Below are 143,448 nucleotides of genomic sequence, written 5' to 3'. Positions count from 1 at the left end.
CTAGAGAAACACAGCTTTTAACAAAGTACCCTCTTTTTTTTTTTAAGATTTATTCATTTTATTACAGCCAGATATACACAGAGGAGGAGAGACAGAGAGGAAGATCTTCCGTCCGATGATTCACTCCCCAAGTGAGCCGCAACGGGCTGATGCGTGCCAATCCGAAGCCGGGAACCTGGAACCTCTTCCGGGTCTCCCACGTGGGTGCAGTGTCCCAATGCATTGGGCCGTCCTCAACTGCTTTCCCAGGCCACAAGCAGGGAGCTGGATGGGAAGTGAAGCTGCCGGGATTAGAACCGGCGCCCATATGGGATCCCGGGGCTTTCAAGGCGAGGACTTTAGCCGCTAGGTCACGCCGCCAGGCCCCAAAGTACCCTCTTGACGAAGGACTCTACCCAGTGTTATTATCAATAAGCACAGCAAGACCAGTCCTTGAGTTGATATTTCGCAGTCAGAAGAACTCAGAACACCGCACGACAGGAAAGTCACAATAAATATAGCCATAGTTCTTCTGAAAGCAGCTGTCTTTGGAAAGTAATGGCTAACCCAACAAGCAGAACAGATGACACTGGGCAGGGAGCAGGGGTGGGTCAGCTTCTGTTAAGACATTGGATGGAGATCCATCTAACTCTTCTGTTTTGATCTGCTTGCCAACAATTAATTCTACAAACCCCAGTTGTCATCCACCCATAATGGCATCTTTACTTTTCTAAATATTTATTTAATTTTTTGAGAGGTAGATTTACAGAGAGAAGGAAAAACAGAGAGAGAAGGTTTTCCATCCACTGGTGTACTTTCCAAATGTCAGCAATGGCAAGAACTGAGCTGATCCAAAGCTGGAAGCCAGGAGCTTCTTCTAGATCTCCACAAGGATGCAGGTTCCCAGGGAATGGGGCCATTCTCTGCCACTTTCCAGGCCATCAACAGGGAGATAGGTCAAAAGTGAAGCAGCCAGGACACACACCATTGCTTCATGGAATGCCAGCACCACAGGAAGGAGCATTAATCCACAGAGCAACTGCACTGGCCCCAGTCTATACTCCCTTCTTCTCTCATAATTTATTTATTTGTTTTTTAAAAATTTTTATTGGAAAGTCAGCTTTTACAGAGTGAAGGAAAGACAAAAAGATCTTCCATCTGCTGGTTCCTTAGGGCAGGTTGCTAAGCTGTATCACCCACAGGTCTACAGTTCTATTTTATTGATTGTGTTTGGTATCCTATTCTTTGTTTACAGTTACTTGTGCCTCTGCCTCCAGCATTTTCAGGTCTGGAATCTTGTGCTAGACTTCCATCACAATCTCCATAGCCCCAGCTCCTGCTATCCTGTGCTGTGGATGCACCATTGTCTGCACAACATTTCTCCCACTTCCGGTTCTAGCAGTTCCCAGGATTAGGGAGACAACAGGTGTCCTAAATAACTAGTTTGTTAGTGGTGCTGATCTTGCTGGAATCTGCTGTTAGGTTTTAGGGCCACTCAGATCTATCTTGACCCTCAGGATGCCAAAGTCAGTATTTGTTGTGGGCTAAGGAGTTGATTAACACTCGTTAAGCTGAGCACCTACAAGAAATGAGCTTGCGGCTAAAAGCACCTGGTCTAATCGGACTTATTGGCATCCTATTGTTTGGTTAAAGGGCTTGGGGGAAAGAGTATATAAGGAGTAATAAAGGGAGGCTTCAGAGAGACTTCCACCATCACTGGTCTGCTGTCGGTTAATGGCTGTGCTGGCCGGAGCAAGTATTATTTTCCCTGTGGGACCAGTGCAATGCACTGAGCTGGCAGTGAATTCCCTCCCAGCTCAGTGCTTGTGCATCTCACTGTTGTCCCTCCAGTCTCATAGCTTTGCCACCCTGTACAAAGTGGTGCTTGATATACCACTGGTGGAGTTCTGGATCTGCTGCTCATCAGGTCTGGGGGCTACCCTGACCTGTTTTGGGTAGAACTTGAAGAATGCCACATTGGTGCAATGCACTGAGCCAGAAATGAGCTTAATGCACGTGCCGTCCTGTCCCAAGGACTTTCTCTCCCATACTAAATGGTACCCAATGTAGCTCTGGTAGGAGTCTAGGTCCTGGTACTCGCCCTGTTTCTGCACAGCCTGTCTGGGATCTGTTGCTCTGTCTCTGCTTCTGGTCAAACCAAACAGTCAGCAGGATGGGCAGTTCTTTGCCTGGGTTCACCCCCTGAGCTCCCAGTGAACTCCCCTTCCCACTTGGCTGCTGCTGGAGCTCTGGATAGTGGTGAAGCTTAGATCACCACTCTCTGATTGCTGCTGGGGTATCTGGTCACTAAAGCACCACACCGTTGTCTCTGCTGCTTCCCTGTGTCTCACTCTCCAGGTGCCTTTTTGCCATTGGCCTGTGCTCTCCTATTTCCTGGAATGTGTCCTCTCTGCTTCACCCTGGCTAATGATTCTTCATTTGTCTAAATGTGTTCTTATCCTATTCCACCATCTTGATTCTCCTACTTATGACTTTGATAAGTGTCTGTCTCTTAAAGATACAAGAATAAATTATTCTATTCTGTGATCAATCACTAGGTTCTCCCACTTTACCAGAAAGTAAACCAAATATTTATGACTTAACAGTGACCACTAGAGACCTAGATATGTCACTCAACTCTGGAGGCCTTGATTCCAGTGCCACACTGTGGAATACTCCTTCTCAGATACACCCTTGCTTCCTTTGTGCCAAGATGCCACGGCCTGTTCTGAGACACACCTTTCCACAGGCTCTCACGCTATAATCACAAGGCTGGAAATCTGTACTCAGAAGTCAGTTTCAAAGTATTGATTCTTTTTGGTACACCGACTAGAGCAACCCCTGACTTTGCGATTATATCAGTGACAGCCTGCTCCATCAGAGGAAATTAAACAAACAAAATATAGTAGAAATTTTGGTACAAGCCACTAATGACACCAACTCTTCATCGATGGGACACAGATAAGTTTTGGCAAAGCAACTCCTTCACTCCTGATGGAGGTAGATTTTCTGAGGATCAATCATGGGGGTGTCTGGACTGTTTCACACACTTCTTCCTGGGTGTGGCTTAGGCAAGTTATACTGGGTTACACATTGCCATAGAAAACTCAGTCTTCTTCCTGGGCAGGGCAATAGTTCCTGGTTTTGAGACATCTTGCAGGATTTACTCATCCTGATTTTAGTCATAGTATTCATGATGGGCTGACCTCATTGGAATGTTACTGTGGACAAAAGGCCGTCTTCTTCAGGTTGATGTATTTAATGAGCAGACTTCCTGGACAGCGGATGAATGTAATGAATTTTGTACAGATACTTCACATAGCCATTCTCTCATCAGATGATGATATAATAGCAAAAGATCAAAATGTCTCAAAATACCAATGTTGATAAAGATGCCTGGACAATGGACAAGTGCTTCTGCTTGAATTGGTCAATCCCTCACAAGTCAAAGAATGATTCAATGCATGCATTGACACCAGGTCAACAAGAAGAGGCAGACCATACATAAAAGTAGAACTCTGTCTGCACTTAAAGCAGTATACTTAGCGAGCCAGCTCATCAGGAAGCCAGCTCACCAGAGAGTTGAGATCGCCATCTACAATGAACTACCCAGGGAGTCTGCCCCCAGTCTACTGTCAGCTATTCAGAACAAGTCCATTTTGTGGTGGTCTCCACAGAATTCAGCCCACAACCTAGGCTAACCTTCCCAGGAATCTGGCCCATCATCTACACCAGTGTTTGTGGGAAATCAACCTATTACCCACAGTGACCTGTTCAGGAAGACAAACCACTGTCTTCAGTAAAGTTCCAGGATGTCAAACAAGAGCCACTGAAATAACCCCAAATCACCAGGACTTGGCTTACAATGAACAGCTTCCTTAATTTTGTCTGTATTTCAACCATGAGCCATCAGTGAAAGTGAAATCTATGCTTCTAGTCATATACCTCACCTTATTTTATGTTTTTCCCATTTTTGTCATTTTTATGTCTTAATAACATTTTCATTGTGACTCTTCAATTTGCAGTGTGGGTTTTTTTATTATTATTTCATTAGTTATAATTTTTTTTTCTTTGCTCTCAGAGATACAGGCATGTGGTATTACTGTTTTTAATACAATGGGGCCACCTAGTTTTCCTCCATGAAACTTTATTTCATCAGCATGGAGAAACCACATTCTACCACAAAGAGGAGTCACCTAAAATATAACCATTTCCTCCCACTTAGGGCTGTGTCCTGCTCTGATCTTTAACAGCTGCTGCAACACCAACACTTTGCTAGCACAAGTTAGTTATTAGAAGTTCTTAAGTTTACCTCCCTGTTTTGTAGAGTCCTCATTTGTATGTGTGTCCCACATGTAAGCCATTTAGTCTTATCACTTTGTACATATTCACAGACCAAGTGCCAGGGTATTTTCCATGGCCATTTCCTCTTCCTCCATTTGTAAAGTTGCTGTTCTGTTGGTTCGTTTTCTGAGATATAACACACACTTGGCACGGAGCACACACTGAAAGGGTGCCACTGGATGAGTGACTTCGGGGTGAGACTCCACAGAAGGCCCTCAGACTGGATCATGCCCATCCCAACACCACAGACTAGGTTTGCCTTTGAACTCTGCAGCAAAGGCAGGGGAGTCAGGAGCCTCCTCCGAGGCTGGTTTCTCCCTCAGTTACATGGCCAAACTGACCCATGTTGCTTCCGTTCTTTCTAATGAACGGATGACATTTTCTGGCATGCATCACCACAACTTACTGATCCTTATTCATGATGATCACACTGGTTCTTCCTAATCTGGAGCTATTGCAAACAAAGCTACAATAAACACTCAGGTGCCACTTGGTGCACATGGCTGCGCATTTCTGTTAGACCAATAACTATAAATTAAGTATTGGTTCACAAAGAACATATTTTTAACTTTTATTTCTCAATTTCAATGCTTCTCTCTGTCTGCTACCAGTAGTTTATAAAATTCCCTGGTTCACCTGGATTTTTAAGTTTAATAAAGGCTTATTTGAATATTTGCACCTGAAAGAAAAAAATTTCAGAATTCTAAACTGCAAGATAATTTGCCATGTTTTTACCAGTATCATAAAATCTAAGGCCTAGTATCTGTCCAGGTGTGACTGCTGAAAACAGGGTCAATTAGCAAACCTGCAGAACCAGTCTCTGTTGCAGCCACATGATTCTTGCCACCTGAAAGTTCATTAATTCTTATTCCCCAGGAAACTTCCATAGTGATTACAGCAGTTAAAGTCCTAAGAAAGATGGCCATGTTCTTATACTCAATTACCAGGTCATAATGATCTTCTGACTCCAGCAGGTTTCGTAGTGGAGTAGATTATGAATGAATCATTTACCAAATTTGTACATGGATTTTTCAGAAAATGATCAAATATCAAATGGGTTCTTCGAATCCAGCTGCCAGAGCCAGCTGTGGTTCCCACTTTGAGCTGACAGCCCCCACACTCATTCCTTATAACTTCTACTCAGTGCAGAATGCAGTTGATTCGTTCTGTCATTCCAGAGCTCTCCACATGACCACACTGCAGGGAGTTGGAGGAGGCAGTGGTGGGGGTGGGGTGGGTAGGCAGGGGAGCGCTGCACCCTGTACTTTCTATGCAAAGGAGAGGTTGTTTTCAGCATTTGACTTTATTTTTCTTGATTGAATCCTTCCATAACAACCCAAATAAATTGACAGATACAGATAATACACCATTTTTATGAAGCAAAGAAAATGACAAATCCCACAGGCATGTGATGAAGCCCTGCCTAGCTAGGATGCATGCTAGGCCGCGGCCAAGCAGGCTGAGGGCTCCCAGCAGCCATAGCTGCTGCACCGAGTCACAAAAGCACTGAAACCCTGGGCCATGTACACAAGACTCCTCCAGACCAGTCCAGCACCAGGCAGTGTCGGGAAAAGGTCTCCTGCGAAAACGTATCCTGCTGCCTCTCAGGAGTTTTCTGTGAGAACAGACCAAAAAACCTAAACAGAAAAGACTAAAAGGTACAACAGAGGCTTTTCTGAAATATAGAACTGTATGACAATTCAGACAGGCACAGAACAAATACAATCAGGAAAATAAACAGCAAAAATCAGCCAAAGATTATTACTGTATTTCAAGGATGAAGAGTTATGTGTGTATCTAGGTAAGAAAAGTTACAAGGCAGGAAAGGGCAGTAGCAGTTTTTCTGTAATAACCCCAAGTGCCAAAAAACGAAGCAATGCACCAGGATTCCATTGCAGTATAGCTGTCAAAGAGAGGCCCGATTTGGACTTCCATGTACACCGGGAAAATTTTCCAAGCAAGATACTTAAACACAAAGCATGACAATAAAAGTACATAATAAAATCTCTGTCAATCAAAACACAGCATCTATGATACTGAGTATTCAATCCATTTAAGCAAACAACCACAGGAAAAATAATTATGAATAATGAATGTAGGAAAGGATATGCAAGCTATTACCATTTGCAAAAAAAATAATATGCAGTAATACCCGCCATTTAGGACACAATCAACTGGATCCTTCACACTTTACCATGTGAAGTGGCCCAGTCACCAACTGCAGCCTGGCCGTTTCTTAGGAAATCAAACATGTGCCTATCAGACACTAAGTGTCTGTCCAGAAAAACAATCTGTGTCCACTGAGAATCTTGTATGGCATATGTGTAGCTTTATTTGTGGTCATTTAAAGCTGTAAATGACCGAGATATTCAGCAAATGTCCATTTAGTCGTCCACTACCTGCACACCATGGAAGGGCAAGCACCCAGGCGAGGACAGGAACCAGCTGTTGGCAGTGACAGAAATAAGGTGGATCTCAGGGGGTATGCCAAGGGGAAAACGCCAACACCCAACAGTGCTGTCATGGGTGGATTCTGAAGTGGCACAAGTGACAGACAGAAGGAATGTTTCCTTGGTACCAGAAAGTTCCATGTGATGGGACAGCAAATATTCTGGGTCTTGTCCTGCAGTGGTCACCCAATGCACACTTGTGGTAAATCTGCCTGGGACTTAAGTCACACCCACAGAGGAGAGCACGGGGAAGGCTGATTTCCTGGTTGCAGTCTTGTCGCTGTGCTCGTTCACCCAAGTCACTTTGGAGGGAAACTACGGGAAGGCAGAAAGGATGTGAATCTGAAATTACCTCCCAGTAAAAGACTTTAAATAAGCAAGAAAAAGTTAACCAAGTAAGCATTTGGTCTTTAATTTTTTTTTTATAATTTCTGCTTAAATTAAGAGATAATTTAGAAATGTGATAAAAATGTCAGTTCTTTTAGCTTCACCTTAATACATGATTTATTTTAAAATAGGTTGTATAATCCTGTTTTCCTCACGTACTCCTTTGTACCTGCAACTCCAGGGTAGGGGATGTTCAGAGGAATGTGCCTTGAGGCCAGGTGCAGTTTCTGCTTTGTCAGTGGCATTTGGGATACATTTGTAAAGTTTATTTTTATTCTTTTTCTCAGTATCTGATTTTTTTTTATTGGAAAGTCAGATTTACAGACAGGGGAGACAGAGAGATTCCCCATCTATTGGTTCACTCCCCAAGTGGCCACAACAGACAGAGCTGAGCTGATCTGAAGCAGAAGCCAGGAGCTTCTTCCAGGTTTCCCGCGTGGGTGCAGGGTCCCAAAGCTTTGGACCACCCTCTATTGCTGTCCCAGGCCACAAGCAGGGAGCCGGATGGGAAGTGAAGCTGCTGGGACATGAACTGGCATTCATATGGGACCCCAGTGAGTGCAAGGTGAGGACTTTAGCAGGTAGGCTACTGCACCAGGCCCAAGTATGTGTTATGTTGAATCCTAAACAATGAAACATGCCACAAATAAAAGAGAAGCATGGAAACTTAATACCGTTGTGCAGCATTTGAGGATACACAGGAAAAGCAGAGACGCAGAAGGATCCCATGTTTCTCTGAAGCTGCAGGGGGCTGGTCCCTGAGACACAGGGGGCTGGTCCCTGAGGGACGGGGGCAGGTCCATGAGAGACAGAGTGGACTGTGTCACTCAGGGACAGACGGCTGGGTTGCTGAGGGAGAGGGGATGGGTCCCTGAGGTGTTACTTACATGTTTCTTAACACATTCATTTCTCAGTAATTTTACAAAGTCTGGCTAGAAAAATGAAAAACATCATGGTAAAAGATATCTACAGTAACAGTTTCCACTATAAAATCCACTTTGGTTAGTTTTGATAACTTATTGACATGATTTTGTAAAACACGTAGTTGGAAAAACAGAGCTGGAAGACACAGAGTTGGTTATTTTAGGAAGAATATATCAATAAGTAAAACCACACTTAAATGACGCTTTGCAAAAATTCATTTCTTCATTTTCACTGCCATGTTCTTTTATGTTTTTCTTCCTGTTGTTGATTTTTTTTTTACTTCATTTCATTTTATGACATCGTTTCACAGGCTCTGAGGTTCCCCCAACTCCTCCCCGTACCCTTCCCCTGTTGTGGATTGCTCCACCTTATTGAAGTATTACAAATAAAAGAGATGCCAGAAGCCAGTCATGCCAGGAGGAGGCCTGTATCTCAACCCTGAAGACTCCCAGTTCCTCACCAAGGACTTTCAGTACGAGCACCAAGGACTACATCCCAACTGCCAAGGAGACCACGGGGAAACGGAGTGCCTTCGGAGGCCAAGAACTCTGAGGTCACCAACCCCCATTTGGATCTACCACATGGGATGGAAGAAGTTCAAATCCTGCCTTGCAGGATCCAAGGTCATCGGAACGACAACCAGGAGCACTGAGCAGTCCGCAGAAACAGAAGAACAGTAAACTTCCTTCGGGACTAGGGAGAGGAGCTTTCTCTGGTCCTTGCCTGGTTCTGACTTTGGGTCCCCACTCTCTCTCGTAATGACCATTAGGATCACTCCAGAAACCCCTCAAAACAAACAAACAAGCAAGCAAGCAAACAAACAAACAAAAAAACTAGAATAGATAGAGAACAACAAGGAAAGCTTAGAAACAAACAGGAAACGGTCAGCGGGGATGCATTTATAACTCATTGGGTGGGACACAAAGATTAGTTACCCCTCACTGGGGTATTGAAGATTTCTCTGCACACCCCTCCTAAACTGTTCACCTAAACTGTTGACATATGTCTTGTTAGAGTTATAGAGTTAGAATACACGAAACACAACCAGGTTCAGCAAAATCATGCTTCAACGCTATGAACTGCTAAATACTAAAATAAAAATAGACATGAGACAGCTGAATAGTAATCTACAGCCATTTTAAGGTGTATAGCACCCGGTTGTATATAAACTAATAATTGAAATGTCAATGTAGAAGTCACAGGATGTGGTTCAGAACTTGCATTCTTTTTTTTTTTTTCTCTCTTTTAATATATTGGTTACTCAATACCATGTCAACTAATTCCATAATGTTATAAATGGTTACTGATGTAATGTCGGGGCTTTTAATTGATCGGGATGATACTCCGCCAGCTATACCTTCAGACCAGAGATGGTCTCCCCAAGAAACCGTTGAACTTATCTGGACAATAAAATGCTGGACTTTATGCTTGGTAGATGCTTGCAATGAAAGAATCTCAACTGAACTTGAACTGTGGTAATGCAACAAGGCGGAGGAATCCACCATGGAGGGGGAGTGAGGGAAGGGGGGGATCCCAGTGCCTATAAAACTGTGTCACATACTGCAATGTAATCAATTTAAAAAGAAGAAAAAAAAAACCAAATCCAGTCATGCTTTTTTCATTGAAAGCATATACCACGCATAGAGTCAGCATCTTATTGTCCAGATAAATTCAACAGTTTCTTGGGGAGACCATCTCTGGTCTAAAAGCAGAGCTGGCAGAATATCGTCCCAACCAATTAAAAGCTATAACATAACATCAACAACAGTTCACAACATTATGGAGTTAATTGGCATGGTATTGAGTGACTGATATGTTAGAAAATGCAAGTTCTTAACCACATCCTGTGACTACTTCATTGACATTTCAATTTTAGTTTATATACAACCAGCTTCTATCCACTCCACCTTAAAATGGCTATAGGATACTATTCAGCTGTCTCATGTCTATTTTCATTTTAGTATTTAGCAGTTTATAGTATCGAAGCATAATTTTTACTGGACTTGGCAGATTTTAGGATAGTCCAAACTGGGTTATAACTTTAACAAGGCATATGTCAACAGTTGAAGCACAGAACAGTTTTAGGAGGGGTGTGCAGAGAAATCTTCAATACCCTAGTGAGGAATAACTTATCTTTGTGTCCTACCTAGCAAGGTATATGTGAGTCCCCACTGACTGTTTTCTGTCTGGTTCTAAGCTTTCCTTGTTGTTCTATGTCTATCTATTCTAATTTTGTTGTTGTTTTGTTTTGTTTCTTTTGGGGGGGGCTCCGGGACGACCCTGCTGGTCATTGCAGGAGTGGGTGGGGATCCAAAGTTGGAACTAAGTAAGGACCAGAGAAAGCTCCTCTCCCTAGTCCGCCATGTTCTTTTATGATCTCCATTAAAGACAACCCCACAGTGAGCAGATAAAGACACTGCTTTGATGTATTTGATAGGAGTTTACAGATACTTAATTTTCATAATTACTGGGCCATTTTCCCAAACACAAAGGAGCAAGTATTAGCTGTCCCTTTCACTTAATCTCTAAATACATATTTCATCTATTTAATCTCTGTACTTGGTACAACACCAAAAACTCTTGTACTAGCAGGAATACAAAATCTAAATCTTTTATTCAATCTATATCCAATATTTGTACAGGTGACTATGCTTGACCCCATCTGTTTACAAGGCCTAATTGTGTAATGATATAATTGGTCACCATAAAACCCCAGAACTGAACATCCGTCAGCCAACCTTGCCCATAGCCCTAACCCTGCTGACATTTGGTCATTTCCAGGGTCGGAAACTCGTTTCTTGCCATCTAAACAGAGTATGTTTGTGGAGCTGGACTTGTGTCACTGCAAACAAACCTATTAATATAATATGTTTTATATTAATCATTATTTCAATTCAGACAAGCTCTTCAGGTTGTGAATGACCCAAACCACTGCAATCTGCAACTGTGTGTAAATAGCACCATCAGCCCAAAAAACAACAATCAAGGTTCTAGCCACTCCAAGCACCTCTACATTGAGTCCTTGTGGCACTTGCCTCGCAGCTCAGCCACCAACCCTGACCATGTACCTGCCCTGGGCATGGCCTGGCACCAGGCCTAGGATGGCCTGGTAGCCTAACCCTAACCCTGACACATGGCCTGGGGAATAGCACATCAGTATGTTAGTGGCCATATCAACTGTTGTAATTGGGTTCAGGTTAGCGTTAGGACTGCCCTTTTACACGGAGCTCCTACTCTTGCATTGCCACATTCCACTGTGGCTGTGAGGACTCACAGCTCTTCCCTGAGGCCCAGAGCAGCACATGCCCATGCTGGCATCTTTTATAACAATGAAAACACAGTCTGACCACTTGTACAAGTTAATAATCTACAAGCTACATGTAATTGCCAAACTGTACATATAATGGTTAAACGCAATGTGTTTGAAGGCCAGATGTGGTGGTGTTTGCTGAGTACTTGAGCTGGATTACATGTCACATGCTGGACAGTGTTTGTGAAACCCTCATGCTGTTTCCTGGTGTGTGTGTGTGTGTAGGATGGAGCTTATCTGCTTCTCTTTTATTTTACCTTTTTATGGCTTTGAGAAATAAACAGAATGGGGCAGGGAAGAAGACAGAGCTCTCATGCCCAGAATGACTGATTGTTGAAAACTACATTTTTATGCAAATATTATGACACAAAGTTGCTGCAATTGTTCATTAAAGAACAGGATTTGAATTTCATCCTCGCAGTAACTGTTGGTTCCTAGTGGAAATCAAGGAACAAACCTTCAGAGGCAGAGACCTAGAAACAGGGTTGGGTCTGAGTGGCTGTAGCTGGCTGGCAGTAGTGTTCTGCTTGCTGATTTTCACTTTCGCTGTCAATAGGAATTAAAGCCTTCTCTGAGGAAATTCAGACCTTATCCTACTACACATACTTTCTTCCACTGTGCCAATTGTGCCCAGATGACCACAGGCTCATGGTCTCACAGGGAACTTGAGCACTTGCTTGCTGGCCTGTCTTTCTGAATCCAGTGAAGTGCCCAGGGCAACTCAGACTGCTCCAAAATTAGCAATGTCACCATGTCACTATAGCACCATGTCACTGTATCATGCTGTCACCATGTTATCCTGTTACTATGCTACTCTATCACCACATCACCCTGTCACTATGTCACCCTGCCACCATGTCACCCTGTCACCACATCACCATATCACCCTGCCACCATGTCACTGTGTCATGCTGTCACCATGTTACCCTGTTACTATGCTACTCTATCACCACATCACCCTGTCACTATGTCACCCTGCCACCATGTCACCCTGTCACCACATCACCATATCACCCTGCCACCATGTCACTGTGTCATGCTGTCACCATGTTACCCTGTTACTATGCTACTCTATCACCACATCACCCTGTCACTATGTCATCCTGCCACCATGTCACCCTGTCACCACATCATCATGTCACCAAGTAATCTTGTCACCATGTCACCCTGCCACCATGTCACTCTGTCACTATGTTACCCTGCCACCATGTCACTGTATTTCCATGTACTATATCACAACGTCATCCTACCACCCTGTCATCATATCACCATGTCACCATGACACCCTGTCACTACGTCAGCCTTGAGGGTTACCGCAGTTACAGGAAGCAGGTGAATACCACAGTGACCTCAGCCGGAGATATGGCACACCCTGAAGGTAGTCAAGGTCACGTATGGGCCAATGGTCGACAAAGACCAACATTCCTTGCCCTATCAGGGCCCAAGCAAGGTTGGTGCCAACACCCATTTCAGAAGGCATATAAAACATTTGTCTATGCTGCCCAGCTTGTCTTTTCCACTTGCGGTCCTCCTCTCCTGCTCATACCTCCACTGCATGGAGAAAGGCTCAGGAGTGAACTTCTCTTTGCTTAATAAAGGCCTGTTTATATGCAGCCAGTGTTTTTCTTTCACGGGTGGTCAGCAAATCTAACAAACCTCTCACCCTGTCATATCACCAGGTCAAACTGTCACCCTGTCACCCTGTCATTATGTCATGGACTTCAGCCTTCCCCAGGCCTCCCAGGTCCTGCCAGCACTCAGAGTGACCTGATCCAGGGCTTCCAAAGCTGTAAACTGCTTTATTCCCAATGGCACTCCCCTCGGCCTGTCCTGCTGCCCCTATCTGGTCAGGCCAGACACTGGGCACTGTCCCCATGGCCCAGGGCATCAAGGTCCCTCTGGGAAGCTCCTGTGCCAAAGCCAGTGGGCAGGCCAGAACATGGGCAGCATTCATGTGGACTGTGAGGGACCAGCTTCATAGAGGGTCAGCTGTGATCCTCCCCAAGCCTGGCCTGTGTTAGCTGCCTTCAGCACATAGAGGAAGAGACAGGCCTACCCAGAGACTGCTCCTTCCAAGGAGGAGAGAACACAGCTCCCCCAGAAGTCACTTTGGGGGGAAGTACACGCATGAGAGAGCTTGGAGAGAGGCAGAGAGATCAGTGAGAGAGAAAAAGGGAGAAAGAGAATGAGATCAGGGAGAGATAGTGTGCACACGAGCGAGAGACAGAGACACAGAGAGCATTCTTGGTGAAAGAGAGATCAGAGAGAGATACGCATGAGAGGGAAAGACAGAGAGCTACTCAGTGAGAGAGAGAGAACGTGCAAGCTTGGCCCTCCTGGAACTGTTCCCATTTCTATATGGCAGCCGCTCCCCTGAGGAAGAGGAGGAAAGCTGTTCCTGCTACCACCAGCAGCTGGAAACCTGGCCTGGCATCCTGCAGCCACATTGCAGCAGAGAACACGAGGGGAGGAGTGCAAGCTAAATGGACAGTAACTGATTGTTAGCATAAGCAACAGAGTAAGAGCTGAGGTAAGTAACAAAAAATGGGGATTTCAGACCTACTGGAGTTGCTTCCCAAAGCCCCGCCCTGAGAAAGAAGCTCGTGGTGAGACCTGACGCCCCAACTGTTCCTGAACTGCTAAACTTGAGGACAGAGCACACCTGATCCAAGAAGCTTCCATCTAAAAACCCTGACAACTGAAACAAGGTTTCTGTTTTCTCTTGTTATTCCTGTGGTCCATGGGATTCAGGTTATCTGAATAAAAAAATGTACAGGAAGACTCAAAATCAAGTGCTAGTTGGCCTGATTTCCCCAACAAAAGCACAATTTGGCACAGAAACCAATTATCTATGAATTTTCAGAGGTGAATGTGTAGCTTTTTCATGAAGCCATTAAAATGGCCAGGATACAGTAATTTCTCTACTAGAATTGTTAGATTTAAAAAGAAGCCCACCTCATGCTTGAGAATGTTTTACAAAACTATTATAAAACGGTAAGTAATCATTAAAGACAAGCATTATAGAAGAAATGCTGGAAAAAAGGGAGACAATCACTCCTTAATCCTGCCATCCATGTTGTTTGTTCAGAAATTTATTTGAAGGATGGTGTTACAGAAACAGAGAAAGCTCTTGCATCCAGTGGTTCAATGGTTATGATGGCCAGGCTTGCTTCTCCCATGTTGGTGACAAGGACCGAGCACCTGGACCATTTTCTGTGCTTTCCCAGGCTCATGAGCAGGGAATGGGATTGGAAGTGGAGACTCCAGCTAGCACTCACATAGGGTGCCTGTGGTGCAGGCCACAGTTCCACCTGCTGAGCATAGCAACAGTCCGCTTGTGTGGATGTCACCAACTCCATGTACCGTTTGTGTGGTGATTTTGTCTAGTGACAACCACGCCTACTACTTGGGGAACATGTTCAATGAGCGCCCACTCTGTGTCACCTTTGGCAATGACTATGCCTGTGTCACTGAGTAAAGTACCCAAATGCATTTTCATGGCTGTCCCCTTTATCCTCAAAAACAAACTCTTGAAGCTCAAAGAGACCACAAAAAGTACAACCACAAAAGTACAACCTCATTTTTGAAAAGAGGAAGTTTAGGGCCACAGATAGATTATGCATATAATCTGTTCAAAATCATAGTGAATTAATCTCAGGGTCAACATTGGCCTCAGGACCTGCTGAATGCTCTCCCAACACTGCGGCCTGTGGATCGGGGTGGAAAATGGGGGCAGAGGAATCCCAGGATATACAGTCTCAAGGGAATAGGCTTTCTGGTACTCACCAGCTCTGTTCACCTTATTCCAGTTCTTGGGCTGGGGAAGGTTTAGGACTAGGAGAAATGTAATTTGCAATGTGTAAATTGAAATCCATCTCAGAAAGTGTGTGGGACAGTGAAATTCAAAGCTTTGCACTAAAATAAATTGACCTAGTAGTTGGTTGTTACATAACTCTTGGGCAGCACCCTTCCTTGCACTTTCCACCTCGTGGGGCACAGTGATGGCCAGTTCTGTTTAAAGACATAAAAAGCATTCCAAGGCTTTCTTTTTTTCCCTCATCCTCCCATGGCTACACTCTCCTTCTGGGAAAGGAGGAGTCACATAGGCCCGAGGAAATGGTTGTCAAAACTGTTTCTTCTGGAAGAAAAGCAGAGCTAGCTGGCAGCAGGGACACAGAAGCCAAAGCTCAGGTAGGGACTGGGATCTGTGGCTAGGGTCCTCTGAGGGTCACAAGTTCCAGCAGCCTCCCCAACCTGGTTCACACAGGAAGTGAGTGTCAGGGCTGTTTAGAAATACACAGTGACCCCTCGCTGCCCAGAGGACCCTTCCCTGGAACCTCACCTGTCAGTGCAAACCTGAGAAGCACAATAAGCTGGGGCAAAGGACAGATTCTGTAGCTGAGGCCTGTGGGAGAGGCCTGGTCCAGAGCAATTTCATTTTCTTCTTTACCTAATTACACCCGGTGTGACTGTGAAACTTCTCAGCCCACAAGCAGATCAGCAAAAGCCTGTGTTGAGACGGGCATTTGGCATGGCGGTTAAATGCCATCTATCAGAGTGCTGGGTCCACTCCCAGCTCCACCTCTGATCCCAGCTCCCTGTTAATGCCAACCCTGGGAGGCAGCAGGTGGTAGCTCAACTGCTTGAGTGGCTCTACGCACAGAGGGGATGCAAATTGAGCTCTGCTCCTTCCTCCTGGCCCAGCCCTACACATGTCTGAGGAGTGAACCAGCCATGGAAATGCCCCTACACATCACACCATGCATCTGGCTTTCAAATGTATGTACATATATATAATAAGTGGCAATTGATTTGGTCACTGACAGATAGATAGTACAAGAAGTAGAAAAACACTGAAAGTTTTGGGCCTGGTGCAGTAGCCTAGCAGCTAGAGTCCTCCCCTTGCATGTGCCAGGATCCCATACAGCCACTGGTTCTAATCCCAGCAGCCCGCATCCCATCCAGCTTCCTGCTTGTGGCCTGGGAAAGAAGTTAAAGATGGCCCAAAGCCTTGGGACCCCGCACCCGCTTGGGAGACCCAGAAGAGGTTCCAGGTTCCTGGCTCCTGGCTTTGGATCAGCACAGCTCCAGCCATTGTGGTTACTTGGGGAATGAACCAACGGATGAAAGATCTTCCTTTCTGTCTCCTCCTCCCTGTATATCTGACTTTGCAATAAAAACAAAATAAATCTTTCAAAAATAAAAGACAATGAAATTTTCTGTGAAGGATCTTCAAGAAGCTCATGGAAAGTAAGAATTATGAAAAACCTATGTGTAGAATTAAACACTTTTGCACCAAAATAACTGTTCAGAGATATGCATAGTGGCACAACTGGTTAAACCACAACCTGCAATGCTGGCATCCCATAAGAACACAAGTTTGAGTCCCCTCTGTATTGTTTCCTATTCCAGCTCTCTGCCAATGCACTGGGAAAGCAGCAGAAAGTGGCCCAAGTCCGTGGGTGCCTGCCATCCATGTTGGAGACCCAGATGGAGTCCCAGGCTGCTAGCTTTAATATGGCTCAGCCTCAGCCACTGTGGTCATTTGAAGTGAACCAGCAGATGGAAGAGCTCTTTTCTCTCAGTTTTGCCCTCTTTCTCTCTGTAACTCTGCCTTCAAACAAATATTTTTAAAAGATTTTTCAATTCCATTTTCCGTGACCTTTCAGAAACAACTTTGTAAATGTGTAGCACCAGGGTGTGGGGTCAGCTTGGGACTAATACAGTCACGCACCTCACGGTTTCTGGAAAAACTTCATCCCATGACCCGTTCTCCCCATGAGTGCCAGGAGTGAGGCACACCGTAGGCTCCTTCCAGTCCTTGACTTGGTCACTTACACAAACTCTCAGAACTTTGCTCACTAGCTCCTTCCAGTCAGTTCCGCCTCGACCTTGTTTCCCAGCACCCATTTTCATTGTTTGTGACTTTCTTCTTCATGTATCTGTGTGCCTGCAGCCTTGGGTTAGGGGCTCCATGTGGCAAAACAGCTATGTCTGCTTGTCCATCACTGACCACTCAGACCACAGCTCTGGATTTGTCACATGAAATGTGCTTGATGAGTGAATGATGGATAAATGAACTGCCACAAGTGAGCCAAGTGCTCCTTGATCGGAAACAATCCTTTTGGGCCCCCACATAAGATGGTGAAGAGGGTGCTTGTTTAAGGACAAGTAAGATGCAGAAAGTCCCCAGCATTTTTTGAACAGTCATAATGTTCTGGGAAATCCACACAGCAACACAGGAAAGCAAGTTAGACAACTCCTTGCCCCATGAGTGAAGAAACTAAAGCCAAGCAACTCCCCAGCTGCTCGCAATCCCATGGGTTCCAGCCATCACTTTGTTACTCAGACCAGCCAAGTTTCAATTATCTGCATTCACAGACTCGCTCAGGTGCTAACTGGGGTGCTGCCTGGGTCAGAACCAAGAACTGAGTTCCAAAGAGACTAATTAGCCTGGGAGAAAGGCCTAGGAGACAGGGCCTGAGTCAAGCCTTTGAGAGTCAAAATTGGGAGACCAAGTTCAAAGAGCTGACACAGAATCATAAAAAGACGGAGTCAGGGGAAGGAACCTTGTGCAGACAGCGTCTGAGTCACTCTCCAGCCCACTGGAGTCTGACTTCTAACTCTGAACTTCCCCAATGGCTCTAACCAACAGCCCCTGTGATGTCCCGACCACAGATTCAGCAGGTTGCTTGATTTGCGTCTTCTGCAGCTTCACACAGCTGAGTTTGTCCTCCTCCGAGTCCACTTTCACCGGCTGCCCTAGCCTGCTTGCACCTGGGCATCCTCCCACCTCTCTGCCCATTTCACCCCGGCCCAGTTGTCCCTTCAGCACCTACATCCAGGTGGTACAGCCAAAGGCCTCCACATACGGAATGGTTTCGTGAGACTCCCTTCTCAAGGATCCTCCACCCCTGTGCCCACCCATCCACTCCTCTTCTACGCACTGCCAGCCAGGGCTCAACTGGTGGGTGTATTGGGTGAGGCTCTGTGAACTGCTTTGTGCCGAGCCCTGCAGACACTGTGGGAATCAAGGAGAGTTGTTTGCCAAGGACACTAAATTTGCAGACACTGAAATCTGAATTTCAAGTGGCTTTTACATGCCTTTGAATGGTAACCACCTTTTGCTCCTTCTCCCAACCATGTAAAAAACGTAAGAAGCATCTGGGCCCCCCGTCTTCTGTCTAACACACGCTTGGCCCACAGGCCCGACCTGACTTGCTGACTCTGGCAGGGCCCTCAGCAGCTCAGCCTGCAAATCTTACTTTTGGCAGAAGCCAACTGGAAATCCGTGAGAACATTTCGACTGCTCTCTTCGCAATTATTCAGGTGAGAAAATGCGTTTGGTAACACCTGGCAAGCACTCACTAGACTAAATGCTTGTTTCAATGTCCACATGTAAAATCCATTAATAAAAACACCCAGCAGTTTGTCGTAAATGTACTTGAACATCTGAAACTTAATAAAGCTTATGTGAAAACATCACACTTGCCATTTGACTTTTCCAATGACCCTTTGGATGCTTCAAAGTGATTAGCTTTCTCATTGACATTCTTGTCATTGGCTCAGATGGAATTTATCAACAACAAAGAAGACACCATTAAAAGTGTTTTGAACAACACCCTTGTCTATTTGCTCAGAATTCACGCTGTGCGTAGCAATCCTCCATTTATCATCCTTACTGCCTGCTACCTCTTTATTAGTCATGTGTTTTGGCCTTTTACAAGTTGATGTTTTAATTTAAAGCCAGGGGAGTGAATAAATAACTCAGTCCCATGTTGATAATCAACCCTGAAACACACCTTTAAAAATTACTTCTGAGGAAAGAACAATGGTAGTTTTGCCATAACGCACGTCCTCGAGAATCTTCTACTCAGATACGCAAACTAATGATAACAGACAGAAAAACTGACAGGCTTTAACCGGTTAGAAATACCTAGTGGTAATGCTAATGTGAAGCTCACACCTCCTGGAAGAAGCTTGCATGCCTACCACATTGTTGCAGTCCTGCATTCGTCTGCATCCTTGACACTGTCACAGTTCTGCCATTCTTACTCTCATGTTGATGGGCACAGCCATGCACTGCCCATCACACAAGGAACTACTGTAGCTTCTTCCCTTTCCTGCCAGTTCTTTTGCTCTCCAAACTCTGTGCTAGTCCTGCTCTGGCTGCCTCTCTCCCTGCAGCTGCCCAAAGGGAGACACTGCCCTGGGCCCTCCTTCCACTCCTTCCAGATTCCTGGCCCAGCAACATTGGTACCTGGTGCCAGCAGATCAGACATAAGCAAAGGAAAAGATACAAGTATAAAGGCAATTTTCTGAATGAGATTTAACAGTATGAAGAGAAAAGAGGATGACATCAATGCTCCCTAAATGTTTCTATACATTTAACAAAATCCCAGCTAAAACATCACCCCAGTGAAGGCTGTTCTGGGACAGGACCCCAAGGACATTGCACACCCACCAGTGGCTTCCCATGCAGACACCAAGAGCTCCTAAACCCCCCTCTTCCATTTGCCCTGAACAGCGGGTCCCTTATCCCTTCTTCTTCTTCTTCTTCTTCTTCTTCTTTCTTCTTCTTTTTTGTTTAATTCCAGAGTCCCAGCCCCAGAGCTCAAGCCCTTGATTTTTTTTTTTTCTCTTCTGATCCCATTCTGCCCTTCCATAACCAGGATACTGGTGGTCCCAATCCTCAGCTCTGGTCTGGTGGCTCCTCCTGAAAACGAATGGCCTTACCCCAGCTGTGGACCCAGTGTCTCCACTCGAAGTCCCACCAGGAACACTCCTGCTCCCAGCTTGTCCAACTCACCCCCTCTTCTCAAACGCTTTCCTCTCAGGGTTCCCCTCCCTCCCCTTCCTCCTCACCTCGTTTCTCTCCATGGCACTTCCTTTTTTAAAAATGTTTATTTCATTTATTTGAAAGGATTATAGACGGAGCTCTTCCACCCACTGGTTCATTCACCAAATGTCCACAATGGCCAGGACTGTGTCAGGCCAAAGCCAGGAGCCAGGGGCTTTCTCCACGTCTCCCATGTGGATGCAAGGAGACAAAGACTTGGACCATTCTCAGCTGCCTTACTAGGCACATTATTAGGGAACTGGAGCATTGAGGACTTGAATGGGCAAGTGGGACTCCAGCATCACAGGCAGTAGCCCTGCCCACTCTGCCACAGTGCCAGCCCTGTTGCATGGCAACTTGCCACACAGTGTCTGTGTGCACTCACTGGTGTCTCCCCATTATAGCTTGTGCTGGGCAGCATCAGAATGATTGGGGACTGAACAAGAAGCCATTCTTGGCAACAGACATCTCCTTGACAAGGTGAGTGTGAGCAAGTGACGACCAAGGTACTCGCTGCACAAGCAAAATGCCACACAGAGCTGACAAGGCTGAGTCCATTGTTCCCCACTCATGATGTCACCTGACCACAGACAAGGCTGAGCAGCCAACCCAAGGGTTTGTCTCTGGGTTTCAGGTCCACATCTGGTGAGAGGCGATCAGACAATGATATCCACAGTGAGCATCCGAGTGGCCCAAAAGCTTCCACGTGCAAACTGCCTGGGGCAGTCCTGCCCCCAACCAACCCCAGCAAGCTGTAGGCAGAAGCATCCCTCTTGATCCTCGGGTCAGGTGGCATTCCCCAGCCAGGACTCCCAGGGGATTCAGGCAGCTGGAACTTACTGGAAAGCATTTTAAACCCTGGGACTAGAGGCTTTGACACCGTCTGACAGTGGAGAGACATCTTTGTTCCAACATTAACCTGCATTTACCCAAGAAATAGATAGAACTCCCCTATCCACTAGTCCCTCTCCAAATGGCAGCCACAGCAGGCCAGGCCAGGCTGAAGCAGAAGATGTGGACCCTCCTGTCTCCAATGGGTGGCAGGGACTTAATAGTGGCACCCTCCCTGTTGCCTTTCAGTATGCACACCAGCAGGAAGCTCAAGTCAGGAGCTGGAGCCCAGAAGCAATTCCAACATGGCTATGGGTGACCCCTGGCTCAGGCTCCTGCCCCACAAGATTCTTTCTGAATTATGGTCTGGAAACTGGAGTCACAGGCAGAGCTGCTAAGCCACCAGAGGCCCTCAGGTGCCTGGACCAGAGGCCACAGTCGTCACACTCCTCTTCGTTCAGTCACAGCTGTGGGCGGTGTGGATGCCCCTCAGGGTGACCCAGGCCCAGGTCACATAAGTTCGCTCAGACCGAGTATGGGCTGGGGCTCTGAGATGTGATATTTCTTGAAGTAGGAAGTGGGAGAACACTAATGTAGCAGAACTTACACAATGTCTCCAGCCTGACAAAAAGGGCAGGAACCAATGGTTTCCAGTTTCCCTGTACCTGCCTCTTGTCTCTGAGCAAGTCATAGGCACACAGCAGTCCTAACCAGGCTGGATTACCACACAGGTAAGAGACCACAGTCACCCTACACCTTCTCTCAAATCCCCACACAAGTCTGAGATCATGGGCACCTGCTCTGAGATCCCCACATGGTCAGAGCTCATGGTCACCTGTTTACCTGCTCTCAGATCCCCACACAAGTCAGATGGGGTCAGCATCACCTACTGCCCTATTCGTGCAGCTGCCTCATTGCCTTTCTGTGTCTGAGATGTTTGAGATGCAGACATAAGTCCATGGAACATTAATCATAAAAGCAACCTGCATACATTTCAAAAATATTGTTGCATAAAATAACTTAAAATTTAATTCTGTTTTTCCATTAACTTCTGAATTGCCCTCATATGTATATTACAGAAATATACAATGTATGAATATTTTGGCATTCAGCCATTATCTCTAAGTGTGTCAAGACAAGTGATCTGAACACTTCACTAGGGTAGAGCACCTTCCTCTGTAGTTAAAGTGCACTGGGATACCACAAATTCGAACTCCTGTTAGCCTAACCCAGGCTGTTCCCCCCTTCATTCACTCCTCCTGCCCAACCCACATGTCCACTCTCATAACGTCCTTGCCTGTTCCAGTCTGGGAGCAGAGAGTTACTGCCAACAGGTGGGAGAGAGAAGTGAAGAGCAGCCAGCAGTGGGGATGATGGCCCACAAGTGACCATGTCCTTCCAGGATGACTCCCAGGGCATCAGGACGGAAGATCTCTCTTCTCTCTGCAACTCTCCTTTTTAAATAAATGAATAAATCATCTTTTTAAAAACTTCTATCTCTATAACTTTGCACTCAGGTGTTCATAACATTTTTATTCATAATTCTAAAACCTAAGGTGTCCTTCTGTAGATCGGTGGGTCAACTGTGGTACAAACGGATGGCAGAATAGTGTTAACACAGGAACTGCCAAGCCACACCAAGGCAATCCCAGCCCTGCGACATTTTTAAGAGGCAAAATTACAGGGAGGGGACAATGAAAGGCCAGTATTTATTTATTTATTTATTTATTTATTTATTTATTTATTATTTTTTTTTTAAAAGCCACAATTGTAGAGAAAGAGAGAAGGATGGATAGATCTTCCGTCCACTGGTTCACTCCCCAAAGGGCCCCAACAGCCAAGGCTGTACCAGGCTAAGCCTATATTCTTCCAGGTCTCCCACGTGAGTACAGGGTCCCAAGGCTTTGGGCCATCCTTGACTACTTTCCCAAGCCACAAGTAGGGAGCTGGATGGGAAGCAGGGCTGCTGGGACATGAACTGGCAACCATATGCAATCCTAGTGAGTGCAAGGTGAGGACCTTCGCTACTAGGCTACCATGCTGGGCACAATGGTATCCTTTTGAAAGCCTGAGTTTCTCATGTTCATGTTGTATAGCCTGCCAGTCATTTCTTTCATGGCTTGCAAAGCCTTTATTGTAACTGTAGGAAATGAGGAATCCCACAGTCACCTGGCTTTTCTCATCGCAGCCCTGCACCTGCACATTAAGGGGATAATATGGGATGTCCTTTGGAGTTCACTTCACCTGCTGTTTGCTCAGCTTGGTCGGTGTCTGACATGAATTTTGGGGGATTTTCAGTCACTGTTGCTTCAAGTCTTGCTTCTGTTCCTCACTGCTTCATCTCCTTCTTGCATTCTCTAATAGTTGTGCTGTCCTTTGTAGTTGTTCCATAATTCCTGAATATTTTATTTCATATTTTCAGCCTTTTTTCCCTCTTTCCTTGTCAGATCTGATAGTTTCTACTGAGATACCCTCAAGATTCCTTCTTCAGCTGTGGACAGTGCACTCAGGAGCTTCCCACAGGCACTCTTCAGTCTCTCACAGTACGTTGCATTTCTAGCATTTCCTTTTAAACCCTTTCTTCAATCTCGGTCATCGCTCTCCCTGCCTACACTGTGTTTCTAATGTTTCACCTCCTTAGTCCAGTAGACACAGCTACTAAAGAAAGTCTTGGGCTGATCGTTTCAAAATCTGCAACACAACTGACCCCTGCTCCATCTTTCCAAGCTGTGCCTTCAGTACTCCCCCTGCCCTCCAAGGGACTGCTGGCAGGGTCTAGCGGCACAGTCCTCTCCTCCAGGTAGGTTCAGTTCTGACAGAACTGACAGGCCAAGCCTCTGACCAAGCCTCTGAGCACAGATCTCACAAGAACAGAACCTTCCACTATTCATTGCAGGACCACCATCTGCCCCCACATGCCCAGAGCAGGAATAACATTTCTGCTATTCCCTTGAGGACTGATAAAACTCACAAGAATGTGTCTGTCATGACAGCATCCTAAGACTAGGCCCCTTTGCAGTTTCCAATCCTCAGACTGGTCCTCCAAAGCCTTCATCAGCTCTCGGCTCAGACACCCTGTGGCCCAGCTATTCCACACCCGCAGGCAGCGCTGCTCTGTGTCAACCTGGTGGGGACTCCCTGACCTCATCCCCCATCCCTGCCCCCACTATCGTCCCCACCCTCCGCTGAAGCATGCACTAGTCACTGGGTCTGTTAGGACCCCAGAACCTTCTACTCTAGAGAAACTGCCTAATGAGCAAGGGCAGGTGCAAATTATCACTGAGAAAGAAGCCACTTCTGACTCAGTCTAATGCCAGCTATGTGACTCAGGGGGAGAAAAAAAGTGCAGGAAAGCATGGGGTCCTGCAGGCTACCTCCAGATCTCAGCAGGGGCCACTCGAGGTCAGTACCTTCCTTACAGGAATAGATGACCCCTAAGGGACAAACAGCTGAAGTCAGTTGTCCAACAACCAACCTTTCTCCCCTTCTCCCCAGAGCACCAGATTCTTGAGCCTCCTCCAGTGCCCGTTTGGAGGGCCACAGAGCATACACAGGTTTAAATGAAACCTGCTCTGCGTGTTCTTGAGGAATTGGGGCCTCCCACCGCCTCCCTGGCTGCTTCCTGCTCTGTGTGCAGATAGAAACCCTTTCCACTCTGAAGTGGCTCATCCGCTTTCAGATAGTTGTAGCTTTTTAAAAAAATTCTGTAGATCTTCAACTTCATCCTTCCCATCATCAATCTTGGCGTTGACCTCTAAGGCCACAGGAAACAGGTGGTCAAAGGACGGCTGCTCCCGATGGAGCGGGGAGCTTTGCGTTTCCCCTGTGCCCAGCCACTTCTCAGTGTGGCTCCAGGGGGTTAGCACGGTGTTCGCTCAGCACAAAACAATTCCACACACTCAGAAACCTCTCCTATCAGGACAGTCGCTGGTCAGAGCAAAAGGGTAGGCTTCCCCGAGGGACATGTGGAACCTGCGAGGGAGGCACACACCAGGCTTGGTTAACGCCAGCAGGACAGGCGTGGAGCTGTGAACCAAAGTTCTGTGGCCACACAGACCTGGGCTGCACCTGCCTCTATGGCGTTCCAGGGTGTAGCGAGTAGGACCTGTCAGTGTGAGAATTGCATATGACAGACAGGAAACCAGAGCTGCTCTGTACATAAGGCCAGGTTCTGCCACCAGCTTTGCGCACGTCAAGTATCCCAGTGGGTGCCAGGGCAGGTGTTGAGAGGTCCCGGAAAACTGGCCCACACTCAGCACGGAGCCGTAGAGGAGCGAGGGTGAGGGGTGGCTGGGGCCTCTGCGCAGGCCCCTCAGCTCTCCTCAGAGGCGTTCTGCCCAGCCCTACATTAAGTCGCACACGTCACTGCACCCCAGGTGGAAAAATAAGCCCGAATGTCAGCTTTTCCATCAAAGCAGTAGCTCTAAGCAAAGCAAGTATGAGGCGGACGCAAGCGTGCAATCTTTGTTGTGGAAAGCGGGGGGTCGCAGGGTACGGGTCTGTGAGGAGCCCAGCCTCCTTTTCCAAGTTTCCTTTCCTGTGTTCCGTTTTTTACGACCTGTTCCAGGTTCTACGGCTTGGAACGTGTGCTGGTAACCAAACGCGCAGCCTGCAGAACCATCATAACCTGGCTTGCTAGAGCCGGAGGGGCTTCTAAGCGGCGCTGGCTGCCCCAAGTCCCAACAACCAGGCGCACGCTATGATCCGGCTAAAGTTACTGCGCGGCAAACCCTGCTTTCCCGCGGCCGCGCCGGGTGCAGACCCGCTGGGGCGGGGTGCGGGAGGGGGAGAAGGTTACTGAGGAGCGGGCGCCTAAGCTCTGTCCGAAGCGGCGCAGGGTGCCCTGGGCCCCGAAGCTCAGCCAAGGTTCCCGCAGCTCTGGCAGCCTTGGCTTCCCGCGGCCAAGTCCTTGGCGGCCAGCCCTGGCGTCTCTTGTGCCGTCCAAGGCCCGCCGGCTGACCTCCGGCGCAGGACAGCTGTGGTGGCTCGGAGCTAGCTAAGGGAGCCTACCAGACCCGCCCCTAAAGCCCCGGCTCCGACGCCCTGGAGGCTGACAGGGGCTCTGGACTGCCGTCCAGCCGCTTCAGGGACCCGGCCGCCCCAGGAGCGGTCAACCTCGGCTCTCGGCTCAGCGGGTCGGTCCGGAGCCAGCCAGAGGTGGCTTCGTCACCACAAAGTGGGGACTCGGAGGGGAGCCCTCCCGACTCCGAGAGTGGAGCTGAACGCCCAGCTGGGAAATTAGCTCCCGGCGCCGGGTCCCGCAGGGCCGCGGCGTGCACGCCTCCGCGCGCCGCTCTTCTGCCGCTCGCATTCCCCTCCTCCTCCGCGCCTCCGACCCCTCCTCCTCCGCTGGTCCCTCCTCCCGCCGCCTCCCCACGCCCGCCGCCGAGCAGACGTCTGGGCAGCCCGGCGCACAGCGGCCGCAGCTCCCTGTTCGCCGCCCGCAGTCCCCGCGGCCAGGCGCGGACGTCCCAGCCCTTTCACAGGCGGGACTCAGTCGCCCGCGTCCGCCAGGCACTCGGAACTCGACGCCACCCGGACCCAGAGCGCAGCTGAGAGCACCGTGACAGCGATGCGACCCTCGGGGCCCGTAGGGCCCGCTTTCCTGGCGCTGCTGGCCGGGCTCCTGCGGGCAGGACGGACGCTGGAGGAGAAGAGAGGTAAGGGCGCGTCCGCCTCTGCGCTCCCGGCTTCCGTGAGGACCTACGGGCCAGGCTCGGGCTGGACGTCGCGCTCCTGGGCTGGGCGAGTCGCCCCAGGGCCGTGGAGCTGGGAACCCGAGCTCTGCCCTCACCTCCCCGCCGCCTCACGCCCAGCACCGTGCTGTCTGCGCACCCAGGGCCGGCACGTCCCGCCCGAGGCCCTGGGAGCTGCGCTCGGATCCGGGAAGCGCTCGCACCTTCCGGGACTGGCGCTTCCCCAGCGCACCCTTCTGGCGCGGGGCCTCGCCCCGCTCCGGAGCCCTACCTGGACAAGGGGCTGACCGGGGTGGAGACGGGGCTGCTGCCCCATCGCACGGGGCCACGGGTCTTGGGGGCCGGGGCGGCTCTGATGGCCAGCCCTTTGCGCGCAGTTCACCTCCTCGCGCCGAGTGGCCGGGTCCCGCCGGGCCAGGTGCTCCCGAACCACGCCAACTCCGGCCCCACCTGCGCGCTGGCTTCGCGAGGCCGCAGCGGGGACAGCGAGTCTGGGCGCCGCGCCCGCCCAGGGCGGCCCCGCGGTTTCCTCAGAACCCAGGATGGTTCGCTCTTCGGTGTTTCCGTTCGCTTTTTGGAGAGTTTGACAAGCGGCCAAGCACAACACCAAACTGAAGTAGGACCAGTATGGGGCTGAGGTCGGTGGCCCACGTGCGTCGAGTGCAGTAGGCAGAGTGCGGAGCGGAGGGGGGCCCACTCGCTGCCAGGACCCGCCCGGGAGGCCTCCTTGCTCAACTCCCGGCCCGGCCGGCTTCCGAGTCAGGTCCCTGCTTGCCGCTGATGTCATGGGCTGGGGAGCGGGGCTTGGCGCCGGGCGCGTCCGCGGGGGGCGGGGTGCAGAGGCGTGGAGTGGCGGGATCCAGTCACCTGGGCTTGAGAGAAGCTAGGCGGACAGGGCGGGGGCGGGGATGGGTAAGGGAGAGAGAAGGGGAGCACGCGAGGCAGCAGCGGCTGGCACCCGCCCAACTGCTTTGGCTAACTCCAGGGTGGGGGGTTCGGAGAGCAGGCAGTGGGGCCGCCGCCCTTGCAGTTTTGCCGGAGTCTGGTGTGGAAGAAAAGGTGGGTGTGCTGTCCACAAAGGTTACTGCTGAGGGCGCTAGGTGCAGGCCCGCCTTCCCTGCGGAGACCCCCTCCTCAGCGCCCTCCTGTGCTGACCTGGCTCCCACTGCTCCCTCCACCTGCTTAGTGACCAGGCGTTTGTTTCTGCTGCTCAGCTGTGTTCCCTGTGAAGGATCCCACGTGGAGAGAGCTGAGGGTGGGTTTCACGGAGGAAGGTGCCAGGGTCAAATTATCACAGCTTTGAGGGGTTGAGGACCTAAGTCAGTCACTTTGTCAGGTTCATTCCAGCTCAGGGTCTGATATGGGAAACCTGGGTACTTAGGGCAGGCAAGGTTAACCTGCCTTCACTTCCAGGAATAGGGGGCTGCAGGTCAAAAAGGTACAGCCAGGAGTTAGATTCCAGTGGCTCTTGCAGCTGGTGTGGGGCTGGCTCAGGAGTGTGTGGCTGACTCACCTACACACAGAGAAAAGGTGCTGGACCGTCCCCTGTGCTGGCCCCAGGAGTTCTATGAGGCTCTGGCTGCCCCCCAACTCCCAAGGGAGGGCGCAGCTTGGTCACCAGAGCCCAGCAGAGGTTACTACAGCAACCATGAGCCAAGCTGTCTCCTGTACCAGGTGCTGCCCTGGGAGGGACCCCTGTGTGTTACGAGGACGGGACCTCTGAGCCACAGAGGCCGGGCAGAGAATCAGTAGAGGATCAGTGTGGGGAACCCGGGTGTCTTCCTACCATGGTCACTCATGTGTGTTGTCTAAGCATTGGGCTTCTGGTTCCCATTTCTGAATACCATGAGTGTTTGTGGAGGACCCAGGGCACCCCTGGGATCTTGGGTGAAGAGGGAAGATCATCTGCATGGGGGCTGACCACTCAGGTCCCCAAGGCCTGGCAAATTCCCTCTGCATTTCGAAGAGGAGACAAGGCCTCTCATCCAGATAAGCAGGAACCTGGAGATGGCTCCAGCAGGCTTGGCCTAGTCCTTTCTGGCTCCAGACGTTTGGTTTCATAATCCTTCACTTTTCAAGATCCCTGCTCTGGCAGTGGAAGAAGCACTTCCAAGACCCAGTGTGCTGGAGGTTGTACTTGGTTCACGTGACAGCACGGACATTTTGAGATGTTTCTAGAGGCAGTGGCAGCCAGGACCAAGTATCCATCCTGTTTAAACAGCAAGCACTCTGTGCCTGAGCTCCAGACCTGCCCAGCAACACAGTCCCCTGGAGTTGCTGAATGGTGACAGCTCTGGGTGTGGGTATTCTGATGTAGGACTCTTGTAGCAACGTACTTCTGGAGGAAGGTGTTACTGTGAGTTCTGAGGAGAGCTCAGGGTTCTTGCAAAGTTCCCAGGAATCTCAAGTCCCAGGTCCACGCTGATCCAGTACAACCATCTTTACTTCTGCCACCTGCACAGGTGCTGGTTACAGTCAGGAGCAGTGTTCATCTTGGTGAGCTGTTCTGGCTTCTTCCTAAGCCAGCAGCACACAGGGTAGAGGTCTGAGCTCTTTTTATTCCCTGCCCTGTTTTGTGCCAGTGTTTTTCTGTGGCTGACTTCTCAGATCCTCCTGGCTGCATGAGACTGGTGTTTTGGAGCATGTCCCTGGCTGCAGCATGGAGAATGGGTTACCGGGGCAGCTGTGGAGACAAAGTGGTGCCACTTGCAGCGAGGGGAGGTACTGATGTGGACTGGGCAGGAGCAGTGCCACTTGCAGTGAGGGGAAGTACCGATGTGGACTGGGGCTGAGCGGTTGTGTCATGAGTCTGTCTAAGGAAGACATTGGGAGACTAGTGTGGTCAGGAGGTAGAGTGGATCCCAGGGAAGGGAGGGAGAGGGTACTGCCCTAGGATTTGTGTCTTGGACACAGTAAGCTGGAGTGTGCTCCTGGGAGAGTGCTGATTAGAGTCGCAATGCAGTAGGGACCCAGGTGGCCTTGGACACTGGCCCCCAGAGGTGTTTCCTTTGCCTCTGATCCTGGAGCACCTAGGTCCCATGAGTGCATGGAATGCCTGGCCTGAGCAGCTGTCCATCACTAGCTCCTGGTACATCACAGGTTGTGTGTGTGTACATGCTGCTGCAAATCCTCCACTAGGGTTCTGTGTGTCATACACACGCTTAAGATCTGGTTTTGAACACTCAAGGGGTCCTGTGGAGAGAGAACACCCCTGCGACCTGCAGAGTCAGAGCCCCAGGGTACATTGTAAACTTATCATGGAATTCCAGATAAGTTTATTTTGGTACAAAAACAGTTGAGATCAAGGCGTAATTATGCAGTTCTCAATTTCGGCGGACTTTTGGAAGACACTTTGCAGGGATACACCTGGGAGTCCTGAGGAGAGGGCCAGGGACAGCCTAGCTGTTCTGAGCTGCTGTGACGTTGGAGAACAGGCCTCTGCCTCCCAGGCATGCCAGCCTGTCAAGTCCCCATGTGTGGACAGCAGCCAGGGCGTCTGTGTCCTGATAAAAATATGCATTCTGGACCCCACTCTGTCCCCTGAATGACAGGTGAGGATTGGGCCACAGCCTGGGAGTCCATGCTTCCTGCTGCTGCACACAGGCTAAGATGTTAGAATTCCCAGATTTACTTTTCTGAATGACCACAGGAAAGCTTACTGTGCCAAAAGGTGACTGAGAGGTGAATCCTTTTATGTTAGAAAAATGCAGTTGACCATCATTTCTTAGAGTAACAACTAGTTGTGAACCATAGAACTGCAGTCTGCTGTGGAGTTCAGTTCCAACTTTGTCTCCAACAGATCAATCTTTTTTGCCTGGAAGTTGTCGTCAGCTGGATTACTGCTTCACATCTTTTGACTCCTGCTGTAAGCAACAAATACAGACAAGACTGAGTCTGCACAACTACAGACACAGATACTGGTCTGTTTACAGAAACTCAGAGGTGCAGCTGCTGGTACTCACGGGCTAGAAGACACACCTACCTCCAACATTGGTGTTAGGAATGACAGGGTTAGCCTATGTGTTTGGAGGACCCCGAGTGGCTGGGGCCATTGTGTGCCCAGGGGGAGGACCAGTGTTTACCTGGCTGTTGTTTCAGGAACACTCAGAGCCGTGGTCTTGGCTCTGCCATGTGGACCTGCGCCCGGGAAGGTGACAGCCCCATTGCCACGGCAGGTGCCATGCTTTTGCTCACGCCTAAAGTTTTGGGTAAAAATTGATGTGGTATATACAGTGTCTGGTATGACTTCTGGTATTTTCATAAGGAAAAAACATACAGCCTAGCCTTTTGTCCGTGAGCTCTGTGTCATTGTGGTAACTGGAATAAAGTCATGGATGGGAAAGTGTGTCCTGAGAATTTCTTGGCACTGTTATAGTATTTTAGAAAGTTTTTCAAATGTCAAAAGTCTGTGGGATTTATTACTTTATTTGCAAAATTGTCTGAAAGCTACAGGGACTTTAAATTATAGTGGTTTTTCTCCCCTTATAGTTATCTCCTAGTTAATTCTTAATACCATTATCCATTGTAAGTGCTTCAAATTGTGCTAAGCAAGATAAACCAGACTTTCTTAGTTCATTCTAATACTTACTTGAAAGATCTAACGGACTGTGACTAAAGCTCTTTTTTTAAAAAAACTGGGATGTATTTTCATATAATATCAGAAAATCAGACAGAAACACTGGTTACACCTACTTTTGATTAAGTTTGAATGCACAAGATTCAGAAAAACTGAGCCTTGGAAAATTATTCCCTCTGGTTTTAAGATGTTGTTTGAGGTACTTCAAAATATGACTCTCTCCTGGAACTTGGTATGGCCACAAAGTTAATGGAAAGTCCGGATCTTTGTCCTGATACTTAACAATTTCTTTTCTCTCTGACACTATCTGCCCCAGTAGACCTTAGGCATGGAACATGTCTGTGTGGGTGACTGGTCTTTCTCTAGTTCTCTTTTTCATAACCTGTTATGAATTCACCTCCACTGAGATTGGAACAGTTTTCACTAGTGACTGCAAATAACTGTACAAATATGCTGTGTGTGTTTAGCAAGCCAGAAAGTGTCAGAGGCATTCAGTGATCAGCACGGTTTCCATGCAGGTGTTCATGTCCTTGTATTGTTCCTTGTAAAGTGTTGTGGCTACAGTACTTTTCCTCAGCGTTTGGTGGTGTCAGGTAGTTTTTTTCCTATAACTTACTGGCAGGTACAGTGGGTAAGAAAACATGTTGGAATTTTCCTTTCCAGCTTCAACTTCCATAAAATGTTTGAAGTAGGTGATTCCACTGCTCCTTCAAAAACTGAACGCATCTGCAAAATTAAAAGCAAATCTGAATCTCAGCAAGATTGCCTTTGAACATGTTAATGGCAAGTGTGCCAACCCTGTAATTTAGATAGCATGGCACTGATGTCATCACTGTAATAACACTTTGCGTGTGCACAGCCCTCGACAATTTGCAGGATGCCCGAACAGGCACTTCTCTGAGCCTCCTGCCACCCGCCCCGGCCCACAGGGCCAAATGCCCATGTGCAAAGTGTGCTTTTACAGGTAGCCCAGGATCCCTGGGGGAGGGCAGACTGCTGTCCCCTGAGGAGCCCGCGCTGGGTCCTGGCTGGGAGCCTAGGGCCAAATGAGTGTCCTTGGACCATGCTGTCCCTACCCCAGCTGTGAGCCTCTCTAGGTAGTTTCTGCACTTCTGCAGCCTTGGTGCCTTCACCGCTTTTCCTCTTGTGACTTTGAGGGTCACCTCCACTGCATACAATGCACATTTACCAATATACGGTGCCCATGTGACATTTACTGCAGAAATTGGAGGCCGACTTTTTACTGTTGTGTCAGAGGTGTCTGCAAGTTTGCCAGACCTATAAATACTTGCAGAAAAATAAGGGAAGAAATGAGCTTGACTGAGCAGTTGGGTCAGTTAGCAATGCCTGTGGCAAAGTGTGGTAATTCATTTGCACCCATCTGTCGGGTTCTGTGCTTTACATGAAAGCACACACTTAACACTCATTAGGGTGAAAAGCACCTATTATAAAGAGAGGCAACTTAACACACTCTAGACCCTCCCTGCTGCTGTAAGAGCTGTTCATTTTTGGTAGTTTATTCCCTTCCAGCCAGTCATTCTTGCAAGCCATAGTGTCTCAGGACAAGCTGTTCTGGGCACCTCAGGAGCTTTACAGAGAGTCTGGATTGTGTGGGGTGATTGCAGGGGCCGCTCCGTGGCAGTGCTATTCCCAGCGTGGCAGAAGTTGCAAGGGTAGGCCCCCTTCCTGTGGGCTGTGATTGTGTATGCAGAGCTGAGTGGAAACTTTTCAACAAGCCAACAGAAATTCCCCCAAAGCCGTTTATATTTCCTGATTATCAAGTGAAATGGGGATAAGTCCCAGATGTCAACTGTGATCTGCAGCCTTAGACGACACTGTAGGGAGAACATGCTGGCGTTTAGCTTGATGAAGGTTTGGCCCTTTGGAGAGCAGCTTGCTCCATGCAGGTCCGAGTGACACTCCAGCCGCTGAGTGGCTGAAGTAGGAAACCACAGGGAGTTGATCGGACATGCAGTTCGGGGTCTCCCTTCACATCTGTCCTCTGGAGAATCCTTGGTTAGTGTAAGTCATTTAGCTGTGCTGGATTTGGGGTAGAACAGCTGAGTGAGGGAAGCTGGTGTGTGTGGTTTTCTGAGCCCATCTCTTTTCACGGCCACTATTGTTCTTGAATGTTGGCGGGAAAAGCTGCAATGTCTATGAAATATTCCCGTGTCACCCAGCTGCAGACACTCTCCATGAAAGTAGGCAGTGGTGAGCCCCAGGCCTGGGCTGTGCTCCAGAGCTGGTGCAGGTGCTGGCCGCTGTCTGTGGTGTGGAGAGGGGTCAAGCATCTTCCCCACCCAGGCTTGTGTTGGTGACTGGGAAGCACAAGACAGCACATGTATGCTTAGAACATGTTCATACTGGGAAGTATAAAACAGCATACACATGCTCAGTGTGTTTGTAGCTCGAAGAAATGTCACTGATTGGTAGTTTTTGCAGGATTAACTTCAATGGAGAGAGCCTCCAAGTCCCATAAGATGTGTGACAATAGATCTGACCTTGTGACAGTCACGAGTCCTGCCCCCAGAACTGCTCAAGGGCAGGCTCTAGTGGACAGACAACGATTAATTAATATCCGGTGAGCCTCCTGGCATGCCGGACCAGGTGGCGCCATCCTCAGAGATAGAGAACGATTAAGTCATTAAGTCTGGGACCCGGAGGAAGCACCGTGGCCTCAAGGAGAAGTGTGTCTGGAGAAGAATCTGCAGGTCACATGTGATCCTCCTGCTACAGACAGGGCTCTGTGGTTGCCAGGGCCCTGGTTGGCCAGACAGCTGGGTGCCATGGGGTGTGGCCAGCAGCTGTGGTCTTGTGTGCACCTGCCTATGCAGTAGGGGCGGGTGGTGAGCAGCAGACACTTCCTGTCAGTTTTCCGTTGACTAAGCCAACTGGGTCATGGCAGATACTGTGAATACACCTGAATCCTCTTGGTTTTGGTCAGGATGTCCATCAGCAGTAAGGGAATCTGTATGTGATGCTGTGGTGTGTGGATGCAGTGCGGGTCTGTGGTGATTGGCAGGTGTGATGCTGTGGTGTGTGGGTGCAGTGAGGGTCTGTGGTGATGAGCAGGTGTGATGCTGTGTGGGTCTGTGATGATGAGCAGGTGTGATGCTGTGTGGTGTGTGGGTGCTGGGCTTACACATCATCTCAGCTGTACCTGTGGCTTTGTCCTGGGTAGAGCCTGGTACTACAGTGTATCCTCTTCCTGAGCCAAAGCTAATCAATGGATTTGTATCCTTAGATGTGTGATGAGCACCCTTCCCTCTCCCAGGACTCAGTACTCTGCTGCCTTCCCAGCGTAGGTCTTAGTCCCTCTAATGACTAGGGTCAGCTGAGTTCTCTGTTGCCTGGGCCAGTTCTAGACTATCCCCCGTCACTGCCCATGCCTATTCTCTTCTCACCCTAGAACAACAGGTTGGTACCCAGGAACTGGTCCTTCACTCTCCCTCATACTCTCGCTCATTCTCTCCCACTGCAAAGCAGGTCTGGCTGTTGTGTAAGTTTCTTTCCTATACACATCCTTAGAGTCCAGCCTTCCAGTGGTTGCAGCTGTCCCCAGGCCTGGACCTTCACCGGAGGGAGAACAAAGTCAAGCCCTTGGGCATCTCCTTTATATTGTGCCTGACGTGGAAATACCTGAAATTTGGAATCACTCATTTGCATGTGGTCAGCTGTGGGGTGACTAATGTGTGCATGTGGCCAGTTCAGGGGTGACTCATGTATGCACATGGTCAGCTGTGGGGTCACTTGTATGCACATGGCAGCTCTGGGGTCACTCATGTGTGCACATGGCCAGGTCTGGGGTCACTCATGTGTGCATGTGGCCAGCTGTAAGGTCACAAGCTGCTTTGTCCACTGGGTGGTGCTGAGACCCCCATGGCCCCCTATCTCTCCTTCCTGCTCATCATCCTCAGGAAGGCCTGGAGGTGTCTCTGGAGTGTGGAGGTGAACCAGCAATATGCCCATTCACAGTGTTTCTCACGTCCAGCCTGGTAGCCAGTTAATGGCTGAGGGAGACATGCTGCTTGCCATGTGCAGCAGCAGCATATGTAAGTTATTTTAGTCATTTTCAATCTGTGAGTAAAAATAAAAGGCTTTGCTGCAAGAAGTGCCGAAAATGGAAAGGCCAACAGTTTGAAGCTGGTGATTCTGACATTGCGGGGGCACGGGGTACTGTGCAAGCAAAGACTACTGAGACATGTGACACACAGAGCAGTTCAGGTCTATCCCCCACCCCACCCCTGCCTACTCATGTGGTGGCTGCCATCCCTGAGGGTTTGGAAGTGGGAAGAAACTTGGTAGCACTTGCTGTGTCTGAAAATCCACAAGCCAGAGGAGTGGCCAGTGAGTTTAGCAAATGCTGTGGCAGATCAGGCATTTTATTCCACTGACTGCATGATTAGCATTTGCTAGCATGGAGGAAGGCAGAAACACTATCAACTCAGGAAGGCAAGATGAGGAAGTTGATCCTGTGCCTTCCTCGGATACTTTGTAACGTTCAAGTGTTCCCGGCCCAGTGCTGTGGCCTAGTGGCTTAAGTCCTTGCCTTCAAGGCGCCAGAAATCCCATATGGGCACCAGTTCTAATCCCAGCAGCCCTGTTTCCCTTCCAACTCCCAGCTTGTGGCTTGGGAAAGCAGTCAAGGACAGCCCAAAGCCTTGGGACCCTGCATCCGCATGGCAAGTCCAGAAGAAATTCCTGGTTCCTAGCTCAGATCAGCACAGCTCTGGCATTGCAGCCGCTTAGGCAATGAATCAATGGATAAAATCTCTTCTCCCCTCTCTCTATATATCTGCGTTTGCAATAAAAATTAAAAATCTTTAAAAAAGAATGCAAAGCTGTAAATAATTACATTAATTTTAAAAAATTCAAGTATTCACTATGAAACCATGTTGTCTTTGTTTGCACTCCATGCTCCAACTTTGCTTTTGTCCAGTGATCCCTCATCTTGCAGTGAAGTTACCGCTTTTTATGGTTGTCGTATCTCTTAGGAAGTCTTACTCCAGCAGAGCGGAACACAGATAACTCTGTCAACAGAAATTGTGGTTTGCTGTCAACAGGAGAGCCCATTCTTCAGGAACTGTGGAAGAGTAGGGAGTCACAGATACCTTGCAGGGGAGTCCCTTGCTCCATCCCCACTCCCTGCTGTGGGCTCCTTTGCTGGCATAGGGGTCCCTTGCCCGTCCCCACTCCCTGCTGTGGGCTCCTTTGCTGGCATAGGGGTCCCTTGCCCGTCCCCACTCCCTGCTGTGGGCTCCTTTGCTGGCATAGGGGTCCCTTGCCCGTCCCCACTCCCTGCTGTGGGCTCCTTTGCTGGCATAGGGGTCCCTTGCCCTGTTCCCACTCCCTGCTGTGGGCTCCTTTGCTGGCATAGGGGTCCCTTGCCCGTCCCCACTCCCTGCTGTGGGCTCCTTTGCTGGCATAGGGGTCCCTTGCCCTGTTCCCACTCCCTGCTGTGGGCTCCTTTGCTGGCATGACCAGTTTTGTCTTTGTGTGGGGTTTGTTTTGCCCACTTTGGTGCAGGCCTAGATGTGCTAGGTGAGCAACCTTGTGTGCTCAGGTCGAAGGTGCACACATGTTCTCATTTGTAGGGACATCCGTGGGACTTTTGATTGTGCAGTTTTCTGAAATACGGTACACTGTAATCAAAATTGTATGTGTATGTATTTATAAATGTGCATGTATATGCTATACATGTATGCGATATTATATATATGTACGTATTATACATGCATGTTGCTGTGTGGTATGTTTGTATATATGGCGTGTGCATGTGCACGATACATATGCATATAAGATATGCATATACTGTATGGCATGTATGTGTAGTATTGCATGTGTGTACGCATGTGTAGACATGATACCCCTTTACTCACAAACACTTGGTAGAAAAGACAGAAAACCTACAGGGAAAGCCCAAATGTGATGACAGTTGTGGACTTCCAAGCCAAGAACAGTTGCCATGGGACTGCTGTACACATATCATATGTTCTTTCAGAGCAGTGGCAACCTAGGAGCCCACAGCTGAAGTCCAGTGGAATTGAGGGTTTTTAGCAGAAAAGCATAGGGTTGGAAGACCTGGGGTATCTGTGGGATGTTTCTGGAAAGAACTTGGTCAGTGGAAAATAGGGGTGGTTAGACTTTGTTGCTGTCCTTGTGCAGCTGGTTAGGGACGTTACTTTGAAACACCATAAAAGTGGGTTTTCTAAACTGCTTTCATCACTAGGTTACTCAGTAACTGAGCAGGTTGACTGTGTTCCTCTGTCCACTTGAAAAGCTTGTCTTAAACTGCAATGTTTTGTGGCAAATGCCTTTTCCCAGAAGATCCCCCGTTAACATGGACTCAGCAGTGGATGTTTATCCAGTGTGTTTACAGGCAATGAGCCATATCTAACCTCTGTGCCTCATGCTGCTAACTAGGCAAGAGGTCACTGGGACATTTAAACTCCAGATCCCCCAGGTGAAGGGAACAGCAGCAGCAGACGCTGATCAGTCACCAGGAGGAACAGTAGCTTTGGGAGGGGTCTGGACAGTGCTGGGTGTGAGTCTCCATGAGCTTCTGTGACATGAACCCTAGCTCCACAAGGAGGGATTTCCCAAGTTGGGAGTCACTCTGGGGCCTGTGGGTGGGTTTGGCTTCCCTCCCCCTGCCCCTTCCTTCCTTAGCTCCTTCATGCCTTCCTAACTTCTCCCTCTCCCCCTCTTTTTCCCTCTCCCTCCCTTTCCCTTTGCCCCCTTCCCCTATCCCCCTCTGTCTCTCTAACCATCTCTCTCTCACGCACACACAGTTTCTCTCCTCCCTCACACAGTCTCTCTCTCTGTCTCTCTCTCTCTCTCTGTCTCTCTCCCTCTCTCCTTTCCTCTCTCCCCCCCAACACATGTTTTCTCTCTGTCTGTAACTCTGTCTCTCTAACCATCTCTCTCTCACACACAGTTTCTCTCCCTCACACAGTCTCTCTCTCTCTCTCTCTCTCTCTCTCTCTCTCTCTCTCTCTCTCCCTCTCTCCCTCTCTCCCTCTCTCCCTCTCTCCCTCCCTCCCTCCCTCCCTCCCTTCCTCTCTCCCCCCCTCTCACACTTGTTTTCTCTCTGTCTGTAACTCTGTCTTTCAACTAAACACATCTTTAAAGCCAAGCACAAAGCCAGGCTGCTGTGGTTGTGTTCTGCCTCTGTCCCAGTGGTGCCCCTGTCACAAGGTGCAGATACAGTGGTGTGCCCATAACACCATCATGCAGATACAGTGGTGCCCCTGTCACAAGGTGCAGATACAGTGGTGTGCCCATAACACCATCATGCAGATACAGTGGTGCCCCTGTCACAAGGTGCATTTGTGGTGGTGCCCCCTTACACCACTATGCAGATGCAGTGGTGTGCCCATCACAGGGTGCAGATGCAGTGGTGCCCCCCCCCCCACACCATCCTACAGATGCAGTGGTGCCCCTGCAAATGCACTGGTCATCCCAGGAGAGATGCTGGGATCTGTTGTGCCACAAGGACCAGCCCCAGCATCAGAGGTCAGTGGTATCCAGGGCAAAGTCCCTTGGGTGTGAAGGGCTAGGCACTGCACACCCTCCCTCTGCTGTGACAGCTTCCTTGGCCAGCATGAAGAAGACCTTCTGACCTCCACCCTCGGACCCATGTTCTAACCCACTCCAGTTTGTTCAGTGAGATGTCTGTACCCAACCCCTGACCACTGAGGGAACAGTAGAAACTGCACATGACTCCAGGCCTGCCTCTGTCCCTCCCTGGTCATAGCCACGCCCCCCTCCTAGCCAGCCTCCTCCTGGGGATGGCATTTCTGCTCAGGTACCGGGATCCAGGCTCAGCTGGGAATACCTGGAACAGAGTAGATCCCAAGAGGGCTCCTGGCCTTGGAGCCTGACTTAGAGCACACAGCTGGGTCTCTGTCTCCCAGAGTGCCTGGGTGGTGAGAGAGCTGAACTTCCTAAGCTCTAGAGTCATCTGTGCTCCTGGCACACCTGATGTGCAGCGTAAATATTAGAATCCTCACAGGATTGCTGAAAACGTGTTGTAGAGAAAACCACATGATTCGAGAAAGAATCTGGCTCTTTCCTGTGTGCTTTGTGCTTGTTGATCACATGAGGCTCATCTGCCTCTCGCTTGACAATGACCTGTCCCAGCCATCAAGCAGGCAGCTTGGGGACCGGTCCTGGGTTTAGCAGCAAGCACCCACCCTCCCCACTCGCCATCAAGCCTGTGCTTCTGTGTGAGCTGCAACTGGAACGGGGATTTGGTAGTCTCATAAGTCTTCTTTGGTCTTTATTTTGTTGTTCTGTTTTGTGCCACAGTCAGCCTGCTTGTAGCTGCAGGGTGTCCCCAGCATGCTGAAGATGCAGGAGGGAATGGTCCCACACTCCCTGCCTCACTAGGTAGGTTGGCTCTCTGGCAGCAAGAGAGAACAGAAGGGCCGTGTCTCTCCACAGAGACAACCCCACACCAGTGCCCATCAGACTTGGCACGTTCAGCTTTGTACATGATATAAATATGTGAGCATGCTGTGGGAGTCTTCAAGCTGGACTACCAATCTTCTGGTTTTGTCAGAGTCAAGCACTGCTTCCCAGGAGCTCTGAGCTTGCTCCCTGCCAGAGCCCTGTGTTGCTAGTACTTGCTGGGTCCTCGTGAGCTTAGGCAGTCTTGGCTTCACACTCCTGTGGGCTACTTCCTGCTCCAGCATGTGTACACTGTTGAAACCAAGAATTCTAATGTAGATTAGAGAGAATGCAAAGGGGAATCGGTCCTCGGCTCTGACAGACATGCATGGGAGGTAGAAGGCAGTGTCTTGTGGACATGAAGACCTGTCCTGCCCTTTGAGAGTGTCAATGAGACATCATGAGAAACCAGCCATCACCTTTGGTGTAGAGAAGCCCCTGTTAGGTCTGGATCCTGTTGACTGTGTCATTGCTAAACTCTGCTAGTACCTCTGAAGGGATTTCTCAGCTTCTTCTGACCTCAGATTCTGAGGCAGACATTTTATTATTTTCTGTTCAATGGGGATCCAGTTTTCTCCTCTCACAGTCATGCTCCGTGACCCTCTAGCCCATCTCACCTAACTGTCCCAGACGACGAGGGCCTCCCATCCTGTACACCCACTGTACTAGTGATAGGACCTGGAAGACCATCCCTGCACACCGTATCCCATAGCGCCTTGCCATATGACATTCATGACAAATGGCACATAACTCCTGGGCCATAGAAATATCCCTGTGTGTCTGTAGTACATTTGTGTCATCGTCTTATGGAAAACTCAGTGTTCAGTGTGGCAATCACTTTCTTGAAGGCCGCATTTGTTGAGTGACTGGCAGCATGAAAAATACCGATTGCATAAGTGTCATAAAGATCTGGCTGTTTTGGTTGGATGAGAGCTCAGTGTGGGCCAGCTGCTGCGCAGGCTGACATTGGAGTGGCTCTTCAACTCAGAGTCCTCAGTTCACATATGAATCAGGACATGCTCTGTGCCAGCCAGGCTGGGTGTGGATGAGCATATGGCTCTCAGGCACGTGTCTCAGGACTCACAGGAAATGGAGTTTGGGGAGCTCCATGTAGACAAGAGGGCAGACAGTGGGAACCTGAATGCAGCTGAAGGCATTGGGGCCTGGGCTCAGACAGTAGGCCTGGTCTCAGGATCAAGGGCCTGTGCTGCGGGCAGGAGCTGAGCTTGCCTCCTAACTGGACCATGTACAACCAATGCAGATGTTCTCAAGTTCCAGAGAGAGGCACATTCTGGAACAACTTGAAAAGGATTTTTAAACAGCCAGAGTACTCCTAAAATGGAATTTGCTAATCATAGGTTGTGAAGGCCTCACCCTGAAAGGGTGTGAGCAGGGCTGGGAACGGCAGGGTCTGGCCCACAGTGGCCAGTGACTCCCCCATGTGAACTGGGGCCCCGACTTCCAAGGCATTCTCTTGTTCATAGTGGTGTCTGCAGTTTGGCTGTGCATGTTGTTGCTCTCGTGCTGAGGCAGAGAGAGGTTGAGGAGGAATGTGCAGAGTGGGGCAGGGTTTCCTTAAAATCCAGAACTGGCTTTGTTATTAATTAAATCAAGAGCCACCCAATTAGTCATTTACCATGGTGATGTTGTTTTAGTAATTTAAAGATACGGGCAGAAAGGCCTCAGGAGTAAGTGTTCAAGGACAGTAAGGAGGCTGGGATCAGTCAGCGAAAATGGAGTTTGCCTCCTTGGTCTGCTGGGCTGAGAGACTGCGACAGTCAGCAGACCCAGAGGCAGAAGTTGAAGTTGAGGGCCATCTGCAAGATTGGGACAGACATGCAACTGCAGAGGGTACCTTCTGCAAGCTCTCCAGTGCTGAGTGGTCAGAAGCAGCCCCTCACCCTGCTGTTCTATTGTCTTCATTGGAACAGGGTTCAGCCATCCCAATGGCTGTCTATGCAGTTTAGGTTTGTAGTCGACCCAGTGGCAAGTACTGAGTCGCCCATTACCACTGTCCTCCTCTTGATGCGGTTAGGTTAGTCATGCACAGCACTGACCTGCGGGTCAGCTGAGTGAAGGTCATGGTGTTCATGAACTGCATGTGGTACGTACAACATGGTGGTGGCACATGTCAAACGATGCCCCCACTGCAGTGACAAACAGTCCTCCCTACAGTGACACACACACATGCACATGGTCCCCACCTCAGCGACACACACACATAGTCCCCACTACAGTGACACACAGGGTCCTCACTGTCTGAGCTTCCTGAACTCTGGGTGCTGTGTGGCCTGAGGTGTCCAGAAGTTAGTTTTAGCTCCGCCTTTGTAATCTATGGCTGCACTGACCAGCTCTGATGTTGTAGGGTGGAACTTCGTTACGGCCATTACTCTCGATTGTGTCACTCAACTGCCTTTTGCTTCTGTCAGTCTTAGAGTGACCTGGTGAAGGCCAGCAACCCTGGAGTGCCCTTTGTCAGGTGTGATCTGCATGGTCAGCAGTGTGTCCTGGGTAGTCACAGGGCAGGCATCCAGTGTCGAGTGCCCCAGCCTCTCACGTGCACCTAGACCCCACATTTGGTGTGAGAATGGGCTTTCCCTCATTTCCCAGCCCAGCACAGGCTGGACCACCCACCAAGTGGAAGCAGTCACCCAAGAGCCAACCACTTTTCCTGCTGCTTGCAGCTGCTTCCCGTTAGCACCGCACACACCGTGGTGTATGTTCTCGTCAGGGACACAGCGCAGGATCCGTGAGTGTGGAAGTGTTGTGGCTGGCCTCACTGTGTGTGGGCCAGCCTTCCTCACGCACACACATACACACGCAGTCCACTCCTTCTCTGGGTGGAGGACAGCCCACTCTCTGAAGCTCATTTGCATCCATAAGGTTCTAGATCCAAGACCAGTGAGGTTTTGCCATGGTGCAGCAGGCAGATGAGCAGCCCTGATCTAGTCTGTGTGACCCACTGGGAAGAGCCCAGCACAGGCCTTGGCTACTTGAAGGTGGGGGTGGGACAGGACATCAGGCCCTGGAGGAGGGACTGAGGGAAGCAAGTGAACCAGGAGAGTGGCTCAGCCAGGGACGCTGAGAGGCGGAGAGCCTAGGGAGGAAGGTGGAGAAGGGGCATGAAAGGTTCTGGAACCAGGTCTCACTCCTGGCCCCAGCTGTGGGGAGGAGTCCTGGCATGGAATTCACAAACACCTTTAGGGACCCAGCAGGGACCCTCACATGTTCTCCTGTGAGTGCAGCCCCTGTGAGAGGCAGCTGTGTCGGGGCTATGATAGGGCTGCAGTCAGGCGGCTGGAATCCCAGACCCTGCACCCTCTCTCAGCCTTTCAGGATTGTAGCTCTGGAAGCAAACTCCGTATACCACTCAGGGCTTGCCTGGCCCTGCCCCTCAACATGGAGACTGGCCTGGTTCCAGATGGACTGCTCACACTGCCCTATGCCCAGGGGCTCCATGATTATTGTGTGCAATAGCCCCTCCCATCTAGCCCACCAGGAACACCACAAACTGACTATAGTTTCTGTGAGAAGCCCCTTCAGGGAAGTGTTGTGCTCAGAGTTTACAGAATGTATGTGGATGCTGCCATAGGAGGCCAGTGAATCTGCTCTGGTGTGAACTGGGCTGTTTATTTAAATGATTTGAAAGGCGAAGGGAGGGATAAAGAGCAAGATAGAGAAAGAGTGAGAGAACGGCAGGGGAGGAGAGGGATGGAGAATTTTCACCCACTGCCTTACTCCCTAGAAGGCTGCAGCAGCCAGCCTAAAGCCAGGAGCCTGGAACTTTATTTGGGTCTCCCACTGGGATCAGAAACCCCATGTGGGACATTTTCTGCTGTATTCGAGGGGGATTAGCAGGGAGCTACTCCCCACCATGTGTATGAGTGCTCCATGCATGGGTCCTTCCTTGCACGTACCCACTCCCCGACACACATCCCTACTCCCCCATGCACACCCCTACTCCTCCACGCACATCCCTACTCCCCCACGCATATTCCCACTCCCCCACACACATCCCTACTCCCACGCACATCCCTACTCCCCCATGCACATCCCTACTCCCCCATGCACATCCCTACTCCCCCACGCACATCCCTACTCCCACACACATCCCTACTCTCCCACACACACATCCCTACTCCTCCACAAGCATCCCTACTCCCCCATGCACATCCCTACTCTCCCACACACATCCCTACTCCTCCACAAACATCCCTACTCTCCCACACACACCCCTACTCTCCCACGCACATCCCTACTCCCACACACATCCCTACTCCCCCACGCACATCCCTACTCCCCCACGCACACCCCTACTCCCCCACGCACATCCATACTCCCCCACGCACATCCATACTCCCCCACGCACATCCCTACTCCCCCACGCACATCCCTACTCCCACACACACCCCTACTCCCCCACGCACATCCATACTCCCCCACGCACATCCATACTCCCCCACGCACATCCCTACTCCCCCACACACATCCCTACTCCGACACACATCCCTACTCCCCCACGCACATCCCTACTCCCCCATGCACATCCCTACTCCCGCACACACATCCCTACTCCCACACACATTCCTACTCCCCCACGCACATCCCTACTCCCATGCACATCCCTACTCCCACACACATCCCTACTCCCCCACACACACCCCTACTCCCCCACACACATCCCTACTCCCACGCACACCCCTACTCCCCCACGCACATCCCTACTCCCACACACATCCCTACTCCCCCACGCACATCCCTACTCCCACATACATCCCTACTCCCACACGCACACCCCTACTCCCCCACGCACATCCCTACTCCCCCACGCACATCCCTACTCCCCCACGCACATCCCTACTCCCCCACGTACATCCCTACTCCCACACACATCCATACTCCCCCACGCACACCCCTACTCCCCCACGCACATCCCTACTCCCACGCACATACCTACTCCCCCACGCACATCCCTACTCCCACACACATCCCTACTCCTCCACGCACATCCCTACTCCCCCATGCACATCCCTACTCCCCCATACACTGCTCTCCACTCTTCATGTGGCTCCAATGGAAGGAACAGATGGGAGTCACATTTCAAGAGGGAACGGAAGTTAGGTAGTTGTTCTCTTCCCCACCCATCAGTTCCGTTCTCTCCCCCACATTTCCTCCTGGATTTCACCAGTCTTCTTTCCTGGTGAAGTCGTTTAAGTCCAGGCTCATTTTTCACTTTGGTCTGAATTTGGAGGACTTATGAGTGCCAAAGTGATTGAATTATTGGGGTGGAAACAGTACTGTGGAGAGGCGGGTTTAAGATGAGAAGACCAGGTGTAGGGGAGGAAGTTAAGTGAGCACTAAGCCCGCACAGATGGAAAAAGTTCCACCCCATGAGATCGCCTCAGAGTGTGTTTCCATCAGGCACATTACCCCCTCTGGCTGTGCTGACTCAGGCTGTGGGAGCCAATGGAGAGGCTGGCAAGCACCTGGACACAAGCACTGATGGAGGCCCGCAGTGGGCTGGAGGGATAGCATGGAGTCTGAGGTCACTCTGTTCTCACTGAGGCAAGATCAGCCCAGGGCCGTCCCAGTGACACTTGACGTACTCTCTGAAAATGCATCTGGAGCAGGACCAGGCCTCTTGCACTGTGGCCAAGGGTGCCAGGCTCAAGGGCACAGCGGCGTGCGTGGCCCTGCAGTTGTGGAACAGTGCACAGTCTGTTGGTTATTTGCAGACGTTGTGTGTTTTCCTTGACTTTTTTATGTATTCCAGTAGTGAAAAATCTGATCAGGAAAACATTCATCTGGTACAAGCTGGTTAGACTGAACATAATAGGAAATGGTTTTTCTGGGGTTTTTTGTTTTGTTTTATTTTTAAAGAATAATGAGTCTTCCATAGACTGAAACAATCCTGATTGAATGTCGGTTTTATGTTTATTTGCAGAAAATGTCTCACCAAGCTGTGCCCTTAGTATTTGCTTTAAAAAAAAGGATTTTGGGCCCGGCGGCGTGGCCTAGCGGCTAAAGTCCTCGCCTTGAAAGCCCCGGGATCCCGTATGGGCGCCGGTTCTAATCCCGGCAGCTCCACTTCCCATCCAGCTCCCTGCTTGTGGCCTAGGAAGGCAGTTGAGGACGGCCCAATGCATTGGGACACTGCACCCACATGGGAGACCTGGAAGAGGTTCCAGGTTCCCGGCTTCGGATCAGCGCGCATCGACCCGTTGCAGCTCACTTGGGGAGTGAATCATCGGACGGAAGATCTTCCTCTCTGTCTCTCCTCCTCTGTGTATATCTGGCTGTAATAAAATGAATAAATCTTTTAAAAAAAAGAATTTTTTATATATAAAAAGGATTTTTTAATATATAAAGGCAGATTTACAGAGAGTGATGCAGAGAGAGTGAGAGAGACCTTCCACCAACTGGTTCACTCCCCATAGGGTCACAATGGCCATAGCTGAGCTGAGCTGTTCCCAAGCCAGGCCAAGAGCTTCTTCAGGTCTCCCACATGAGAGCAGGGTCCCAAGGCTTTGGGCCATCCTCCACCATTTCCCTGACTCATAAGCAGAGAGCTGGATCAGAAGTGGTATAGCTGGACTTGAACTGGTGCCCATGTAGGATGCCAGTGCCATAGGGCAGAGGATTGGTGTTTGCTTTTTGCTTTGGAGAAACCTGTGTGGTGATATGCAGTGAATGTCTGGGAATAGACTTGTGTTACTCACAAGTCAGATGGCTGAGTTGTCATTCGTGATGCTGTGCTTGCTGCTTCCCCTAGTATTCATACTCTGCCATCCACACACAACAGCTCACCGCAGCTCCATTGACTCAGATGTCCAGAGGGGGTTTGCAGGGTCCGTTTTTCAAGGAAAATCTAAGGTTCCTCTGGCACCAAAGGGAGGCAGACCTGTGCAGGGCTGTGGATGTGCAATCCCTTGTCCCGCCTGTTGCTCTTTAGATACAGCTCAAAGCTGATGAGAGTCATAATCACTTGTATTTCACACAAGAGGCTGGGAAAGAACCAAGAGGGACCAGCAAAGCAATCAAATGACAGGAACGGGCTGTTTAAGAGCCTTCTGACAGGAGCTGGGCCTGTGGGTTTTGGTCCTTGAATCTCAGGGGAGTCCCCTATATGTCCTGGCAAGAGTCTCCAATGTCCTGTGCCACAGCTGGGTTTCAAATGAGCCATCATCATCCAAAAATCCTGGGGACTTCTGCCAGCAGCCTGAGCTTCTCAGAGCTCCAGTGGGAGGCGTAGAAGAAGAGCCACCTCTCTGTGTGCCTAGACACTATCCTGCCAAGTTCCTTTCATGGAAACACTCAGATGCTCTGAGCAAGCGGCTCCTAGGGAAGGAAGTGGCACTGTGGAATTTCCCCATGCCTGTGTCTTTTATTCTGTGTGTCATGTGTGTCCTCAGAGAATCGTGCAAAACTCACGGCAAGCTGCCATTTTTGAAAGGATTCTGTAAGAGGTACTGGTTGCATAAGACAGAACCAGCTTCTGGCTGTGGTGTAGGACATCACATTGTGCCCATGTGGCACATGGTGTGTGTTGTGTGACATGTGATATTTGGTATATTGTGTGTGGAGTGATATGTAACGCATGTGGTATATGTGATATATGTGGTGTGTGGTGTGTGTAGTGTATGATGGGGTGTGTGTATGTGATGTGTAACGCATAGCATGACATGTGGCATGTGGTTGTGGTATGTGCATGTGGCGTGCGGTATGTGGCATGCTGTGTGTGCACATGGCATGTGTTGTGTGTGGTGTGTGGCATGTGTGTGGTTCATGGCATGCTGTGTACATATGGTGTGTGCTGTGTGGTATGTGGTGTGTGATGTGTGGTGCATGGCATGCTGTGTGTGCATGTGGTGTGTGGTATGTGGCATGCTGTTTGTGGCGTGTGTTGTGTGGTACATGGTGCTGCTGCAGGGCTAGATAGACGTCTCAGCCCAGGTTGGTTCCTGGATGGGCTTGTCTGGTGACTCAGTTGAGGGCTGTCTTTACAGGTCATTTCTGTGAGATGCAGCCCGTCCAGGACTCCAGCCTCGAGCCTGTCTACAGTGCTGCAAGCCTGTTTCACAGAGGGCCCTGCTGCAGCATGAGATGCTTCTTACCATGACAGGAACTCTGCCCCCGCCCCCTTACAGGCGTGTACAACGAGGTGTCAGCAGTGCCCACCAGTGAGAACTCGGGCACCAGCTGCAGTGACCACAGGCCAGGCTGAAGCTGGAGGCCCAGTGGGCGCATCTGAAGTGCCAAGGTGTGCACTGCCTGAGGCTCTAGTTGCAGATGCCATCTGGGTCACCTCAGCACCTCTTGTTTCAAGGCTTCCTCTCTCCACATCTTTGGGCCACTTGGGTTTCCAGTGTGTGGGGTTTCATGAGTGCAAGAAGTGGCTACTGAATTCCAGAATGTGTCTGTGAGAATTGTGATGGGGTCAGTGACAACTGAGCAAATGTAACTGGGAACAGATTTGCTGTCTCAAATGGCAGTTGTATCACGGCTGATATATCGCTAAACAGGATTAAAAATGTTTGTTTTGGTACCATGGATTTGAAATTTATGCATATGAAAGGTATTCAAAAAGTCCATGAAAATTCATATCACTAAAAACTGATATTGTACTAACATAGTTTTCGAGGTTTTATTGATTTGAAAAGCAGAGTGACAGAGGGAAAGACAGAAAACAGACCTTCTGTCCCTTGGTTCACTCTCTGAATGACCACAGCAACCAGGGCCAAATTAGGTGAAAGTCAGGATCTTGGAGCTCCATGCAGGCCTCTCACATGAATGCAGGGACCCAAGTACTTGGGTCTTCATCTGCTGCTTTCCCATGTACAGCAACAGGGAGCTGAAGATGAGCAACTGGGACGTGAACTGGTGCTCCAACTTCTGTTTTCACCATAGCACCAGCTCTGAATTTATCTTTTAACCCCATTTTCCACACACTGTGAAATGCTCTCAAGGGTGCTCCTGGGCCTTGGGAGCATGTCTTCTCAAGCCGGTTCTCGGGCTGCCTGAGGCACAGGTTCTGACCTGGCAGATGCAGAAGGCAGAGCTGTGCCCCACACAGGCAGCCAGCTCCTTGGAGTTGATCGCCAGTGCACTGCAGCTGCCTTCTCTGGCAAGCTGTGAGCAACACGGCGTACTCTGGGTTGGGAACTCTTTGTTTTTTCAGTTGGTTTGTAAATAGCATTGCATAAACGTTCATGCACATCAACACTCCAAATCAGAATTTGCCAAATCAGAAAGAGCATTACATTGGCTGTGCTGGCTTTCAGCTGGTGAACAATGACATGGCGCTTGTCACGGTTGACAGAGGCGGTTTCCATGTAGCCAGAGGTGTTCATGCCTGTTCGCCTCAGTTAAGTGTCCTTGTGTGCTTGCTATCCATGAGTAATCAGTCATGAGCAGGAAATTTGCTGTGGAAACGTGTTGAACCATGTGGTTCATTATAACACTCTAACATCGTTTGAGACACTTGAAATCCAAACCAGTGGGAGCTCGCCAAATGTCTCAGGTGAGCTATTATCATGCTGCAGTTCTGCATGGGAGTGTGGTACTCATCATAATTACATTAGTGAACAGAATAGTTACAGGTGCCCAATGGATTCCAGAGGTAAGTTGTTCAGTGAAAGGAACAATTGTTGCAGTCAGCTCTGTCCCTGAGACTGGGGTCAGCAGTGGGAGCTTGTCTGCCAGACAGCTTTGTCCCTGAGGTTAGTTACCTGTGGAGGCTGGTCTTGAGGGGGATGCCAATAAATACAGGGCTAATTTGTTTTCAAGGTTGAAATATTTAAAATGTAGTGTTTGCTGGGCTTGGAAACAGCTGATACTGAGAATATCCTTTTTGTTTCTGTTACCTCACACACTTATTTCCACACCCACACACCAGCTAAAACAACATCACAACCACACATGTGCACATGTGTAACTACATACCTGGAGCACGTCTTAGCATCCTGTCTGTGCCACCATCGCGTGGCCTGTTGTACACAGACAACACATCAACCAGGAGGAGGTGAGGGACAGCAAGGAGCAGCTGAGGACCTGGATGACTCTCTGCCTTAAAGAACTGAGTCCACCCCTGTGCTAGGGCCTTGGGAGGCTGGAGAGAAGCTGGACAGCAGCTCCGGTGGGCCTGTACTGTGGGTGAAGGACTGGCCAAACAAGTTACAGAGGACTACTGCACCTGAGAGTTGCCAGGGATGGTGTCCAGGCTAGTTCTTCCTCCTGTGCGAATCCAGGTGAAAGGACAGCAGGTGATTAGCTGAAGTTGCTGAAATTCTGAGCAGGCAAGATATGGTGCTTTTGCACAAGGCCTCCAGCACGTAGAAATTCCTGGGTGATTGGTTAGTGAGGTTCTAGACACTGAAGGTGATCAGGAACAAATGCTTAGGCATAGTGAACTGCAGGCGCCCTTGTCCTAGACACAACTGATGTCTGCTCATGCCTTCTGGTCCGATTGACCCCCACCCCCACCCCACGAGGTCATGTTGTGACCACATGACAGAAGTGTTTACTTCCATGTGGAGCTAACCCAAGGTAGTGGGTAATGGCTGCTGAGGGTTGAGAAGCAGGCAAAGCCAAGACCTAGGCCCAGAGGGGTGGGGAAGCCTAAAGGTAGGCAGGGCTGGTTGGAGTTCAGCAGGAAGAAACCTTTGTGAAGTTACTTTCTAGGGCGCGGGCCATCTTGTCTTTTCCAGACAGCTGCAAAGAGCTGGACATTGTACCTTGAGCAGGGGCTGTGCAGGTGTTCTGACGCCATTGCTCAGCTTCGCTGAGTCTTGGAGCTTTGGTGTGTGTTATCTGTACCAGCCACCACTCTGAGGGTGTGGACTGTGGACAGGAGTGGGTGCTGTGGAGTAAAGTGCACAGTGCAGAGGAATGCAGCATGCCCACGGTAGCCAGGATAGAGTGCCTGTGTGTGCCTAGGGTGTGGGGCCAAAGAAGAAGGGGCGTGTTTCCTGGGGGGCGGGGCAGAGAGGGCATATGAGCCTCTGGGACAAAGAGGGGCATGTGTGTCTGGGGGCACCAAGACAAAGGGGGTCTGTATACCTGGGGGTGTTAGAGCAGACTGGGGCATGTGTGCCAGGGAAGCTGGGGCACAGCAGGGTGAGGATCATGAATGCCCTTGAGGAGCTGCTCCTAGCAGGTCTTCTGAAGCCATGGCTCTGTCTTCTCTGTGGTCTTGCTTCTGTGCTTGGGCGTTTCTGTGTGGCATCAGAGAGTAGCACTGCAGGGTCACCATGGCGTCTGGGTTGTGACAAGAGGGAGGAAACTGGCAGTGGGTGGGGGGTGTGGGGATGTTTGTCAAAGGCCACCAGGTTTCAGGTGGACAGAAGCCGGCTCAGGTCACCTGTGCTCCTGATAGCCACAAGAAACACCGCCCTGTGTGCTGGGAAAGTGCCAGGGGAGGAGGTCATAAGTCATTCTCACCATGAAAGAATGACAACTATGTGAGGCAATTAGGGTATGCTAATGAGTGTGTTCGCCATTCTACAGTGTGCACGTGGATCAGAAGGCCCCATTGGTTGTAATACATAGTTTTATCTGTGATTAAAGATAAAGTAAGGGATAAACACAGCAGCACAAACCTGCCAAGAACAAACATAGACTGCCATCCACACTAAGCTAGGACCTGGTAGTGACCAGGTACCTCCAGTCACGCCTGAGAAAGGAAGAACTACCCCTGCTGCCACACACTCAGAACATACAAAACACACCCACTGCAGGCTTAGCACTCATGGCATGGGCATTGGGCGTGATCTGTAGGGCAAGTATCACCTTGGATTCCAGGGCCACTGGAGCCTGGCTCCGTGGGTGGGCAATCTTCTCTGGCTGGAGCAGAATGGGCAGTGCTCTGTAGTGGCCATGTCTTTCTGTGGCACAAAGGAGTCTGCCAATGGACCTTCCTTCTAGCTGGTTGGTGCCCTCCAGTACCCTCATGGGAGCCCATGACACACCAGCTGTCCTCATGCCCAGGGATCCTTGCTGAAGCTTCTGAGTTTCTGTGGGAAGCCCTAGGCTGAGGTACCTACAGCAACGCGGGGCCGGTGGTCACTTTGGAGTGGTGATTCTCCAGGTGTGTAGTTTCTTCTCTGCTTCTCAAACATGCTTTGTTCTGTGAGCACAGGCTCATGGGCATGGCGTCAGAGCAGCTCTGCTGCCTCACTGTGCAGCTGTGAGAGACTGCTGAGGTTTTATTTGCCATAATGAAATGAGAGCCCAAACTGTGCTGTGACCTCACGTGATCACAAAAAAGAAGCTGAAAACTCTACATGTTTATAATTTACCCATCTCTTAGGAGTGCCTGGAACTGCAGAGTTCTTGGAGCCTCCAAGGCAAGATTCAGCCACACTCAGGTAGAGCTTTGGTCCTCTCAAAGCCCCTTGGGTATCTTGGGATCAGAGGATGGGGGTCTAGTGAATGCTGTCAGTTGGGACACACCTCCCTTCAGGAGGTCACAGTCCATTCACCTGGTAGCTCCAGGAGACTGTACGTGGTGGGTGGGATTCCAATGTCCTTACTTGCTTCAGACCCTGGGCAAGTGTTAGCTCCTCCATACGAAGCCCGTTCCCATGACTCCAGACACCATTCTTATCACTAAAGATTATCGTGGGAGCCTAGTGACGCAGAATAGAGCAAATGGGTGTTTTGTGAAAAATTCTTTCCGACTCTAGTGGTGCACTGAGTAACTGGATGGCAATTCTTGCACACATGAATGTTTTGGCCAAGCCATGAAGTCAGGGTTGCATGTTCACATTCTGCTTAGGGGACAGAGGTGCAGACTCACTAGGAAGGGTATCTTCTGCCTACTAGTACTGGACCCGGTGCCAGCTCCTCAAGGGCCCCTCCTCACATGGGCTTTTCTGGAACAAGCACGAGGTGCTATGGGTGAGCAATATGGCTGATGCTTGGGTCATGCCCCCTGGGTGGCCCAGACAGTGGGCTTTCCTCAGTTGGATGGCACAGAGCCTGCCATGTTCAGACCTCCCCCTTGATGCTGTTCATGATGCAGCTATATGCTCCTGCATACCCTGCTCCCTGCCTTGTGCCTCAGGGTCCCTGTAGGGGAGAGCAGAGCCCAGCCCCTGGTCCCCAGCACCCCTCTTACCACCATGCCGTCAACTACAGGCCGGGATTAAAAAACAAACAAACAAACAAAAAACAAAGTCTTACTGTCTGGAAAAGTGAGGCAGAAACATTCTGGAATAACACATCTGGAGGCTGGGAAATGCTGAGCCGACTCCTTGCTGGTATCCCTAGGCCAGCTCCAGCCTGGCGGTTCTGCCCTGGGCTGCTCAGGATGCCTCTATTACCATGCAGCCCAGGATCATTGCTGAGGGGCCTGCTGGCCAGTGGCTGGGCCTCCCAGCTGTGTGCAAGCAGCATCTGTGCCAGGGAGGTTGTGTGAAATGTGGGGGTTTGAGGGCCCAGGAGAGAACAGCCCTTTTCTCTTTGTTTTCTTTCCGCCACCTCCTCCCGCCTCCTCCCTCTTGCAGTCTGTTGGGGCTGCTCACCACACACACATTTCTGCACACGGCCCGACCCTGGTGTTTCTCTTTTCCACAGGCAGGAAGTGAGAAGTGCACTCTGTAGAGCCATTCAGGAAGTCCTTGGGGCTGACTTGGCGCCTGCAGGAAGTTGTCAGGCGGCCCTTGGCTGAGGGTCCCCGGGTGACCTAGGGCAGGAAAGCACTGCCTGCTGGCTCCGAGCCTGACCAGCCCTCACTTTGCTAGCTCCACTTAGGCTTAGACCCCATGCACCAGGCTTGTGCCCACCATCCGTTCCCTGAGACCCAGGTTTCCCAGAGCATCTGTCTGCCTGGCAGTACAGGAACTCAGAAAACTCTTTCGAAGGTCTGGAGCAAGGCTTATGGATCTTGCTGCTTGCTCCAGCAGAGCCTGAACCAGGGGGAACCAGGCTTGCTGGGGAAGCATTGAAAAGGTTAGGCAAAGGGTTAATTGGTGCCAGGGATTCACGAGCCCTAGAGCCTCGTGATAGTGCCAAGTGGGCTGCTGAGTCTCACGTGCCCTGTTGGTGCTAACCACTTGGAACATGCAGACTGGGATTCCTGGGTACACGTTGGTACTCAGCCAAAGCTGAAGCTTACAGCAGCCATGCAGGTGTGGGGAGTGGCCTCAGCTTCCTTCCCTCTCTTTGTGCCACAGAAATGAGTGTTGGATAACTTGAGTCCTTCTTGCTGCCATCTTGGTTGGTTTTCACTCTGAGATTTGCTTCCCCTTGCATTTGAGAAGACCCCTACTGACAGGCCTGAGGACCCCAAAATGAGCCTGCAGTATAGCCTGGAAAGCAGCACAGGTGTGCATGGCCCAGGTTCCCCAGTGCAGTTTCACGGTCAGCCAGGGCCTCTGCTCTTGGCACTAAGTGCCTCCCTCAGGCATCCCCTGCTTCTGCCTGCTGTGTGGCAGGAAGCTGCCACCCACCCGCGTAGGATCTGCTCCTGCTGTCCTCTCCTGCACCACCCACCCTTGATCTCCATCTTCGCTTATTTATGTGCTTGGTGGTATTTTAATTACAGGTTACAAAAATGCCTCCTCTTTGTAGAAAGTGCAGTGACTACAAACAGGGAGTAAAAAGCCAGACATTCTCAGTCCCCTTGGGTCTCAACCCAGTGTCGAGTGGCTTTTCTCTGCATTTTCTGCATAAATAATTGTGTGAACCAAACAAATCTCATCACTGCCATACATATTCCCGTAACACTGAGCACACAGGAAGCACATGGTTTTGCCATTTCCTGTTCTTCTCCCTCATTTTCCTTGAGGGCTGTCCCAGCTGTGTCACTGCCACTCATTGTCCTAGAACTGTCACCTCGGTGATTCCTGTTGGGCACTGGGTGCAACATCTGGTTCATCGATCTGCCGGGGAGGTGCCATGTGCATGGAGGCTCAGTGATTTTGGAAACATTTAGTTGTGTTGTTCAGAAGCTGGAGTCCTCAAAATTCCCCCCACACCCATGCACAGGTACCTTTTCTGAGCCATATCAGAGCCAGTTGCTGAGTGTCAGAGCAGCCTCATCCCTACCACCAGGTCTCTTGGAGATGCAGATCCTGCCAGAGGACCTCTCATCTCCAGGGGCCCTGACAGCCAGCCCTGTTGGGCTGCCTCCACATGGCATTTACAATTTGTGATCAGATGTTAGATCATCCATGCTTTGCATTGGCTTGGAGCCAGCATTCCTCAGGCTCTCTGGGACCAGGCAGACTGGTGTCTGCTCACTCCTCTGCCTGTGACACTGGTCTCCCCCAGATCTTGTGTCCTTTCAGCCATGGTGGGCTGTTGCATTGTGTACGTGTAGTTCTGAGCGTCTGTTGTCTTTCTTGAGTGCTCAGCTCTTGAGCTGAGGGCTCGACTGGCTGCGGCACAGAGGGCTCCTATGAGTGGCTGAGGTCACATGGCCTAAAAAATGCACCCATCAGGTCCATCTCCCAGCCCTGCTTCCTCTGTTATCCATATGCATGCTCGTTCCAGTGTCCCTTTGCAGCAGTTCTGGAATTGGCTTATTACTGGAAATTCAGACTTAGTAGCTCAACAGGAGATGTAGACCAACCTCTGTCTGCTGGTTCACTCCCCAAATTCCGCATTAACAAACACTGGGCCAATGCCTAGCCCAGGAGCCAAGAACTCCATCCACGTCTCCATTGTCGGAAGTGGGACCAAGTACCTGAATCATCCATGCTGCCTCCCAGGGCAGGCATGAACAAGAAACTGGAACGGAAGCCAAGGGGACGTCTTAAACCCAGAACTCTGCCAGGGGATGTGGCCATCCCAAGTGGCATCTCTGCTACTGCCCCTGTCACTCAATTCTTTTAAAACACAGCCTGAAAATCCAAGTTTAACCCTGAGAAGGGGAGCCAAAATGCATGAAACACACACTCTGTGCCTCCAGAGGGTGTTAGACAATTGTTTGAAGGTTTACAATGTATTTAATTTTTTAAAAGAGATCTTTCTTAAAGATAACCCTCCAGGAAGAGCTCCTATTTGTGTATCTTCTTGTTCTAACTCCAAAGAACTGAGAAATACATGCCTGTGACTGAGTCTGTTATACAAGGCGAATGCTCATCTGCACAGGAGACTGTCTGGGGTGACCTTGTTTGTCTCAGGTGTCAGTCACAGCTGACCTCTGCAGGGCATAGCTCTGCTTTCTGCCCCAACAGTGCCATGGTCTGAGCTCACCATATTAATGACCCAGTTTCTAATCTGGGGACCAGTGTTCTCATTCTGAAGGGGCACTCACCCTTAAAGAATGGGCTTTTGAAAGGAAAGCACCAGCAGGGCCAGGGATGGAGTGGAAGTAAGGGAGCCTGTCACCTGAGTTACCTAGCATGGGCTAAGTTCTGGGGCCAGACATTCCCAAACAGAGCAGATCTGTGGGTGGAGAGCCTCTCTCAGCCATATGCACTGTGGCACTCACCAGCCAGCAGTCCAGGGAGAGAACTGCTAGAGCTGTTGCTCAGCAGAGTTCCCACACAAGCCCCGGTTATGACCTGAGACCTGGTCCTGACAGGTGGCAAGCAAGCAACCCCCCGCAACCCCAATGGAGCTTATCCTTTGGCAAGCCCAGGTTTCTGGGCAAATAGGGCTTGCTGGGCCTCCTAGCCAGGCTGTGGCCCGGGGTCCTCAACACATGCACAATTAAAGTTTGAAGTTCGAAGTTTGTGAAATGGCATCTACCATGAGGAGCCTGGGCAGGACCCCTCCCCAACCATTCTTTCTCTGATTGCTGCCTGTTAAACTGGTTCTGCAACTCTGCGGAGACCTGAACAAGGCAGGCTGCCAGTCTCGCAAGAGAAACAACCTGGAGCCCAATGAGTTTTGCAGACCAGCTCTGTCTCCCTTTCAGATGCTGAGTTCTGGTGAGCTGAAACACTTCAACAGCAGAATAATGGACTTAAGACTGTTCATGAAGGACTGCTCGTTATAATATTAGAGGGGAAATCACTAGCAGAGAGGGACAGGAAATCCAGAGCCTATGGAACTGCACCATAAATAATAAGAAAAGAAAAAGGAAATGTCAGGGTCTGCATCGGTGATGCCACTGCCAGGCTTCCTGGGTGCCTGCAGTCAGTCGCCCACTTCCTGGAGGGCACCTGCAAACCTCAGGCAGGCCAGAGCTGTGCTATCTTCGATTTCACCCACCTGACGAACACAGCAAATGCAGTGACTGTTTTTCACTCCCTAGGCTGACTTTCCTATGTTCATCACATTATCGTTATTGTTATGGTTCTGAGGAAGTGTTCTCATTTGATATCACACATAATCATGTTTCTAGATCTTTCCTGCCATCCAAAACAAGCTTGGAGCTCCATAACAAAACAAGCAGGTGGACATCACCTCTGGTCACTAATTGCAGCTGTGCCTGCCCTGGCATCGCTTGGACAGGGCCACCAGCAAAGTGGCCCCAGCACTGCAGATCATATCTGTGGCTTTGATGATGATGGAAAATAGTACATCCATTTTGAGGCTGCAGTAGAGATTAGGGACCTAGAGGACTTCCAGTATTTTGAGAATAACCAGTTCCAGCATCACATTCCAAAGCCTGGAAACCTGAAAGGAAAACATTTGCTTAACTGGCTGAGCTTCCATGTCCCACCCTAACCTGCCTGACATTTTCATGGCACCTTCTCCCTTCAATAGAGTCCAGGCTGGGCATGATGCCATGAGTCAGCCCCCAACACCACCCGTGTCCCACATTGGAGTGTGCTCTGGCTCCTGACTAGAGCTTCCTGCCCAATCAGACGTTGGGAGGCAGCTGGCAATTGCTCAAGTAAATTAATCCCCATCATCCATTTTAGACCTGAATTGAGTTCTCAGCTCTGAGCTGTGGCCTGGCCTACCTCAGCCTTGACCATTGTGGGTATTTGGGAAGTGAACCAGCAGATGGAACTCACCATGTCTGTCTCTCTGCCTGTCGGAGAAAGAATGAGGCACAAACCTAAAGCAAATGTTGGAAGTCTTTAGCCTGTGTGGGCCTTGATTTCTGCAGCTGGGAGAGAGCGAGTGTGAATAAGGCAGAGTCAGACTGAATGGCCCCAGGACACCTGTGCCCACATTGGGATCCAACTGCACTGCACTTCTGTTGGTGACATTTGCTATGGCCGAGTCCACCACCCATTCTCTTAGCTCTGCTTCCCATGTCTGAGATTTTCTTTTTAAAGTTATTTATTTGAAAGGCAGAGTTACAAAGAGCAATGTAGTGAAAGAAATTTTCCAATCACTGGTTCAGTCCCCAAATGCCACGACGACCAAAGCTAGGCCAGGCTGAGGCCAGGTATCTGTCCAGGTCTCCCTTGTGAGTCCTGCATGTAGACCATCACACGCTGCTTTCCCAGACCATGAACAGGAGCCAGATCACAAGGGGGCGGGGGCGGGCAGCTGGAACAGGAACTGGAGCCCATGTGGGGTGCCAGCACTACAGGCAGTGGCTTCACAGTGCTGGCCTCCCTCTGCAGGTCGTGCCTGATCCTCTTTTCTGTTCTTTTTTCAGTAGAATTGCTTTTGTGTTATCATTTTACTCTACTTGGCCTTGTTGCTTGCTCCATCCTGGGTGTTCGCTTTGAGTCACAACACAGTGCTGTGCAGTGTGACCTCAGGTGACACTGACACCCACAGCAATTCACACACTCCCATTGCCCCATCCAGTTTCAGGCCCACTGAGAAGTGACCAATAACAGTCATGCTCAATGCCTGTACTGCTTTTCCTTGTTCTTCTACAAGCCTATAAAATCCTCTATTCTGGAAATATTCATTTCTGTTCAAGAGAGCAAGAAGGAAAGACATTTTTGAGGCTAAAACTGAAACATTTGGCTAGAGGCTGACATTTGGTTTTGTGCTATCTTTTCATTTGAGAGCTTTCTTAAGTGTATGTGGCACATGGAGCTCAGGCAGAGCAGAGCCTTTGGGTTGGTTCTTGCTGCTGTGGCACCACGGCATTTCCTGGCCCTGTGTGTGGTAACCGTTTGCAGGAGCTCGGGGACTGCCAAGGATGCTTAGGGTGTGGGGGTGCCAATGGATGCATAACCTGTTGTGTCTGCTGCAGATGATGACAAGATCATGTTCAGGACAAAAGTGCTGCCATTGGGGACGTGAGTGTGGGCAGCGTGGAGGAAACAGCTACCCTCATGCAGACTCATCCTGGCTCAACTGAGGCGAGATTCCCCAGTTACAGAGGAAAGGGACCTGATGAGCAGCATCTGCGGTAATGCGCACTCAATTGGAAAATGCCCCGTACAAGTGAATTTCCCTTGACTGGCCAAGAGAGTGAGAGTTGGTGCAGCCTAGCATCCAGCCAGTGTGCTGGGCACAGAACCACAGTCCTGCAAGGCCCCATCTGAGGCCTGCACCGTGTCTTGCTGACCAAGGGTTATGGGGCAGTGGGGCCCACAGGTGTGACAGGACACACTGGGAGACTGGTGTCTCTGTTAGGATTTTTCCTGGGAACCTGGTGTGTGGTGGTCCACAGAGCTGAGAGTGGAGAACCGGAGAGCATGCCAGGCTCCCAGTAGGAAGAAGTGAGAGTACTAAGGCCCATTTTTCTACCCAGAGTCCAAAAACAGAGGAATTGCCTACAGTTTCCTGTGTTGCCTCTTTCTCACACAGTAGGTACTCCAGCATCTTGCACTGTGGCCTAAGACACCTTGGAGAGAAGCAGGGTGCAAAGCAGTGCGTGTCCTGTGCTCTAGGTGTGTTTCCTGGTCACAGTACAGTCACCTGTGTGTTCGTCTTGGAGCCTCTTGGAGTCTGTCCTAACCCTTTGGCAGGTTAGACAGACGCATTTGGAAAGCTACAAGAGACTAAAAGCAGGCAGCAGGAGAATCTTGGATCAGTAGGAGTCGTGGCTCATAGGAATACAAATTCACAGAGTCTGGGGGAAGGCAGTTAGACTTGGAAACTGCTCAAAAGACTTTGGGAGGGAACCAGTTTGACTCCTCCCACAGTTGCATGTTTATTTACCTTTGCATGGTTTAAGGTTCCAGATTCTGGTAATTTTGAATTGCTTGTTCTTTTCCAATCAAAATGCCTTGTAGGTGTGGCCCTGTGCATTCTGAACGCACACATCTGTGTATATACACACATGCACCCAGGCATACATTTGTGCATGTATACTCATGTGTATTTGCAGTCACACACATATGCACACCTGGGTAAATGCACAGTACACTCAGGCACATGTGTGTATATTCAGTCACACTCACATTCACACATCTCAGCATATGTACAATACACTCAAACATGTGGTGTATTCAGTCACACATGCCATGCACACATTTGTGTATACATGCCACATGTAAAGGCTCTTCAGAAAGTCAGCAGAAAATGCATGCAATGGGAAACACTATGCAGTTTTGCCTGCCACTTGTGCGCTTGACGAGTGGTTTGTTTCTCTGGAGGTGATTGTCGGGGATACTAACAACCCACCTGTGGAAGTCCTTGACCAGGAGTGCGGTCACCAGTGTGAATGGTGCAGGCTGTGAGGAGAGCTGCCTGAGGGTGGTGGCCTGACAAAGAGCAATGCCTGCCATGCATGTCCCAGAAAGAGAGGGAAAAGGCTGGTTAACACCAAGAGATCTGCTTCCCATCTCAGCCTGTTTGTGAGGAATGGACATGGCTCTGACGTGCATGGCAGCATCACAGGGAGCTCACTATGGTGTGGGTATATTGATGATGTCCCCTTCCTCATCCCAGATGGACACCTGGGACATCCTGGGAAGATGGGAGTTTTGACAGAGAGGTGAAGGGGCTGCAAGGATTCTGTGTCACTCAGGCCTAACTGCCTATTCACACCAGAGCATAGGTCCACCCACATTGTCACAAGTGAGATTTTGTCGTCTTTGTGGCTGAGTAAGATTCTGTTGTGAATGAATACCACGTTTCTTTTATCCATTCAGCTGCTGATTGTGTGGATAATTCCATAGCCTAAATCATAGGTTCTAGAATTCGAACAAGCAGAATGTTGGCTTGTGTCCAGATGTACTTCACTGTGTTTTCAGAAGCCCCGTGGGTGGGTCTAAGGCTGCTCTGCCCTGTACTCTGCCCGCGCAATGTTCTTCCTGTCCTGGGCCTGCAAGTAAACTTGGCTAACCAAGCCCAACCCTCACTTGTTCAGCCAGAGAGTACTGTTTTCAGAGGAAATGAGATAGTATATGGAAACCAACACAAATAGCCATCCAAGAGAAAACAGATGGGCTGGTCACCCCACTGTGCCCACCGCTAGGATCTCTTTCAAGCAGATGAGGCTGAGGCCTGTCCTGGAAGGGGCCTGTGTGCTGTAAGGTTTGCATAAGGAAGCAGGGAATTCTGTGGGATTTTATGCAGTTCCCTCTGAATCCTTTGATTCTGTTTGCTCATCCCAAGTACCAGCAGGTACTCAAAGCAGGTCTGTTCAGCACCAGGCAGATGCATCATGCATACTGTGCCCACGATGGGACCAGCACAGGTCCCACAGTTTGCCCATCTCTGCAGCAGTTTCCCAGGCCCAGAGGGAAGCAGGGCTATCTGTGCGCTCTCCAGTGCATCTCCCATGCTTTCTCCTTCAATTTTCCTCCATGTTCTCTATTTCGAAGCCAGTCTCTCCCACCCCTTCCTAGTGCCCTGTGACACCTCATTCTGTTTTCCTAGGTAGGAAATGGTAACTGGTTTTTAAGGGAAGTTTAAGAAAGATCTTTACATCATGCCACATGGCAGCGCTTGTGCCAGCAAATCCACAATCTACATTTGCATCTGCGCAGACCCAGAGCTGGCCTTCAGCAGGCAGCAGAGGGGAAGAAATACCCTCTCTGGCTGTGTTTGACCTTGGAACCAACAATGGACAGCCATGTGGCACTGGGCTGAGGTAGAGGGGTGAGAGCCTAAGAGAGGAGAATGCAGGGTACTCCAAACATGCAGAGGCCTGTGCGATGGCCTGATGCCTGGCACTGTCGGGAGAGCTATGAGATGCAGCAGGGCAGGTCCTCCAAGGCTCCCAAGTCACACACCAGAGTCCCTGAGCTCAAACCTCGATTGAGATTTGTACTGATGCACACCTAGGAGGCAGCTCAAGTGACTAGCATTCTGCTACCCACATGGGAGACCCAGAGGGAGTTCCCAGCTCCATTTTGTGGGCACATGTGGGGTGAGCAATGTGTGGGAGCAAACTGGCAAGTTACCTCCTATCTCCCTCCCTGCCTGCATGCCTCTCAAAAAATTAGGATTAGTAAAATCCCAGTTTTCTAAATAACTACTCCTGTCTACCATGTATGCATAAAGAATTCTGAAAATATAAACGGCAATGAATATTATTGGTACCTGTATATATCTTTTTCTTTTTCTAAATTTGTTATTATAACTTGCTTCAGAGAATCCATTCCTATACTACGTAAAATTTATCAGATTCTCTGATCACTTAAAAGAAAGCAAGGGCAGGCAAGCCAAGTCTGATCTGGAATTCAAGGCATTAGGACCCTTACCTGCTGGAGCTGAGATGCAAGTGAGTGATGTAGGAGGCTGTGAGGAAGGCAAGTGTACCCTGTGAGTGTGTTCTGAGAGTGATCTGTGAGTGTGCTATGAGTGTGTGCTCTATGAGTATGCTCTGTGAGTGTACTCTGAGTGTATGCTCTGAGTGTGCTTTGTGACTGTGCTCTGTGAGTATGCTGTAAGAGTGTGCTCTGAGGGCTCTGTGAGTGTACTCTGAGTGTGAACATTGAACATCAATGGGCCACCAGGGCCAGAGTGCCATATGCCCCTGTATCAGGCAGCCAACAGTCTACCCCAGGAAAAGGTGAAATAATTGCATAAACAGCCACACATAGTTCTTGGTTCCAAATGCCAGGAGTGATCTGGCAACTTGTTTGAAAAGGGTACTTGGCATGCTGCAGCACACCAGCCACCATCAGGCCCCTGGATCGGAGTGTGCTGTCTGTCAACAGCTGAGCCTCCTCAGAAGGCCACCGTGCCGGACTGTGTACCACCCCAATGGGCTCCTCAGAAAGCAAGAGATTCCCTTCTGACCACTCTGGGTACCCCTCCCTGGATCTGATGCATGAGAATATACAATTTCACAATCACTTCCAGTGTCCTCTGCCAACTTTCCTGAACAGATGTGAAATTTTAAAAAGTAAAAAATCCTCTGCTCACAGCTTGCTTTGATGACGGAAAATGGTAGGAAGGGGTGGACTCTTGCATGGGATTGAAGACCTCGGAGAGCCCCGCTGGGTAACCACGCTGTATTACAGGCGCTGTGGGGTGGGCTGCAGCTGTGATGGTCTGCTGGGCTTCAGATTTTTCTTGCCCTGGGCCCAGGCACACTTCAGGTCTCCAGGAGGCTGCTGGTTTTGTCCAGGAGAGGTCTACTCGGCTTGATAACACATGGGAGTGGAACCAGCCTCCCTTGCCTTCAGCCACATTTCCCTTCTGAGACACCTGGCAGTTCTCAGAGGGTCAGAGCAGATCTGGAATCTCAGAAAGCCTTAAACTACCCCACCCTGGGCCACCTGACCCTGTTCTCCAATTTTAGCCACACCAAGGACGTCACAAAGGCCATCGCTTCCTTGGGGACACCCTGAACTCCAATCCCAACTGTGTTGTGCACAGCCGTCCTTGACCGTACGGATGTTCTGTGTAAACAGTGATATCAATTACATCTTGAAAACATCATTCTCACCAGATCCTTAGGGCTTGGGTGAGGTCCTGGAGGTGGGCGGAGGGCCAGTGAGAGCAGTGTCCGCAGGAAGTTCTTTTTCTCTGTAGCTGCCTGTTGGCTAAATGGTCTTGGAGCCACCCCAGCTGTTACTGCTGAGTGGCCCCGCTCTGCACTGTGGCCACACCAGGATTTGGAGAGAACCTCTGCTTCTATCCTCCCTGGCATCACGCCTGCTAGCACCTCCTTGTTATCTTTATGCACTTCCATTGGGGTTGGTATGTGCAAAGCATACAGGTGAGCAGGAGGCTACAGTAGAGTCCAAATCCACTACACAGTGTCAGCATCAGCCCTGAAACACAGCCAGTGATAGGACAGATGTCATATGTGGCACTCTGTTCTGTGTCAGTGCCAACAGTCTTTCACAGCTATGGTCAGGTCAGGTGCCTTGGTCTGCCTGCCCTAATCCTGGCACCTTTAAACTGAGCACTGCTGTCCTCTGTCCCATCTCTGCCTGAGGATGAGCCACCTCCAGGAGAGAAGCGCCAAGTACACCTGGTACTCAGAGCAGAGCGTGTCCAGGGAGACACCAATGCGGCACCTGCCTCATGGGCCAGTGTTGTTGTAGTTGGGTCCTTGCTGCAGCACACTGCAACTGCCCCTTCAAGGTCACTTGTGTTGCCACCCCTTCTCCCACTGGTGTTGTGGATCCTCTCAGGTACCAGCCGCTGCCAGAACACAGGGAAGACACTCAGCCAGCATGTCCACTGCTGCACTTGTGCTCACCAACTTAAAAGCCAGTCACAGTCATCTACATGAATACAGGAAATCTGTCTGTCTTGGGCCTGGTAGGGTTCAGCCTCCTATCCTGGCTTCCTAGAAATGCTGCTCAATTGAAATTAGTGAACCCTGTACAAGTAGCACTTCAGAAAGTCTGTGGGGTCATGGAATTAAAAACAAGCCTACTCTGGTGCAATACACTTTGAAACCTATGATTTTTGAAAATGATCTATAATATGCCTGTGTGAGTATGTATGTTTGTATGTATTTGAAAGGCAGTTTCTGTTACACCTGCTGATTCATTCTCCAGCCCGGGTCAGGCCAAAGCTGGGATCCTGGAGCATCTTCCAGGTCTACCACATGGGTGCAGGGATCCAAGCACTTGAGCCATCTTTTGCTGCTTTCCCAAGCACATCAACAGGGAGCTGGAGGGGAAGTTGAGCACCCAAGACTTGAATCAGAGTCCATACGGGATCTGAACACTGAAGGCTGCAATTTAACAGCACTGACCCTGTAGAATGCCTTTTCCATGAACTCTTGGCCCCTTGTGCAACCTGTAATTAGGGGACTCCTTGAGGTGCAGTGAAAAACCTGCCTTTAAACAAGTGAACTTGGGGTTTTCTTGAGTGTCTGAGAGAGGTACTCATCTCTGTCTTCTTTCTCTGCTGCCTCTCTGGTACATTCCTCCCACAAGCAGCTCCGCAGGGCCCAGCACCCAGAACTCAGCCTCCCCAGGTCTTCCCTCCCCTGTCTAGAGGTGCAAACTGTGCCTCACAGGCCTTGCCGTGGAAAGGAAATGGCCTTGCTTTCCTATAGCACTGGGCAGACTAGGCCTCCTTTTGATCAAAACCCTCCGTTTCCTTCCCATGTCTGCCATGCTGACAGGGCGTTGACCTCATGGCCTTGTAGCGTGAGTTGGACAAGCCTGTGCTGCTCTTCTGTGACCCACAGGTCACTGTGGTCCAAGAGACTCTGCCCCTCTCCAGACTCAGTGCCACCTGCCCTCCCAGGCACGCCTACCTCACTGTCACCTGTGGCCCCTCCCAATCCTCTCCCAAGCAAGTTTGCCACCTCCAGACCAGGGCTGGCCTGAGCTTCAGGAATGTGGAGAGTCGGGTCAGTTGCTCCCTGCCTCCATGATGCTTGGTGTTTGTGACCCTGAGCTAAGCTCATTGCTGCCTTGTGGGATGAGGCTAAAGAGGGAAATGTGGGTAAGCAAGTAAACTTTTCAGAGCTAGAAATACTAAACTCTTTGATATGAGAATTCTTCAAAGAAGGTTACAGAAAGCACGCACAACAGATGGATTTCAAAATTGTTTCTCATCAAAATAAACTTTGAATTTTATTTTCCACAAACTTTTTCAGTGGCCCTAAACAGTCACATGCTTCAGTGACATTCCTCTGACAGCTGTGTGATGGATGTTCGAGTTCCTGGGAGGTGTGTCTCCTATGAAGTGAGCACTTGGGCAGACATCGTGCGTGGGGACATGGTGCCCCTTCAGGGTGTGTTGTGCTGAGAGGAGGCAGGAGTGCATGGGTGTGAAGCTCAGGCCGTAACTGCAGGGATGAACTGCCCAGTTCTTGTGCTAATTTTTTTTTCTCCTATTAAGTGGCTTTGTAAGTCAGTGCTGAGTTTTAAAGATAATTTTTTGTTGTTAGGAGGGGGTTTTATTTCATTACTTTCTGGTAAGGTTGCCTTTTAGAGTCCAAGAGGAGATAGCCCTACAGTTTCTGTATCCAAGTGTGGTCAGACAGTCCCTGTCCCCTGCCTGGTCGCCAAGCTGACCCACACATGAGCACCTCTTAGTCCCCACGACAGTCCCCCACCCCCTTGCCTGGTGGTCAAGCTGGCCCACACGTGAGAGCCTCTTAGTCCCCACGGCAGCCCCTGCCCCTTCTCTGGTGGTCGAGCTAGCCCACACATGAGAGCTGACTCCACAGGGACATCCAGGGTGAATCATGAGATGATGTGAACTTTTGACTAGAGGAGCAAAGGAATACAGATTTCAGTATAAACATTCTTGGTAGTAACTGGTCCAGGGGCAAAAATGAGTTCCATTTCACTGTTTTAATAGAGCACCTTCATGGAGTAGATGCCTGTTTTAAGTCATCCCTTGAAAGAAATAGGATACTAAGAACACATAACGAATGTATGAGATGTAGAAAGAGAAGGACTGACATGTGAATATCTTCTTCCTTATTTGAAAACAAGGTTTCACAGAAGTACCACAGTGGTACACACTGTCAAACCCAGAAGCCCAGGATTAGGAATTGAGCCGCATGAACCACCTGAAGAGTGCATAATCCGGGAGTGGGAGTGGGCTCCTCCCTCTTGGATTACCACTCCCACTGGAGGGCACAAAAACAGGACGGGGCGGGGTGGCTAGACAGAAGGGCACCCAACAGCATGTGTGTGGGCTGAATAGTGGTTCTGGTTGGGTTGAACTAGGCTTCAGTGCCCAGTGACATGTATGAGACCTGAATAGGATATGGGACAGACTGGACTAGTCTGCTGCACATAATGGCAAGCATGGGAACCAGGATAGGGGACAGGGTTATTGTGGGTCGCTCCGACTAGGCTGCAGCTCCCACTGGTTCATGTGAGGGTCGAGTGTGTGCTGGGTAGAATCAGGCTGGACTGCAACACCCATTGGTTCCAGTGGAAGACAGGGAGGGAAACAGAACTGACCCAGCAATTGCAACCACCAACTGATTGAGGTGATGGACTGTACCAGGCCCCGAACTTGCAAGCACACACAAGAACCTGGTCTGGGTTCACCTCAGACAAAGTTTCTTTAGGGATCCCATCAATCGAACTGCCGAACTCAGATCCTTAACCATGAAAAGACAAAGGACAGAACAAATCAATCAACTACCTCAGCCATATGTTGGCAGTGAAAAACAGGGCAAACAGAGACTCTAAGATGGACTATGTCAACGAGTGGATTCTGCAGTGATTTCTTTGTGCTTGGAATGGCGAGATTGGCAGCAATTCATAACTGTTGAACTATCAAAACCACTTGAGCAAGACCCTCGGAGCATACCTCACATCAGGGACCTGAGATGGGTGGGAGACTGGGTGGGGCTTCTCCCTTTACCTCCCTTTTACCCCAGATATAGAAAAAAATGTGTGGAAATGATAGTCTTACCCACTTTCCTGAAGCCCTTGACCCTTTGTGCCCTAATTAACTATGTGAAGATTGTCAAAAATATAATTAAAATATGAAGAAAAAAGGAATTGAGCTGCATGTTCTGGGCAGGACATGAGCACCAAGTCAAGATCCACAGCCCCAGCTCAGCAGGTGAGAATGGCACACAGTGGGATTTCAGTCCTGAAGTGTTTGGATCTAATGGATAGAATTGACATGCCACGATCTACAGCCATGTTCAGCCTGCTGCATAATATTCAGAGTAACTTTTTACTTGCTTTTTAAACTACAGAACTCGGGGAGAGGAGCATGGCCAGTTACCCCGGCTTGGGATACCCATTGGGAGAGACCTCCTTGAATGCCAACTCCCTTCTAGTGCAGTGGGACACCAGGAGGGCCTGGGGTTCCTGGTCCAAGCCATGTTGGTGAGGTTTTGGGGAGTGAACCGATAGATGAAGAACCTCCCTCTCTCTTACCCTATAACTCTTGCCTTTTAAATAATAGTTTTAATAGTTGGTAGAATTATATGACAAAGTAAAAATCCCTATAAACCAGTTCTCCCTAGGCTGTGTCACAGTGTAGGTGTGTGTGTGTAGCCAACCGCACTCAGGTTCTCAGTTGTAACTTACAGATTGTAAACAGGTTTAGAATTCAGGTTCTGAAATTTTTTTTTTTAAGGGAGTAGTAGTATTCGAAGCTGTCACTAAGTGTATTGCTATATTTGTGCTCAGAATTCTCACTCAGCCTTATAATAAGCACCCCAACCCCATGTGGGGATGAGCCCTGATTTGTCTGTCTGCTCCTCGCTCTTTGAGTGATTTCTGTGAAAGTTTACACTGAAGCATCCTTGTTCATCCATTTTTATGTACTTAAGCAAGTCTCTGTGTGGTAAGTTTCAGAAGTTACATTTCAGTGCAAAAGTTTTTGAGTTCAGTCTCAGACTATAAAAGTTTGAGGAACTGCAGTAACCTTCAGGTCAGGGTACTGTCCCGGGTTCAGGAATAACTGGTGTCAAATTGGTTCTTTAGTCTGCTGGGAGGCCATGTAAACACAATGCCATGTTTGTTGCCACTGCAAGCCAGAGCTGGGATCCATCTGTGGGACTATGCCTGCCAGAGTAGGATGCAAAGAGCATTGTGGATAGGGCCACTACCTGAGATCAGCTCAGCAAATCTTCCTTGGACTTGGAACTGTGGGAATCAGAGGTTGGCCAGGCAGCTCAACCAAGAACGCTCTGCCTGTGGCAACAGGAGCACCAGTCAGTATGGGCCCTGCTCTCATGGCCTAGGAGAATGATGAGCTGCAGACATAAACATGTAAGTAAGTAACTCCTGAGGGTGCTCAGTGCTCAATGGAAAAGTGGGATAACCAGGCAGGGAGTGAGAGGAGGAAGAAGGAAAGACATCTAACAGAATGAGAAGAGAAAGCCAGCTGCCTTATTAGGCCATAAATTCCAAAACCCTGGAGTCAGAGAGGGGATCTAGTCTTGTGCACAGAGGAGCAAGCCACGTGACCCAAGAGCCACTGAGAGTTTCCGTGCACTTAGAGCACACTGCTGCAGTCCAGCAAGAGGTGTCTGTGTATACTCATGCTCAACCCAGGAATGTGGTTGCCCTGCAGCAGACTGGGGTGCTAGCACATTGTGGAGAGCATCCCAAGAAGTGAAAACCCAGGCACTGGCCAAGTCCCCAGGGGACAACTACTCCTCAGGGATGAGCTTCCCCAAAAGGCAGCCGAGTCCTAGGAAGGACACTGGGGGATGAGCCATCCCTAAGGTGTCAACTCCTGGTCTCCTCAAGTGAATTAGGGTCTGCTACAAAGTGCGACCAGTTTCAGTGCTGGCTTTGTACTGGCTGGAGTGCCTCCCATGCCAGATACCCAGCAGAGGGCTTGGCAGGTCTGCAGCAGGACTCACCCTCCGAGGTCTTCCAAGTCCCTGGTGAATAGAACATGGCCTGTCTCCACCTCAGCCTTCCCAGAGCTCCCCCGTGTCTCACGGCACCAGTGGAAAGCTCCTTTCGGCCGGGAACTGCTTATTCTCACATCAAGGAGCAGCATGTGAAGCCATCCTCTGGAATGTGGAGCAGCAGAAACATCCTTGGCCAGGTTCAAAAGGGATGGAGCTTCCGGCAGCAGCCTGGACGGCTGCCTCCATCCTCAGTCCCAGGGGCTGCCCTCTGTGAGGAACAGTTGTCCTAGAAATATGTGAGACATGGTTATGGTGCAAAAACTGCCACCAGGTGCAACATCGATAGATACTGTTGAAGTGAGAAGGGGGAGCAATTCTTTCGCAAAGGAAGAAAGTGTGTCTGGAAGTAGATGGAATATGTTCTACTGTATGGAAATCCTGAGGTAGCAGATTTAAATCAGCACAATGGAAACTCAGTCTCCTTTTTCTCTTCTTAAGCACATACAGTTGTGGAAATACCCATGGAGCCAGAACTGGGGAGCAGCCTGTCTGGATGGAAAGACAATGCAAGTCCCATATTGCCTGCCAGCCTCCCAGGGCTGCCCTGCCGTGTGCTGGAGCCAGGAAGGCACAGCTGACCCTCCACCATCTGCAGATCTTTGTTTTCTATCTTAAATGTCTCCCAAACGAATGAACCTGGATCCAAAACCAGGAATTTGCAAGAGACCCAAGTGGCCAGTGCTTCCTGTTCATCTCTGGAAGTAGAATTTCAAAATACTGCTTTACTGGGGACTAGTTGGAAACCCACTTTCTTACCCACCCACCCTGTCTGGCCATCAGCCACCCTGACTGCACTGCAACCAGCTGCCCCAGCAGCTCTCTGCCCAGGTGTGGGGAAGCTGGAGCAGCCTTTCAGAGCTGAGAGGGAGCAATTTCATTTTCCATTGAGGCTATACAGAAATGAAGGGGCCTCAAGTGCCTTTGGAAAAGCTTCCTTCCAGCGTGTGCGGCTGGGGGCTTTCCAGACCTGGGAAGCACCATTGTCACTGCTCTGCTTCCGTTTCATGCCCCAGGAACTGATTCAGAAGCCATAGATTAGATTCAGAATGCCAGACATAGGCTGACAGCTGACTGCTCTCCCTGTGACGTCCTGCCAGCTGGGACAGGGTGTGCAGGATTCTGCAGTACCGGCCCGGTCTGGTCCCAAATGCCACAGACTCAGAGCATATGCCAAAGTGCACTCGGGCAGAGCATCCACTTCGTTCTTTGGCTATCTTGTGGCGTGGGACTCAGCCAGCCAGGTGTGACTTGCAGTAACCTGTTTGGAGCAGTTGCCAGATGGGGCATGTCTCATCTCGCTGATTGAGCCTTTTTGAACTCACACCTTTTATGTTTGTGTTAAGCTTGGATTCCAGTCTCCTGGGCGTATGATTGCCACAGATCTGGGCAGGCTGTGAGCAGGGCCCTCAAAGAAAACACACTTTTGGGTTTGAATTGCCATGGGCAGTCTCAGAGACACGTAACATCTGATTGCTCTTTGGACAGTGAAATCCTGTGGAAATGAGTCCTTGGGCTGCTCTGCCTCAGGAACAAGAGGGTCCAGAAGCGAGTTAAATTGAAATGGGCATGAACCTGAGAAGCATTTGGGACTGTGTTGGGATCCCCAAGAACAGATCTTGACAGTCCTCTGTAAGTGGGCATGGGGTGATGCCACAGGGATAGGGTGGGGGGCCAAGGTGGGTGCCGCTATGCCAGGCATGTACACATCCTCTTGGCCAACAGAGGCACATGCAGGCTGGTGCTAGGTGGGATGGAAGGACTGGGAGGCAGAGGGAGGGGTTGAGACCTTGAGGGAACACTGAGTAGGACCAGAGATGGGTCTCACGACATGGCAGATACTCAGGCTGCCAGGGCACAGGCATAAATGGCCATTGAATACAAGCGACTTCCTTCCACAAACCACATGTCAACCCCCAGCTCCACTGTCATTCCCTCTGCTGCCAGCTCTGTGCACAGGGAATGGGGGCCATCTCTAACTGCTGCCGATGGTGTCCAGTCCTCTGTGGGTATGGCACCGCCCCGGTTGCCTTGTTGGCCCATGAATAATAAAAGGTGTGTGCAAGCCTGGCATGGCCATGACAGCAGGCTCTAGTCAGCCCAGGAGCACAGCCACCAAGTGACTGTCACTTAGACCCACGATTGGGATCAAAACAGATTGTTAGCTTGGCATCATCACTTCCAATCAAGTGTTTTAGTCTTGCCTAGACATGGCCTCAGAATCAACCTGTGCTACTCCATGGTCAACTGGCTGGGAAGTGGTCAGGGACACCCAATGAATATGAAGGCTCAGCAGGAAGGGCACCGACTATATCTGTCACCTCCCACAGAAATTCAAAGGGGCTTCTTGCCTGCTGCTGGTGTCTGGCCCTGGAGCTAGGAAAGGAGGCAGAGTGAAGAAATCTCTGCTTCCAAAGTGATGACCCCACCTGTTTACTGCCTGGGGTGGTGGTGCCAGCTGTGGTCATGCAGGTGAGCCAGTGCTACATGACCCCTTCCGTTTCCTATCCATGACACATGCAGAGCCCAAAGGTGCATGCAAGATATGATGATGAGAAATTAAGCATGATGTCAATATCTTGGGCACCACGATGAGCCTGTCTTTCAATCCCATCTCCCATAGGCTGATGATGGACCAGACCCCCTGTGCACAGCTGCCCTGGGATCTCCTGCAGTTAATGTCCGTTGTGTCTGGGGAAGGAGGATTGTGACCTCAGAACCTTCCCCCATAGCCAGAGCTCAGAGACAGGGCGAACTTGAGCAGTCCTCAAGGGGAAGCATGGGCAGAATGAAGTGCATGCCTGAGGCATCTGTGAGGCTTTTCTGAAAGGTCTCGAGAGTCAAATGGGAGAGTTTTGTAAGCTGCTATCGGTAAGGTCAGTGCATCCAGTGCTCCTGACTGGTTACAACCCAGGTCCGATCACCATCTGTCCCATGCAGGCCCCACGCAGGAGGCAAGTGTCCAGCAGATGCATCCATGATCTTCGGGTCAGATCTCTTGGCATCTAGGCAGGTTCCACTTTTCTCTGACAGCACAGAGCTAAGTGTGTTTGGGGTGGGACACAGAATTCACATGTACCTTCACATCCGTCCCGCTCTGCAGTGGTCCTGCCCTGAGGAGGGGTGTGTGTGTGTAGGTGAGTGTGCCCTCACAGGCCTCTCCTTCTGCCGTGGTCCTGCCCAGGGAAGCAGTCACAGGAAGAGTCACTAGTGACTTCAGCCAAGTGCACATTGGGAAAGTCAGCTGCTCACCTCTGCTCTTGCTCCATGCTCTCTACGAGCATCAGTGTGCAGAGCTTTGCCATGGACCCAGGGGACCCAGTGGTGGCAGGGCACTGCACCACCATCCCAGCCTTGTGAATATCATTTGCTGAGAGAAAGGAGCATGTGATCATGTTGCAGCCTCAGGTGAAGAGTTGTTCTTTAGAGTCACATGGAAATTAGCAGGATTGCCAAAAATACAGTACCCAGAACACTACCCACTAAACAGAGCATCCCTACCTGGACAAAGTATCAAAAAGATGTGCAAGGCCTGGCTTGGACATGACCAGTTACCCTACCACCCTGGGGTCCTATCAGTTCTGCTCTTCCTGCCAGGATCACTGGAGGCACACCATGCTGCTGCTCAGGTGAGGGCCCAGTCAGTGGTGCTACCTGCATCCTGCCCAGCAGATGCTGTCATCCCATGTTACTGTCCAGAGTCCTGGCTGTTCTGTCAATTACAGGCCATAGACTGACCCCTTGGGTTCCTCATAGCCCCAGGCTGCATGGCACATCAGGCCTCTCAGTCCCACTACAGGTTCCTCTCTCTCCAGACCCATGGGCATAGTTTCTTGGGAGTCCTCTCTTCTCCTTCCCAGCACCATTCATTAACAGTGTGCCACTCTTCGCTGGGGTTTTGCCCAGGTTGTCCAGAGACCTCATGGTTGAACATACAACAGTGGTACTAAGCTGTGTAATCCATAGGGCAATGCTCTGGGGTCATAAATTTAAGCTTCAGTGATAGCAGGTCACAAGTAGAAGAGGTCATGTGCAGGCCCAGCATCCCAGCAACACTGCCAAGTGTCTTCCTTAGAGCACCCCTAGCCAAAAGTCACATCTGCCACCAGCAAGAGTGCCTAGGAGGTGAGCCAGCCATGGGCTCGTGTTTGTCACTGTAACTTGATGATGGTTGAGCTGTGCTGAGAAGAGACAGAGTCTCCCAGGGAGAGAAAGGCTTGGTGCACAAATCCTAGAAAAACAAGCATTCTCTTTGCTTAAGCACCTCTGCCTTGCAGTAGACCTCAGTCGCTGGAGAAGTTGAGGTCCCAGCTTTTGTTACTGTGCTGGGTGGCTGGAGATGCCTTTGCACTCACCCCCGTGTAACTGCCTGCTCCAAGGAACATGTCTTCCTTATGTGATGTGCTTGTCCCATGCAGCGTGCCTTGCTCATATGACAGGCCTGCCCCATACAACATGCCTTCCTCATGTGATGTGCCTGTCCCATGCAGCATGCTTTTCTCATGTGATGTGCCTGCCCCATGCAGCATGCCTTCCTCATGTGACAGACTTGCCCCATGCAGCATGCTCTCCTCATTTGATGGGCCTGCCCCATGCGACATGCCTTCCTCGTGTGACAGACCTGCCCCATGCAGCAAGCTTTCCCCATGAGCTGCTCTGAAGTCCAAGAGCAGCAGCACAGAACACTGGATGGCTTATTTCTTGTGTGCCATGCCCTCGACATGGCTGTGCTGCTTTCTTGCTAGATATGGAAGCTGTTCTCTGGAGCTGAGAGGGTTTATGTGGCCCCAGACTGCTTCTGCCAAGGGCAAGGGAGTGTCATGGTTTCCTGCTTTGTCTTTCCTGCAGAGGGTCATCCCTCCAAGCTGGCCAGTCAGCCCCTAGGGAATGGCCAGATAGAACTAACAATGCACTGTGGGAGACATACTATGTGATAATTGACTAGTTTATTGATGACAAAGAAGGACTTTCTTAGCTTGGCAATCAACACTTTCCATTTTTTCTCTGAGAAGTGGGTGTTTTCAGTAGAGAAAACTGTGTGCTTGGGACCTTCTGCTCAGCCACTGTGTGTTTCCTTCATATCAGCTGGGGGTGGCAGCATGAGAAGCAGTTGCCTGCAGACTTCTAGGTCTATTAACCTCCAGTGGGATGGGGCAGGGTGGGAGAAGCAGGCCATTCTCGTCTTAGCACAGCCTCCTTGGGGCCCACAATTGGTGAGTCGACTCATCTTGGGATTCTGTCCTCCTCAGAGCATGCACCCAGGGTGGAGATTGGTTTACTGCCATGATTTTACCCAAGATCCTTGTGGTGCTTCCAGATGTAAAAGACACCATTAGCACTTCTCTTAAGCAGACAACTGGTGGATACGTGGATGCTGTGGTGCTGAGAAACTGGCCAAGTGTCATTTTTGGGAGATTAGGTAACTGTTTCTTCTGGAGCGTGTTGCCTGCCTGTTGCAAGTCAGGGCTTTGCTAGGCCAGTTTACCAGGCCAGGGGGAGAGATAAGGGGATCTCTTGTGAGAGGTCATCTGTTTTGAAAGCCTGGAAGATTCTGTGATCCAGATCCAGTGTTACACCAGAGGGAGATATCTTGGACTGTGCAGGGTGAAGAGGCCTCCAACAGAACATAAAAACAGGAATTCTTAATGCTGTTCTCTATGGAAAGCCTCCTGTGCACCATGTGTGTGGCTGAGAATCAACATGGGATAGAACCAACACCAAGAGTGGGCAGAGTGGATGGGCAGGGGCAGGTCCCTCACCTCCCGGTGTGTGCCCCCTGTTCACAGGCAGAAGGCAGCTGCTGGCCCTGGCCCTCGGCCTTCACCTCCACGGCCTCCTTGGGGAGGAGGCCAAGCACTATGTCCTGCCTCTCCTGCCTCTCACCCACCCTCCCTAACTGCTGTTCCCAGGGCAGAGACTAAACTGAACAAGCTGGAACCCTGTGCTGCGTGGCGCAGTACTGAGTTTGCCTCATGCTCAGCATGAAGCCTTCCTGGGGAGCCTACATTGCAAACTAGAAAGGCATTGATGTGATGGGTGCTGTGATGAAATCACTGGCCTCTCTCTGGTGGGTACCCAACCGGGTCTACCCTGTGTCTCTCTTTAATCCACTGGGGGGTCCTTTTCTGGCTCTTTACTCTCCAGAAATGGTTTGGGTCAGATCTGGCCCACTTTCTGCAAAGACATTGTGCCCATTTGTTGGAGGAGAGGAGATCTCTGTGGAATTTCCTTGCCACAGAGAAATTACTGAAGCCAAGTACTGCTCCTAAAATCTTCCACACCAAAGCTGCTTCTCCCTGCAGCCTGCCCACTGTGTCCAACCTGTCTTTGGGCATGCTGGCCTCTCAAGCCCCTGGCATCTGATAATCCAGTTTGTTCCCGGTAACCCCTGTCTTGTCTCACTCTCCCTTTGCACCCTGCCTGCCTGGCTCAGCCTCCTTTATCCAGGCCTCCTTGCTGCATTTTGCCCCTCATAGGCAGGCCAGGATGCACCCACAGGTCCTGAGGCAGGGAGCAGCCCTATAACCATGCAGTGTGTTGTCAGAGCCCAGGCTCTGGCTGCAGCAAGACCCCTGAGGCAGCCACTGCTCCACTCCCTTGTCTCTCTGGGCAGACATTGGACCTTCCTGCTACTGCTCATTGCTATGACTGTTGCATGTTCCCAACACAGGTCAGGAATACATCCTCTGCAGAGCTCTCTCCAGCCTCTCTGAGCTATTAATGTATGGGCTGAGCCATTGTAAGGAGTCCTTTCCCTGGCTCTCATTTCTCGTGGTTTTGCTGCTCAGCCCCCATCACGCTGCAGGCACCCCCTTGTTCCCTTCCTGTCTGCACTCAACTGGGTCCCTTCACTGCCCAGTGCCTTATGTCCAGCAAATGGCCACTCAGTGGGGGAACTGACTGACTTATCATTTTTACTGTGATCACCCATCTGGTGAGCTGCCAGGCTAACCAGCAGTCATCAAAATCAACAAGACTAGGCCACACATCCCTTCTCTGCAGGTTCACTCTCAGGGAGGTGGTGACTGATCTGATTCCCTCCAGTTCACATATATCACTTGGGATATGATTTCCAGGCCCTTCCTGGCGTGTCTCAGTAGATTTCAGATTATATCCTGAAACAGTGTTGGTATTGCCATCAAATCCATGACAAGAGAGTCATTCTTTACATTTATTCAGTTAGAAGGAAAACTGATCATTTACTCAGGGTAACTGACATGCCATTCCTGATAAAAGAACAGAGGAAATTTGGTGACAGACACTGCTGTCTGTTACACCTCACCTGCCACAGGTCATTTGGTCTTATGGATACAGTCTGTGGGAAAGTGTGTCTCAGATGTAATCTACACCCTGTAGCCCATCTGTGCTGCAGGTAGCATCCTGAGCTGTTCCTTTCATTTTCATCATGTACTTTGTCACAGTTTTGTAGGGTGAAGTTGGGAGCTGAAGGGCATCTGTGCAGGTCCTAGTCTATTTCTAAGAGGAAAACATGGAGGAGATACTAAGATGCGGGCAACTTTGGGGGCAAAACAGGTTGGTGCAAGTGGTCTTCCCCAGTTCACATCTAGAATCAGATTCCTGTGTGCACAAATGTGTGCTTATGCATGCATGTTCACACTTGCAAGATTAATACATGTGTGTGGTATGTGTGCATTGTGTGCACTTGCATGTGTGCAGTTTTAGCATCTAATTAGAAGCTCTTGCATGAAAACACAGCTGTGGCTTACACTGTGCAGATCAGTCCTTCCTTCCCGATGTTCAGATTGCTCTTCCTGGTGTTGTTGGAACCAGATGTTCCTTGGCAGTCCCCGCTACTTCAGTCAAATCTGAAAACACTTTTCCTGACACACAGCCTTTTGCGTTCCTTGTGCCAACAATGCCCCCCCACGCCCCCCGCATGTCCATGCACCCTGTGTCCTGAAGACTCAGCCAAATGGCCACTCTCTCCAGAAATCCCCACAGACCTCTCAGAACTGGGGCTTCCTGCCCTCTGGAAGCAATCCTGCATCTCAGGTGCACTGCATTACCCTCCCCCGCCCCAGTGACTTGATGAGGACAGGAGCAGCAGCTTAGCTACTGCTGCCACCCCAGGGCCGTACATGTTGCTTAGCACACATTAGCCCTGTAAGGACAGTGGTGACAGGGATGGATCCTATGATCCAATCTCCCAGGTCATCTGCTGGCACAGCCAGCTGCAGGCTCAGCCAAATTCCCACACAGTGCTGGGAGCAGCTCTTCATTTGCAGGTCAGGCTTGGAGTGGACATTTTCTGGGCAAGACAGAAGCAATGCCCTGGCTGGCTGTGGCTCTCGCAGAAGTCTGTGGAACCAAGTCTCAGTCATTCCTCTGTGTGGATGGGGTTGGTTTCCATAACAGCGTAAGTACTAGGTGGACATGAATCACAAGATCTAGAGTATTTGCAAGCATGGATTCTCAAGCATTTCCTAAGTGCTGTTTTACCTATAAGGGTATAAAGGAGACATTCTTTAGATATAAACTATTGTGGAATTAGGTCTAAAAAATAGTTAGGAATGACACTATAAAATAGTCACAAGAATTCAGTAAACCCACACACTCCCATACAACCTCAATGCAACAATAAATAGTAAGAAGACAGATTTAGGGGGAAGTGCAAGTTTATATCTGAATATAAAAACCGTCTTCTGAGCAAATCACTTTCTTGCAAAGCTAATACAAGCCCTCTGTCCTCTCTCTCATTGAGATGCACAACCCAGAGATTAGGTAATACTTTGGGTTTTTAGTTTCTTTTGCAAACTGAGCTAACATGCAGAGTAGCCAGGTTCTGCTGCCCAGCTTTTGAGGTATTTGGAAGCGTAAAATTATAATTCCAGATGATTCTATCCAAAGACTGATGTCTGCTTATGGGGAGAGGAAAATAGAGACATTCCCACCCATGCAGCCATTACAGTTACAGCCATTTCATAAGCCAACATGATTTTCTGTAACGCCGCATCAGCAAGCCTTCCACACAGAAAATCTGATGGTAAAAGTTAGTTGCACATACAGAGCTCTGTAGTGTTTGTGTAGAGAACTTCCAGCTTTGAGGGTAGGAGTCTGTTCTCGACAGCAGCATGGCAGCCCACCAGCAAGGTGCCCACTGGCCTGGAGCTGTTCCCAGACCGGCCAGCGGCTGCACCAGAACCAGCAGAGGGACTCTGTGCAGCACACACTCCCACTTCCTCATGTCTCCTGTTACTACCCTCAGCAGTGGGCACTTGGCTCACCAGGAAAAGCAGAACCTGATTGTGCATCATGAGTTACAGAGGACTGAAGTGAGTGTGATACAGCCAGCAAGGCTCCTCAGTCTCTTGGAAGGAGCAGAACACCCCTGGCAGCACAGGCCACAGGAACACGCATGGCCCCAGGGTGTTGGCCCTGACTCTTCTCTGTTGCGTGTTCTGTCAAGTCGAGACACCAGCCTGGCACAAGAACAAATGGGAAGGCTTCTATCTTCTGCCATGAGAGGCCGAGCAGGCTCTGCTGGCCAGACTTCATGGACGTGGGGCCGTAGCTGGTTGCTCACAGCTCATGGTCAGGCAAGTCCTGCCTCACTCATCAGCCACAGTGTGGCTCCTTCCTTGGGGAGCTGCCGGCTGCTGACCAGTTCCTACCCTTCCTTTGATGGCAGCTGTGCATCTCCTTGTGACAGTTAGCTTCTAGTTGTCCCCAAAGGTGAAAAGGAAATTCACAGTTTCTCACTCAGTGAGTACATCCACTCAGAAATGACTGTCACACCATTTCTATTGCACGGGGTTGTGACAACTGCTTCAGGAAGTATGATGGAGGGAATGACAGCATGCCCAAAGCATAAAACATAAAATCTGAAGGGTGGAGCTTTCTGACAATGGGAGGGACGCTCCATGGCATGACTCCTGCACAATGGCCCTCATGTCTACTCCCCAGAAGATACCTGTGGAAAACATCACTGTTCAAACCCCAGAGACATCCAGGCCAGTACTGTGCCATCAGCAACAGAACATGTGCAGCCAGCAACAAGCCTCATTCTGCTGGGGCATGCAAGGCCACCACCAAGACTGAGGAGAGGTGTGAACCCTACCGTGCTGTTCACCCACAAGGACACCGGCCACCCTCATGGCTGCTCACAACTTGAAGCATGACAAGGCCGGGTGGAGTCATTGGCTTGTTCAGGAAGATGATCCCCCACATGCTAATGCTCATTCTTTGCCAGCAACAGGGAGAGAGTAAGGTGGATCGGGATGAATCCTACAATAGAAGTATAGCCTGGCCAATGACCTGGAAGTCCACTCTACCTCCAGAGTGCCCCCAGGTGATGGATAGCTGCGGTCCTGCACTTGACTTGCTGCTCATGGCAAGACTCAGTGTGGGCCTGGCGCCGTGGCCTAGCAGCTAAAATCCTCGCCTTGAACAGCCCGGGATCCCATATGGGCACCGGTTCTAATCCCGGCAGCTCCACTTCCCATCTAGCTCCCTGCCTGTGGCCTGGGAAAGCAGTCAAGAACAGCCAATGCATTGGGAGCCTGCACCCACGTGGGAGACCCGGAAGAGGTTCCTGGTTCCCGGCTTCGGATCGGGACAGAACCGGCCGTTGCGGCTCACTTGGGGAGTGAATCATCGGACGGAAGATCTTCCTCTCTGTCTCTCCTCCGTTCTGTATATCTGACTTTGTAATAAAATAAATAAATCTTAAAAAAAAAAAAAGACTCAATGTGGCCTTCCCTCTGCTGCATACAATCCCCCAACCCTGCAACTTGCCCTACAGTCCCAGGCATCCCCTCTGTTTTCTGGAGTCTGTGAGAGCTGTGCTCAGCAGCCTGCAGCTGGCAGGACAAGACATGGAACCCCTGACTCCTATGATGCCTGCTCATAATGTCTGGCTAAGACTTGTGGTTGTCACTTGTTTTTGCTCTCCTTTCCAGGAGGGAAGGGGCTGCTTCTGTGCTGGGATCATTCTGTGCAGCACCTGAGTGAGTAATCATACATGGGTGTGTCTTTTATAGATGGTCTTAAAAGACATTGGTCTTTATAGGCTTTAACTTGTGGGTAAAAACACAAAACAAAATTGAAGCCATGACATGATGGGAATGATGGGTGTAAATGTCACAGAGTGCCATTGCATCACAAGGAAGTGGCCGTGACTACCACATGCAATCTCTGTACAGAGAAAGCACTCTACACCTTCTCTAAAGAAATCAAATGCTCATTTCTTTATGGATTATAACTCTTATAAGAGATGCTTTCAATGAGAAGAAAGAAAAGAGCATTTCTCATGGATAACAAACAATAGCCAGAGGGGAAATCATGTCCTCCAAAGTAGAATTTGGACAAAGCCTCAGAGGGGAAAACAGGAAAAAAAAATGGAAGAAACTTCACTTTTGAAGTGTGGTATTGGGGGACCACCACTGACAGAATCACAATGCTGAACAGTGAGAATGTACAGCTTCTTGCTACATTCTGAGTGTTCACTCCACGTTCAGAGAGGGGGCATGTGTGGCTTCCTTGCTCTGATCTGCATGTGAGCCTGTGTTCTAACACGGGGTGTAGGCTCCTTGCTGGATCTGTGTGTGAACCTGTGTTCTTGTAGTAGACATGTGTGAGCTCCGTGCTATGTTCTAGATGTAAATGTGAGCCCCTGCCTGTCTTGTCTGCAAGCCTGACGTATCCATGCACTAACTGGAGGCTCACTGAATCCTGCTCCATCTGACCCATGTCCATTTCTGCCCCTGTGCCACTCATGGCTGTGGAATGACCCATGGTGAGGCCAACTGGAATCATCTTCATGAGGGTACTGAGTCCTGATTCGGCCCCTGAGCTGTGACTGTCCTCTTATTAAATGTGTCTGAGTATCATGAATAAGTAATGCGCTGAATCAATGAGCCAAAAGGTAGCAGCCTCCATGCATAGTACAGCTGAGCAGGGAACCTTCACTCTGGCCCCAGCTCTGGCTTTGGCTCTCGTGGCACTCCAACCCTCTGTGGCCTCTCTAGGGGGCAAGCCATTCAGGTCCTAAGCCTAGTTCCTAGGCTAAGAGATAAGCTCTGAGCAGCCCTTTCACTTTCCCCCTACATCACCTTGTGAGTGATGCATGCTGGGTGAGAGGTGCTGACTGCACCCATATCAGCAGCCACCTCTGCGGGGGGCAGTGCATGGCACCCCCACCAGCAGCAGCTGCTGCCAGTCCCTCCTTCTCCAAGCTGGAGTCACGGGAGAGGCAACAGGCAGATAGCACGGGCAGCCTTGAGTTTATACAATGCTGGATGGGGCAGGTTTTAAAGCTAATTTTCAAGCTGACTTTTCATAACATGTCTTAGAATTTTGTTTCTCCTACTCTGTCAAAGTCCCTCTCCACAGCCAGCCCTCAAACTGCCCTGCGCCTTTGATTCTCTTGGCTTTATGTGATAGCAGATGGCAAATACGGTGACTTGTGCTCCAGTGCAAACCCTGCTGTAACCATCCCTGTACCCGCAGCCATATGGGTGGCTGGCACCTCCTCAGCATGGCTCGATGGGCTCAGCATCCTCCAACCCAGTCTCCACAGAGGAGCTTTGGTGCTCGGCCTGAAGAGAAGGAGGAGTGCACCTGTTCCCCTGGGTTTTGTTCAGTGCTCTGAAGGAGGAAGCAAAAGGCATGGGCAGAATTTGTCCTGCACTTTTTGACAGGAAGTGGATTATTCACCTCAGAAGTTTACCTCTGTGGAGACAGAGTCCATGCATGAGTGCATGTGAACAGCTGTCACCAGCTAAGCGATCAAAATTGAACACTGGCCAGAGCATGGGCTCCCTGGGGCATGGGCAGAAGGAAAGCCAGGCTGTGCCGACTGCCATTTACACTTTCAACATGGATTTTAACTTGAAGTCAGCCACCTCCCTCAGGATGCCTGGTGCTTGGGAGCACTGTGTGCTGCCCACCCAGGGCCTTCAGAGTAAACGTGAATTCAGACATGGGTGACACTGCAGCAGGTCTTCACTGTCAGTCATGGGATGTGCATAAAATCCCTCTTATGAGTCATTGTGTTAGAACCTACACACAGCCTTCTGCACCTTCTCAGCCGGCTGCAGATGACAGGGAATGCTGAGTGCATCGCAGATTCTGTGCAGGCGCTGTTGGACTGACGAGAAAAACAGCCTGTGTGTCTGGTGAGCAGAGATGCAGTGTTTTCCCAAGTATTTTTCATCTGCAGTTGGTTGAATGCTTGGATCTATGGAGCTGACAGTATGTTTATGGTGAGGAGAGAGGTGTGACAGGTGTATAAACAAATACTAGTTTTAAGTGGAGAAAAAACTACGAAAGAGAGGAAGTGGGGTACTGCAGAGAGTGGCAGGTGGCCATTAACCAAGTGTACTTCCAGAACAGGCCGTTCTGAAGTGGCTGCTAAGTTAGAAACACATTTACAGAGGAGGCAAAGGAGAATAGAACATTGTTGAGATGGACAAGAGCTGGGCAAGCCTGGACAGAAGAGAAGAGAGAAGAAGGGGAAGGAAGGGAGAGAGGGGAGGGAGGAGACAAGGAAAAGAGGAGAAGGAGCAGCTTGGGGGAGACACGACCAAGACAATCCCCTGCCTCACAGTGATCCTCAGCAAGATCCTGCTGGTTTGAACTGAGAAATGTGATGTTATTTTTACTTTAAGGCAGAGTGTTCTGTGGAAGATGCAGCAGGAATAGAGCTGAGACCATTTAGGAGGCAAATGGGAGAAGCTGACAAGAGCCCAGCTGCTTTGGCAGCCATCACTATGTGCTTGAGAAAACAGCAAATTAAAACAATTACTGATGGACTAGGGCAGCTCTCAGTGTCTGCATGGACTTGAGCAGCCCTGGAGGAACTTGTTCCAAGCTTGTATCAACACGGAGGTGCCCAGGCCTGTGGCTGCAATAGGCGCCTGGCCTGGTTATGGCTGCAGGAAGCCAGGAACCAACTCCATAAACCAGGAACATTTAGAGTCCTGAGAGGTACTTGCTTTCATTTTTGGGTCAGAGGAAGCATGGGTTTTTTTTTAAGGAGCAGACTGGCCAGACCCCAGGGCAGCCCTGTTGTCCAAGGGTAGCCCACATGGTGCTCCTTTTGGAGCTGCTGCCCAGAGCTTCCCCTCCTCCTCTCACTCCAGAGGCGTCAGGCAACACAGGGAGCTGAGCCTGCCTTCCATGTGGCAGTTCTGTTGGCAGGAAGTTCTGAACAGGCAACAGTGTTATGCAGTGACTCCGTGTAGCATGTGGTTGCATGGAGGGATCCACAAGTGGGGACCAAGAGATGCTGTCCTGTTCTTTGTCACACAGGCCAATGCCCTGTAGACCTCATCAAACGCTACATTCAAGACCAGCTGTAAATTCATGTGTCTTAATTGTTTCTTTTGTTTGAGAAGCAGAGAGAGAAATTTGTAATCTGTTTAGTCCTCAAGTGCCTGCAATAGCTGGGGTTAGACCGGGCTGAAGCCAAGGGCTGGAAACTCCATCTGTGTTACTCTGTAGTTTTGCTGATGTAATCGGAAGTTGTGGTACAGGTGAGAGAAGTGCGATTTGAAGCCCATCCTCTAATCCCTGGAAAGCCACCAGGTGCTCTCATGGCAGGGCCTTATCCTGCTGGCCTCAGCGCTGCTGCCACCTGCACCTCTGCTCATCATTTCCATCGAAGTCAAGGCCAATGTCTGTGGCCAAAGCAGCCTTTGTCCCAGGTGGTGCGAGCCAGAGTCACTTTATCAGAAGGGACACCCCCAACGGCCCTCAAAGCTGTCTGTGTATGTGACACAGCCAGGCCAGCATTGTGAACATGGCAGCTGAATGCCCAGGAAAGCTGGCCAGAGACATTGGATCTGTGCACTGTGGCTGGACAACTTAGGAAAGCATTCTGCACTGGGGTCAGAGACCCCAACCCTCTGCCCTGGATGAGCATTGAGTGAAGCAGAGGGGGGTCCCTCAGGGCTAAAGGGTGTAGGTAGGTGCTCACGTGTGGCATAGATGTGAAGGCTCTGGTTCATTGCATGTTGTCTAGGCCTGGCGTTTGGCCAAGGCTCCCTCTGCAAGGCTCGTGAGCACCCAGGGACCTGTATGCAGGAGAGCATGTTCAGAAAGGCGCAGTGGCCTAGCGGCTAAAGTCCTCACCTTCAGTGCGCCAGGATCGCATATGGGTGTTGGTTCTAATTCCCGGCAGCTCCACTTCCCATCCAGCTCCCTGCTTGTGGCCTGGGAAAGCAGTCAAGGATGGCCCAAAGCCTTGGGTCCCTGCACCCACGTGGGAGACCTGAAGGAAGTTCCTGGCTGCTGGCTTCAGATTGGCACAGCACCGGCCGTTGCAATCACTTGGGAGGGAATCATTGGATGGAAGATCTTCCTCTCTGTCTCTCCTTCTCTCTGTGTGTCTGACTTTGCAATAAAAAGTAAATGCATCTTAAACAAAAAGGGGGCGTGGCTGAGGAAAACACTTGTGCCTTGACCTTGGCCTGCCTCTGGGCACCGGCCAGTACAGGTTCTGGCAGGCCTCACTTCCAAAGCCAGAGGCCACATTTCTGGTTCAAGATTTAACCCTTTGCTTCAGGAGTTCATGACTCCTTGTAGCAATCGCCGAAACATGCCTTTCCAGGAGCTAGTTTGAAAGTATTCCTCTCCCGTGCCTCTCCTCTGGTCTGCAGACTCCCTGGTGCATGCTGGAGTCTGAATTCACTCTGACTTGGCATGTTCTCTTGGGTTTCAGTCTGTTCTTAGACCTGTGGGACGGTGCTGCCAGTGGCGCCTGTGCTGGCTGCACTTCTCACTGAAGTGGCTTCAAGTGTGATTGTTCTTGTTTGCCATATTTTGAGTACCCTGTAATTAGACTTACTCTGATGTGTTCTTTCATGTGTTCATTTGGAAGAATGTTTTACTCTGCAGCCAGTCGCGTTTTTAGTTGATGTTCTTTTCATTAATTTTAGGTATACATGCTGTGGTCTGAAAATATGTGTTGTAGGTTACATTTGCAAACATTCTTTGCACACACAACAATTAGGCATTTGCTTTGCAAAGTAAATTGTTTATATAATTATTAACCTGACACTAGTTTTATGTAAATGCCTTGTAATACTTATTTTTTTTTTATCAACAAGAGCTCTGGGAAACCCGCCCAGTCCCAAAGACTTGATAGAACTTATTTTTTTAAGATTTGCTTATTTTTGTTGGAAAGGCTGATTTACAAAGAAGGAGAGACGTATCTTCCATCTACTGCATCACTTCCCAAAGGGATGCAATGGTAGAGATAACCAGATCTGAAGCTAGGAGCCAGGAAGCTGTTCTAGGTCTACCATGTGGGTGCAGGGTCCCAAGGCTTTGGGCTATGCTCTGCTGCTTTTCCAGGATTCAAGCAGGGAGCTGGATGGGAAGCAGAGCAGCTGGGACAAAAACCAGTGCCCATATTGGATGCCAGTGTTTGCAGATTGAGGATTAGCCAAATGAACCATAACTCTGGCCCATGCACAGAACTTTTTTGTGTTCCTCATTGAATTTCCTTAAAAAAAAAGATTTATTTATTTTTTATTGGAAAATCAGATATACAGAAGGGAGGAGAGACAGGAAGATCTTCCATCCATTGATTCACTTCCCAAGCAGCCGCAATGGCAGGAGCTGAGCTCAATCCAAAGCCAGGAGCCTGGATCTTCTTCCAGATCTCCCATGTGGATGCAGGGTCCCAAGGCTTTGGGCCATCCTCTACTGCATTCCCAGGCCAAGCAGGGAGCTGGATGGTGTCGGAAACGCCCGCGTCACCGCGTACCCCGAGCCGAGCAGAGGGGCTAGGGTTACAGACAACACATAAGACAACAAAAGACAACATGCAGTGGGTCACTCTTGTACACAGAATGCCAAATTTATTCCAAGTATCCTGCATCTTTTATAGTCTGCTTAGTCCCTCCCAGTATTATCCCACTGTTCAAGCAACACCTAAGCTCCCCTGGGAGCATCTTAACAAAAGGAAAGTAAAGAAGAGGGAACTTGCAGTCAAGCCAGGGGCTAAATGCATTAGGCCAAGATTGCCCAGTCTGTTATACCTTAGAAACAAGCTAAGCTGTAGAGTTAACCCTTGGGAGACCGGGGCCTACAGATGGGAAGTGGGACTGCTGGGACACGAACTGGCAACCATATGGAATCCCACCGCATGCAAGGCGAGGCCTTTTGTCGCTAGGCTACCACGCTGGGGCCCCTCATTGAATCTCTGACATTTCTTTGTTCTAAGTGTTATGGGGCTGAGCTGTGGATCCTATAAACTGACGTGCTCATCATGGCATTCCCTGCACACTCTTGGTCATCTTGTGTTGGAAGTAGCTGTGGCTGCCACGTGGGCAGACTCATCTTCACTCTGGTTCTGCTCCCATCTCCACATCTCATGTGGTCTCTCTCCCTCCCCAGTTTGCCAGGGCACGAGCAATAAGCTCACCCAACTGGGCCCTTTCGAAGACCACTTCCTGAGCCTGCAGAGGATGTTCAACAGCTGTGAGGTGGTGCTGGGGAACCTGGAGATCACCTATGTGCAGAAAAACCATGACCTCTCCTTCCTGAAGGTGAGTGGGAAAGGCTGGCCTCCCGCGCAGACACTGCAGAAGAAGGTGAGGGATGACAGTGTTGGCGGCATTGACTCAAGTGTGTTTGCTCTGGGGAAGTAAAGGTGAATGTGCCACTGGGAGGAAGGTGGCCTCCTCAGCTGGAAGGACTCAAGGGAAACAGCTTCTGGGCACGGACAGGAGAATTAAGCCTTGCTTCTGCAGTATACTGATGGCGCTTGGAGAAAGTGGTCCTGCCCATTGTGTGTACCTGGTACTGTAGGGTTAGTATGCCCACTGCAGCTGAGTCTCAAGGTTTCCATTGGCTCCAGGGAACTGGGACGAGCCCCCACCATCCCCACCACGCCAGCTTCAGCAAATCCTCATCTTAGTAGGATTATATGCTGAGTGGACATTCCCTACTCTGTTCTAGGACATCATGTGAGCTGGATGGAAAGCTAGGTTTACATTTTCCAACCATCCAATGTAGAGTGAGGGCTGCAGTAATGCTTTCTATGGATGAAAGCTTCGTGGGTGCTACCCAGCTCTTCCCCTCCCAGGTTCTAACCTCATGCTGATCTGACATTTCATGGCCTCTTGGGTGCCCTGGCTCTTGGAACTCCTGTTGAACCTAAATTCTGAAGCTCAGAAGAGAATCATTGTGCTCTTGTTTGTGCCCTTAGACCATCCAGGAGGTTGCTGGCTATGTGCTTATAGCTCTCAACACTGTAGAGAGCATCCCCTTGGAGAGCCTGCAGATCATCCGAGGAAACGTGCTGTATGAAAACACCTATGCCCTGGCTGTTCTATCCAACTACGGAGCCAATAAGACTGGGCTGAAGGAGCTGCCCATGAGGAACCTGCAGGGTGAGTGGGAAAAATGCAGCTCTGAGCCAAATGCCTGCCTTAGCACCACCTCAGGGAAGAATCTCATTCATGCAGTCATGGCCAAGACAGCAGGTAGAAATAGATTATGGAGCAGAAAGGGAAGACCAGAACAGTTGCCGGTTCTCCTGTGAACATGGGAGAAGACCCAGAAAGTGAGTGAGAAATGAGAAAGAAGCTGGATGAGGATATGACCTGGACTGTGATGAAGAGTTTTGTGGGGAGAGAGGGAGGGAACTTCCAGGCTATTAGCATGGCCATGGGCAGAAAGGGCATGCAGCTGTCCTCTCCCTTGAGGCACAGCACATGTAGGACTGAGCCAGAAATACAGATTTATTGTACCTTCACTCCTTTGATAAGGTCTGATGTGTGAAAAAGCTGCAGCAAGACATTAGCAACCCCAACAAGAAACTAGATGAGCCACAGGACACACTGTAATGAGCCAGGAGACTTTTGAAATGGGGTAGTCACTATGTGTGCACAAGTATGTATGTGTGTGTATATGCATGTGGTGTGTATGTATGCATGGGTGTGCACATATTGCCATGTACATGTTGTGTGGTGTGTGTACCCATGAATGTGTGTGAGCACGTGTGTGTATTTGTGTGTGACTGCAACTACAAACAAGGAGGAATACCTGTATGTCAGAGGTCACTGTACACTGGTCCTCAAGCAGTGCTGCCGTGGAGGGCAGGCAGCAAAAGTTCAATCTGATGCTTCTGAGGATGCTGTGAGAGATCTCTGCCAAAGATGTCAGATCTAAAAATAGAGATAGTTGTCAGGCATGTGCATGCAGCAGCCATAGTAACTGCTGCACCTGCTGTCTCACAAAGGGGCCAGGGAGCAACTCCGAGGGCAGCTCACTGGGCAGTCTTTGACTCAGACTCCTGTCCTTCCCACTGCCTGGGACAAGGGCCAGACAGGAAAGGGGTGAGGTGAGACCAGAGGCACAGAGTAGAGGAGTCAGGTCTGGAATTCCAGCAGCTTAGGGACAGGGTGGGGCCAAGTCAGCTCCACCTAAAGCTGAGAGCAGGGCCCTTGCCTGCTTGGCGCACAGTTTGCTATCATGTGAATCCAGCGTGAGCCCACCCAGCCACTCCTACAAGGCTCAGGGTGCCTTGACACGTATCACTTGCATACCCTTTCTCCACATCTCACTCTACCCTAGCCCAGCCTGACCCTGAGGAAACACCACCTATGGCTCTCTTTGCATTTGTGCTTTGTCCCCCTGACAGAGCCCACCTCTTCCTTCCTCCCCATGTTTCCAAATGTCTGACCACATCAAGGACACCCTCCCTACTTGTGGTGCTGTCCTCCTGAGTCCAGCAAAGTTTTCATAGGGCAGCCCTGGACTCCTGCCCCACTCTTATCCTTCTCAGAAGAATGGGAAATGCTAGAGACGTGTGGGGGTTCCTAAGAGGAGGTTTCTCACTGCAGCTCTTCTCCTCGCAGAAATACTACATGGAGCCGTGCGATTCAGCAACAACCCTGTCCTATGCAATGTGGAGACCATCCAGTGGCGGGACATTGTCCACAATGACTTCCTGAGCAATATGTCTATGGACATGCAGAACCCCCTGGGCAGCTGTAAGTATGCATAACCCTTGTGTCTACCTGCAGCTCTGCTGGTGGAAGACCTCTATGGGTGACAGGATAGGCAGGGAGGCACAAGGAGCATTCACACAGACCAGAGCCACAGGGCCTTCTGAAGTAAGGCTTGGCCTGTGGGATAGACACCCTGAAGTGGCTGAGCTGTGCTGCACGGCCAGCCTCTCCCTGGCTGCTAAGCCCTTGGGACTGTTTTCTGCCCTCCTTTACCTGGGCGCTTGTCCCTGCCTGATCATCAGCAGGTGAGCCTGATGGATACCAGACCAAGGTCAAGGTTGTGCCTCTTGCTGCTGGGCTGAAGACACATGGCTACACTTGCCCCTTTCCCATATCCTAACCTGTCCATTCTTAGCAATTGCCTGTGTCTCCGTATCCCAGCATCTGTGCATCAGGTGATCGGTTTTGCTTCCAGGAACTAAAGCCAGCATGGATCCTCAGAACCACCAAACTCCTTAGATTCACCAAGCAGGGCCTCTGTGTGTCTGGGGCATGAAATGCCCACAGTGTGGAATTTGCAATCTCTACCATTCTTAAATTTCATGGTCCTGGACACTGCTACAGAGCACTTGCCACCTCCTGCTCTACAACACTGGGCATCTTGCATTGCTGGAATTCTGTACCAATGAAGCAGTAGCCCTGCAATCTGCACTCTTGCCCAGCCCCCAGCCTGGGCAGCCCTCTGCTGTCTTCTGTGAGCTGACTCACAAAGGTGCCATGCTCGCTGGAGCCACACTACCTCTGACACTTGCTTCCTGTTCTGAAGCCTGCTAGTCCCACAGTCGCCTATGTTGTGGCACATGTCAGAATTTCCTCTCTTTGTGGCTTCCTGAGTTTGTTCACCATGTTTGTGTCATGTTTTGTCCATTCACACTATAGTGTGTCCACTCCAAGCCTGTGTTACAAACGTGTTCTTCCACCAGTGACACCTCATATGCTTTCAAGAATCCAAAAACTGCTTTTACAATGATAAACTTTATATATTTGTGATCAAGGTTAGCATGCCCTCTGCCAATTCATGGACAATGACAGGCTAAGTTGTGCACATTTATTAAAAAAAAAGAAGAAGAAGAAAAGCAGATGCTAGCAGTATATGAAGCCAGTAGGGGTTCTCATAGATCAGACCAGGCATTCCACAGTGACACCACGTGGTGAAGACCCATCAAGAAAATGTCAACAGATAAATGTGGACAGGTTCCGATAGTAACAAGATTGAAATAATTGCAAAGGTTCTGGCACATTCCAAACCTGTTGGGCACCTGCTGATGCCACAACCCCACATCCTAACTGGTGTGCCACTACACGTGGATGTCAGTTTAAGGACAGCCACATAAGAATAAACCATGACAGATGCAGATAAGACAATAAGAAAGTTAAACTGGAAGTCCATGGAGAAGAGAGCTTTCTCCCTGTTGATGTACCTGGGATTGCAACAGAGGGTGAGCTGAGTACCTAGGCTCCTACACCCATGTGGGAGACCCAGATGAAGCTCCTGACTTGAGACTACCCAGCCCAAACTATTGTTTTGTCAGTGAACTTTTGTGACACTAAGGGAAGAATTACTTATTGAACAAATTATTCTGGAATGACAGCTATTAGGGCTTGGCCAGGCTGAAGCCAGGAGCCAGAACTCCCATCTGGGCCTTCCACGTGGGTGGCAGAGGCCCAAGTCCTTGAGCCATCACCTGCTACCTTGCAGGGTTCATTAGCAGGGAGCTGAGATAGGGAGTAGAGCTGGGATGAGTGTAGGCTTGCCAACCTGGGATGTGATTGCCGCAACCCAACATCCTAACTGGTATGCCAAACAGCTGTGCTGGAAATTTGAAAAATATAATGAAATATAGGGCAAAATATATTAGTAACCTAATATTACTACTTGGACAAAACCACTTTTAGCCTGTCTGCATGTTATTTTTGCTTTGTTTCTTGCCTTCCTCTCTGTTTCTCTTTATTTCCTGCCCTACCTTCACAACCTGCAGCCCACACTGTCCTTAGTGACTGTGGAACACTGGGAATGCACTTCTTCCCTTTGTCCTGGTGGTAACTTTAAAAGCAGTGACTTGTGTTGGAGTGGTGTCTGGTTCAGATGCAAATTACCAGGTTGTCACCTCCACCCTAGCCCAGCCCAACCCCAAGAAGTCAGATTCTCCCAGTTACTAGGTCCCTCCTAACTATTCCTGAGGTTCCATGAGGTTGCCATGTCTGGACTGAGCTGCTGTGTTTCACCACTCCGTCTTCAAATTCCTCATGACCAATAGAAGCTAAACATGACTAAAAGATTAAAAATCTTTGTTGTTGATTTAACTTAACCAGTTGCAAAGACTTCTAGGTAGTGCCTTGTAAATCATCAGCTAAGGTGCAAGATAACCGCCAAAGTTACACCCACTATTACCTTGCACAACCTTGAAGCGTAGTCCCTGCTGTCCTGGCCATGGCTGGACCTGGCCATGGTTTTATGAGCCTTGATTTATGTATGGGCCCCAGGAAGAGCACCCCATGGACTCTCTCACAGGGTGACACAGCAAGGGCCACTAATGCAGTGCTCAGAACAGTGTGGAAGCCCCTGGAGTGAGCATCATTCCCATAACCTCAGCAAGGTGTAGGTATGGATCTTTGAGTCTCTGAAGTCCTGCTGTGGGCCTGTTGTGAGTCGATAGCTGCCCCTATCTGTTTCCATGGTGAACAAGAACAGCTGATACAAGGTTGTCCTGGACAGTCAGAAGCTGTGCCTCATGCATAGAACTGGCTTAGTTTGGAGCATTGTTGACTGCTACCAGGGACTGACAACCATTTTCGCTCTTGTGTTCCAGGTCAGAAGTGTGATCCAAGCTGCCCAAATGGAAGCTGCTGGGGTGCAGGGAGCGAGAACTGCCAGAGGCGTAAGTCGGGCAAGTCGCTATGGGAGAGCGACCCCTCCTGCATCATCCTCAGGGGCAGTTGCACTTTCCCTGTAAGGGTCAGAGCTGCCCAAGCATGGACCCCACACTGGCAGCCTCCTGCATGAATCTGGCAAGCCCTGGGTTCAGTTGCATGAACTGTCTGTGGTCTTCAGCCTGAGCAACACAGTGGGCATCCACAGGAACCCCAGGCTCCTAGTCCTGTCTCTGCCCACCCATTCTGGGGCGGAGCTGTGGGCCCCAAGAGGCTTTACCCATAGGACCACACTCATGGTTGGTATGGGTTCTCTGCCTCAGGGCGATGATCCTGCTCAGCTCCTCAGGCAATCTGGGGATGTCTCCAGGAAACTGAGCCCCCCCTGCTTTTAAGTTGGCCCTGGTGTGACAGTGCCACCCCCAGGGTGTTTTTTGTTTCCCCAAAACCCAGGCTCAGTAGCATCCAAGGATTTTAGGGGACACTTAGAGCCACTCAGCGCTCCTGAGAGATGAGAAGCCAGTGGGAAGTAGGGGCAATAGCAGAGCTGTGATCTGACCCCACTCAGCTGAATCTTGTCTACCCTTGTCCACTGTGATCACTCACACACATACACAATATCCATCCCTGCCACCCTGGCTGTGGACTCTCGGATGACCCTTGCTGTCTTCTAGTGACCAAGATCATCTGTGCCCAGCAGTGCTCCGGGCGCTGTCGAGGCAAGTCGCCCAGTGACTGCTGCCATAACCAGTGTGCTGCTGGCTGCACCGGCCCGCGGGAGAGTGACTGCCTGGTGAGACCCAGCTTCCTACTCCTGTTTGCCTGGGCACCTGTAGGAAAATGAGTGCGGCAGCCTTTGTCCCATTCTGTTTCCAACACTGACTGGGTGGTCACTGCCTCACCTTCCCCACCCCACCCTGGGGTCGCACTAGCTGAGCAACTAGATATGAGTCCCTTCCTGTCATGTGCATGAGTGATCCTGGTCTTGCATGTAGAAGCTTACCTGCTTTGCACCTGTCAGAGTGGCCTGCCCTGCCCTCAGGTCTGTCCCCAAACCCACTGAAGTGCTCACCATGTTTCAGGAGCTGTGACATGTGGGTACAGGATGTGTCAGTCTGCAGGACCCCAGGGTGGGGACTGTGTCAAGGGCCCCAAGACCCCTCAGGAAGTGTCTTTACCAATCATGCCTAAGTCTCAGTGAAGGGCAGGTCCTGACCCAGTCAGAGCTGAGCTGTGCGCATGAGGCACACCCCAGGACCTTTCCATGGGGTAAGGGTTCACGGAATTTGATGATTGGATCTGACCCATTGTCCCAAGTGCACTTATGGAAAACCCAGAACGAACTGAGTAGCAAGGCTGCTGGCCACAGAGGCCTGTGAACTCTTTGTGCCTCAGCCAGAGTCTCTCAGACCTGCTTGCTCAGGCCTTCTTTCCTTGTTCTGGATGGCTGTAGGGGAATTGTCTTGACCTGCTGACCCCAGACACTGTACTGAGCTGTCATGGAAGAAATCAAGTATGGCATGTTTCGTCTGTGCAACACAGGTGACCCTGCTCAGCCTGACCAGGTGTTTGTGCCCCCCCCCCCCGCAACCTTCCCCAATAGGTCTGCCGCAGATTCCGGGACGAAGCCACATGCAAGGACACCTGCCCACCTCTCATGCTGTACAATCCCACCACATACCAGATGGATGTCAACCCTGAGGGCAAATACAGCTTTGGTGCCACCTGTGTGAAGAAGTGTCCCCGTGAGTCCCTCACACCTTTACCTTCTCAGACAGCCACATCCACCTGCTTTATGTCACATGGATCTTTGGGTCATGGTTTTTGCCTCACTGCAGGCAAGTACCATGTGTCCATCTAGGTCAGGGGTCAGGAACCACCTCGCAGCAGAAATGCAACTGTATCCGCATAGTTCTGGAGCTCAGTGAACCCTCCCCTCTGCCAGCCTAAGGCAGATGAAGAGCCCTAGGGTGCCCCTGAGAATGTGGGCACTCAGCTGCAGGTGGCACCAACCATGTTCCTTTGTGCCACCCTGCTGTTAGCTCTGGTGCCAAGTGACAGAACTAATAGTGGTGAGTCCAGCAAACCCCTTCCCAGGTGTCGGAACTTCTGGGAAGTTGTGCCTCTTCAGGGTGTTCCATTGATTTTGTTTTTGTTTTATTTTGCTGTAATATTTGGGTTTGGGTGTTTATATTTTTGTTGTCCTTCCAGCCACATGGAAGCAGTGACAGGAGTTATTTTCTGATAGGAAAGGGAGGCAGTCTAACAAAAGAGCTCTAGAAACCAAGTTTGATTTCTGAAAGAGTTTGAGGGGAGAATGCCAGAGCAGGTACACCTCTGAGTCATGTGGATGATCAGAGGCCGCAGGGAGGCAGACTGGGGTCCTTTCCCACTGGTGTGACAGAGACACTGCTGAGAGGTTTACACAGGGAGAACACTCAGGACCTAGGAGAATACAAGCAGACAGCTCATAGGGGAAAATCTACTCATGTCCAGTGAGTGTGCTTGAGTGCATGCAGAGGCTGAAAGAGGAGCACTGTTGTGCCTGGGATAATGACAATGGTAGCATCACCACAAATTCACTTTTGGATGCCAGACATCTGGGCTGCCATAACACAGCCGGAGGACACTGACCGCGGCAGACAGGAGATGACAGGGGCAGGGGCAAACCTGGAGGTCAGCCCAGGGTGCATATAGGCACCCAGATGAGGAATGGTCTTTGAGAATATCTGAGCTCTAAGTCCTGAAGGTTGAGCTGGTAGGCTTGAAGCGGTCTCTAGGCTCCCTGCTCCCTACGCTGTGGGCCTTTGCTTCCTGTCTGCAGCAAAAGGCTGTGGACCCTTTTCTCAGCCCCTTCACAGAAGGGCAGGAGGCACCTGCTGCTGCCCTCATCACCTGCCTCCCATGCCCCTGCAGGTAACTACGTGGTGACGGATCATGGCTCATGTGTCCGAGCCTGTGGTGCTGACAGCTACGAGGTGGAGGAAGATGGTGTCCGCAAGTGCAAGAAGTGCGAGGGGCCTTGTCGCAAAGGTTAGGGTTAGGGTGATGGGCCCCGCCAGACTACACCCTTGCCCTACAGTGGAGACCAGTGGGCAGTACACGTGTGCAACAGGGTGTCAACACACCGGTTCTGCACAGGAGGGGGGCTATGGCCAGGGACTCTCTGGAGCCATGCAAGCAGCCCTGGTGGCCAGCGCAGTTGCCCTGAGAGGAGGAGACAGTGAGAACCAAAGCCTGAGTGGGAAATGAGAGGAGCAATGAGAGCCCAGTAAGGGCCCATATCACTATAATGAAACCTCCTGTTCTGGAATATGTGTCCTGGGATTCCAGAGTAGAGGCCCCAGCAGGCCCTCACCAGCATTTGCTGAGTGACTGAACAATGGCCTGGCAGCCAGAATTCCTGCTGCTCAGTTCCTGAGGTGCCCTAGGATTCTTCCTTCACAGTCTGTAATGGGATCGGAATTGGGGAATTCAAGGACACGTTGTCCATCAATGCCACAAACATCAAGCACTTCAGGAACTGCACATCCATCAGTGGTGATCTACACATCCTGCCAGTGGCATTTAGGGGGTGAGTGATGGGGTACTGACCCATGAACAACATGGTCCACTCCCTTAATTGGGACGGGGATATGGGAGATAGGGAGAGCTGGTGGCCAGAAACTTCATTGCCTGTTACAGGGATTCTTTCACCCACACCCCGCCCCTGGACCCCAAGGAGTTGGACATCCTGAAAACTGTGCGTGAGATCACAGGTGAGTCAGGCTGGATTGTGAAGAGAATTGAAAGGTAGCCCCATTCCTGGGCATGGAAAATCCCTCTGAAGTCCTGCCAGAAGGCACTGATTCTTGGCCGCTTTTCAAAAATGCCTCAAGCCGAGGCCTTGTGTCTGCCATGGAGTCTGTGCTCATGTTGAAACTTCATGTGCAGCCCAGCTGCCCAGGGCTCAGGACTGTTGTAGGTAGAAGAGAAGTCAGAGAGCAGACAGCTTGGCTGCTACAAGCCTAGATCCATGTGGATGTTGGAACTGTACGTTTCTAGAAAGAAGAATTTGATCTAAATGAGGTGGTTTCAGGACTAGCTTCCACCAAGAAAAGTAGGCAAATGTTCCTGGGTGGTGACAGCCCCCGTCAGACCAGAGACTGGAGCACTGTCTTCAAGGTGGTGATGTGGGATCAGGGAGGGGGACAGATCTCGCTTCCTGCTCTGGCCTTGAGGGAATCTGGAGTAATGTCTGTGCAGGACTGCACGTGCCTGACTCTCCCTCTGCCTGACAGGATTTCTGCTGATCCAGGCATGGCCAGAGAATAGAACCGACCTCCATGCCTTCGAGAACCTGGAAATCATCCGTGGCAGAACAAAGCAGCAGTAAGTGGGCCACAGTCACAGACTAGGATGTAATGCTGTTTTCTTTGTTTTGGAATTAGATTTAAAGGAAGTTGTAGAGACACCCTCAAGAGTCCCTATGTGTCCCCTGCAAACTCCACTTCCTCTGGGGCTGGACTGGCAGCCTCCCTGCCTCTGCAGGGCTGTTAACTGCAGGAGGGTAGGGGAAGAACCCCAGGCAAAGAAGGAGCCTCCCCAGGGTACTGTAGGTCTCCTCCCTCCACCTGTGCCCACGGGCCCAGAGCCCATCCTCCCAACACTCAGTCAGTCCTGACCCCTGCAGGTTTCTCTCCTGCAGCCTCCACTGGTTTGCATGGCCTTTGGCCTCCTTAGCCCTCCTTAGCCCTCCTCCACAGACCACACTTCGACCTCCTGCCTACACATTTGCCACCCAGCGGTTGCTGATGGCTGTCAGCTGCACAGGACCACATCCCAGCATTCCTGACGCCAGTGCCAAAGCAACTCCCCAGGCAGGCATTGGGCCCACAATTTGTAGCCCCCATACCTCCCATCAAAGCACCCCGTTGGCATCCAGCTCCTGCTGGTGCATACCCTAAGAGGCAGTGATGGCAAGTATGGTGGCCATGTCCCTGTTGCTGACATCCAGTTTCTGCCTGTCTTACACCCTGAGAGCAGCCCACATAGAATTGACAATATTCAATGCAAATAGAGAAACATCTCCAATAAAGCACCTATCTGAGAATCAAGTTGTGAGCTGGACACACGTGCACAGGCAGGGCAGCTTCTGGTGTGTCCCAGGGAACATGGAAAGTTTGGGGTTGTACTGGGGAAAGAGAAACCATGGTCAGGTTTGAAAGAAAGCTCTGTAGAGCCAGGTGAGAGCTGGCAGCTCTGAACTTGGAGTTGCTACCAAGTCTGGTTGGGTTGCTTTGAGTAGCCCTTGGGGCAGGTGACCATGGCCTGAGAGCTTTTCCCTCTGTGATCTTCAGCTCCATTTCAATGGACATGGTTGGAGTGATAATTCTCACAGACCTTGCTATTTGCTCAGGAAACAGGAGTATAGTAGACAGATGGACAGACAGGACAGACCTACAGTCTTTGAAGTACAATAAATGCTTTGGAGACTGGGGTCATTGGCTCACAGAGTGGGTAAAACAGTGACATCCAGCTCACGGGCGGGGGCTTGCGCTGAAGTGCAGCTGTCAAGCTGCCATTGTATATCCAGGTGATAGTTCAGCCTTGGCTGCTCTAGTTTGGGTCCAGCTCCCTGCTTGTGCACCTGAGAAAGCAGCAGAAGATGGCCAAGGTGATTGGGCCCCTATGCCTACATGGGAGTCCTGGAAGGGGTTTCTGGTTCCTGGGTTGGGTCTGAGCCAGCCTCTGCCACTGCAGTCATTTTGTGAAGGATCCGGTGGAGAAAAGATATTTGCCGCTGTCTCTGCGTGTCTCTCTGCCTTTTCAGTCAACCAGTATTTTGTTAGCAGATGTATTTTCAACCTCTTCATCTGCCACTGAAGTTGAGAATGCCGAATGAGCCAGAAGCTCATTCCAGTGACTGGCAATCACCAGAAGGCAATCACAGTATGCCTGAGTTGTCTGGGAAAGCATAAACAGTGTTATATGGTTTCTCACACTGATGTTTTCTTTCTTTCCCATTCAGTGGTCAATTTTCTCTTGCGGTTGTTGGCCTGGACATAACATCCCTGGGCCTACGCTCCCTCCAGGAAATCAGTGATGGAGATGTGATTATTTCTGGAAACCGAGACCTGTGCTATGCTGACACAATAAATTGGAGAAAGCTTTTTGGGACCTCCAGCCAGAAAACTAAAATTATTAACAACCGGGAAGACAAGGACTGCAGTGAGTGACCCTTGCCCATTTACCTCCTATGGACCCAGAGCCTTTTGCATAGAATGTTGAATATCGCCCCCAGTGTATGCATCACACTGCTGTCCTTGAACTTACTTGTCATGAGTGCATCACAGCTCAGATCATTCTCTCGATGGATTTGCCCTGCAGTGTAGACTGTCAATTCTCTAACCAAAAGAACTGAATTTAGCATTAGTTCTGTCACATGTTAGCTGTGAGTTTCTTCTTGTTCATTTCAGTCCTCATGACTGTGGTTGCACACATACACATGTGCTTATGCGTCTACAGGTGAATGTAGGCATTTCACACCAACACCCTCACGTGTGAGAGCCGTGAGTGCTGGACCAGCTCTGCTGGCCCCTGTGGTCTTGGCCGCTTCACTTCATCCCTGCAGGGATTGGCCTGTTGTCCTTGATGACTCACACGGTGCCAGGAGAGCATTCAGTGAGATTCTGTGTCCCTGTCTGCTATGGCAGACAGTGCCCATGTGCCTCCAGAGGCAGAGCTCGGAAGCCCCAGGCCCAGGAGGAAACAGGGCACTCGCAACAGCTGCTGGAGGCCCATTTTGTGTGCTCCTTGAGCTCATGTGTGTGTGTGTGTTGTACATAGCCCCTTGCTGACTCCTGATCCATCTCCTGTAACTGACCCTGTACCTCCCTGTCTGCTCAGAGGCTGCTGGCCATGTCTGTGACCCACTGTGCTCCTCGGAGGGCTGCTGGGGCCCTGAAGCTCGGGACTGCGTCTCCTGCCGAAACGTCAGCCGCGGCAGGGAGTGTGTGGAGAGGTGCAATGTTCTGGAGGGGTGAGGCGCTGCTCTGAATCCATTCACTCGATCACAGATCAGACTCAGTGTATGCTTATTGGGTCCAGGAATTTGGTTCCTCCTTTTCTGTTCCCGTGTTGTCGAGAGTTTGTTATATCTTTTTCTGTTTGCTTGCAACTGTGTTTGTTTTCTGGCAAACACAATAGAAAATAGGCTTTCTGCATGATTTCCTAATCAGATTCAATCCCTTCTAGAATCTTTTGTCCCAGAAATATCTTCAGTTTCTCTAAGCTGCACAAAGTTTTGAAGGTAAACACAACAGTCACAAATGACTCCTTCTCATGCTTTTGTCCCCATTGCGAAGTCTGGATGTTCTGAGACCATCAATGCCATGGCAAGGCTTTGGACAATCGTGGCAAGAAGCAGTGTAATAGGAAAGTAGAACTGATGATCAAGGCAGAGGGAAGGGAACGAGATGAGGCCCATGCTCACTCTGTGCAAATTCATTAGCCAGTGAACTCAGAGACATGCCTGACTGACCATGCTGCTCCAGCCTCTAATAGGGGATGTCAGTCCAGCCCTGAATGCTGATCATCTCTTCCCATGGGTCACAGAAGCCCAGTGTCTACAACACTTGCTCATTTTGCAAGGCTGTTCCCTGAGGAGGCAGTAATCCAGGGATGATGCACAAAACTCATACCCTGACTCCCATTTGGTGTCATAGATGCTGTTTTCCTGACAGGGAGGACTGGAAATCGTGTTCAGGTGTGAACAGCCCTGCTGGGCACCTGAAAACCTCTGTGAATTCCCAAGCAGACACCAGCCTTCTTAGCAGCCGTCACAATTTCTGTCCGGTCAGTCACATGTGAGCTTCTGGCTTACCACTGGTCTAGGCATCCTGAGGAATGTTGAGAACCACATGAGCTTATGATTTAATATTGTGGTAGTAATTACTGAGCACATGTTGATATCCCAGCTTCCTGTTGGAGTTGTCAACTCTTTCAGCCTTATTTGAACATCCATGTGCAATGGAGGGAGGGAAACCTTGCAAGTACAACTGTCTTCACCCATCACTTGCTGTTTGTGAGCAGGAGACCCATGTATTTTGCGGGGAGCAGACAAGCAAAGGTTCTTCATGAGGCAGCACTCCTGAGAGCTCGGTTCTCTAGCTCTCTACATTTGAGGGACTTTGTTGAGGAATGCTCACATCATAAAATAGGTGTGTCCACTTGTGTTTAGTAATCAATCCTCTGTTCCTTCCACAGTGAGCCCAGGGAGTTTGTGGAGAATTCTGAGTGCATCCAGTGTCATCCAGAGTGCCTGCCCCAGACCATGAATGCCACCTGCACAGGACGGGTGAGGGTCACTTGGGGTGCTGTTCTCTTCCACCTCATACTACAAGTTTCTGGCACAGAAGAGCCACTGCACTGTAGCCACACCATCCTGGAGCAGAGAGAACAGGGGGTCAGAGCCCAAATCTGGGACCAAGGGAACTGCCTGTGAGAGCAATTTCCAGGACCATTGGAGTATGGTATTGCACAGCTGCCTCTTTGAGCCTGCACCTTTCCTGCCAGTATCCCACGCATGAAACCCCACACAATAATGTGGAGCTTTAGACCCACTTCTTCTTTGCAGCCTTTCTGGACTTGTTTGATCATTTTGTCCATGGCTTGTTTAACATCCACAGATAATTAGCGAAGCTCATAAACCCTTTCCAACAATTGTAAAGATTGTCATTTTTATGAATATAAGTTCAGCAAGAAACCAGAGGTACAGACACATTGAGAATGATAGCAAACAGAGGTGTACACTGTCAGTGCTAGCCCATGGATTCTTTATCCAGAGATTAAACCAGAAATAGATGGCAGGGATTTTTGGAAATGTTACTTTTATTGGGCATGTGCAGGCCTTTCTTGTTTTTTTTCCGCCCCCCCATACAACATAGCATGACAGCTGTGTGTGTGTAGCATTAGTATTGCATTTTGCACTGCACGTTAAGTAGACATCATTTACAGTGTGCAAGATTGCCAGGGTCAGCTGCCAGTCCTGCACTGCCTTATCAAAGGGAGCTGTACCAGAAGGAACCTCTGGAGCCAGTCCTTGTGGGCACTGAGGGCTACCGTAATTCCTCCCACCTGCAGCTGAGTTGGATTTGTGCCCCGTGCCCATATCCAACCTCACCAATGAAATTTGTGTGTCAGAGACTCACTGAAGTCAGGTGCAAGACGACAGGACCTTGTTCTGAAGTCTAAACTGCTTACAAAGTAAACTTGAGTGTCACAGTATTGGGTTATAGTACTACCATGAAAATAGTGGAGTGGATGGGATCTTGACTTCAGTCCTCCAAGCTCTGGCCTTGGATACATTCAGCCATGAAATGGACAGACTAGGATTCCAGAGGACCTGGTCAGGACTCTCCCTGTGGTTCATGTCCAGCCTGTCAGGAGGCATGAGGCCCACAGCCCAGCAGATCCAAGGCAATCTACAGAACCCAATGCGCATGGCTCTTCACCCCTTCTGATGCCACTGTTGCACTTGGATGTGTCACGTCTGATCCCCACAGAGACTCTCAGCCCCTCCTAGCCAAGCAGGCTTCCTTCAGGCTTCTCCTAACTTTGAGTGTGAAAGGCAGGAAAGGTGGTCTTGTCACAGAGGGTGTCTGTATACCCATGGGTGACCGCGGTGGTTTCTTTTTTTTTTTTTAAATATTTATTGTTTTTTAGATACAATTTAGTTGGTGGTGGGCTCACCCTTTGCCCTCCCAAAATTCCCTCCCTGCTGTTCTCTCTAAAATCATAATGTGTGTCCATCATGAATTTTCCCAAGTCCATCATGCTTCCACTGGAGTATCTCCCAGCCATTAGAACAATAACTTTTCATTGTAGGTTAATTCTTGTATCCTGGGGCCCTAATGTAGGTACAGTGAGGATTAGGTCTTCGTTGTTTATGGGCCTGACCAGGAGAGATGCTGTTGTCTGCCAAGAGCAGTGCAGTAAGGTCAGCATGCAGTTTTTTTGGTGCACGTGTCTGTCATGTGCCGTTTAAAGTCAGGAAATCTGTTCTCAGACGCTGATGGCAGGCAGAGTGAAGAAGGCAACCATGGACCATGGCGCCTTTGGTTTTCATTGCTCACATGAAATATTTATGGTTAAAATGACTTCCATTTTGAGAATCAGTGAGTATTTCAGAGTGTTTCCTGTGCTGTTCTACAGGGCCCAGACAACTGCATCCAATGTGCACACTTTATTGACGGCCCTCACTGTGTCAAGACCTGTCCGGCTGGCGTCATGGGGGAGAATGACACTCTGGTCTGGAAGTACGCTGACACTGGACGCACCTGCCGCCTGTGCCACCCGAACTGCACCTATGGGTGAGGGAGATGCAGCAGAGGGCCCCCCAGCTTGTAGATCCATGGGTTGAGAATGTCTTTTGGGCCGTGGGTGGCATAGTGGTTAGGATGCCACTTAGGACATCTGCTTTTTTTTTTAATTTATTTTTTTATTCATTAATTACATTGTATTATGTGACACAGTTTCATAGGTACTTGGATTCTCCCCACCCCTCCCCAAACCCTCCCACCATGGTGGATTCCTCCACTTTGTTGCATAACCACAGTTCAAGTTCAGTTGAGATTCCCCCATTTGCAAGCATATACCAAACATAGAGTCCAGCATCTTATTAGGACATCTGCTTTTGATGGCAGAATGGCTGGGTTCAAATCCTAATCCAGCTTCCTTCTGACATGTACCCTGGGAGGCAGCAGGAGGTGGCTCAGGCAGCTGGGTTCTTGCCAATCATGTGAGGGACACAGATGGAGCTATGAGTGTCCAGCTTCAGCCTGGCTCCGACCCAGCTCTTGTGGCATTTGGAGAATTATGCAATGGAAGATGAATCTCTCTCTTTATACCTCCCAAATTAATAAAAGAGAGAAAAGTCCAGAGAATATTGATTGAGTGACAAAGAAATTTTCTTGCCAGGTTAAGTGGTCATGTGACATGGTCACTACTCAGTTCTGCTAGAAGCACCAAAGGCCCATTGGCTTTTCCAGTGGCCTCTTGACCTTTGTCCTGGTATCAAGGGCATCCTTGGCCCTGCCCACCCAATCCAAGTTCTTCCCCTTCTCCAGGCGAGAAAGGTGAGGCTTGATGAAGGTTGTAGATGGTGGGCCGTCCCCAGGAGTCACCCTTCAGACAGCACTGTTGCCCACATGAAAGATGTTCTAGAGGATGGGGGCACTTTGCTCTTTTGTGGAGGTTCTTGCTTCCTCCATTACCTGCTAGGCTTATGCCCTCTCTCATGCTGGTGTGGACCAGTCACAGCTTCTGCTTCACCCCCATGGCCAGAGTGTGCTCTGACCACAGGCTACCTTGTGGCATGCTCCCTGTCCAGTGTGACTGCTGTGTTCTGGTCCTGGCCCCTGTAGCCCACCCATTCTGACATGTGAGGGCCATGGGGGGTAGTGTGGCTGTGTGAGCTGCTGTTCCTTCAGTGTTAGAACAGTCCCTGCCACAAAGGAGACCTCCAGAGTTCCTGCTCAATGGCTCAACATAGGCATCACCAATCATGTAGTGACCCTAACCCTCCACCAGGAGGAGGTGGTGATTTCAGGGTCATTTAACCCACTGGCCCTTACGATCAAAAAAAGAGCTGTAGCCATAAAATGCCTGGAAAGAAGAATGAGAAAAATGTGTCCTTCTCTTTCAATTCCTGCAGCTGTGTTGGGCCAGGTCTCGAAGGGTGTGCAACAAATGGGTAAGTTGTACTGCTTCATGTCCCGAGGTCTGTGGCAGAGGCAGAGATGGGCTCCCCTGCCTTCTGAACCCACTAGATGAAATCCTCTGCCCTGCCGGCCTGGAGCAGGCCCCAGTAACTCTTGCACAGCCGCCTCCCCTACACCCCTACTGGTCTTCTGACCCTGTGGCTGTGCTGGTCTTGCCGGGTCCTTCTACTCTGCCAACCTGCTTGATCCTGTCACACATATAAGTCCGAGAGGATTTTCTGTCAGTGAAGTCCTAGCCTGCTTTCTTGTCCCCATACGTGCTTGGCAAAGGTGTGGAAAGAATCAAAGCTGGAATTGTTGGGCCCAGCAAGATAGCCTAGTGGCTAAACTCCTCGGCTTGAACATGCCAGAAATCCCATATGGGCACTGGTTCTAATCCTGGCAGCCCTGCTTCCCATCCAGCTCTCTGCTTGTGACCTGGGAAAGCAGTGAAGGACGGCCCAAAACCTTGGGACCCTGTACCCGTGTGGGAGACCTGGAGGAAGTTCTTGGCTCCTGGCTTCAGATCGGCGCAGCACCAGCCGTTGCAGTCACTTGGGGGAGTGAATCATCAGCCTGTCTCTCCTCCTCTCTGTATATCTGATTTTTCAATAAAAATAAATAAATCTTAGGGAAAAAGCTGAAATTGTTGGTCAGTCTCAGCAGGGAAGAGTGACATATCAATCAGTGGTGTCCTGGGAGGAGCCAGGGATTATTCAGACGTCCCCAAATGCTAGCCAGCTATAGGCACCTGGGCTGGTCCTGATGATATTGACAAAACTCCTTCCCAGCCCTATTCACTTCCACTTCTCCCCCTGCCTGGAGTGAATGACAGCAGCCCATCTCTGCTGCCCTCCATGCAGGTGAAAGACAAGCAGGAAGCCCTCAAAAGGGCGGTCCTGCTCCTTAGGATTCATAGCCAGCTCAGTGCTCTCTATACTTCTCTGCATACGTCCCTGCCTCCACAGCCCCCTCTGCCACATCAACTCTCACGTTTCCTGGGCTCTTCTCATTTGCTCTCTCTTCTGCTGTGGCTCCTGTCACATCTCCAGTGTTCCCTGCAAAACAGTGAAAATCATATATTCAGACTGTGCCAGTTGGGGATATAGTGTGACCCAGGAGGTAGTACCTGAGTTCCCTGAAAAGAAAGTGCTACAAACTGTCATTTTGATGAACTACATTTGACCCACATTAAAAAAAAATCTAGAAGGACCTTGGCACCCTTCTATATATAAATGTTGCTGTTAATTAATGTTTGAGGCTTCTCACCCTAATCAAATATCTAAAATCATCAAAAATAAAATTTAGTAAAACAAAATTCATCTTTGAGGCTAATTAATTTTATACCTGAAAATAAGTTTACAGGGACAAATACTTAAGAATAACTTTCTAGGGCCCAGCACTGTGGCTCAGCAGGCTAATCTTCCTGCTGTGGTACCAGTATCCCATACAAGTGCCAGGTAGTGCCCTGGCTGTTCCACTTCCCATCCAGCTCCTGCTTATGGCCTGAGAAGACAGCAGAGGATGGCCCAAGTCCTTAGGCACCTGCATCCACTTGGGAAACCCAGAAGCTCCTGTGGAACAGCTAAACTGCAGAGCAGGGCTTAGGCTCATGGCACTGCATGCACCGCCAGAGCCCAGCTGCTCCTCCCCGCTGGAAGTTAAGCAGTGTCCACTTTCTGAGGTCATCATGGATGATGTTACTGTGTTCAGATAGCCATAATGTGTAAAATGCCATCTTCATGGAAGCTCCCATGAAACCTCACCGTATTTCTGCTCCTCATTCCAGCCCCAAGATCCCCTCCATCGCCACAGGGGTGGTAGGTGGCCTCCTGCTGCTGGTGGTGCTGGCCCTCGGCATTGGCCTCTTAATGCGCCGGCGCCACATTGTCCGGAAGCGCACGCTGAGGCGACTGCTGCAGGAGAGAGAGGTGAGTGGCTTGCACATGCTCGTCACTAAGACTCAGGAGGAATTTTTGAACATCTCATTAGGCCTAATTGATTCCATCCAGTCAGTATTGAGCGTGTCTAGGTCAGGTCACACAAACGCTTACAAAGATGGCCTTCTTCCACAGGCACAAGGCTGTGAAGGTGTCACCTGGAAGTCAGTGTTGTCCTCATGCTTGGCTGTTCCAGGTGGCTGTCTGTGCCCCTGGTTGCCCCGGGGCACTCACTCTGAAGCTGCTCGCCTGTGGGGCGGGGAGCTCAGGTGCTTGTAAACAGTGTAGTGCTATATATAAGGGCCCAGTGGGTGAGGGAAGTGAATAGGTGAGCAACAGAAGTGACCAGGTACATGATAGGAGTGACAGGTGGGTGAGTGACCAGGTAGGTAATGAGCATGGCAGGTGATGATGGGAACAAGAGGCGAGTGATGGAAGTATGGAGGGTGAGGTGACCAGGTAGATGATTCAAGTGATGGGAGAGTGGTACAGGTAACAGGTGGCAGTGGAGTGACAGGTGGGTGATGAAAGGCGTCACTGCACAACCCTTGCCTGCCAGAGCTTTTCAGTGCAGATGACTGGAATGAACCAGAAACTAAGCCGCATTTGGAGCATGGTTGTTCTTTGGAGCAAGTGCCCCAGGGACTATATCTCTGCCTGTTCTGTACAGGAGATATACCAGGTGAACTAAGCCTTTGCACCATGACAAGGCCACATGCTCTACACCTGCTGGACTGTTGTAACTCCAGTTCCATGTCTGTTCCATGTTTTTCACAGCTTGTGGAGCCTCTCACACCCAGCGGAGAGGCCCCCAATCAAGCCCTGCTGAGGATCTTAAAGGAAACAGAGTTCAAGAAGCTCAAAGTGCTGGGCTCTGGGGCTTTTGGTACTGTTTATAAGGTAAGATTTGGGGGTAGTCTGCAGACCCCTTAGGCTCCATGGGGGTGAAACAGAGTCCTCATCCTGTCCTCCATGTTGGCATCATTGGAAAATTGCAGTGTTTTCACCAAATATGATCACAGTTCCCAAGAAATGGTCTGTGAGAACAATGTTTTCTGGCACCGTGACTGGCCTTTCGGAGTGTGGGGCTCAAATCGTGCTCAGGAGGGCTGCCGGTGACTGTGGCAGCCTCCAGATACAGGCCTCTGTGTGGAGCCTGAGCTGGGGCAGGCTTAAAGTATAGGCCTGGAAGTTCTGTGTCTGATGCTGTTCTCAGTGCCTGACAGTTGAGGCTGGGGATGTGACTCCCATGGCTTGCCCTTTAGCTGGTGTCACTAACAAACCCACCCATTCCCAGTGCTGTGACAACTGATCTGTAGCTTTCCTTGCTGTTTTCTCGTAGGGTCTCTGGATTCCTGAAGGCGAGAAAGTTAAAATCCCTGTGGCCATCAAGGAGTTGAGGGAAGCCACATCTCCAAAGGCCAACAAGGAGATCCTGGATGTGAGTTCTGCCTGGTTTGGCCACCTCAGGCCTGGTGTCCATCCCCGCACCAGAACATTCTCCTCCGGCTCTCGCTGGCTAAGTTACCTCCTCCCCCTCCACCTGTTACCTCCTTCACGGGTGCAAACTTGCCTGGATCATGCCCATGCTTGGCAAATGCTGGTGATGAGTCCATAGCGCAGGATTCTCCTTGGGTAAACCAACAAGAAATCCACTTGTTTCATCTGTCTGGAGTAGGTTCAAACCTGTTGTAGTTCTGATTCTGAAACTTGCATCCAGGTTGTTCCAGTCTTCATTTCTCTGGAAGGCCTGTTGTAAAGGCTCACGGATTTGAAGGATATGGCCACTGTCCATTAGCACTCCTCAGTCTCACAGACTTTGTTCTCTGGTGTCCATTAGTCATTTTCACTGGCCACTCAGTCATTGTTCTTGGGTGTCCAATGGCTGTTCCTCCCACAGTCACTCAGTGATTGTTCCCTGGTGTCCACTGGCCAGTCCTCCCAATCACTCAGTCATTCTCCAGTGGCCACTGGCCATTCCTCCCATAGTCGCTCAGTCATTGCTGTCCAGTGTTCACTGACCATTCCTCCCAGTCACTCAAATGTTCTCTGGTGTCTGGCATCTGCTGATTGTAGGTATCTAGACTTGGTCTTAGAAACATTCCATGGGATTCTTCTGTCTTCACTTTGAATCCTACAGAACTTTCTCCACTGTCTCCAGTATTGCATCCAACCCAAGCCTCTCCCCAAGAAGTGCAGTCCAGACAACTCTGCTAAGCACTAGCATTTATTGAGGAGGCAGGTGAACCAACCAGTTGGGGTCAGCTCTCCTTTTATTCAGAGTGACCCCAAGGTGAGAGTTAGATGGAGTTTTATAGGAAGAGTGAATTGTACAGCCATGGGAACCAGGTGAGTTGGACAGCCACAGTAGGCTGCCATGGGAACAATGGGTAGACAATGGGTAGGCTATAGCAACCACAGAAGGCTGCCATGGGGACAGTGGGTGAGCTTGGTTAGCCACAGGAGGTGCCATGGGAACAATGAGTGAATGAATCATACAGTATTGATTCCTGGAACTTAAGGGTTGCTATCAGGGCATGTTAGTCTAGTGATCTGGCCCAAAAAGCAGGAAACTGGCAAAGCATTTTGTAAAGAAGCAGAAAGAGCAGGTTAGCAAACTTACTCTCCCTGAACCAAACTGACTCCATTTTGTGACTGGATTTTACACCAGAACCTTGCCAGCTAGCACTGGGACTACATATCCCAGAAAGGGACCTAGTTCCCTCCCAACATTGCTTGGGCTTGCTCTGGGGCAGGGAAGGGGGTGCAGGCCATAGGCTGAGGGCAGCAGAGTCAAAGATGAGAACAAATAGCCTCCAGTTCCCAGATAAGAAGGAAGAGCTCCAAACCCTCAGCAGACATTTGAGGTCACCCAAGCCTGGAGGAGAACCCCCAGTGGGCCCTGGACTGCAAGGGTCTCTGCCCGTGAGCAGCAAGCCGAGGCTTACTGTGTCCTCCACACAGATCTGCTTTTCCAGGGTAACTAGCCAAAAACAGGGCTCATGGTAACATGCCAGTGAGCAGCGTCCCACTGTGGCTGGGGCTGAGGCTGCAGAGACTCCCTCAGATCTTGGCCCTGGGGTCTGGCAGGGTTCCAGGTTCCGTGTGGCTGCCACCCACATCCCTCCCTTCCCATCCCTCCATTCCAGGTCAGCTCCTCACAGCCCCAGCACACGTGGGCTGCTCAGATTGCTCCAGTTGGCAGATTCCTCGCCTTCTGAAATGAGCACAGGCCCTCCACAAACCCTGCCAGATCCTGGGAACACGGGGGTGGCTGCTAGCCTTGGGGCTGTACAGCTTCCCAGGCCCTGGGAGGGGGTGGCTGCCTTCTTGGCTGTACTGCATCTGGCAGTTTTTCCTCAGATTTTCTCAGGCAGAGGGGAGGGAAGCACACAGGCTTACAGATGTGCTACATACCTGCTTTGGTGGGGAAGGGCAGAGCAGGGGCCCAAGTCTACTGCAGCCCAAGCTACTGTCACACAGCCCATTCCAGCTTGGGCTGCTCCACAGTGAGCAGTGACCCACTTGAGTTTGAGGCTGCTGCATAATGAGCAGGGGTCAACTCAGGCTCAGGGCTGCTGCACAGAGCAGCTGCCTTGGGGAAGACTGGCCTGGCCCCAACACTGGGCAGTGTGGCTTCAGGTTCCTCCAAGGTGCACTTGCCTGATTTGGTCTGACTTCTTGTAAATAAGTGCTTCTCCAAGATGCAGGAACATCTTCAGTACCCGCTGAGCCATGTGCTCTGCTCTTCAGCATTATGACTGTGACATGAGCAGAGAGCCCATAGCCTCCCTGAGGACAGAGGGTACATGGCCAGGAAAGATCCCTGCCCAGGGTGCCCATTGCTCAGAGTGCTTGGTTGGGACGGGTGCTTTCTGAATCACTCAAATCACCATGACTGTTCAGCTGGTGCTTCCCACAGCCTCAGCTCCCTAGAGGCTGTTCCCAGGCCCAGCTGTGCCTGCATGTACCAGCAGGGTGGAATTTAGGGAGTTGGACACCCTCTGGGGTGGAGGCCCAGGTCAGAAGGCTCACAGAGCAGGGCATGGATGCACTGAAGAGGAAAGGATGGTGTGATCTGTTTATGCTCCAGAGTGTACAGACCGCCTGCTCTCTCCTCTGCCTGCCTACCAGCCTGAGGCCCTGCTGGTTCCCCAGTCTGCATCTCCACAGAGAACCCGATGGAGCCTCAGGGCCTCCTCTCACAACCCAAGATTCTCCACCATTTGTGCCTTACACTGAAAGAGTATTTGGGTGTAGAAATGGATGGTCCCCAGATTCCCAGAAAAGGAGTCTCCATTATGAGGCTGATTACAAATGCATTCTGCTTCCTTTACCCACAGATAGCAGAAGGGATAACAGAAAGTGCTCATCTACAGCTCCCACTGGCAGCCTCTCCACATCAGCAAGGGTGGGGTCATAGGTGCAGAGATGTTCCCGAAACCGTGAGAGGCTGCCATCTTCCCATGTCTGCTCCATCAGGCCAGAGCCTGGAGTTGGGCACTGAGGGGGGCTTTGCAGGGCAGCCATGGGCAGGGCCCCTGTTCCAGATGCCCCTTTCTTGCGTACAGCCTGGTCAGGGCCAAGTCTGTGACATCCTGGTATCCTGAAGTCAAGAACTTCACAGGGAAAACATCAGTGCACACTGACTTAGAGCACCAGTGACCGACCCCTCTTTCAGCCAGCACTACGCAAGTGGTAGAGGCACCTGAGTCTGCCTGTGGACACCCTGGCCAGGGATCCCTCACCTTTCTGTGGATCTGACAAAGGTCCCGCACCAGATGTTTGTGGACTGGCTGCCTTCAGATGTCTCGTGTGACTGTCCCTCTCACTACTGTGGGCCTCTGACTGCCCCCTTCTCACACACAGGAGGCCTATGTGATGGCCAGTGTAGACAACCCCCACGTGTGCCGCCTCCTGGGCATCTGCCTGACTTCCACCGTGCAGCTCATCACTCAGCTTATGCCCTTTGGCTGCCTGCTGGACTATGTCCGAGAGCACAAGGACAACATTGGCTCCCAGCACCTGCTCAACTGGTGTGTGCAGATTGCCAAGGTAAGCTGAGCAGGGGGTTCCTGCTGGCACTGGCTCTGAGAAGCAAGTGATTGTTTTATCCAACAGGTTGTGGGTTCAGCTACCTGTACTAGCTGCTCCCTCTCTTTGGCCTTCAGCACAATGTAGCTTAATCAACTGATTGTCAGTAAAGGCGGGAGGAACATAGGAGAGAGTAGAGGAGTGCGGGATCTCCCATGATGGGATTGTAAGTGCTGTGCCATGCAGTGCTGTGCTTTATTTTGGGTTAGAGTTTGGCGAGTTGCAAGGACCCCCATCAGCCTCCAGCACCTCAGTTGGCTACAACTTTTCCTGCTTGCTGGGGGCTTGGTGCAATTTGATGCTGTGTCTTCACTTCAGTGAAGGTCTGTTGGTAACACTGACAGTGATTTGCAGCAGGGGAACTCATCCAGAGAGCACATGGGCTGAGGCTGTATGCAGGCAATAGGGGCTGAACCAGAGTCTGCTGCTTGGCTGGGTTCCTGCTGTGCTCCTTTGAGCAAGCCTGCTCAAAGAATCCAGCAGATGAGATCCAGCAGATGAGCCAGGTGGTGCCAGCTGTGAGCTGAAGAGAGGCCTGGCCTTCCTGCCCTTGCCACAAAAAGACCCCTGCTTCCATCCCTAGCCTCTCCGCTTTGGCTCCAGCCTCACTTTTCCTGACAGTGTATCAGGCCCTGAACTTGAAGAATTTGTGGGTAGGCTCTGTTGGCTGGGACATTCTGGGACAGTGGTGGCAGTACTACCCCCCATTTCGCGTTGCTTGTCTCAGCCTGGCAACTGGGAGCTGAGGAATGTGCACCCACCACTGAGTGCCTGGGTCACCAGGGGTCTCAGAACAGAGGCATCTGTCCTGGTCATCAGATGAGAATCCTAGAAGTATGGGTCACCCTGTAGGTCTGTGTGTGCCCTTGCCTGCTGTGACCAAATTTGGAGCCAAGGCCTGGAATGTGCCTGATTTTCTCAGGGGGAGGCATATATTGATTAGCTTGGCTCAGTCACTCCGTGGAGTGTGACAAATCAAAAGTGAATGTGGTTTCTCATAAGAGTGTGTGTACATACCTCAGTTATCAGATGTGGCCCTATTCTGAATCCAGCGAGGTTTCACCCCAGGGTCTCCAGGAAGAGCAGTGTCCTGTGCTTCCATCTCGGCGGGACACCTGACAGCCTGCCCTGGAGGCTGATGTGGAGCTGACTCTGAAGGGCTGGGGGGTCTGCACTGTGGAACCCCTAGTTTTCCCTCAACTCTGTCTCCCCTGGTTAGCAAGATGGACCCCCCCATTCCCTAGCACCCCCTGCTTTCTGGTTTCATGTTCTTGTCACCCATGGTTATTGCTTCCCGAAGTGGGACCCACCTGAGAGGAATCTTTTAGCACCTCCCCTGGCAGGGAAGCCAGAATCCTGGGTACTTAGAGGCAGCTCTGGATCCACTCACCAGGGGCTGCTGAGACATTTGGCAGCACTGCTCAGCCGGCTCCACAGAAGTTGCTGTGCCTGGATACAGCCTCAGCCCTCCCATCACTGTGGAATGTAGGCGTGGTGGGAGCAGCCTGTCTCTGAACATTGGCCAACCGCTAGTAGGGCTTGCAGGTGAATTCCATCCTTGACCTGGCATCCAGCAGCCACAGACTGGGCCAAGCACTTGGTCCACCCCCTGTATATCACTTATTTTCCTCCCTGCCTCTTCCTCTGTCCCCACATGAGTGAAGCAGGGACTAGAAGCTAATCTAAAGCCCTGTCTTCATCTTATTGAGGCAGCTTGTCCTTCACATCTGCCTGCTCACCCATGTCTGTGTGTATGGAGGATCCACCACCCAAGTCCTGTGCCCTTGATCACAAAGTCTCTCCAGCCAGAGCTTTCCATGCACAACCTTGCTCAGGACCCCAGCCCCCTCCCCACTTCCCAGCCACTGGCGCACTTGTTCCACTTAGCTTCTTTTGACATGTTGTCCTCCATTTTGTGAGCCTTTAGGAGTTTGTGACAGATTTTCTTTGAATTCAAAAGAAAAAATGGATACCCCTGTGTGAATGGCTAAACTGATGCAGACCTGTCTGTGGATGCAAATTTGTCCTTGGGCAGAAACAGCTGGAGTATTAAATCGTTTTATTTCTGTGAGTTTCAAGTGATACCATCCAGAAATACTGAGCATTTTCCATGGGAGTCACTGACTTGGTAAGGTTCTCTGCTGGTTCACAAAGGGCCAAACTCTTAAGTGTTTGTGGAAGACCTGGCCAGTGTTCAACAAGTTCCTTGTCCTGACCCAACTGCTAAGGGAATGAATAAAGTTATATCAGACAGACAAAAGGAAATGAGACTAGGTGGGATTGGCAGACAGACAAACCCATCTCTGTTCCCTCTACCTTGGAACAGAATCCAGGCATGGGTATGTGGCACAGTGATTAGAGCACTGCTTGGGGCACCCACGTGCCTGTGTCAGAGTCCTAGCTCCACTTGTAATCCTGCCTCCTGCTCAAGCACACCCTACTGGGCAGAAGGCGATGGTGGGAAATCTGGGTGCTTTCTGTTCACAAGGGACTCCCAGATTCAGTTCATGACTCCTGGCTTTGTCGATCCCTATTGCAGGCATTTGAATAATGAACCAGGGGATGGGAGCTCATGTGGTATCTCCTCCTGCCCTCCCTTCCTCTCTCCTCTTTCTTCTTCCCTCCTCCACTTCCTGTCTCCCTCCTGCCCTCTTTCCCTCCCTCGCTCCCCCTACCTTTGGAATTAAAAAGCAAAACTCAGATCTTAGAGCTTCTAACTGCTGGCCTTTGTAAAGAGTCCCTGAGTATGAACTCCTGGGAACATTTTCTCACCAGGAAGGAGTGAGCCAGATGAGAAAATTCAGCTACTCTTCCCAGCATGTGGCATGGTAATAGCAGACCGTGTCTGAGCCACAAGACCCTAGTATCATCACAGTACATTATTGCAGAGCCCTGCAATGAATGAATCAGTCTGCTTAGACTGTGGTCTAGCCACTCTTTCCCCAAATGCTGTGATTATCTTACAGACTGACGTTCCAAGAGCATCTTCCAGGTCCCTTTCAACCTCAGTGCTTCAAAATTCACTTTAGCTAACGAGATAATTAACAGCAGCAACAAAAGCTATCATTCAGTAAAGGAGATGTTGGAGAAGGAGGAACTGGGTTTCCCAAGAGACCCTCCTGAGGCCTGTGCTGACCTGACTCTGTTGTCCCTGAGTACAGTCCACAGGATAGCACATGCTGCTGGGCATGCTGATAGCCTTTCAAGCCACCCAAGTGTGGACTGAGGCCACAGAGGCTCATTGAATCCTATGGACCTCATCTGAGAGAGGGCTGACGACCTACCAGCTTTGTGTAGTGGCCTGGATTGACTTGCTAGATTTTTTTTTTCTCTTTTATTTTTGGCATCCCAAGCAATCAAGCTTCATCTGGAGGTTAGAGTGGAGAAGCAAGGTGTGGTTCCAAGAGTGCCAGCCTCTGGACACGGTAGATTAACCAGAAGGGTGACTCCAGGTCCCTGGACAGAAAGCAGCTTCCAGGCAGCTGTGTCTGAAGTGGCTGAGACCTCAGTGCTCAGCCAGCCAGCCTTCAAGCTGCTGTTGTGCACATGTGCGCCATACAGGATTCCCTTGAGTGCTGGTGATGAGAACTAAACAGTGCTGAGACACCCCATTTGAGGCCATTGTTTTGGGTTTCATGATCTTATAAGGAACATAAATTTTAATGGAGGGAAGGGCACCGAGACACCTGCTGCAGAGAAGTCTGTGATCAACAAGGGGTGAGGAACGCATGAGGGCGCACAGGTGAGGGAGAAGAGGGAGCAGTAAGAGCTCCTGAGGGCCAGTGTGGGTTGGACCATAGAGCCTGGGGTCTGCGAGGCCAGAGCCGAGCAAGCTTGGTCTTTTCCAAATGGGCCAGTGTTTGTCCACTAAAAAGATTTGCTCCTGTCCTGAGAGATGGTGTTCCCACGGCTGAGAAGCCATCGCTACTCCCTGCATCCCAGGGGGCTGAAGCAGATGAAAGAGGCCACTTGGAAGACAGCACAGCCTGGACACCTGTCCTCTGCAGTCTCCTGCCTGCCTGATAGGGTCCCTCCTACCCAACCCTGACAAGCTTCTTTGCCATCACACAGAGCCCTTGGGAAGGGAAGCATAATGTCAGCACATCTCAATGTCCAGGAGCTTTCTGAGCCACACAGGAAGGAGCTGGGAAACAATACTGCTCCCAACAAGAAAAATGGGCTCCCAAAATAGCACCAGACAATAGATCGTAGTAGCATCCTGGTGGCTGGTTCTTTCTGGAATTTCAAACGTTCACCCTGATATACCAAGCTAAGTCATAATTTTCATCTAATATCAATGCAAAAAGAAGTCAAGAATTAGCCAGAAACCTTGGGACATCCTTATCTTGAGGGATTCTCCCTTTATTAAGATGGACTTGGGCCTGACGGCGTAGCCTAGCGGCTAAAGTCCTCGCCTTGAATGCCCCGGGATCCCATATGGGCGCCGGTTCTAATCCCGGCAGCTCCACTTTCCATCCAGCTCCCTGCTTGTGGCCTGGGGAAGCAGTCGAGGATGGCCCAAAGCTTTGGGACCCTTCACCCGCGTGGGAGACCCAGAAGAGGTTCCTGGTTCCCGGCTTCAGATCGGCTCAGTTCTGGCCATTGTGGCTACTTGGGGAGTGAATCATTGGATGGAAGATCTTCCTCTCTGTCTCTCCTCCGCTCTGTATATCTGACTTTGTAATAAAATAAATAAATCTTTAAAAAAAAGACGGACTCGGAAACCCCAGCAAGCAGAGGGCTGATCCCTGATGGGGAGTGGAGCAGGCACTAGGTAGGAGGTAGAAAAGGCAGCCTGACCCAGCACCCAGAAAAGGGGACAGGGCATTTGTGAGAGAAGGGAGAGTGAGGAGAGCACAGAGTAGGCCCTACTAGGAAACACAGGTCAACAGGATGGAACCTCAAGGAGCTGAGGTCCAAAGTGATCCTGTCTACCTGCGAATGACATCTAAGGGCCCAGGGTAAAGGCTGTTCTCAGACCTTGCAGCATGGTCAGGGGAGAAGACTGTTCAACACGGACTTTGGCATCCGTGTGCTTAGAGAAACACCACTGGAAAGAGAAGTGGACAGGAATCCTCTGTCAATCGTGAGTTGGGGTTGAGTCCAACAGTGCATGGAGAGAAAATTGGCATCCAACAGTGAGAGCTGCTAGGCCAGCTTGTTGAGGTCCACTTTGATTCCACAGAACCCGCAGGGTTGAAAGATAGGCAGCCTAGTCACTGGCCATAGCCGCAAGTTCCATGGCTCTGGTGCAAGGGGTACAGGGCCAGGCACCCTGAGGCCAGAAGCCTGATGTTGGCCCACGGGCCCTCACCTGTCATGCATTTCAGGGCATGAACTACCTGGAGGACCGGCGTCTGGTGCACCGTGACCTAGCTGCCAGGAACGTCCTGGTGAAGACACCACAACACGTCAAGATCACAGACTTCGGGCTGGCCAAGCTGCTCGGTGCCGAGGAAAAGGAATACCACGCTGAAGGGGGCAAGGTAAGAGCCACCACAGTCAGCATGGTGGTCCTGCAGACAGTGGGATCCCTGACTGGGATCACATGACTCCTGCTGACCCTCACCTCGGCTGTGCTGCGGGTTTCTGCTGGACTCACAGGCCCTCCACCCTCCCATTGTGAGTCGCACACATCGAAGAGCTGTGCCTTCTAGCTCCAGGCAGCATCCCTGGTGTCCCCAGCCTGCCCCTGGCCCTCAGTCCTGCATGGCTTCATTTGTCAATGTAGAGAAGCAGAGCTATTCACTGCTTCTTTCCTGTCACCCCAAGGTCCCCATTAAGTGGATGGCTTTGGAATCCATTTTACATCGGATTTATACCCACCAGAGCGATGTCTGGAGCTACGGTGAGTCTTGGTGTAAAGACACATACTAAGCAGTTGTTCACTGTTTGCTTTGTTTTCTTTCAAGACCATGACTGATAAGAAAGCAATAGCTGCTGCCCGTGGCACTGAGGAAGCTGACAGACCACAGGACCTAGCTACCAATGACTTCCTCCGTCAGGGTCAGGGGTAGAAAGAGAGGTCGTGTTCTCCAGCATAGAAAACCCCTCTGCCTGGAAACAGAGCCTAACCTGGGGGAACCCCAGGGGGACAGAGTCTCCCAGTGTGAAACAAGGCTTTCTGAAATACCGTCCCCATGTCCACACATGTCAGCATGGAAACTGCTGCTGTCTCTGTTCTAGGGAAGCCCCCTCATCTCCTCCTGACCCTAGCGTAGCCATGCCAAGTCCAGGCTCCATCCCTGTCTCCTTCAGTTCGTGACCCATCCCTAAACCTGCCTGGGCCCTGCTGTCAGGAAAGCACCACTGACCAGAGGCCACAGCTGCTGCAGCAGACATAGCTACCTGTGACCACACTGGGCCTTCTGGCTTCAGTCCACGAAGGCCAGGGACTCACCCACTGTCAGGTGTCCCCAACTACTCACAGGGAATGAGGAGCGGTGTCACCCCTACTCCCACGAAAATGTGGGAAAACAAGGTTGAGGGTGAATCCCTGAAAACAGAAATGGCCACACACATGCACACACACACACACACACACACACACACACACACACACACACACCCAGGATTGCTCAGGTCATCACTGGGTCTGTCTTCTTTTTCCTGAAGGTTTGTTAGCTCTGTAATGTTCCAGATGTGTACCTCTATGAATACTTCACCAGTCTGTGCTTCCTGTTGCAGTGTAAGCCCCACACAGGCAGAAATCTCTGACTGTGGAGAGACCAGCAAGTCTCTGCAGCTTTTCTCAGCTGCCTTACAGGAGCAGAAATACACCCAGCCCCTGCTGGTCTCAGTTCCGTGTATAGCCCTGCCAAACATCTGCTCTCCGGCAAAGGCAAAAGTGCAATTTTGAGCCATCAGTCTTGTACTTCTCTGCTTAGCACCATTCATTGGTTTTCTGTGGTTTTTTTTTTTCACATTAAATCTGAAGTCCTCACCATGACAGATAAGATCATATGGCCACCCCCTTACCCTCTATATCCAGCCAGGATGTGGAAAGTTCTCCAGAATTCAGTGACTTAAACTCAGGCTTATTGTAGGAGGTGTGTGTTCAACCTAGACCCAGTTGTTGCTATCAGAGATTGACCTACTATCTCTAGCAGAACACAGACCCTGTCACTCCAGTCTCTAGTCTCCAGGAGGCATAATACTCTCTTTAGGAAAGCAGGGACCTGGTGTGTGCTTTCCAGAAGTTAGGGAACCCCTTGCCCTCCCAACCCCACCAAGCCCTGCCAGCTACCTACACCCCACTCCTGACAGAGTCCAGCTCCGGCGGAGGTTCAGAACTCGCAAAGGGTGCGTGGATGAGGCACAAGGAAAGAAAGAAATGAGACGGACCATCAGGATTCCTTGATCGTAGTAGACAATGCGAGAAAGCTGTCCGCTTTATTTATACAGAAGCAGTACAAAGTTTTTTCTTAGAGGCATTTTGACATAGCTTCAGGGGGGCACAATTTACAACTTTTTGAGAAATGATTGAGGAAGGATTCCACATTCCTTGCTTATCTTGGCTTGCCAGTCTTCATCTGCTCTCCTCAGGTCTGGGCTATAACCTAGACGCCATCTGTGTCAACCAGACCCCTACCTTGAATTACGTATGAGTTAAAAGGACTGGGGCCTTGGTCTATGGGGATTGGGGTTATTGACATTAGTTGGCCATTAGGTCTGTAAGCTCACACAGTTCGTTAACCAAACAAGTAAAGCAAGGGTTATAACGGCGGAAAGAATTGCAGTTAGCAATGAGCTAAGTTACTCTATTTAAGTTTCAACTCTACAATGGATAAGTGAGTGTTTCTAAAGACAATTCTATAAATTGTTTCACTATTAGACAAGGCATTATCCATTCCAATGTTGCAGCCAAGAATTTCTCAGTAGGCAACACATCTTATGCAGTAATACACTCCTACTACAATTCTTATTCTACAACTTATCTATCACTAAATGGGAGAAATACATCAAGAGAGAAAAAACATGAAGATCTAAGACAAAAAGTTTTAAACATTACTTACCTCTACAACTGCAGGTTCTATAACTTCATAAGTGATCAAACAGTAATCAAAAGTATATCTTTATGATGTTAGTGAAATCACCCTGTATTTCCTCTAGCTAAAAATTTATGAAAACAACTAAAGCAACTACATTTTCTATATTCTAAAGAATTGCAAGGACAGGCTAACCTTTAAGACCACAGTAACTATATTTGTTGCCTTAGCAGGATAGCCTTTAGGGTCACAGTAGCTATATTCTTTGTCATAGCAGGATGGCCTTTAGGGTCACAGTAACAGGATAACTTTTAGTGTCCCAGTAACAGGATAGTTTTTAAGGTCTCTCTTATCAAGCCATTCCCCAGAAAGCATGCTAAATATCTGGACCAGATTTTATGGCAATGGGTAAACAGCACAGACTTAATTATACTACTGTGTGTAGTAAAAGGCCCATTCACCAAGACATCCTCAGTAACATTAACTCTTAAGCTCATGTTGGTTGTAAAAGCCATCTCACAGGGGCAGACAATGCCTCAATAGATTACAAAATTCTTAGTGGGGTGGTTGAGTGCCCATGCGAAAGGGGGTGAATACTGCGTCAAGGTGGTCAGAGATGAATCCACTGGGCCCTGCCAAGCAGCTGGAAGCTCCCCAGGCCCTGCCAAGCAGGGAGCTGTTCTCTTCACACCTTCGTGTTATTAACACCTACTGCACGGACCCCATCACACTCCTAGCCAGAGCACACTCTGCCCATTAGAAGCAAATGAGGGTTCTTCCTTCCACAAGATTGCCTTGACATGTCCTGCCCCCCTAGATCACTATCTCCCCCACATTCCAACCTTATGCCTGGGACTAATTCAGCTAGCTCCATGGAAAAAACACTGTGGGAATATGTATCTGGAAACCAAATCTGAAAATAATGGGCCCTTGGACCACCTGTGCCAAGACCCTGTGTCTGTACTTCCTTGGGTAGTTGGGGACCAATGACTGAACTTAGCCCCGACAGCACAGGGCCCACACTACTGAAAAGAAGGAGTGGCCCTGGGTACCAGGTAAGCACAGTTCCCCTGGTCTCTGTACATCTCTGGAGCAGAGAACCTTGTCATGTGGGGAGGAGGGGTAACTCTGAGAGAGTCTAAAGTGCCCTCAGGCTCATCTGGAAATCACCAACTCTGAAATCATCTGATTGGCTTGGTATTTGCTAGGATGTGAGGGTAAGATTTGTGTGTATCAAAGGAATGCAGGTTTCTGTGTTCCCTCCTCTACCTGAAAGCACAGTCCCCAGCTTCCTGCCACCAGGCAGAGATGCTGTGTTAGACAGCAGCAGCAGTCATAGTGTGGTGACCATTCATGCTGCCCTCTGCTGCACTGCACCTGTTGGTCCTGGCCTCTTTTTTGATTCACAGTGACCCTCTGAGAAAGACACTGTTGCCCACACTGGACAGGGGGTAAATGGCAGTGAAGTAAATGCGTGAGGCTGCAGAAACTTAAATGTATAGACTTCATGAAGCGTCGATCTACCCTGACAGCTAAAGACAAGGGTCTGATCATTACTGACCCTGAGGTGCAGCTATAGACAAGGGTCTGTGATGATTAACACTGACCTGATGTGCCACTATGGACAATGGTCAATGATTATTAAATCTGACCCTGACATGCAGCTGTGGACAAGGGTCTGGTGGTCACTGACCCTGAAGTGCATCTGTGGACAAGGCTCTGTGATTATTAAATTTTTTATGATACAATTTCATAGCTCTAGGATTTCCCTTAACTGTTCCCTAAATGCCCTCCCCTCATTGATTTTCCCTAAATTATTACAATAGAATAATCCTTCATAAGCAGTCATAAGTCCATAATTCTGCTATTTAAGTGTATCCTAACATTGCAGATATGGACAATGACAGAGAGTCCAGCATCCTATTGTCACTGACTTGAGGTGCCACTGTGGGTGAGGGTCTGCGGTTGACTGTTTCTGTTTGTTTCCTGGGTCCCCTCAGGAGTGACTGTTTGGGAGCTGATGACCTTTGGCTCCAAGCCCTATGATGGAATCCCTGCCAGTGAGATTGCGTCTGTGCTGGAGAAAGGAGAACGCCTTCCACAGCCCCCCATCTGCACCATTGATGTCTACATGATTATGGTCAAGTGTGAGTGATGGGGTCCACCCCTGCTGGTCTTGGAACGTATGTAGTTGTCCTTATGTTAGCAGTGTTGTCCTTTGGTTCATGGGAGACACATCACTGAATCCCTCAGACAGGACGTAGTGCAGATCGTTGCATAAATGTCCCCGCATGTGTTCCCCCAAAGGGCAGTATTTATTTACCAAGCGCTAAGACCTGGCATTTGCCTGTGTTTGCAATCCTGTAAGTAAAACCAACATCTTCTGTAAGCTCTTATGGTAAAATACTCTATTTTCTCAGTTGCTCAATGAACTATGAGGCTTTCACACTTTTACAGGCTGTTACCAGAGAGATGGAATGTTTTAAAAAGCCTAACAATGAGTAAGCACAAGAGCTGATAGAATCAACATTTTTGCTCTGACTTACACAGTGCAGCATTTCCAAGTTTTAGCCAAGGAGAGGGAATGATTTCTCAATATGTGTTCCACTGAGCCACATGTGCAGTAAGCACAGGAGCTGGCAGCACCAGGAATGATGCACAGGGGGACACTGGTGCTGCTGGCATCACTGGCAGCACCCTCTGAGGGTCATACATCAGGGCTTATCTTTTTCAACCTGGACAGCAGAAGCTGGGAACCAGAGGTCACTGATTTAGCTGAGGTCACTCGGAAATCTGGCCTAAAATAGCTTGGAAAGTAAATGTGAGCCCTCAGGAAGCACAGTAATTGCCAGTGTGGGGCTGTCCCTGTAATTCACTTGCTCTGGGCTGGGATCCTGGAGTCTCCAGATGGAGAAGCCTAGCTGAGCGGCCTCTGGCACATCTCTCTCTGGTCTGTCACTGTTGCTGAGAGTCCTGGAGGCAGCACCAGATGGGAAAGGCTCAATCTTGCATTCCCAAAGGCCTTTGCCTGTCTCTAAACAAACCCTGGATTCCAGGTTGAGCACTGAGGTAAGTGGGGGCATTGGCAGGTGCTGGACACCCCAGGTGAAAGTGGCCCGCAGACACGGCTGTCAGTGTCAGGGAAGTAGGCACTGACTCAGAGGAACCAACGTGCAGAGCTAGAGGATCTGGTTCAGAGGGGTGCTGAGCTGGAGCAGAGGAGTCTGCACAGAGCCGGGCCTTGCTTACCGCCATCTCCTTCCCTACTTCCCTCCTCAGGCTGGATGATAGACGCAGACAGTCGCCCCAAGTTCCGGGAGCTGATCGTGGAATTCTCCAAAATGGCTCGAGATCCCCAACGCTACCTTGTCATTCAGGTGCCAGACCGCGGCCCATGGGGTAGTACAGAGCGCAGAGCTGGGGGTCCACCCCAATCATCACCGTGCGCAGTAGAGCAGCCTCAACTGAGGCACAGACCTCCCTGAAGACAGGAGTCCCCACATACCACCACAAACTCTGCTCACATTACAGGTGGCCACAGTCTGAGCTCTGAGGACAGGCAAGCTTGGCTTTGCCTCTGTCTCAGGCTCTTCCCCTGGATCCACCCAACCCCTTGCCTAACACAGGAATGGTGGACTCTGTCCCAGGGCTCTCAAGGATCCTGCAGGCCACTTCCCAGCACAGTGCTCTCATAAATAGCTCCCCCTCCTTTTCTGTGTCATCATCATAATTTGCATTTCCTAGGGGAGCTTTGGATGTCAGGGGCCTTTTGGTGTTTGATTTCAAGGTATCCATGTCAGTGGGGAGAGCAGCTTACTTCAGAGACCAAGAGGAGCTATAACCAGAGTGACCAACACAGAGGCACCTGCTAGCAGTGGACCCACTCCTGTAAGTGGAATAACATCTCTGTGGACCATCCTAATGCTCTCAAAATTGCTGCCCCAGGGAGATGAGAGGATGCATTTGCCAAGCCCTACAGACTCCAACTTCTACCGCGCCCTGATGGACGAGGAAGACATGGGTGACGTCATTGATGCTGATGAGTACCTCATTCCCCAGCAGGGATTCTTCAACAGCCCCTCCACATCACGGACACCCCTCTTGAGCTCCCTGGTATGAAATTTCCCCTCCTCGAGTTGTATGTACTGAGCAGAACCATTTAGGAAAACTCACATAGATACAAAGATTTAAAATTTAACCAAATTTAACCAAACCCTAAAGCACTCTCAAAATGAACCATTTTGGAGTCCACTGCAGAAGAGAAGTAAATCCAAGCCAAATTTGTAGCAGGCAGTGGTGGAAGGGAATAGTTAAGCACCTTCAGACTGTTGTGCTACACATGCCCTGTCTGAGGCATAGCAGAGAGGGTGAGTCACCAGAGAACCTATACCAGCTCCTCTGTTTCTTTTTCAGAGTGCAACCAGCAACAGTTCGGCTGTGGCCTGTGTTGACAGGAACGGGGTACGTGTGCAAGCTCATGAGTGAGCGTCACAGCCGTCGATCAAAGGCCTGTCTGAACCCTGTCTGACTCTTCTTCCTGCATGGATTTGCCCTGTCTGATTTCCATGGCTCCTACCCCAAGACCAGCAGCCCACTGTCACATATCACAACATCATCCAAAGCGTGACTTAAGAGGAACAACACAAGTATTAGCAGATAGCTTCTGAGGCCAGCAGCCCAGAGCAGCCAGAGCAGGATCCCTGGGTGTGGGTGGAGCCCAGCAATCATAGTGCTTGGCAAGGTGTAGTTGCAGCAGCCACAGCCTGTGTGACAACTAAAACTAAAGTTTAGTTAAAGGGAAACGTAGGAGATATGCTTCCCCACATGCATGTTCAGCAGCTGCCCACATCTCTGAGTCACTCCTGGTGGTGTTGCTGCATGTTGACCATGTGAGTCCCATCAACTTGAGTAACCATGCCTGATTCCCTGCCCAACAGAGCTGCCCTGTCAAGGAAGACAGCTTACTGCAGCGTTACAGCTCAGACCCCACTGGTGCTGTGACCGAGGACAGCATGGACGACACATTCCTCCCAGTGCCTGGTGAGTGGCCTGCTCTGTGAACAGGTGGTCTGCACCTTGGTCCGCTAGTCAGGTGCCTGCTTCCAGCTTATCCTGAGACAGAGCCAACCTACGCAACACAACTAAGCATGCATAGGCCTTCATATTGAGCCCAGGTGTCTGCAGGTAGTTGTAATATTGTATCTGTAGATAACCTAGACTGAAAAGCAGCCAGGATGCACATACCTGTGTGTGCGTACATGTGAACACCTAAGTCATACACATCTGTGTATGTGTGTGGTACATGAAAGGTCAAGATAATGTGTTTACGTGTTTGTGTGTGCATGCTACATGAAAAGCCAAGATAAGCCTGTATGTTCATGTGTGTATGTGCAGGACACAAATGGCCAGGTATACACATGTATGTGCATGTATGTGATGTATGGATGGTCATGACACATGTATGTGTTCATGTAGGCGCACATGGTATATGACCAACCGAGACATACATACATGTATACATGTGTATATGCATGCTAACATTTAAGAGGCTTCAAAAAGTTCATGAAAGCAAGCATGAGCTTATTCTACTGGAAAATGTTTTGGAAAGGCATGCATTTTTTAAAGATTTTTTTATTGGAAAGGCAGATTTACAGAGAGAAGGGGAGGCAGAGAAAGATCTTCCATCCACTGGTTCACTCCCCAGATGGCCACAGTAGCCATAGCTGAGCCGATCCAAAGCCAGCAGCCAGGAGACAGGAGCCCCCTGCAGGTCTCCCATGTGGATGCAGGACCCCAAAGTTTTGGGCCTTCCCATGTAATTTTCCTAGGCCACAGCAGGAAGCTGGATGGAAAGTGGAATAGCCAAGATTAGAACTGACACCCATATGAGATGCTGGCACTTGTAGGGAGAGGATTAACCAGTTCAGCCAATGTGCTAGTCCCTAACACCTGCATTTTTTTTATAATGCTACTTTGAAGATCCTTGAAGGTATACAGATGGAAGGTTGAACCTTCTTTCCCCTAACTCCATCCTTGCCCTATGAAGTGCACGCAGTACTCATCTAAGCTCCATTCCAGACACTCTTAGGCTGTGCCTGTTCCCTTTCTCTCTCCCTCCCCTCTGTCTCTAACCCCCACAAACCCACTTCACCCCCATGTCTGGCTGGGTTCTGAGATCCCCGCGCCATTGGTTTGGAGATGGCACCCTGCGCCCCTGTTCTTCCTTGCTGAAGACATGGACTGGCATGCATACTGCTGCATGGGCTGAAGGTTTGCTAATTGCTTCCCCTCTGGCTTCATTTCCATTTCAGAATACGTAAACCAGTGCGTTCCCAAGAGGCCTGCAGGCTCTGTGCAGAACCCCGTCTACCACAACCAGCCTCTGCATCCAGCTCCAGGCAGAGACCCCCACTACCAGGATCCCCACAGCAGCGCAGTAGGCAACCCTGAGTATCTCAACACTGCCCAGCCCTCCTGTCCCATTGGCATCTTTGATAGTCCCACCCCTTGGGCCCAGAAGGGCAGCCACCAAATGAGCCTGGACAACCCTGACTACCAACAAGACTTCTTTCCCAAGGACAACAAGGTAAATGGCATCTTCAGGGGTCCTACAGCTGAAAATGCTGAATACCTAAGGGTGGCACCACCTGGCTGCGAGTTCACTGCAGCCTGACCCGGAGGACAGCACTGGCCACGCATCCTGACTGCAGACCAGGGCACAGCAGCTGTTCTAGCCCCAAGTTAGCCAGACTGGCACTGACTGCCCCCTCCCCCTGGAACCTGGAGGAGCAGCCCCTTGGGTGTGCTCTGGGAAGTGGCTGGTGCATCCCCTTGTCTGCAGACAGAAGCTGCCAGCAAAGGGTATCTGGCAAGAATGTCGTTCACTGCAGCACTGCAGTACATTTGAGAACACAGGAACATCCTTGGGTGCTTTCCTACAAAGAAGGAGCTCACCTGTGACAGCTGCAGCATGGGGTGATCTAGGCTTCTGCCTTCTGGCTGATGCCAGGGCACTGGCTCTGCTTCCAAACTCTGCTGTTGCAAGCACATGGAATATCCAGGAAGCCCTGACCTGTGTAAACCCACAGCAGGTACAGCAGGAAAAGCCACTATGTCGCTGGGTGAGGAAGAAACTGAGGGGCAGTTCTTTCTCACAGTTCCCAGGCACCTGCTGTGTTGTCTGTTTTCCCTTCCATGTTTGGAAGATGCTACAGGCCCATTTATCTCACAGCAGCAAGAGGACCAGCTTTCAGTTCCAGGGAACAACACACCATGCATAGCCCCCAAACTCGAGTCTGAGACAGTAAGCAGCTCTTCAAATCCTCTGGGCCTTCTTCCACTCTCCTGCCAAGCTCTTGTTGGCTCCTAGGAAGTGACTTTCTCACCATGTTACTTCCATGTGGTGATGACACAAACACCCTCTCTCCTTGTCCTGATTGCCAACTCAGGCAGGTGTGAGGGAGGAAACTATTTCTAGTAGTATGGGATTTGAGTGGAAAATATGGCATCCAAGTGAGAAATGAATGATGAAGTTTTTATAGCACTCAAAGGTGGCTTGAAGACAACAAGTTCCCTCCTCAGACAGTTTCTCTGTCCTGGGAAGGGACATGTGTGACGTCACACTCTGGGTGCTCCTAGTGGACCCCTGCAACCCAGGAGGTCAAGGAGGGACTGTTTCAGGAAGGGTTTTCAGCCTACGCCATACACACAGTCATTATTTGTTCTGAACGCATTTATTTCTCAAATGGGTCAAGGCCTCAGTTTTATTTTAAAAATACTTGGTTATGTCCCAGTGGAAGTAATAGCATGTTCAATTGGCAAAGGCAGTGAAGACACAAAAACAAGTAAAACGTAGTTCCTATCTGTACTAGGTGAGCTGTGAGGCTCCAAGGTTGGGTGGCATGGCTGCTGTGACCAAGGCTTGTCTGGAACCCTCCAAAATCCTGAGCTTTTTCACCAGCGATTTACTCTGAAATGCACATGCCCCAATCTGAGCCTTGATGGAGTACTGGGCCCCAACCTGCCTGAGGAGTAGCTTATAGAAACACCAGCACTGCCCCCACCTTGAAGGAGGCTCCCCTTTAGGTGGCTTTGGGCTTTATTGAAGCACACAAATAATTTATGTGGCCTTGCCTGGGGCCTGTGAACCCGGGAACTTCCATCTGCCTCTTCTCCCAGCCACAGCAGCTGTACTCACTAGGGACACATCCCAACGGGATTTTTAACACAAATATATTTTTGTAACTTTTCTGTGGGATATTGTCCTGTTATGTAGCACTGAACTCTGTATATTTTTAGGAAACTCATTTTCCTACTAAAGGAAACAGAAAGACTGCAATGGCATTAAAATTTGAAACCCAGATGTTTGAAAGGATGAGATAGAAGTATAGCCCTGCCTGGAGTGGAGCTGCCACTTCCACACTCTGAAGGTGTACAAGGTCGAGATGGGACCAGCCTGCTGCTGGTCTGTAAGGAGCAGGGTGAACAGATGGGGTGCTTGTCCCTGGTGAGAACCTGGCTTTCTGCCACTGGGAGACCCTGTGACTGTAAGGAAATCAGTGATAGGCACATGGTTGGTTTACACAGTCTGACAATGCCAGTGTTTTTATTTTTGTATTTACAATTGATGAAACTTTACAAGTGTAGACTGGGACTGTGTGGAGAGCCTATTCATGATGATCACATTTGGCCACTTGGTTTGTTGAGGAAGTCCACCAGCAGTGCCACCAACTCCATGCATGGCCACCTGAGAAGGAGTCTGTGGACCCTGGCTACGATGACGTCACCTGTGGAACTTTCATCAGCCTCAGCTGCACCTTACCTGAGGCAGCACAACTCTAAGGCTGAGATGTAGGCGTGAGTTTCTGCATGTTCCCCAGACATTGCCAACTCGGCGGCCTAGACTGACAGGCAAATGTGAAACTGTAGGGAATGCCCAGACCTAAGCAAGAAATGATGGTGTCTCCTCGATGAGTGCCCAAGCAAAACAGGGGACAGTGTCCAGCCGGGGAGGAAAAGCAAAGGAAACATAAAACAGACTCTTTTCACCACTGAATATGCTGCCTCTGTCTAAGGTGGAAGGGAAGCGAAAGACCAACAATGAGTCCTGGAGGGGCCAGGGCCGTGGTTGGGACGGAGCAGCCTTCAAGTGCCAGAATCAGAGTGGTGACTCAGTTGCACTGCAGAGGTTAGATCTCAGGAGGACCACATCAGGAGCTGCAGGCTTTCAAGACCCAAGAATTCTTGGTTTAAGAAAATCTTTTTTCTGACTTTGGGCTAAGAATGGAGCAGGCTGTGTTTTCCCCCTGCACAGCCACCAGGTGGACTGGTCTCAAAAGCACTGAGTCTCATTCTAACACTACACAGGTGCCTGCAAGCAAAGCTCACACACAGACATCTGCAGGTGCGGTCTCTTAACCCCTGTTGGCCTCATCTGCCTACAGAGTAACCCTGCTCTGTAATGGACTCTCCTGGAAATTCAGAAGCCACGTGAGTCTGGGAGTTCTGGAAGGGCTGGTGATGTGACTAACAGGCAGCTGTCATTTTGTAGCTCTCACCTGTGGCGCATTTTAATCTTGTAAAGTTTTAACAATGATGAAAGCAACATTTGTACAAATGCAAAGTAAGAGTTTTTTATATGGTTTATATTTCTGATCAGAACTCGTTGATTGTGTATTGAGTGTTAAAAACAGCTGTACATTGTGCACTGCTCTTTACTCTTAAGTACCTTACAATATGATGTATTCTTTAACAATGAAATGTTGATACTAGCTATTAATCATGTCTGACCAACTGTAGCTGTTCCTGATAACTTTTTTAAAATCAATAAAATATTTTTAGGGTAGGTTTATGGTCACAGCAGATGTAAGTAGGAAACGCCATGTGTTCCTGTCTACACCCTGCTGGCACACACAGCTTCCCTGCGTGCACATCGTGGTCTGGAGATCCTCAGACACCTGACTTCACAGCCCTGCGCATAACCACTCACAGACCTGTTGGATGTGTGGCAGAAGTGCTACAGACACGGGTTCCACATCTAAATGCTTGGGCAGAGGAATGAGGAGGGAATGTTTGCTCACTTCTAGCCACTTCAGAGAGCTAAGATTTGAACTGAAAACAGAAAAAGCAAACCTCTTATCTGCTTTCTCTTGCTCCTGCTAAGAGAATTCCCAGAAACCCAGAACTGAAATGGGAGCAGCCACAGGCAGAGAAGGCTGGAACACACCTGGGGACACCCATGGCCCTTTAGGCCTGATGCTGCTGCACAGGGACTTTTGGTCTCCACATCTTCCCAGTGGACACTGATTCTGGAGAACAAAGGCTTGCCCGGCCAGCCACAGCTCGTTCCTCTAACTGAACCCTTCACTGAGGATGGCCGAGTGCAGGCAACTCCTGACCACCATGCACTCAAAACGGCTCTAGATTTGTGGTGTTCATTTGGAGTCAGTGACCTGCACACAAACAGGGCACAACTGAGGGAAAGCTGACCACCCATAAAATGGGACTTGGGAGTAACCAAGTCTGAGGAGAGTAAGCAAAGAGGAGCTGCCACATCCACTTGGGCCAGCATTTAGGATGGGTGGCCACTGGTCTCCATGCTTCTTCTCCACAAGGGCAACATCACCCTGAACCCCTTCACCAAAGGCCCTGGGAAAGCTTGCATTACTAGGCTCAAAGCCTTGAAAAAAAGAGTAGGGGCCTCTGCCTCCCAGGTTCCCCCAGCGAGGCAGATGCAGGGAGCACCCAGGACACTGACCTTTTCCAGCTGAGTATGCCTTCGCGTGACCCAGGATTTCTGATCCCACTGGCCTCTAGCAAGCTCAGTTCCACCAGACAACTCTTCCTGGCACGCCCACCACCACTGCCCATCTGCTGCACAGGCAGATGGGTGCAAGGAGGGAGCTCGGAGAGTTTCAGCTGCAGCAAGTGCCGTAAGAAGTCACAGCTTTCAGGAGGATGGACCCCAGAGGGGAAGAAATGGTGGCAGGTGGAGCTGCTCTCCCTGCTTCACCTGGGCTCCAGTGACCAGGGCAAGACCTCCCTGGAGTCCTTGCTTCCTTGCCAGTGTCAGAGCTGAAACCTTGGGTGGAGCAGCAGCAAGAACAAATCTGCCTCTAGCCCTGGCCTCACAGAGACAGATGACAGGAGCTTGGGCAGATCCTGTTATCTTGGGGCATGTTTCCTGAAGGAGCCTTACCCTCTGTTCCCCCACAGTGGTGTGGGACTAGTGCCATTTCTTAACTATTCTGACAACAGAGTAGGGCAGACCTGGCCTTGGTCTCCTCCCATCACATCACGCACACCTGCGTCACTCCTGGAGCTCGCCAGGCACATGATCCTTATGCAGAAGGCATGACCAGTGATCACCCTGGCTGTTTCCTGAGGATTCCCAGAGAGTGGCTCACTCTGTGGATGACTCTGAACTCCTCCCCAGCAGGTGGAACCCCAGTTCCACTTCCCAGGTTCAGGCACTTGGCACCCTCAAGTGTGTGATCCCTGCTTAGCACCAGCAATGCCATGGAGGCCAGAGGGGGACATTGCCCTTCTTTCTGCTCCGGGGAGGCTGGAACCACTCCTTACTAAGAACTGTCATTTCCAGAGAAGCTGTTTCTCTCTCCTCATCCAGCAGTTCTCCACTGTGCAACTCAGCAGTTCCCAAGCCAAGCAAAGCATGTGCCAGGCCCACAAGCCCATGCTCAGCTTTGGTGGCTTCCTGTCAGCTCACATCATCATGTAGTTGACCAGTGTCCACAGGACGAGTCCATGCAGGCTTTAGTGATCAAAGACAAAGAGATGACAAGCCGGTGGGGCAGTGCTCTCTGCAATACCACAGAAGAAATGGTGAAGGCAAAAGTCCCCACTGAAGAGGTTTTCCAGAGCCACATGATTTTTACATGTTCTGGAAAACCTGCAAAGAAGCCATTTTTGTATATCTACAGTAGAACGTAAGATGAGGGCTTTAATCTATCCTACAAGGTAAAAATCACATATCAACTGTCACTTGTTTATGTGAAGGAGAAAAAATGGCACTTTTTCACAGCCATCAAAGGGGAAATGATTGGGCTTGGTGCGGTAGCTCAATAGCTAAAGTCCTTGCCTTGAATGTGCCAGGATCCCATATGGGTGCAAGTTCTAATCTTGGCGGCCCCACTTCCCATCCAGCTCCCTGCTTGTAGCCTGGTAAAGCAGTCGAGGACAGCCCAAGGCTTTGGAACCCTGCACCCACAAGGGAGACCTGGAAGAGACTCCAGGCTCCTGGCTTTGGATCAGCACAGCTCCGGCCTTTGTGGCTATTTGGGAAGTGAATCATCATATGGAAGATCTTCCTCTATCTCTCCACATCTCTGTATCTGGCTTTGCAATAGAAATAAAAACAAATCTTTTTTAAAAAAGGGAAATGATTCCATGAACCATAGAGAATCATGGGCTGGGATTCATAGAGTGTCATGCTGTGGGATCCTGTGCAACCACCTCAGTAAATGCACACGTAGTCTCATACAAGGGCATCTCCAGGACATGCAGTTTTGAATACAGTAAAGCTTGTTGAGTGATAGTCCTGTTTTCAAAAAGGAGTTTGTGTCTGGTTACGTCAGAGTCCCGTCCAGCAGTGGGTCTCCCTGGAGGGAATGCAGGGGAAATGATGGTGCGTTTTGGGGTGGTGCTATTTGCTTTATACTCTTCTGTCGGAATTTTTGTAACAAGTGCATGTTATAAAAACAGAAGAAAATTTGTGCATCAATTTGATAGCATAACCATTCCCTTTCTTTGCCCTCACATTTAGCATTTTTTCCTTCTTTCTTTCTTTTTACTTCTTTTTTTTTAACTGAATAAACTTTGATTTTGGAATAATTTCAGACTGACAGAACTGCAGCGGTAGTGCAGGCCTTCCATGTGCATCAGCATGATCATTTAAACCCAGAGCTGAGCCCACAGCTGATCAAACTTCCACTTCCCCTCTCCCATCTGTCCTTCTCTGTTTGAAGCCTCAACCCAGGATGGCTTGCTGCAGTCGGGAACAGAGCCCACTCCACTCAGAAGCATCTGTCAGCTTTCCTAGGATTCAGAATGAAATGATGGGATGCAGTCTTGCTGACTTCTGAGTCTGGGAAATGGAGGTTGCTGGTACAAGTGACCCATGGCTCTTAGGGGCTGTGGGAGGAGGCCCTCACTCAGAGCCCCTCTGGGATATCCCCCTGCCAACCTGTCCCACCCCCAGCTGCAACCTTCGTGACTTCAGATTAGGCAGAGCAAGGTCAGTGTGAGAGAGCAAGAACAGGAAGGAAATGCGGGGGGAGGTCACCCACTAATCCATGGCCACAGCTCCTGGCAGCACCTTCATCAGGTACAGTCTGTTCCCTGGCTCCCAAAGACCAGGCAGAGGTTTGGGGCATGGAACTTGTACCATTGCCTTCTCAGAAGCCTCACCACCAGCTGTCATCTGCCATACAAGTAGATAAGGCCTCCTGGAAGTGAGGCCCCCAGCCATGCTCTGAAAATACAGAGGCACCTAGGTGGAGTCCAGCTGAGTAGTTTTCCTGGTGAAGACTCCTGGAAGTCACTGCAAGACCCTCCCAAACCCACAAGAAACAGGCACCAGAGACAGGTTCCATCTAAAATGTGCCATGACTCTGTGGAAATGAGCCCTGTGGTTTTTAAAGAGCATATCTTAAGGAAACTGGACTCTCACATACAGAAGTGATTTTCTCACCCTATAAAGTGACAGGAGAGCCAGGTGGCTCTGCCCAAAGAGATGAGATGGCCTGGCCACAGATGTCAAGTCTTGTTGGACCATGACCAGGGTTGCCTTGCTGTGCTGTGGAGTGCTACAAAGCCTATGGTGTAGTGAACAGCTTGCCTTCAGCTGCAGGCGTGAGGTACAGACCACAAGGCTTTGTCATGCAGACACCAGCTGAAATGCTATGTGGCCGTGCACCTGAATTTACAGGTGAAAAGAATCCCATTTCACTATGAGAAAAGTCAAGGGATTTTAAGGCATTCATGGGAAAGTGGAACTCAAAAGTAAGTTGATTTTGGTATAGAATCTTTTTACATCCATGCACTTGTATAAATATTTCTTACAAGCTCTTACCACCCACCTAGCTGCTTAATCTTTGTCTTTTCTCACTTTCCCTCTAAGTCCTCTCCCTAAGACCTGCATGCCCTTATTTCTCCCCATTCTTTAGTTTTCTCTTTCAAAAACACTTCCATTGCTGGGAGGATGATGTCGACCTTGGATCCATGGGATTGTGGTCACCAACAATCTGACTGCTTAATTTTCTCAAGAAATACAGCAGATAACAGAACCAATGCCTGATGTGACCAAGTTTTAGGATACTGTAAGACACTCAGAGTAGGAAACTTGTAATATGCATCCAAGAATCTTGTTGAGTCAGTTTTCTGTGGCACAAAATTTCTTGAACTCCACGAGCCGAAATTCCAAGCTGACATCAGCATTGATGAATCTCCTGACATGAAAACATTGTTTAGCAAAAGCAGCGCTGTCACTCCAGGAAAAGAACACATAGACAAGAATGTTGAGGGTTGCCCTGTGCCCAAGGAGGCTGTCACAGAACCCTGTGACTCTGAGGGGCTCTTCCTGTGCCCATGTGCATGAGCCTGTCACAGACTTGTGGGGCTCACAGGCTGTAGGGGTTGTTTTTAAAGGACAGGGCGCTAGGGTAGGAAGCCCAGGTTATATCGAATTTGCAGGTGGAGGCAAAAGAAATGTGGAAAGGAGGCAGAGAGAAACAGACAAGAGCCTGCCGTAGTTTTCCATTTGCCAAATTTGGAACAATTTGACCACAAAATAAATGACAGTGTTAATGGATTTTAACCCAGAGAACAGAAATTAAAGTCATGAGTCCATGCTAATAGAAAACAAATAGAGGAAGTGGAAGTGCTTCTGCACCATGGAGTATCAAGCAATAATCATGCAGAACAATATGTAGGTTCGCACCTGGATGTGAGAGTGGAAGAAAAGTCTTGGGAGATACCAAGGTGACTGAAATGATTTTTATTTTACTTCAAGTTGGGCGGCCATCTCTTGCCATGAACAACAAGCACATTGAACAACATGAGTGTGGGGTTTTTATAGCAAGTATCTATGGGAAAATCAGTAGCTACATGATATTGGGTAAATACATAATGGGGGGCTATTTTGTGACATAGAGCAGGTAAAAATTCAGTGTTGAAGATTCTGATCTTCTTACTCCAATGAAGATTTACGGTACAAAAGCTCAGGATTCCAATCCTATCACTTCATTGTAGATAGTAACCAGCATGCCTCGAAGGTAACTGTCCTTCCTGGGAATTCTAAAAATCCCAAGATCATTCCTATCTCCTGTTTGCTTCCTGGTGTTTCAGAAAGCAGGATAAGGATGTTTCTTAAGAGATTCCAGAGTTCCAGGAATACATTCACCTTGACAATTAACCCTAACACCTGGACACTTTGCACTATGGAAGCAGCAAGGGCAGCACTGCTGGCCTGGCGTAGGGCATGACCACAGTGTGGAGCACCCTAGGATGTGCTTGCTTCACGCAGCACTCAGCATGGTGCAATTAAAGAAAAATGACAGCCTGTGCCTGAAGAATGCTCGTATAAACTTGCTAGCAGTGTTAACTTCACCCAACCCTTCCACTGTCACTATACTGTATGCAGCCTTTGGGATGACATTTGGGTGACATGCACACTTACAAGGTCAGGGAACACACCTGTATTCCCCAAGGGCCTCTCCTATAGTGTTTGTCTTTCTGTGCCTTGTCTTTGAATTCAGCAACCCAGGGTCTGTCTATGTTGTCACAAATGATAGATGTTGCATTATAAGTGAACGCCACTGAGTTCCTCCCAATGACCCAGTCACTTGTGAAAGGCCCTGCTGGTTCTCGCTACTGTCGCAGTGCCAGCCACGTTGGGGCTGACGGTCAGATGTCTGTCTGAGCTCTGAGGGAACAGACCCTGTTGAGAGCATGGCATGCCCTGCCTGCCTCTCTGTCATGCACTCACACACACATGAGGCGTTTATTTACAGCGTATTTTCAGTCTGTCTTTTGGATTATTTCTGTAACTTTAAATTCTATCCTCACTCTGTTTTTCTTTTCCCTTAATTATAAAGAGAATTTATTTCTCTTAAGAATATCCTTACTTGGACCCGACGCGATAGCATAGTGGCTAAAGTCCTCGCCTTGCACGTACCGGGATCCATATTGACGCTGGTTCTAATCCCGGCAGCCCCACTTCCATCCAGCTCTCTGCCTGCAGCCTGGGAAAGCAGTCGAGGATGGCCTGAAGCCTTGGGATTCTGTACCCATGTGGGAAACCCGGAATACCTCCTGGCTCCTGGCTTCAGATTGGCTCAACTCCAGCCGTTGCGGCTGCTTGGGGAATGAACCATCGGATGGAAGATCTTCTTCTCTGTCTCTCCTCCTCTCTGTATATCCGCCTTTCCAATAAAAAATAAATAAATCTTTTTTTAAAATCCTTACTTATTTTTATGTATTAGTCACAGTGAAAATGAGAGGCTAAATGTTTCCTGACCTATCAGCACAGCTTCGTTCTTTCTCTTACTCATAGTCCAGGTTTTCCTGCAGAAAACACTAGGCTCTTTCCTCAGTCTATTCTCCATGCTTTAAAAAAGCGTGGAGATCTTGCAGGAATGAAATTGTTCTATGAGCCCCTTCAGGATGTCCTCTGGGCCCTCTCAGTGGCCAAGGCCTGTGTTTGAGTAGATCATGAAAACCTCTGAGGCCCTAATTCCCCAGCATCAATAGACACAAAATACACTCACAGGCCCCACACTGTGGCTGCGTCCCTGTTCTCATAGCTGCCACTTGTTGGTCTGCTGCTCATTCTTGCTACTATGAGATGAAGAACCAGCAGTGGGAGTTTCCAGGCTTCTCTGCATCCATGGCCCTTGAGGTCTGTGATCACACATTCTGGAAGATCTTTAAAATAGAGTGGCTTGACAGCAAGTGGTTAGGGTAGCATCTCTCTGCTGCTCCATCTGCATCCCCACCCTACCCCTGCTCACCCTTCTGGGTACCAGCCTTTCATAACTACCTGAGAAGACCTAAGACCATTGGCATTTTAAAGAGAAAGGGGTTTGCAGAGCCTCAGCCCAAGACTGAGGACCCATTGGTCTGACCCCTGAAGGTGGCTCTGGCGATGTGGAATAGGTGTGTGGATGTGTAGAAAGGCAACAGGAAAGCCAGGATGCCACAAAGCAGTTGTACCCAAACTGCTTCGAAACTCTAGAGAGAACTTCTTTCCACTGGCACATTCTGGTGCCTTGGTAAGATCCCTGGGCCATGGCCAGATTACATGTCCTGCTTAAGGACCCTCTATTTAGGACGTCTGAACACTGAGTACAGCCCTGAGTCCAATTCCTCTTTGCACCTGGCACTGCACACAGAACCTAGGTCTAGGTTCTCGTCTGCTAGAAGCCACCCCATGTGGTCTTTTTGTTTCACTTTCTTTTGTTGTGCTGGCATTTATACCACTTTTCTTTTCCAAAATTATCCAGAACTCTTTGCATACAGAACATTGCTGTGGTTTACTCAATCTGACGTGATAATGCCACCATCACTTGCCATCTGCCCCATCACCACTAGGCCCACCATTTCCCAAAGCTGCTTCCTGTGATTTCTTGGAACCCACCTGCTGCCTTCCCTGTATAATTTCCACAGATCCAAACTCCTCCTCCTAAGCAAACCCTCTGGTGCTAAGCATACCCTGAGTAAGCTGTACACCTATGCAGCTGCCATCTTCAAAATCAGCTGTGTCATGAATTCCTACAAACAAGATCCATTCCTTAGGCAGCCAGCACCTCGTCTTGTACAAGAGTTCATATCCATCATTCCTGTTGGCAATTGAGAGATTGCCAACAGGAAATGGTTCTGAAAGTAGCTCTCCTTGGGTAAGAGGTCAAGATGAGCTTAATAATGCACTTCATTTTGCTTTGGATTCCCAATTACAAGTGGAGCTTACTGGGCCTTTGCATTTCTGAATTTAGGAATTTGGGGAGCTTCTGAAAGCCCCTTTGCTGTGTTGACACCATTAAGGGGGACTACAGAGCCACCTCCCTGTAGACCATGATCCAAGAGCAAGTTAAGTGAGACATATCATGGCTGTACAGGTAGTAAACACAGGAGGCTTGACTGCAGGTTCCCTCCAGATGCTACAGGGATCTCAAACCTCACAACTCAGAGATCTGTGTACAGTGTGCCCCAGTTCCCACCCCACTCCCTCCACTGCCTGCAGGAGACCTGCCCTGGGCTCTGAGTCACACCCAAGGACAGGGCTGAGGGGACAGCACATGTTTTGTCTACAATGAGTCAGGAATGAAGAGAGGTCCAATACCCTTTCTCTCTGAATGAAAACATTGTGTCAGCTTCCCCAAACCAAAAACATGAAAAGGAGGTGGCAAGGTTCACACATTTCAGAGGGTCACAGGTCCACTGGAGGCTGGACTCTACCGAGAGAAAATGGGGCCCACAAGGGCCCTCTGCTCCAAGGCTCTCAGCTTCCTTCCTTACGAAAACAGCACAGTCATGAGCACCAACACAGCAGTTTGTTCATTTGTTTGAGAAAACCACTGGTCTTGATAAGATTTAAATTAGGCCTGAGATTGCAGAATGTAAGTTTTTCCTGATTGTAAAACTAATGCATAGAGAAAAAAACTCAATGGAGAAGACCTGAAAATTATTAGAATTATCCTCTCCGGTGGCTCTGCCGCAAAGTGCATGGTCTCCACGTGCACACCCATACCAGCATCCTCACTCTGGTCAGAGGCAGAGGGGAGTAGCTTCTGGGCTTGACTCTCTTCCTAGGAAATGTGTCACCTCCTCCTCCCCTACAAAGCTGCTCCAGCCTCACTAATGTGTGCCCAGTGGAGTCACCAGTGCTTCTACTGAAGAAAGCAGGGGCAGCAGCCTCCAGAATGAAGTGTACGCTCCAAGGAGAGCCTTTGTTAGTGCATTTAGGAAGAATAAAACACGGTTGGCTGCAGGCAAGAACTCAGGAGGAAGCATTTGCAGGGCTCATGGGACTTCAAGGGGCTCATGGGATTTCTAGGGGCATGTGGAGAAGGTCTACTTTTTTGACATGAAGAGTTACAGATTGCCCATTCTATAAGTTCACTTCCCAAATGGCCTCAGTGGTCAAGGTTGAGTGACACTGAAGTTAGGAGCCTGGAACTCCATCCAAGTCTCCCTCCTAGGAAGCAAAATCTCAAGCATTTGGGCTGTTTTCTCAGATGCACTGGCCTGAAGGTGGATCAGAAGTGGCCTGAAGGGGTGCTCAGCTACATGTCTCAGGCAGAAGCTTGACGTGCTGCACCAAAATACCGCCCTACCCAGAGCTTTTGCTAGGTGACAATGAAAGAAGGGCTGACCCCAGCCTTCCCCTCTAGTCCTTCAGCAGTTACTTTCAGCAACTTGAGCTGAGGGAGCCTGCCTTTGCCTCAGGGGCAGCCCCAGAGCAAGATGGTTTCACCTGCAGTTCTCTGCACCGATGAAGTGGCAAAGCCCCAGGATCCAGGAGGAGAAAGTGCTGTAGTTCCAGGCAAGTCTCCAGAACTGCTGGCTACACGGGTCCCACCTACAGCCCTTAGGCCTGAATGTTTTGCTGCCTCAGTGTCCTCTCTGTCATAGGCCCTCACAAGCCAATTGTGTCACTGTTTGCATCCAGCTGCTCTCAGCTTCTCCACTCTCAGGGTTTCATTGACAGTCTCCTGTGAAAACAGAAACTCTATTCCTGCTCCCCTCCTGATACCCACGGGTTCCCCTTGTATGTGTAAAAGAGAGAAAAAAGGAAACACAGAAGCGGTACACCTCTTGAGTCTGCACTTACAGCTATGGTCTTGTACCATCTGCTTTTCCTGCCTGCCAAGTGCAGAGGATTCCAGTTTTGCTGTTTGCATCTGGGCCCCTGCTAGGTTGTAACCTTCAGGGTTGTGAGAGGAAATAGAGGACGAGGATGGCAGGGGAGAGATGGGAAGGTGGGGAGTTCATTCATCAGGAACCCACCTTAGGATATGTGCCTCAGAGGTCATTCCTCACCTTCCACTTGTCCTTGCAAAACCTCAGTTGGCCGAGAGTACTAGCCACCTGCAGGAGAAGGTGGAGCATGACCTGAAAGGCTTCTGATGCCCACACTAATCTGGCTCACACAGACTGGAGCACACACAGCACAGTGTTGGTGTCAAGTGTCTGAGCCCTACAGCCACATTTTTGTGGCTCCAGCCCTCTGGTTTTGCCCCAACTTCAAGTTCACCTTCTTGGGATCTGCAATTATCTCAAGACTGGATGCCACCAACAAAGCCCAATCCCCAAGGCTCTCACCTGTGGTTGAGCCCCTCAGCATCTGTGTCAACTCACACAGGGTCCCAGTCCTGCCATTCTTCTGTAAGGCAGGGACATCCTTGCCTTAGCTGGGAACCTGCACTGCCAGGCAGTGAGAATTGCTTGTTTCCATGTGATGAAGTTCAGGTTGTTCTGATGCCAGAAGGAACCACCGTTTCCATCTGTCTTTGCTTGAATAACCTCCAGGACCCAACCCACAGAACTACACATCCCCATGGCACGTTTCCCATAAGAGTTTAGGTTTCACAGGCATATCCATCCCTCTCCATTTCAAAAAACATTCTGGGATCCCCCCCCCCCCCCCATTTTCCACCCCCAATTGATTTTTCCCATAATGTCACAACTCTTCATAAGGAGTTGTTATACAGAATTGTACAATAACTTTCAAAAATAAAAATTAGAAAAGAAAGAAACTGTAAAAAAATTGTGTTTCAGGAGTGTTTTCTTACTCAGCATGTATACAAGAAATACCCCTGGGTCAAAAGTAACCAAACAGCAATGACTCCCAAGCAGCCTGGATCAAGGACCAGGTTCCTGGGAAAGGCTGTGGAAGGCAGCTCCCCCTGCTGGTGGAATGTGGCATCTTCAACGTGAGCTCTCAAGCCCTTGGCTTTAGCCACGTGCAGATCCAGAAAGGACAGGTGATAGTTGTGCCAACTCCTCTGCCAACTGGCCTCCTGCACTCCTGTAAGGGAGCGTCCCCTTCTGGACATCAGGGCTCTGCTCTGAAATGAAGAACCTGAGCCAACAGCCAGACATGCTTCTGAGCTTCTACTTTTGTTGACAACACTTTTGCTGAGCCCGAGGCTTTTGGCAAGATTTGGGAATCAGGCCCTCTCATACCATAATGTGGGAGCATGAAAACTCTGAGCCTTTACGTGCCACAGATCAATAAAATGCTGCTTACTGCATCTAAAATGTTCAACATCATGTGAAACCTGGGATCTAGGTGGCAGAACTGAAGCCTGAACCCCAGAGGCAATGAAGAGTCCCTGAGACAGCAACACCAGGCTTACCTCCCCCATGCCACACCTGCAGCTTTCCCAGCTTTACCTGTTTCACCAAAAGTTGTGAAATGGCTGTGTGTTCTGTGGAGCATGAGGTTCTTGCTGCCAGTGCTGCCAGTGTCAGTCCTGGCGCCCAACAGGCTCTAGCTTTGTGTCTGCCACACACTGGATGCTGCCCTCCAAGGCTTCACTTCATTACTGAAATGAAAGATTCTCTCTCTCTCTCTTTCTCCCCCGCCCTCCCTCCCCACCCCCTTATCTGTGCAGATCAGTCAAGATTGATGCATTTTCCTGAGCATGCTTCAAAAGGCCTCTCTGTCAATTTCTTGGAGTGGCTTTTTGGAAAAATTGGTTTGTGTAATTCCTTAAAAGTTTGAGAAGAGTTCAGCAGTGAGGTGCCTGAATCACAGTATGGTGGTGATGCCACTGCTGTGACGCTGGCATCCAATGTGAACACCCATTCCTGTTATGACTGCTGTACTTCTGATCCAGTTCGCTGCTGCTTTCCTGGGAAAGCAGCGGAAGATGGCCCAAATACCTGGGCCCTTCACCCGCATGAGAGAACCAGAAGAAGCTCCTGGCTCCTGGCCATTGAGGCCAACTTGGGAGTAAACCAGCAGATAGAAGATTCTCTCTCTCTCTCTCCCCCTCTCTCTTTCTGTAGCTCTGATGTTCTCAAAAACAAAGGAAGGAAGGAAGGAAAGAAGGAGAGAGAAGAAAGAAAGAAAGAAAGAAAGAAAGAAAGAAAGAAAGAAAGAAAGAAAGAAAGAAAGAAAGGAAGGAAGAAAGAAAGAAAGAAAAAGAAAGAAAGAAAGAAAGAAAAGAAGGAAGAGTCACGCTGTAACGTGTCAGATCCTGGACTTTCTCTTTAGGGAAACCTCTAATTACTTTTAATATCCTTTAATATCATTAGTATTCAAGCCTAGTATCTGTTGAGCAGATGTGGCTGGCCATTGTGGTGATGGGAAAGAAGTGTGCAGCCCAGAGGCCAAGCCTCAGGTCAGCAGTAGAACTTTCTGTTACCAGAAAGCAGCAGCCTGGACTCTGGGTTCCAAGGCAAGAACTTCAGAATCCAGGGAGCTGCCCTAACTTGTTCCAGACCCATGACACCTGTGGGATTCTCTGCGTTAAGGTTGCCAGTGTCCATGGTGATGGTTATTTTATGAAAAAGCTCAGCCCCTCACTGCCTATACAGCCCTGTGTTCCTTCTGACCCCCGAGGATAGATGCTAGCAGATCATAAGGAGTTATTGTTCAGAATCCCAAGTGTCCTGAAAGACAGGTTAAATGTGGTGCAGACCTGGTATGGTATCAGGAGCTAGTGCAATCGAGGCAGAAGTGGATCAACGACCCATGATGTCTTCTTGACATTTATGTGTCATGATGAAACATGATGTAGACAACTGTGAGGGCTTTGGAGAAATGTAAAAACAGTTGAAGGAGAGGAGAAGGGAAGGCAGACAGGGAGAAAACAGTACCTCCTTTTAAAGATTTGTTTATTTGTATTGTGAAGGCAGATTTAAAGGGAGAAGGAGAGACAGAGAGAAGGATCATTTATCCATTGGTTTACTCATCAATTGCCCGCAATGACCAGAGCTAAGTCGATCCGAAGCCAGGAACGAGAAGCTTCTTCTGGGTCTCCCATGCGCGTGCAGGGTCTCAATGACTTGGGCCATCCTCTACTGCTTTCTGAAGCCACAAGCATGGAGCTGGATGAGAAATGGAGCATTTGAGATACGAACCGGTGTTCATATGGGATTGCAGCATGTACAAGGTGAGGACTTTAGTCGCTAGGTTACTGTGCCAGGCCCAAGCAGTACTGTTTTAATGCATTCACTTTCCTACAAACCAGTACTAAGCTGTTGGTCCAATTCCAGCCATTGGTTTTCAAAACTTAGACATTGGCCAAACCTCAGGAAAAAGTTTAAGTGCATGCAAAAAGGTATCTTTCAGAGCTCAACTCCATAAAGAAATGAGACAGCAACACGGGGAGCAGATTGGCTGTCTCCATGAAGAGCAGACACAGGCAGGGTCCCCAAAGATTAGCCCCCACCAATCCCTGATCCAGACCCCAGCATGAGCACCAGAGCAAAGTACAATTCACAGGTTGTCATCTTTAATCATGAAATGTCTGGATAAGCACAGAACACTTGCCTGCCCTACTCAGCTAAGCCAATTGATAACACAAAGAGGAGTGGTAAACATTCTTTATAAAGGAAAAACTGAGTGTATGTGTCAGGTTCCTAATAGATGTTATCTTGTTTATTTTTAAGTAGGTATCCTTGAAATGTTTAAACTTACATAGGGAAGAGAGACTAGTACAGTGAACCCTTAGGTATCTGTCACTCAACTTCAATAATTATGAGCTCGTGGTCAGTCCTATCTCATCACCCACTTTTTCCTCTTTCATGCTGCTTTCAAACCCCTGGCATCACATTGATTCATCCAACTAGAAGGTAATAGTCTAGTTTGGCAGTTCCTTCTTCATTAATTATCTGAAGGACAGAAAGAAACTTCTCTCCTCTACCATCTAGTTAACAACAGGACATGGACATAAGGAAAAATAGGTATGCTCCCTTTTCAAAACAGTGAGCTAATTCATGAGCATTCTTCACTGGCAATCAATTACATTTTTATAGCATGTCATTAATCAGCTTAAATGTCTTTGGTACATTGATAAAACAAGAATAGGTAAAGATAGAAAATCAGAAATATAGTTAATGCACTGTCATCAACAATTGAATGAAATTATCTCAACTGAAAAATAATTCACCACAAAATTTATGCTTTTAAAAGCGTATAATTTATTGGTTTTGAGTATATTTACAAAGTTATGCAAACCATTATCATTGTGTAATTCTAGAACATTTTTATGTCCAAAAAGAATTTCCATACCAATTAAACACCGTTCTCAGTTTCTCCTAGCAATTATTAATCTACTTTTCATTCTATGAATGTGCCTGAAAAATTCATTCTTTACACAAAAGTTTAAGAAAACTAGCTGTTGGCAAAGTCAGAAAGAAAATATCAACAATTAACAAAGGATTGTTATCATACTGACTGCATTCTTTAATTACAATTGCAAATTTTTAAAATGTTACATAACTAGAAAAGGAGCAACATTCTGACCTGGCTTGTGGATTAA

General features: G+C 49.9%; 1 protein-coding gene across 1 annotated transcript; it reads left to right on the top strand.

Moving 5' to 3' along the window:
* Positions 1–26,441: 26,441 nt before the first annotated feature.
* EGFR (epidermal growth factor receptor) lies at positions 26,442–125,873 on the top strand. Its single transcript, XM_058678068.1, has 28 exons — positions 26,442–26,724; positions 86,685–86,836; positions 87,499–87,682; positions 89,153–89,287; positions 92,116–92,184; positions 92,851–92,969; positions 93,780–93,921; positions 95,093–95,209; positions 95,624–95,750; positions 95,861–95,934; positions 96,457–96,547; positions 98,187–98,386; positions 99,065–99,197; positions 100,424–100,514; positions 102,371–102,528; positions 103,872–103,910; positions 105,707–105,848; positions 106,635–106,757; positions 107,200–107,298; positions 110,727–110,912; positions 116,282–116,437; positions 116,724–116,799; positions 120,940–121,086; positions 122,219–122,316; positions 122,885–123,052; positions 123,353–123,400; positions 123,877–123,979; positions 125,251–125,873. Exons 1-28 carry the CDS (start codon positions 26,637–26,639, stop codon positions 125,610–125,612), a joined length of 3,627 nt encoding a protein of 1,208 aa, XP_058534051.1. The 5' UTR covers positions 26,442–26,636; the 3' UTR covers positions 125,613–125,873.
* The last annotated feature ends 17,575 nt before the right edge of the window (positions 125,874–143,448 follow it).

This window comes from Ochotona princeps, chromosome 20 (assembly GCF_030435755.1).
Source record: "Ochotona princeps isolate mOchPri1 chromosome 20, mOchPri1.hap1, whole genome shotgun sequence".
Classification (NCBI taxonomy): Eukaryota; Metazoa; Chordata; class Mammalia; order Lagomorpha; family Ochotonidae; genus Ochotona; species Ochotona princeps.
Note: the sequence above shows the minus strand (reverse complement) of the source record. Positions and strands in the feature narration are given on the sequence as shown.

Bases quoted from the DNA above. Each gene is read 5' to 3' on its own strand.
- EGFR (XM_058678068.1), top strand. From the start codon at position 26,637: ATGCGACCCTCGGGGCCCGTAGGGCCCGCTTTCCTGGCGCTGCTGGCC. The intron at 116,800-120,939 runs GTGAGTCTTGGT...GGGTCCCCTCAG, and splicing joins GAGCGATGTCTGGAGCTACG to GAGTGACTGTTTGGGAGCTG. The intron at 122,317-122,884 runs GTGCCAGACCGC...TTGCTGCCCCAG, and splicing joins AACGCTACCTTGTCATTCAG to GGAGATGAGAGGATGCATTT.